Here is a 134,333-nt window from a genome sequence, read left to right as displayed (position 1 = left end):
CACTTCTTTTTCACAAGTGAATACAATCATTAATTTTCATTCCATTATTAATAAGCTATCATATAATGTCCCAGGCCCAACTTTTACACGATGGCCCAGGACAAATTTAGTTTGATTAGTACAACAAGGATGAACAAATAAACAAACAACAAATAAACAATGTAAACATTTCAGAACAATAAAACACCAAAATACATCCAACGTTTGATCAGGGATCTGTCTTGTTCATTCAGCGTGGAATCTCAGGAAGCAGTTGTGGTCGGGGGTGAAGCACAGGTGCACATTGCATTTGCAGCACATTGCTTTTGGTGTACCATTGCACCCTGGCACCGTCCCTTGTCCCCAGTCATGATCAGCCAGTGGGTTGTTTGATCCAGACGGACATCTTGGACTGGAATGGGAGCTGTGTGTCCTTTCTTCCTCTTCTCCTCATATGCGCCAGCAATGGACTGGCTGGGACGACCTCTCTTCTTCTCCAGGCTCTTCCCACACATGCAGAGACCCTCTGCAATGTATGATTTGAAGGTATAGAGCCTCATTTGGTCTTTCTGCTCCATGCCAGTGCCTTCACAGTCTCTTCGGTAGAGCAGCCAGGTGGTAATGGTGATCATGTCCAGGAAGTGGAACACCAGCCGGTGGTACCATTTCTTGGATCTAACAATGTGAGTGTGTAAACTGATTTGTGCCACCACAACAATAAGTAATATACGTCCACAAACAGACACACACACAATTACTTTACCAACTGACTGACCAACCATATGACTATGATCATATAAATGCACACAAACACATCTCTACACACATATGCTAATGTATTACATTGCCTGAAAAAAATTAACTGCACAGTGTTGCCTCAAGGCAATGAATGAAAATTAACAGTTTAAAAAGTAGAACAAACAATCAAATATACTTGCAAGTAGAGCAGGGCGATATGGCCAAAAATATTTATCACGATATATATGTTTGAAAATTTGCGATAACGATATAACTGACATAATTGATGCGAGACAAAATGCAACTCCACAACTTTACTAGTGCAAAAAAACAAACAAACATCCATTTATTTTCACTTAAACAAGCAGCTGTTTTTTATGTGCATTAAAGATATATAAAAATTTAACAGTGCAAATGCAAATTCCTTGCTGGAAGTTTAACCAAAAGGCATTTCCAGTAGAAATGGGCTGACATATCCTGAGCATAACCATGTATAATATCCACTGAAGTTAAAAAGAGGTGCTTTGCAACATTAAACTGCAGTGTGCTTAATAGTCAAATGCGTATTTTTCGGACCATAAGGTGTACGGGATTATAAGACACATTAAGCGACACAAAGCAGTCAGATAAGTCAAACTTTATTCAACTCATTCTTCGTGCTTCCTCCACTTCTGTACCATTGATTCATTAATGCTGTATTCTATCACAGCTGCTCTATTCCCGTGTTGTTGCAGTATATTAATGACTAACCTTGTGTTGTGGATGGATTATCTCAGTTGTTCTCCTGACTGAAGTTTGGTCCGTTTACAGCATCCTGCCATGCGATTGCATTTGTCTCTAATCATCAGGAACCCTCATGTTGACTTTTATCGAGTGGAAAAGTGTTAGCGTTCATCCTCCAGCTTCACTGTTTATGTTATGCTAACATAGCTGTGTCGCTAGCGATCACGTAGCAAATCATTATATACCAGCTAGCCCAACTTCAGTAACCTTACAAACGTCACTGCTGTTCAGTTTCCTGTCTTCATTTATGTTGGAAGTGATAGCAGAGCTGTACGTTTGAATTTTTTCAGAAATCTTTGTCAGAACATGCTATATCATGCTTGGGTAACTAGCAAAACTAGCGAGCTAACTTCCGCTAACTTCCTGCTAACTTCTAACTCCGTTAAATGTAATAAATTCTATTTTCATGGATGCCTGGATGTTAAACTTAATTGTTACACCTGGTAAAACAGCAATGCTGATCGTTTTATTAAAGATGAAAGAATTTAGACAGTTTTTAACTCTCAGTGATGCTGCAGTGTTCATTTGACTTTGGGACCTGAAGCGGACGGAGTTTAAGACCCAGATTTACGAGCACGTTAGTCCGACAAATACGGCAATAACGACGGCCGCTTGCATGTTCTTGCAAATGTGCTTTGGTGGGTATCTGACGGACAAACACCAAACCAGTTCCACATCACTGAAGTGACACCATTTTTACAAACCAATTCTGCTTCATCCGTTTCACTCAACGATCCGCTTTCTCCCTTCTCATTCTCCGTTACCGCCATGCTTTTTCGGCCATGTGCGTATGAAAACAAAGGCACTGCGCATGCGCGTTTTACCCATATATTATCGCGATATTTCATTTTCTTATTGTTGCCTAACATTGCACCGGTATTACCGTGAACGGTATAATATGGCCCAGCCCTACATGCAAGTATTTGTTATATACATTTATTTCACTATAAACATGTAAAATAGTGATCTTTATCTTACCTCCTAATGGAGATGTCTCTCATGTAGTGCAGCTTGCAGAAAGGGGGTCCCCCCCCCTCAAATGAAAGTCACACCACCTTCAACTCATCCTTTTATTGGACAGAGATGTGCCTGGTAGCATTAGTTGACAAAAAAGTTGGGTTTTTTTGAAGGAACAGTGTGAGGCATGAAAATGTGGTTTGTTGCCTCAGGACAACGCTATGCAGTAGAGGGATAAATTACTGTTAATCTCCATAGACTCAAGAATTCAAGTCAATTTCCACAGCTATGGGCCAGTTAATTATGTGTACAGCTGATATTTTTGTTCATAGATTCAGCACACAACCATTAGGCTAGGCTATTTAGATCGATTTCTCTTTACTTGTGTTTGTAAAATGATCAGGGAAGCTACTGTGATTTTGCCTGACAACATTTTTATGACAGCTAAATTTACTTGTACTTTCATAATAGATCATAATACATTGACACTCAATTCTCTGTCTAGCGCAGCAGCACAAGAGTTGAGGCTCGGGTGTGAACTTTATGGTTTTCAGGGGGTTTTTTTGTTGGGTTTTTTTTCACGTTTTTATTGTTAACTCGATTTCCCTGGGTTGGGGACTGTCGAGGTCTGGGTGGTTTTCCACAGCATCGGCTCCTCCCCACTGGGTGGAGTCTTTGTTGTTCCTCACCTGATGGCAATCATACCAGCAGTATTTATGACCTGAGCACTCAACTGGTCTTCGCCAGATTATCTGCCAACTTTAGTCAGTTCTCGGCCTCACGTCTGTTCCTTGGTGACTCATCGTGTATATTAACCTTATTTCCTCTGTTTTCTCGTCAGCCTCTGAAACCCTCCTACCAAGCTCTCCTGGATACAAGTTTGCAGCCGCCGATAATCTCTCCCCTTTTTGGAACTGCCAGTCTCTCCTGCCTGCCTCCCTGCATTGCACGCAGCACCCACCTGGACCTATCCTGCCTCCCCCTTCCACGCAACCCCCACCTGCAAGCTTGTAAGACAGCTCAGTGTATTATTCTCAGATTCACTCGCAGCTCTCTGTGGGATTCCCCTGACTGCTCTCTCCTCTGTTTCAGTGCCCTGGCCAGCCACAGTTTCCCCTGCCCAGTCCCTGCACCCAGTTATCCCTGCCATCTAGTCATAGTCATAGTCACAGTATTTTCTCTCGCCTCAGACGTCTAGTTTATGTTCCTTAATTCTAGTCTGAAATTTCTGTTAGCCTCTGAGCATTGTAAATAAAGACTCTTTTTGTTACACTGCACCTCTGGCCTCCGGGTTTGAAACTGCACTTGAGTCCATCCCATTTCCACAGGCCACTGTGCCATGACAGGGGACCACTGGTCTAGAGAACACTGGTTAGCCAATGCTGTCGTCAAGTAGCCTATCACTAGCAAACAAACAGCAAGCCAAGCGATGAATTCAATGTTGCAAGAAAAATATGTATAATGCTTACCGTTTATTAAAGAAAAGTATCCTGAAAGGAATTCAAATTGGTGGATCGGCAGACAGAGGCGGTTTCTCGCAAGTGATGTCACAAGAAGGTGATTGGTCACTTGCAATGTTGAACCTGGAACAACATTAATTATGATGATGGGAACAACACCAACACGAGGATATCAGATCGTGCTAGTATCGCAAGTCTGCTGTACTGGAATGTAAGAGGATAACAGGCCATCACACCTATTGTGGCATCATACGGAATTATTTGTTTATATAAATATATATACGTGTTTTGGGAAAATTATATAGGAGTGCACAGGCAAAATGTGCAGAGATGTGTTGTACCTTCAGTGACTGGGTAGCGCTCAGAGTACAATGCAATCAAGAAGCTAATGAGTCTACCTTAAAGTCAGCTCAATGAAATCTGTGAACAACTGAAGGTGGCAAAACTGCATCCTGAGGAGACAGTGTTTCTCAAAGATTATACAGCCATTCTCAAACCACTTGCCTACTCAGTCAACCTGGTCCAGGAAGGAAAGAACTGTTATTTCGGATATGTGATTCCCAACCTTCTCAGTCTGAAAGCCAAGTTATCTGAAAAGTTGACAGTGCAAAGTGCAATTTTCAACTCACACCCTCTCAGCAATTATCAAAGCAATTGACACTCAATTTGCAGCCTGGCCTCCCGTGAGGCAAGGATGGCAGCATCCACAATCCCAAAATTTCAACTTTGGTGGCTTGCTGATGATGAAAGAGAATCCATGAGAAGAACAATGATCCAAAGGCTCATCTCCTCAACACAGAACCTTCTAATAATACCAGCACCACTGGACATGCCTCAGTGGGAAATGAGCCAGAAGATAATGATGACAACTTCTTCAGTTTTCAGAGTCCACAGGTGATCTGCTCCACAGCGGAAGATGAGGTACAGAGGTATCTTCAAGATTCAGATAAGACATTGCCTCATTAAAGGCATATCCAGTGATCAGAGCCCTCTTCTTGAAATACAATATGACTCTGCTGTCAAGTGCTCCTGTCGAGCATCTCTTTAGCCATGGAGGACTTGTTTTCACCCCACACTGTAACCGCATGACAGACAAACACTTTGAACAGGTGCTCTTGCTGCGTTACAACTGCCTTTACTGGACTGTAGACTAAGTGGAAAAGATGTAGTTAGGTTGCTGAAACTATCTTGGTATTGTTCACAGATAAGGCTTGTAACCTCATTATTTTGTAATCTTAGTATTTGTTTTTTGGCATGGATTTGAAAAGCAGCACCTCATATGTTTACTGCAATTGTTAGCCAATTATTGGATTTTTGGGGGGATTTAAGGTTTTCAACCAAACAGTTCAGCACTGGCACCTTGGATGGTTCTTGTTGCATGCCTTTGTTAAATGCCCATAAAGTGTTGCTGGGTTACATTAAAACATATACTGTCTTGTGTTTAAAATTATATCTGGTAGCAGGGTTTAAAGTGCATTTTGTCATTGTCACATTAAGTTTGAATATCTGATTTGTATTTAAGGATCTTTGGCAATTTGAAATTATTGGTGGTAGAACAATATTGACAGTAGATGCCAAAATAATATATTTTTCATTTTTGAGAATTGTTTTATATATTGCCTTTTTTGTCCTAATAAGGAAAACGATGTTTTTTTTTTCCGTCCTTGTGCAAGGCTACTTTTTATTATAACTAAGTGATGTTGGTGACCATAATAGTAAATACTAGTGCTGTCAGCTGGACGGCGCTAACACGTTGACGTTGTGCAGTCCCACGCATGGGGAGATCCACGCTAGCTCGCTAACGGAGATTTATCACGTTAATGCAGTTATGGCGTTAACGTCATTTTAACGAGATTAACGCTGACAGCACTAGTAAATTCTTTTCAATGGTATATTTTATGTTTGTCTAATACTCTTCCACTTTTCAGCTTTGTAAATTAAAAAAAAATTGTTGAGGAAAGACGGTGCTTTTTTAAATTATCTTTAAGCAGACAAAACATCTTATGTTAACACACCCAAGTCTTTGCTCCTCTACAGTAAATATATTGTCTATTCAGGGAGTTTGGGCTTAACAGCAAATTGGTAGAGAAAAACAAACAAGAACAGGATGCAATTGCTACATTCATGTAGTTGTAAAAAGCGTGACAATATATTAAGTAATCCAAAGTATTCAGAATATGTTACTCACACTGAGTAACTTAACAGAATACGTTCCAAACTACATTTTGGGCCACGTGTTCTGTAATGTAAAGTTGAATACATTTTAAAAGTAACCAACACTGGTCACCGGTGAGTCAGGTTAATGCGCAGCAGGTGTGTGATTGTCTGCAGGTTTGTAGGGCAGAGGCGGGAACCTGCATGAGTTCCACCTCATCTGTACCAAGAGCATCTGGCTAGAAGATCTCAGTGCTCTTTTGGGGTTATATATGTTTAGGAGTTTGCTTAAATAGCTTGGCGTCATACCATTTAAAACTTTGAAATTAAGTAAAAGAATATTAAAATCAATACAATAATGGACAGGGAGCCAGTGTTAATTTGCTAAAACTGGAGTGATGTCATCAAACCTAACACCTGCTAAAAGACCTGCAGCGCCATTTTGGATCAACTGTACATGATGGACAGATGAGTGTTTAAAACCCAAATAAAAATAATTGCAGTAGAAGAGATGGAGGCATCAATACATTTTTCTAGGTCTTTAGGACTTTGCTTTGGCAATTTCACGTAACTTGCATCTCTAATTTAAAAGAGCTATCTAAAACAAGTCAGAGAAGTCGTACAGTCTGGGAATGATGACAAACAAGAGGACCAAGGGTACCAGTTGGCGGCATGACTTCCAAAAACATGAACTTCAGACTTATTTTCATTTAGGGTAAGGAAATTCTGTATTAGCCCGTCTTTAACATCATGTAGACAGACGCTGCAGTTTGACAGAGGCATCCAATTTCAAGGGGAAGAAAAGTTGGATATCATCAGTATAACAGTCAAAGGGAATGTTGTATTTCCTGAAATTTATCCCAAAGGCAGCATGTATAAAGAGAACAGAGCGGGACCCAAAACAGACCCTGTGGTCAATGTCACCAGCAGCCCTCTTCCACCGAGGGCTGCTGGTGACATTGACTACGTATCGCGCTGTTGCTTAGACATCACAGAGGGACACTGAGAATCTGCTTAAAAACAACTTTTCCATAATTTTGGACATAAAAGAGAGTTTAGAAGTGGCCTGTAGGTAGAAAGAACATTTGGATCCTGATTTTTCTTTTTAATAATGGGTTGCAAAACAGTATGTTTGAAAGCAGCTGGAAAACAGTAGGCCCAATAATGTGAAGACTTTCATTGAGAGAGTGGACGATATCCTGAGGGGAATTAAAAGGTCTTAATGATCATCTACTTACTTTTTCTGTTTTAAAGGAACAGACAGAAAATGCTAAACAAAAAAACAGCAGATCATTTCGAAAGTGGATCTAGGTTTAACACTGCCTTTGAATGTGGAAACCTTAAAGTGGATATTTTTTCAACAAGGTATTTCAAAAAGTTTTTACAAAGTGCAGATGAAGCCTCCATACGAACAGTGGCACAGGGGTTAATCACAGAATTAAAAATATTTAAAAAAAACTCAGGCTTCTGACTGTTGCTAGAAATTAGGTTGGACAGAATAGCAGATTTTGCAGATTTAACAGTCATCTGATATTTTGATAAGCAGCATCCATGTGGGATGCCTAAAGACACCCGGAGTTTGTCCTCCTTCCCCTTTCTCTCTGCTTGTCGACATTCGTGTCTGAGAGCGTGGGTGGTTTCATTCAGCCAAGGCTGATGTGAAGATTTTGTGTTTAGTCCTGAGTGGAGCAACAGAGTCAAGGATACCAGAGCATGTTGAGTTAAAAAGATTAGCTAGCTCTTCAATGGGTAATTCTGCCCAAGGGTTGGCATCGTAGAGGGCAGAGTTAGTGAAAGTGTAAGAAAACTGAACAGATTGATGGATTTATCATGCGCAACTGACGCGTAGATCCCTTGTTGTTCAACTCCAGGTTACACACCACCATATTAAACATCACAGGGAAATGATCCGATATCCCACAGTCTTTGATTTCCGTAATACAGACGTTCAGACCGTATGACAGCATCAACTCACAAGTTAAATCCCTCACCCACTGAGTGAAATTAAATGAGTCTTACAGCTGTTATGGAAAATCTTGAATAAACTGCAACAACCAAGTGAGCGTATCTTTGAAGTGAGGTTTATTAAAAAAAAAAGAAAACACTGCAGTGGAGAAAATGTTCAGAGCAAACACCAAACAATTTTCTGAGGAAGGACACCGCCCTGAACCATTTTATACCTTCCCAGAACACTCAAACAAAGAACATTCCACAGCACTTCATATATCTCTATACCTTCAATCCAGCTCATCCTTGCCCCTCTCCCACTCTAAGAAAAGTTACGACCACCCGTCACCTCCCTAAAAGCAGGATGTTCTGGAGATCTTCAAGTCTACAATGCACCCTCTGTGAGGTGTAATAAAATCTGAGGCCCACTTATGAGAACATTCCACTTACATGTATACAAAGAGGTGTCAGGAGTGATTTTGCTATACTAAAGTGATGTAATTAACATATGTGATCAATACATAAAAATAAAGAAATTTCCAGTACACAGCAAACATAGATGTTAAAATCACCAAGAATTAAAAGATGGTCATATCGTAGCATAAGACTGCCACCCTGTTTTTCCTGTCTTTGTGAGCGCTTCCTTGGGGGAAAAGTAAAGTACTTACCAAGGAGATGTTCTGTCTACCTGCTGTTTTGCATAAGCTGCCCAGTGAGCTCTTTAACAATAGTGGCTATGGATACCAACTATGAATGGACCAATGCTAGACAACACCTCTACATTGATGATATCAAGCTGTATGCCAAGAGTGAAAAAGACATCAATTCACTGGTCCACACCACCATTTGGACTGGAGAAGTGTATTCAGATGGTAACAAAGAGAGGGAAGGTAGTCAAAACTGAGGGGACTGCACTATTAGAAGGCAACATTGAAGATATTGAGGATAGCTAAAAGTAACTGGGAATCCCACAGGCAAATGGAAATCATGAAGAGGCTGCTAGAAAAGTCAAATACTGCCAAATACTCCCAAAAACCTGCAAAGGGTAAGGTAAGTCCTCAGGAATCAGCTGAATGGGACAAACAAGATCCAGGCAATCAATACCTATCTATGCCCTACTTATTGTCAGATACTCTGCTGGGTTAATAAGTTGGCCGAAGCCACTCTCGTCAAGACAAGAAAGCCCCTTAACATCCATGGAGGGTTTCACTCCATGTCCAGCACCCTGGGACTGCATATTAAGCAGAAGGAAGGAGACTGAGAACTAGTGAGTGTCAGAGCCACAATCCAGGATGAAGTCAAAGGAGCTTGCAAAGAAAAGCGTCTGGACTTCTTTAAGTGTCCTTTATCCTTAAGATGCATCTGCATCTTAAGGATAAAGGACACTCTTTCGAGGATGCCAATGTTCACATTTTGGACAGAGAGGACAGATGGTTTGAAAGAGGAGTGAAAGAAGCCATCTATGTCCACTGTGAGCGACCATCTTTGAACAGAGGCGGGGGTTTACGACACCAACTCTCTGCCATCTATAATCCAGTTTTGAGATCCCTTCCCAGACGCCTTAACGCCCACTCACATCCTGGGCCATCTGACCTCAGGAATTCGCATGATAAGGTGGGGCCAGGTTTCACAATGATCACACCCGAAACTCTGGCTGATTGGGACCCACACCCAGTTTCACACCTTGGCTCAGGCGATTAGAAGATCATCAGGGGGTCCTTTTGTCCTTCTGTGGGGCGATACTCCCACTAGGTTTATATCTGGGACTCTCCACCATTTGACCTTAGAACTGAAGAAGCTTCTCGGATGAGAGGTGAAACGTCTTCAAGTAAACTTAAAGAAGTCCAGACGCTTTTCTTTGCAAGCTCCTTTGACTACGATGACCTGGATGACTGAGAACCTTCACAGACAATCCAGGATGAAACAATATCCATGAGTACATAAGGAAGATGGCCACAATTGATAGGGTGCTTAGTGAATACCTCAGACACCAGAAACCCGAGAAAGTAGAGCAAGAACTGTCATGGAAGGACAGGCTGATATCTCAAGAAATCCTCCTCAATAGGGATGTGATGGTTTGTTGTGTGGTGCCCTCTGCACAGATTTCCACTGATTCCCTTTTCTGGAGTGTGGTGAGCTTGCCCTGAGTTTGAGTGAGAGTGTTGTGGTGTGGAATAAAGAGATGTTTGGGATTCCTTCCTCCTTGAATTCCCTGAGGCACAGGATTCCATCTTTATCATATTACAACATTTCTTTGAGTCATATCAGATGATTGTGTAATAAATCATTAATAAATCACACAGACACATCATAGCAGGTTGTCCATCTGTATTTATTTGATGTCGACAAAGAAAACATCTGGCAGAGCTGCTCTTGTTTTGCTTGCACCATTGTTACATCTTTCATTTTGACTTGATTCTGAAATTGTATGTACAACATGTATTTTGTCACACTTGTGTTATACTCTAGTTGCTAGTTTGTACGCTCAAGGCTGGTTTTCTAGTTTTTGAGAAACTATCAGAGAAAAATGGCATGGATAATATGTAAGTAAATACGGATTGTAACAATGTCTCTGGCACTTCTTATAGCACTCTTTACTCTACCTGAAGACTCAAAGCACTTTATACAAGATCCATCATTCATCACTTGACACCAGCACTTATTTCTATACTTAAGTGCTTTCTATCTAATATTCAAACTCTGATGGATGAGCAACTTGGGGTTCAGTATCTTGCCCAAAGATATTTGGCATACAGACTGAAGCAGGCATGGCATGGCATGCATTTTTAATTTCTCTTTGCTATTTGGGCTGATTGGAACCTGATGAATCTAAAAACAAAGAATAACGTGACTTTTTTTTTTTTTTACCTGATTTTTGTTTCTGAGAGAAATGAGATACACATATGATGACATTTGCTTTCAATTTCGATAGGACAGTGGCAGTATAATATCCTCGTAAGTGGATATCAGGCCCTTGTAAAGCAAAATTTAGTATTTTGCAGACTGGGTGGAAAGAGAAGGACGTAATCTGTTAATGTTATGTAGATGGAAATGGGCAGAACAGATGATTGTTATAATAATTGATGTGAGATTTAAAGGATAGTGAACTGTCTAGGATGACACCAAGGCTCTTAACCTGAGGAGAAGGGAAAACTGTGGAGTTATCGATAGTGAGTGAGAAATGGTTTGCCTTCAACAGGTTGGATTTGGTGCAAATAAGGAGGATTTCCGTTTTATCCTCATTGAGCTTCAGAAATTTAGAGCTAAACCAGGATTTTAATTCAGACAGACTTTCTCTAAGGGAAGAAGGTGGGAGGGAGGAATCAGGTCTGCAGGAGAGACATAACTTGTAGAGCAAAATTGAGTATTTTGGTCTAGACAACCCAAAATGTGATGTCCACGTATGTGGACGCCAGGTCCTAGGAGGGTTAAAGTTACTTTTATTCAACCAGCAAGTTTTGTTTTGACCGGAGATGACACAGGCGTCTCCCAAAAGATAAGACAATGTACAAGAGGCATAATTGTGGAAAAAATATATCTCAGCTTTTATTTACATTTGAGAAAAAAGTGTCATGTCCAGAATTATTCATACCCTTCTCAATAATAAATAGAAAAGCCTTTATTGGTTATTACAGCAATCAAACGCTTCCTGTAATTGCAGACCGGCGTTTTGCACGTCTCCACAGGTACTTTTGCCCATTCATCTTTAGCAATGAGCTCCAAATCTTTCAAGTTGGAGCGTCTTCTTGCCATCACCCTGATGCAAAACGTTAATGTTGTTGTCTCCTAACCATTTCTTCACCAAGTTTGCTGTGTGTTTTGGGTCATTGTCGTGCTGAAATATCCACTGGTGGCCAAGGCCAAGTTTCTTTACAGACTGCTTGATGTTGTTGCTGAGAATCTTCATGTATTGCTCTTTTTTCATGGTGCTGTTTACTGTGATTAGGTTCCCTGGTCCATTGGCTGAAAAACACCCCCAGAGCATTAGGTTCCCACCACCATGTTTGACAGTGGGAATGGTGTTCTTTGGGTTGAAGGCTTCTCCTTTTTTACGCCAAATGAAGGAAACATCATTGTGACCAAAAGATTAAATTTTTGTTTTACCTGACCATGACACAGAAGACCAGAAGTCTTCTTCTTTGTCCAGATGAACTTTTGTGTGCTTTATCTGAAGAAGTGGCGTCCTCCTTGGTCTGCATCTGTGAAACCCAGCATTCTGCAATGTCTGTTGGACTGTGTGCCTTGAGACATTGCCACCAGCAGAGCCCAGATTCACCAGGATGGCCTTGATGGTGATCCTTGGATTCTTTTTTTTTTTTTTTTTACCTCTCTCACTATCCTCCTGGCCAGCACAGGTGTCACTTTTGGCTTCCGATCACGTCCAGATTTTCCACAGTGCAGAACATCTTGTATTTTTAAATAATACTTTGCACTGCAGCCACTGGAACTTGAAAACATTTAGATATGGACTTGTAGCCCTTTCCTGACTTGTGAGCAGCCACAACGTGCAGCCACATGTCCTCACTGAGCTTATTTGTCTTAGCCATGGCTATCCACAAACCAACTGCAGAGAGCTGCTGTTTTTCACCTCTTGAGTTGATTAAAACAGCTGTTCCCAATGAATCAGTGTAATTAGGATGCTTTAGAACAGCTTGGACTATTTGGAATGGTATAGAACTTTGGATTTTCCCAGAGACTGTGACAGTTTGTGAAGGGTATGAATAATTCTGGACATGACACTTTTTGTTCAAATGTAAATAAAAGCTGAGAAATAATTTTTTCCCACACAATGCCACTTTTACATCGTCTTATTATCTTTTGGAAGATGCCTATGCCATTTCCAGTCAAAAAATAACTTGCTAAAATTTGCCAGGGGTATGAATAATTGTGGGCTTGACTGTAAAAGTACTAGTAATGTGAGACACACATGCAAAGACAACTTGAGTTGCTATGCTGGGCTGTACTGCTTCCTTCTATTCCACGCCTTCATGTGAAAGTGCAACTTTGAATATCAACGAGAGACCTAAAAACGGCATAGTCACCCTGAGGCAAAACTGAGGTGCAGAGGTGAATGAAAAGGAGAGGTGAGGAGGAAGAACAGTGTCAAACATAATCTGTGACCCAAAAATGTGTTCCAGCTTTGTCTCAAGTAACTAGGCAAAAGACTGAAATGGATGATACGAGAAAGGTTTTCATGTTTCAGTAGACTTGTGGTATCGCAAATATTTTGCAACCAGTATCATTAATTTTATTATGATTATTCCTAGTGATTTTATTTTAAATTTGGATTTCTGTTTTCCATTAATTCATATGATGACGGATGGATACTCATCGCATGGATGGATTGTCTCACTATATAAATAAATACATACGTACATAATTCCTGGACAGTAAAAGATACAAGAGAATATTCTACTCTACATATATGCCTTTTACATAAGAAAAAATATAATAAATAAATGCAATCATTTTAGAATAAACAACATTTTTTCTGAGTAATGAAACATTTTGCTATGTGTATATTTTGTGCTCAATCAACTATTACTGTAAGTTGTTGTTGTTGTCCACCACTAAAATAATTATTCACACACATCATTTTATGATACTTGGTTGAATGAGTTAGATGTGACTAATTTATATAATTATATGTTAAAAAGAAAATTTTTTAGGTAACCTGTTTTAAACGGCCTCATAAAATCTATTTTGACTCGTTATTGTAGTTCAAACATTTGATTCTTAACAAGAGTAATGACAGGAACACTGTTGGGATAAGCGTATTAGCCATTGGCTCTGTAGTACAGTAATTAGCATAATGTTCTAGTATGTGGATTTACTGGATTTATTTGATAAAAGCGGTAAACATATCAGCTGACAGATGAATATGTTCTGAGAACACAACAGCTTGCACAGAGAATGCAGCTTATACTAAAGCCAGATGGTAACCAGTGGTTAATTGCTCAATAATCTTCACAAACACTGGTTTGTGGTGTTTTAGGTGTGAGCTAGCATTTCCAGACTGCATGCTGGGAGATCAGAATTTAAGTCTTATCTGCTGATTAAAATTATCTCTGGGGTCTTCACTGTTCAAAAGCGGATTATAATTTCTCACTGTGTCTTACTGTTGTTCTCTGTCTTTGCTGTTATTGACAGAGTTGTGTTATGAAGCATCAGTGGAAAGTACCAATAAATACATATATAATACTTTTACTTACAAGGACCACTCACTTTAATGATGATCTCACTACTGCAGCAGCTACTATTTTCTCTTAACTGGTTGTGATTCCTCTTTCTTTGCCATAAATAGAAACTCACTATTTGTTTGCATGCCGGATATGAAGGACGGGTACCTCTAGATTTGCAAAGCAGATGATATTTGACACTCTTCAGGTAAAGGTACCCTATAGAAAGACAATCAGATTGAATGTGAGCATGAGAAGCATCTAAGGTAACATTGATTTATCACCTACAGTGGCTTCCCCTGCATACAAATGACCCCAGCTGGACTGGATCTTCAAGGGCACTGAGGAGTAAGGAGGTGGGGTGGAGAAATATGTCCAAATGACCCACTACCACACAAGAACTGTGACTCAGTACTAAGAGTGTACTCCTCTCTTCCATTTAGGCCTGCTAACCTCATTTACATGATTGAAAGAGTGTGGGCTACACATGAATATTAATACAGGATGCATAAGGATGAGTCGAAGTATGTTATAGCAAAGTAATGGTACTCCATTAAAGTAATATGGATCAAGCTCCACTATTTGGGAAAATACCATCTAATCAAGACAATATCTTATATCTCTGTGTGTGCAGGAACTGAGTGCAGTGAGTCAAGCAGGAACAAAGTGGCTTATGCATGAAAATTTAAATTAAAAAAACAAATTTTCAGCAAAGGGTAAGCTAAAGAATGTAGTCAGAATCTTTCTGCAGCAGTCTTTAGATTTTGTCATTGTTTACTTTTTTTTAAATTCGCCTGCCTTTGACAAGAGGCCTAAAAACTGCACAGTCACTCTGAGGCGCAGCTGTGGTGTATAAAGAGAGGTGAGAAAGAGTAAGAGAACAGGACAAGTGATGGCTGTGCCACAGAGAGAGAAACAGCCTCAGAAGACATATTCTGGTGTCCATCGGCTAAATCTTTGGTACTTGTGACTTACCATATTCCACTTGTGCTCCAGCTCTTTCCATGCACCAGCTGCTTCTTGTCCCAGTCAGTCATCTCCTTGTTGTTAATCTGATCCTGCCCACCCACTCTACCGTGGCTCAACCTGGCAACTGTCTGAGCCTCGGGATATTTAGATGTTTATTCTCTCACTGCACGCTCAGTTGTTGAATAGACATTGTCTTATACTTCTGCTCTGTCTCATTCTGTTCCAAAGTCCACATGATCCATTTCCAGTGTGCCTCTCCTATAAGCTTTGCTCCCACAAATCATAAAAAAAGGGTTTCAAGCAAAAGTGAATTTACTTAAATTTATAGAAATTTACATCTTAAGGTATGATATCACCACAACTTTCAAAATACCTCTTTAAGAACTCCCCAAACGTTGGAAAGGCATATTGGTGATAAAGGTTTAAACCAAAATCCACTTTTAGTCCAGTAAGTAACACCAAACTGAAACTGTTTTTGAAACAGTTAGATACCCATAAATATAAAATCTGACCAAACAAAATTAAAAAAAAAATGCTGCCATGAATTGTGACATTTTGATTAAAGAGCAAACAAGCGTGGCCCTACAGTCATTTGGAGCCAAGATCAATATAGACAAAGAGCTTACCACCAACTGTATAATTCCATAATTCATAATACTATTTAGACCTTATGTCTAATCTTTTGTAGTACATAAAGTGTGTGTTAGAAGGTATTTTGAATAATGCATTTCAGAAGGAGTGGCTCAAAAAGAAGAAGGAGCAAGAATTATTAAGAAAAAAAATAATCCCACTGTACCTAGCCTAAAACAGTGGTCCCCAACCCCCAGGCCATGGACCAGTACCGGTCCGTGAGTTGTTTGGTACTGGGCCGTGAGAGTTGAGGCTCAGATGTGAAATTCATGGTTTTCAGGGTTTTTATCGTTTCTTTTTAATCGTTTTTATCGTTAACTCTGTTTCCTCTGGTCTTTTCCTGTGTGTTATGAATACATTTTCTTTTTTTAGGTACTGGTTTTATTTAGTCGTATTTATCCGTGACACTTTAAAGGCCAGTCCGTGAAAGTATTGTCGGACATAAACCAATCCATGGCGCAAAAAAGGGTTGGGGACTGCTGGCCTATAAAACACACAAAAATGTCTATAATCCTTCAGGTGAACCTATGATTAATGGCAAGGATTACATTTCTTATTCCAACTTAAACCAAGACAAAATCATTTAGAATGGAGCATACATTGATGATTTGTTAATGTTTTATATGGGCAATTTTCCTTAACGCCACTCAGTCCAACTCCTTTAGAATGCATTTCAAGTGAAATTAACTTGTTGGACCTTAAAATCACTAAAACATCTTCTGAAGAGCCGCATACCATAATCTTTCAAAAGTGTACACCATCCTTCATGCCAACAGTTTTCATCTTCCTTATTTGGTTAACAATATTCCTTTTGGTCAGTTTCAATGTCTCATGAACATGGGTTTATGAGAATGAATCATTTGTTGGATGACGCATCTGTGCTTGGGCTTCAAGATGCAAACTGATGACATGATAGTATACTATAAGGTCATTAAGATAAGATGGGGCCTGATTATTCAAGACCTTGTAGCCAAGGAGCAGGAGTTTGAATTCAATTTATTTAACAGGGAGCCAATGAAGGGAAGCCAATATAGGGGGAAATATGCTCTCTCTTTTTAGTCCCTGTCAGTACTCTCCCTGCAGTATTTTGGATTAACTGAAGACTTTTCAGGAAGTTTTTACGACATCCTAGTAATAAAAAGTTACAGTAGAATAAATAAAATCATTATTTACAAACTGCATTTTGTAATTCTTTGGGTTAACCTTGTAAAATATTTAAATTTGTAAAAAGATGAACCAAGAAAATACTGTCAAAACAGAGAGAGTGCAATAAAACATAACTACAATAGAAATTGAAAAATTAAAATACAAAGGAGGAGATGAACCAAGGATAACATCAGTAACCACAGACACGACAAAGACAACGACAGTGCCCAGTATTTCCCTGGCCCCTCTTGTTTGGGTTAAGGTCCTGACAGGCCTGGGGTTGAATCCTTTCTCCTCCCTCCTATCTCTTTCTTTTCATAATAGGGGTGTCCAAATTCATAGGCTGCATCCTCCTGATACACCCAACCCATCCTTCAAATTCGGGGAAAAGGAGGACGCATTTGTTGGCTGCATTCGGAGGAGTCTACGAATTTGGACAGCCTTTGTCGCGTCGCTGTGACGTAATCGGCCTACAAATGCGGCCTCAGGAGGATGCAGCCAATGAATTTGGACACCCTGAGTCTCTCTCATGTTCTTTCTCTGCGTCTCTCTCATTCTCAGGTGGAGTTATGAGCCAATATTCCTCCCTGGTCTGCCCGCAGGTGGTGTTTCTCCCACACCTGTTCTGTACTAACTCATTTGCTCAGGGTATTTAAGGACCGTTTGGCACTGATACTCACTGCCAGATTGTTTATGCAGTTACGATGCTGCTTGCCCAAAGCCAGTGTGATTACCCTCTTGTCATGAAATCCTGTTGCTTGGAGGAATTTAACAGAAACTTCCAGTTACACTTACCTGAGACACCTAGATGGTTGCTGCACCTGCAAAGAGACATACTCCCCTGTTAGCAGTGTAGGGACTAACGCGTTACATCATAACGCGTTACAGTTCAACTTACCTTGGAAACCGGAACACGGACCTGGGAATGATGTCACACTCGAGTAAATGGCGTTCTGGTTAGTCTCGTCAGAGAAGTCGGGATTCCAATATGGCAATGCCCTCGAAAACGGTTGTTTTGCTAGCCCTCTACAAAAACAAATTACTACTAAACACGTATGCAGCCATAGCTGGACTCGGTGGGCCGATGGTGATTTTTTGTTCTCATGGGCCGATGTTTTTGGGGGTTTTTTCTTTTTTTTTTCCGTAACGGTATAAACAATGAAAGATGGTGGACTGGCCAGATGCTGGCAGATGTGTAAAAATAACTCAGTTGTTTGGTGGTGGCTATCGCGGAGCTTCCACAGATTCAGTAACATTAGCAAGTGGTGGAGGCCAGCAGGTGGATGAGGGAAAGGGGAGGCAGGAGGAGAGACCCGAGGCGGCCGCCGGTCCGAGTGTCAGGTGAACTGAACTTCAGGTAAGAAGTTATGAACTGCGCACTAGCTAGCATGACGGAGTTTCTATACAGCTGGGTGGGTGCTATGATGTTACTGATGTTGAACTTTATTTTATTCATAAGGTTAATTATTAGAGTTGCCAACCATCCCGTAAAAAAATTATACGCGTTTCGTATTGAGGTGAAAAGGAACACAGTTTGTCCCGTAATTCAGCTAGAATGAAAAAAGACACAAAGCTGGAGTTATTCTGTCTTTACGCTGCACAGCTGCCTCTTCTTCTCTCCCCCTCCCTCTCCTGTTGCTACTTCAATCATGAAACTGATCAATGATCAGCTGATCGGCTTTCCTGTCGCAAGTCCCGTCTCTCTTGTTTGCTTATTGCCCACTATCACCCAGATGGAGTAACAGGTTTACCTTTAGGTGACATGAATGAGTTGAAGGGAAGTTATGAACTGTTTCTGAGAGACAAATAACACCAGGATCCTTTTTTTATGTAGCTGACAGCTGGTAACTGTGCAGGGGCGGGTCTAGCGGGTCTTTCCCACATTTTCTAGATTCTGTACCAGTACTGTGTGTACTGTCACAACAGCATTTGTTTTCATTCAAAGGCTTTATGGTTTTTTCTATAATGGCGGGCCGGTCTCTAGTCAAAATGCCCGGGCCGATTTTTTGTCCTAGTCCATCCCTGTATGCAGCTCATCTGCAGTCTGGAGTTACCTATATCTTCCTACTCGGAAGGCAGAATTTCTGAGTTGCGAGTACAATCGAAAGCACCACTACTGCAGTTTCCGTGTTGGATGTAAAAAGCGCACGTGACACTGTGACGTAGGTAGGCTAGAATCATGGCAGCAGTCGACGACGGTCCAGGCGTGGGATTTCTCTCGTGGAAATATGCACATTATGTTTTCCTTTCTGTTGGTAGGTGGCACAGTGCACTGTGGCAGGGTAGTGCTAACATGTAAGCAAGCTAGAAGACTGGCATCCTTGCTGGTTATCCAGTTAGAGAAGCAACACATTAATAAGAGAATTCTGAGTAAAACCAAAGTTACTTTCCCTAGTAACTAGTTACTTTGAAAGTAAAGAGTAACTTGAAGTAACTGAGTTACTTTTGAAAGAAGTAAGTAGTAATGTAACTAAGTTACTAATTTAAAGTAACTTACCCAACACTGCCTGTTAGTTACCTGCCTGTCCACTCTCGACCAAAACTCTGCTCCTTTGGGAAGTTCTCTTTGCTAGATACAAACAAGTAAGGTATCAGAGTCAAACCACAAATACTGCTGAATTTTGTCAAACTCACCTTGGCTGTTTCTAACTTCTCCTATTCTCTCTAGCAGATACTCCAGTTCTGTTCCTTTTAGCAAATCTTCCACCCATGCCACTTACCTATTTTCAATATACTCATTCCCATTTTACAATAAAGACCTGTCATTTTCCTGAGTCTGCTCTTTGGGTCCAATTTGTGGACCCATGTTGAACAATCTGGCCAACCTTCAGATTCAGCAGCCATTCAAGCAGCTGTTTTCCACTAAGGTGTTTTGTTACATAAACAGATTCGCACTTCACTTGATGAAATGCTACAGGCAACACATCAGAGGCTAGATCAAATGAATAGCATCATTTAATCAGTTAATTCTCCCTAAGTTGGCTCCCTTTATTATAGGTTTGCTGAAGGGTCAGGCCCTCCAGTGGGCTGAGTCTTATTTAATTACCAATTTAACTGAGTCATCCACATACGATAAGCTTGTAGAGGAGTTTAAAAGAGTGTTTGATCATCCCCTCCAAAGAAGAGACAGCTAGACAGCTCTTTAATTTAAATATGAAAGGGGAATAGGAGTGTGACTGAGTACTCAAGTGAATTTCTAGTTCTCGCAGATTGCTTGATGACCAAGTAACTGGGATGCCCAGTTGGTGTAGCAAACCACTCATTACTCCCCTCCCAGTCTCTGCTGTCAATGGGCAACAGTTGGCAATAATCACTCATTAAACTAAACCAGTTTTCCTTGTCATTTCTGGAAAACCACCAGAAAGTACCAGAGTATTGTTCTTACAGGATCTCAAAAAAGTGATTACATCTCACATTTCTGTTAATATTTTGTTATATCTTTTCATGGGACAACATTGAAGATGTAAAACTGTCAGTGTACAGCTTGTACAACAGTGTAAATGGCTGTGGGTTAATAACTCAACCCACAGCCATTGTTTCCTAAACCGCTGGCAACAAAAGTGAGTACACCTATAAGTAAAATGTATATGAGTAGATGACCACATGAGGGAACACCAGCACCACAGGGCCAGCCAGGCTTGTGAGGCCTCGCCCTGCAGGGATACCACCCAACCAGACGGAGAGTCCCCTGCAGAGCCCGGTTGGCAAGACTCGTTTAACTCCAGAGGAGTAGAGCAGAAGAATAACAGCCGTGGAGTGTCTTTATTGTGTTGAATCTGGTCATTTCCTCTATAAGTGTGAGTAGGCCGCCAGTCAAAGTAGGAATGCTGGCAGGTAGGACACCGGTTAACTCATTCCTACATCCTTTAATGATTCCTGTCACAGTTTCTTATGATTATCATTCTGTTCAACTTTAAGCTCTTGTTGACTCTGGGGAGTTGCAGAGTTTCATGGATTCAAACCTTGTTAAACAACTAGGTGCTGCTCTGGTCCCACTTCCTGAATCTCTTTGCATGTCAGCTGTCAATGGTGACCTCCTTGCCAGCATCACCCACCACCCTCAACCCTTCTCAATCCTGCTTTCCGGAATTCCCATGAGTACATTACTCTGTTCATCTTCGACTCACCTAATTCACCTCACCTCACCTCCCTCACTACAAACACACAACCCAACAACATAAATTGGATAAACAGTAATAGCCCTTTTCCACTAGCACCTATTCGGCTCGACTTGAAGTGACTCAACTCTACTCAGTTTCAGTTGTTTCCAATACAACCAAGTACCGGCTAATGTGCATGGGGTTGTTCTAGCAACACGGCCTAAGATTCTGTGACGTCTATCTGTATGCAACACAAACACCACAACTATGGAGGACGCCAATGCGATGATATTGTTACAGCCAAGAGGGCCAGGCTGTGGACTCAAATGCAGACACAGAGGGAGGCAAAACGGGCGTGAACACAGTGCTTTATTTACAGTGCCTAGTGGGGGTGTCCAAGGGGTTCCGGGTGAGGAGTGTCCAGAGAGGATCCAGAATATACTTGGAGTAAGGGACTTGGCAGGGAGGCAGGCAGGTGTAGTCCAATGATGGAAAGGAAGCAACCAGATGACAGAACCAGCGTCCAGGCGGAGATGTGAGTAGTTTAGCTTGGGAAGTGCGACTGCCAGGTGGGTCCTATGACAAAGAAAACACGGTGAGGAGAAAAGCAGTAGTTAAGGGCTCTCACAAGGGCTTGGCGGCCTAGCACTAACATGAGTTAGCAGAAGATCTGGCAGAGGTCTGTTGTGAATGCTGGTCTTATATGCTGGTGACTTGATTGGAACCAGGTGTGGAAGCTGATTGGAGTCTCTGCCTGAAGGTGGAGCCCAGCGGAGTGGAAAAACCCCGTACTCACCCGGACCATGACAAATATACCTGCTGCTTGGAGTATGGCTTTTTGTCAGACTCAGCTATTATCTCTTCCTCCTGTTCTCTATTAGCTGCAGGATTTTTATTTGTGGTAAAAGAAAGATGAGACACTCTGACCTTGTATAGATTACTATGTGCTAAACTGAATAACCATTAAAAATAAGTACACATTACTTTTGAGAGCCTCTATATTCTCCGAGCTTACCATCTCATCCGCATTTGGGACGGCGAGTCCTCCCCGATATCTTAAACATCTTCAGATTCATTTACCTGGACGAACAGAGCCACGTCTGTCACCTCCTGCAACGACTTCTGGAAAACAGGTTATTTGTAAACAAATGTAAGTTCAATGTTTAGCGTGTGTCTTTTCTGGTGTATGTGACTGAGACTAACTAAGTTTGAGAAGATCCTCCCCAAGATTCAGGCAGCGACCCACTTCCAGAAAGCTGCTTCAGTGATTTTTTGGCTTTATCAGAACTTAGAGTTGTTGCTCCTAAAGTGTTTGATCTCCCCTAAGGTTCCTTTCCTGTGAAACTCCATTGCCCAGGAAGCATTTGGCAAACTCAAGCAATCAATTGCGTCAGCGCCAGTCCTGGCTCAACCTGCTTAAAGTCATCTTTTAAATTAAAATCACACTATCCTTTCTGCTACATTGGATTTTTTGTTGTTGTTGTTTTTTTGTTAGTTGACTTGAAATCAGGTGTGATATTTCACTAAGCATATCAGACTAATAAGGACATTTTAAGGAAACTTTACCGTACTTAGTTTGATGGATTTTAGATTTTATCTTTAGCAGATATGAAGATGATTTTCATACTTGTGAACTACTACTACAAGTTAAAGTTAGGTTAAAAAAATCCATGACCTGATATTCTGGAAAATGCACAGCAATAAATCTGAAAACATCAGTATGGTTTCTTAATAATGAAGTCTGTTTCATACAAAAAGATTAAATGAAATATAATTATATAAAATCGCCAGTTCCTAAGCTTTGATAACATTAAATATCTATCACCATGTATATGATTTCATCTGCAGGACACATGCATACATCCATCCCCCATGCTGACTCGTAGCCAGCGTGGAACTTAATGTGACTCAGCAGCTGATATTTTCATGTGTGGGCTCTAACTATGAATAATCCTGACTAACATTAATGACCTTTATGGTCCAGCCAACGCCATCTATCATGCGACCGGAGCAGGCTTTGTTCCCTGTGACGACGTCTGCTCAGCAGCCACCCACCAACACCTGATTCAAGCGAGTCTTTGCCTGCCACCATTGTCCTTGGAGCATAGTCATCAGGACATTGGCTGCCGTTCACCCGCTCACATGTCTCATTTGTCATGTGTGTTTGTGCCGAGCGGGCAAACCGGAAGAGAACATGTATGAGTCACCCACCGTTTTGTTCCCCTCGTCTGTTCCCACACGTTTTTTGGTTGTTTTTCCCTCTCATTTTATTGACAGTATAAGTGAAGGGGAACTGTTTTTTATTCCCTGGTGACTCACTGCTGCTGAAAATCCAGGTTCAGACTCCCACTGGGCCAGTGAGTGAGCGGGTACACAGTCAAGCAACATTTGTGACTATGAGTCAAGGTTCATTTAAGTTGACAGGAAGTCAGTTTCACACCATTTTTTAAGTGAAATGATATGAGTAACATTATATATCATTTACATTTCAGCTACATAATGTGTTTACATATTGTCACAAACATGAGCAGTTTTCTTCTGATTTCTGCTTTCATTGATTTTTGGCAGGAGATGCCTTAGTAGGCCTAGTCCATGGACTCTACAGGATCAGCTGTGTATGATTCACCTTACAACAAAATGCTTTTATATCATAAATTGAGAACAGAAGGTTAGAATAGCGGGAGCCTGTGCTTTTTTGTGAGCTCTGAAAAGGACATCATAGCTGCTGGCCTATGTTGCACTGGTTTGTTTTGCTATGGTTTCCAGTCTTATAAGAACCCCCAAATGTTGTTTCTCCCCCCTCTGTATGTATTGCAGTACATGTAATTCACTATGATGGTTAACCACCTACACCAGCTCAACTTAAACTTGTGATGCTACTCTGCAGTGACTTTTTAACCCTGGAGAACCCATGGGGTCAGATCCGACCCCATTGGTTTACTAGGGAAACCATGGGGTCAAATTTGACCCCATGGGTTCTCCAGGGTTAAGCTTGAACTCTAATATGACAAAATACTGTTTTTATAGCATTAAAAACTGGTTTTAAGTAGACATACAGCACTTGTGCTGTATATAATATTATAGCAACATAAAAGTGTATCATGTTGGCTGCAAATACACTCCTGTCTTAACTCATTGATGCAATCAGACCAGACTTAACACACACTAATGCAAAACTGCAAATTAGTGAGTTAATCACCTTGAGTTTAGTCTCCATATTTGACCTCTATTCATTATCAAATCTAAATTAAGAAATTTACAATTCATTGTCTCAAACAATTTACTGGTTCATAATTGGGTGAGGCAGTGTAATTTAGTTGTGTAATTCTGTTCTCGTCCAAGCCAGCTGAGCATGGACTGACCCTCATGTTAATTCATTAGCTTTTGTTGGCAGCGCTGATGGCAGGTTGCAGTGGAAAGAATGCAAACACACAGGATGATTTGGGCGACAGCGTCCGCTTCAGTTCAGTTTAGCAGGTGGCTGCAGTCAGTGTTCTGACACTAAGGTAAAGGTTGCGCCAGTTAGTGCATGTGTTCGCAGGTTCAGTACCTACGCACTCTGGCTCATGCTAAGTGAGAAATGATGCTCGTGAGAGCTCACTCTGTCGTGTAATCACAGCTTTCAGAGCTAATTGGTCTGAGGTTCTTTCAGTGTGTTAGTTGCTGTGGGGTGCAGCAAAGTGAGAGGTTTGTGTGAGAAGCTTAGATCAGGTAGTAGGTATTAGATTTATTTGTTGATACTGTGGTAAAAGTATGGGCTATACCATCCAGTGAAGAAACTGCTGTTTAGAATACTAGAGACTGGGATCATTTTTTAATTGGTCTCCAGTTTGTCATCCATCGTCCAGAATGCACACTCAGTTATGAATACATAGTTTATAATGTAACCAGGGATTGCTTTACTTTTTTTCATAAAATCAAAACAGTGAATGAAAAAGGAGCACTGAATCAACAGTAAAGGTATGACGGTTTCATTTCTTCACAAAAATGTATTGGTATTCTATTTAAATTTATTGTATTTTACTTAAATTATATACAGAGTCATGGAGGCAGATGGTATTGTAGAACCAAGATTGACAGAGACAAAATTATTAATGACGTCAGAGTATGCTCTGTAACACTTGCTAGTGAAAATGTGTCAACTGTGCTACAAGTATTAGCAATGTTATGGAGATGCCTTTCTATAGCAACATAATTATTCTCTTAATTGCATTTCACACTCAGCCATCATTAATAATAACTTTAAAATATGATTGTAGCATGAAACAACATGAGAATGTGTGTCTACTCTGATCAAGGCTACACAAAGGTTTTGCAGACCGACATGACTCTGGATAGTGTTTATGAATTCTTACAATTCTATGATCAAATGTGATACACCAGTATAACCAGTAGATAATAACAAATTGTACTGTCTGAAAGTCTTGTTGAGTTCTGTGTCAGGGCTTTTTTTTGTTATTTCTTAAGAACATGACTTTCAGGCACCTGTTGTTGACAGTTCTCCACATGCCCGGTTTCGTCAGTTTCTGTAAGGACATACTGTGAACCATGCTGAGAGATATCAACATTTTGGCTAATACTCAAAACCTTGGCTGTTAGCCTACACACCTTCTGTGTGTAGGAGACCAGATGGAAGGGAAGCACTGGAGGTGGGTTCAAACTGTTCCACTGTGATGTGGGCAGGAAAAAAATTGAGTGGGGTTAATCTTGAAGGAAAATTATGTGAACAGTATTGTGGAGGTGAAGACAGTGTCAGGATCATCATCAGTTTGAACTTGGAAATTGAAGGGGCGATGTTGAATGCGGTCAGTGCATATGCCACACAGGTTGCTGTCACAAAAGAAAGAGGAATTCTGGAGTATGTTGGATCAAGTGGCGGAGAGTGTTCCCAGAGGGGAGAAGGTACTGATTTGAGCAGACGTCAATAAAACAGAAGGAAACAGTGGTGATAGAGTTAAATGGACCAGCTATTATGTTGCATCTTTCTATTTGAGCACTGAAAGTACTTCATACAGCATGTCTCGTTTACCCATTCACACAAGCAAACTCCGCTTCAGGTCCCAAAGTCAAACGATCACTGCAGCATCACTGAGAGTTAAAAACTGTCTAAATTCTTTCATCTTTAAAAAAATGATCAGTGTTGCTGCTTTACCAGGTGTAACAATTAAGTTTAACATCCAGGCATCCATGAAAATAGAATTTAGTAAATTTAACGGAGTTAGAAGTTAGCAGGAAGTTAGTTCGCTAGTTTCCACCTAATCATGATATAGCATGTTCTGACTGAGAGATTACTGAAACAAATTCAAACGTACAGCTCTGCTATCACTTCCAACATAAATGAAGACAGAAAACTAAGCAGCAGTGATGTTTGTAGGGTTACTGAAGTTGGGCTAGCTGGTATATAACGTTCCCTAGTGACACAGCTATGTTAGCATAACGTAAACACAGTGAAGCTGGAGGATGAACGCCAACTTTTTTCCCACCCGATAAAAGTCAACATGAGGGTTCCTGACTTTAGGGACAAATGCAATCGCATGGCAGGATGCTGTAAACGGACCAAACTTCAGTCAGCAGAACAACTGAGATAATCCATCCACAATACCAGGTTAGTCATTAATATACTGCAACAACATGGGAATAGAGCAGCTGCCAAAGAATTCAACATTAATGACTCAATGGGAAGTGGACGAAGCAAGAAGAATGAGTTGAGTAAAGTTTGACTTAGCTGATTGTTTTGTTTCACTTAATGCGCCTTATAATCCGATGTGCCTTATGGTCCAAAAAATACAGTAATCATTTCTTTGTTGGATTGTCTAGCTAATATGTCTGTGTAAAAGAAAGTTAAAAGTTAACTGTAATACACTCACAATTAAAGCCATCCTCTTTACACAATAGCAGCCTTAAATTGAACAACTAAGATGGCCACAAGACAATGCATCATGTTTTATAGCCGGCAGTAAGCAGCTTTTTTGTTTTGAAAATCTAAATACCTGGCCCTTTACCCTAACCGTAAAACCACATTTTGAGTCTCAAAAATACCTTTATATTTATGAGGACCAGGATTTGGTCTTCACAAGTGACTGTTAGTCACACAGTATATTGGCTTGACAATTTTTGGTCCTCACAAAGATCTTCAAACAAGTACACACACACACAGGATCAGAGATGATAAGTTTTAGAGTCAGACTGGTTGCTATGGCAACTCCAGTCACAGACAGGAGGGAGGTGGGAAACCCCCTGCTGCCAGCATGAGTCAGATTCAGAAACACAGGTAGGCTGGGATGAAAAGCGAAAAGTACAAATCATATTGGAAAAATTCCTCCATCGTGAGTGGAAACACCTTCTGCTGGACAGACTGACCTCTTCATTGAGCATAGCATTAAAATCTAGAGTGAGTGATGTCATTAGTACTGCACCAGGGAGATGACAAGTAAATATTTTTTTCTGTGTGTTAAACTGTGTTTTTTGTGATGTTTTCATAAAAGTTTGTGCGGTGTAGTTTCCTCTGGAGAAACTGCTGTTCTGTCTCACATATAGAGCCTTACATAAAATGTGTTTTATTGCACTGAGACATTTAAATCATTACTACACAGACAGACTTTAAACTACACATTTTGTTTGTCTGTTTAGAAGTGCCAACTACTTTTTCTGTTTTGAACTTTAAGGGGAAAAAACCACTCTGTCCTTGTTGGCGGGCAGATAATGTGACTGTTACTGAGAGCCTACAGTTTGTGTGTCTGTGCACTTACTGTGTTGTGTGAATTGGTCTGGGCCCTTTAATTTGAGGTACATTCAGGAGGAACCCAGGATATCTTTCTGTTTTGTGGCTTAACCTAAAATCAGTAGCAGCTAAGCAGTCACACAAAGGTGTTTATTAGCTATGAGCTACAGTATTATAAACACTTTAGGAAAGGCTTTATGCACTTTAGTCAGCAGGGCTTACTACATTACAGTTTAATCTGTTTGAAGCCACAAAGGAAAGTCTGCAAAAATACTGACTGTGTAAGTTAACAGATTTTTCAGTATCACAACCTTGGGTCATAAAGATATGAGTATCAGGATTGAAATTGGCCATCTATGTTCTGCTTTCCCAGTTCAGAGTTCCAGGGTTACTGGATACCTATCCCAGCTGTCATGGGGCAGCAGGCAGAGTACACGCTGTACAGGTCACCAGTCTGTCACAGGGCTCATGACACAATATATTTGATAGTCGTAGACTCAAGTGCTGTCACAGAAGTTGGCTTCACAATGAGTCAATAAACAATAAAAGAAAAGAGAAATGAATAAATGACAAAGAACGGTAGTTTATCAGTATCTGCAAGCACAAACCAGTCAGCTTAGTAGCAAAGGACACTCCACAGTACCCATACATACTGTTTTGAAATGTTAAAGCAATTCAGCTTGCATTTTGGCACTCCTGCAAGTAGGCAAGAACTCAGAATATGTGACAATTTGGCAGAACCCTCTGTGCCTGACCGAATACAGACTGTCTATAACTGGACTGGAAGGAGAAGTCTCACCTTCATGGGAAACTCTACCAGACACAACAGCTTTTTGCCTACACAGAGAGATTACCACAGCAATTTCCTATATATCTGATGCTCTATAATACAGCCTGATATACTATTATTATTATTATTATATTTCTGGTCAATACCATCACCCTTAGCCTACATAAAAAAAATAAAGTCTTTACTCTAAATGAGAACAGTGTGGTCATTTCAGTTGCAGAGGTTGAGACAGTTTTAGTTTTTATTCTTTCAGCTGCAGTGGTGTTTAACAATGAGTGCAAGTAGAGAACAAATATAGAGGGAGATTTCAAAGGTAGAATAAACTGTGCACATTTGATTTATCCAAGCACAAATATTTGGCCTTTTTTAGGGTCGTATATTTAGACGTATAAAACAAATAAATTGTAGAATAAAAAAATAAAATAATCAAGGAATGCAGCTGTGTCTAAGAATCTACATCTCCTAATAGTGGTCATGAGGTCAGTCATTTACCTGTTCCTCTTATCAAGAACTGATCCAACCTGCAACCTCAGCTGTTTTTGGGACTTGCAAAGGCCAATCCAAAAGTTCATTTATGTTACACACTTTTATTTGCACCTTTACATCTTTTGGCCCCCATATATGGAAGCATTCTGCATGATCAGAAAATTGTGTCTTGACATGATAACTGCACTAATTAAAGGAAAGCAGGCATTTAACAGCAATGTGAATAAAGCCCAGTAAAGTTTTATAAAGTGATTAAGCATTTTTATTTCTTTATTTCTGTATGCATTGCTGACCTTATGTGTTCACACTTTAGGTGAATGTATATTATTATATGAATATGTGTGAATACTTAAAATGTAAAGAGGCTGAAAGGCCTAGAGATGCACTTCCTATTCCTAGCCACCAGGTGTCATTCTGTACTGCTTGTGCTCTCACCTTTGGGCCATTAGGCAGGACAAAACCTGTGGCCGGTCAAATTATCGTGTCCATTCAATAACAGACTTCTATGGCAGATTGCCACCGGAGTGAAATGATGATAAAAAAAAAAAAAATTAGTGGTACTCCAAATCAAAATCAAAGAAAAAGCAACATAAATGCAACAAAATACTTGAGTGTTTACATCACCGGAAATCTAAGCCCTCTCCTCTGAAAGACTTCCTCTGTACACCATAATTAAAGCAGCTTTTCACTGACTTCATTGTTCCTGCTTGCAAGAAAAACAGTCATTTCCCTTTCCCTCTTCTCCGCCAGAGGATGTCGTGTTGGAGCTGGGTCTTAGGTGAGCTCTTTTTCTGGAGTGGCTGATTAAACATTCAAATGTTTATGACTGTCAGTGCCCATATGGAAAAGAAATAGTAAAAACTTATAAAAGACTTGCATAAGATTTGGCTTACTTCATATAGTGAATCATGTAAGGCTTATATGATTTACTCATGAAAGTGGCCACTTTCTCATTACTTTCATATATTGTTTTAGTAAGTATCCAAAACATACAAGTTTCATTCATATAATTTTTCAAGGGATCTTGTATCTGTTTTCACTCTTGTATGTTTTTCATACAAGTTTCACAGAAGACAGATACAAACTTTATAAGATTTATATAAATCTTTTCCATATGGCTCCATCGGAAGTCCATCACTACCAGTCCATCACTACCAGTCCTCTCTGCTTCTGTGTGGAGATTAGGTGTTGAATCTGTCTGGAGCCAGTGCAATACTCGCATCATTACACTGGCTGCCAGTTAGTTTTAGAATTAATTTTAAGATTTTATTATTTGTTTTTAAGGCATTGCACGGGTTAGCACCCTCATACCTTTCTGATCTTTTAAATTGGTACACTACAAGATCACTGAGGTCTGCGGATCAATTGCTCCTGGCTGTCCCGAGGTCCAGATTAAATCACAGAGAAGATCGGGCCTTTGCTGTAACTGCTCCTAAACTGTGGAATGAACTGCCCCTTCACATCAGGACCTCCCCAACATTGGACACTTTTAAAACCCATCTGAAAACCCACTTTTATTCCTTGGCTTTTAAATCAGAATTAGTTTGTATTACTTTTATTTATCTTATTTCTCACTCAAATCTTCTAATTTTATGATTCTTTTTTAACTCTTATCACATCTCCTTATGATTTTATTTCTTTAATTATCTTAATTGTACAGCACCTTGGTCAATGGTTGTTGTTTTAAATGTACTATATAAATAAATCTGACTTTGACTTTGTACACAGACCCCAGGGGCCTCTGAGAATTTGGGCAGCTTATGTTCATCGCTCGTGTTAAAGACTCAAAGAATAAAGATTACTTTATTTTTTAACAGGTTGTGACTGGAAATTCTACATATTTCATTAACTTATTAACTCCTCCTGACACGGGTCAAATGTAGCAACTTGTGGTGCCACTTTGGGCTTCTTGGCACAACGACTGCATGACCTGATTTCAGCCTCCATCTTGTGCCTTACAACAGTTTAAAACAATTATTTACACACTCCTTTATACTAATCAGTTAAAGTTAACTGTTCATTTAAATGTTTTTCTTAATTTCACCTTTATTCATGTCCTTATGATGTAAACAAAAACAGCACAGTGATTTTCAGTTATGTGCTCCACAATGCCTGTCACTGGAGATGTTTTGGGATAAGAAATTACTTGAGATTGTAGATGAGGAACCTGCAGTCTCTCAATTCCAGGGTGCTGCTCTCTTTTGGGAAGTCCTTTCTGGCAGACCTCAGTACAGTCCTGCAGTCACGTGGTGCTAGATAAAAACGTGGCTGTCAACATGTCATGCGTGTATATAAAAGAGAAAATATATGAACTTATCATAATAATACTTGCTACCCTACACAAGTAACATGGATTCCAGTTAACTGTGTGCATACAATTAAGCTTAGCTCCCAAACTTGCGTGCAGCTACAGTAGCAGCTTGCAGCTTTTCTAAAGAGATCTGAAGGCAGTGAAGATCTTGCAGTCCTCAGAGGACATCAGTGTGTCTCAGGTTGCTCCTGACAGTGTGATAAAGGAGGAATCTGACATAGTATAACATTAAAGCTCAGTAAAGTTTTTGTGATCTTCACGCATTTCCCTCATGTGATCACTAACAAATATAAATTCTTAGAAACAAGTTTTTTTTTTCTGTCGCCTAAAATGAATTTTACAATGTTGTTGTTCTATAAACATTAATATAGAATCCTTAAAGAGAGGACTTATTTTTGAGCTACAGTAACCTGATTCATCTAAGATTCAACTCATTTTTAAGTACGTTTTGATATTTATTCAAACTGTTAAACACTACTGAAGCTGCACCAGAGAGAATAAATCTAAAACTTGATAATTAATTTATAAAATACTTGATTATAATCCGTTATGTTCCACTGTGTCTTAGTGATAGAGCTGTGATTGAGTCCACTTGCCAGTTTCAAAAAGGCTACATTTTAATATAGTAGCTCTTTCTTAGTCTTATTGTGTGTGTGAATGGGTGAATGACTGAATGTAGTGTAAAGCGCTTTGGGGTCCTTAAGGACTAGAAAAGCGCTATACAAATGCAGGCCAGGCCATTTATTGACCAAAGTCTGAGGTGCATACGTTCATTCAGCGCCGTTGATACTAAACTGTACAGTGATTCTCGTCTCGTGTTTTTTTGTGAGTGCCATTTTTCCCCCCACTGCATTCAGTACCTTCAGACTGACCCTCATAGGTAATAAGCTGACAGCGATGCAGGTGGATGCCTCTCTCATGTCCTGGATTGTTGATTACTTGGCAGGATAACAAAAAAAAGAGAGGTGCACGACTCGCCAACGCGCCACAAAGATTGTGTCGTGACATCAAAATCAGCATGCGACACAAGCGACCCTGTGAACATAATTGCACTGCTTTACACTGCTTTAAATGATGTCTATCACGCTGATCCCCGTGCAGCTCTTGGACCTACAGACAGAAATAAAAAAATTCTAGGCCTCAGGTTAAAGTGATGAAGAAGGAGTCCCAGGAGGAATTACAAGCCTGCTTCCACTGCACAGATTGGACGTCATGGTGATGCTGTGGCACACAGGATGAGGACCCAAACGCAGGACTCACAGACACAGAGGGATGAACTTACGGAGGCAGCTTTATTGCTGTGCAGACAGACAAAGACACAAAGTAGACTAAACCAAAGTAAAAACTAAGAACTTAAAGACTAGGAAAACTAGAAACAGAAACACTAGGAAACGAGGAGCACTGAGCTTGGGGCGATGGAAATCAGAAACATGGAGAACTTCACACAACACATGAAGGTATATGAAGGTACGACACGACAACGGACAGAGGGAAACACGACTGGCAACCTTAATATCTTCTGCTGCAGATTTGAAAAACAACCATCACACCACCCTCACCTCACACCCACACAGAAAGACTACCTGCACCCCTCACTTCCCTCCCCTCTCTTTGTGTGCATAACTGACAGCATCGAGGCATAACTAACGCCTAGTGAGACGACAGGTGGTGTCCTGTGCAGAGCCTAAATATCAGAAATGCACTCTGCTTTTCATAGATTTATCAAACGCATTTGATTCCTTAGATTATGTCGTTTTATTAGAAAAATGAGGAACCCGTTGATGCTGATGAGCCTCTACTTAACATCCAGTACATCTAACCTGACCTGGAACGATATTTTCTGCTAATTAACAGTCAGCAATGATATTAGCTCTAATCCTGTGGATTCTCTTGTGTCTGAGTGATGGAATTTTTTCCAGTTTTGCTGAAAAGCACCTAAAGAACACAAACATTCATGCAGTTTTGATACTTTGAATTGCTATGCTACACTTTTTCTAATAAATATTGTGCACTTGACTGGATTATGTCTTTTACTGCTCCAGCTTCAGTATCCTGTTGTTTACTAGATTTAGGTCAGGATTCCCAATTGAACAACCTCAGCAGGCTCCTTTCAGTTCTGGCATGGACTTATTTCCACAAACATTTATAAAGATGGATGAAGGATTTCTGGGGAGGTTGAAAGAAGTTCAAGAGGAAGCAAAGTAAGAGCGGAATACTTTCAAAATGTTCTGTCATTGTCTTTGAGTATGATGCAGTATTATATCAACTGACCATTTTTAAAATTTGTTTTCATATTCTAAAATATTGTCCATAAAATATGTTTTTACAGTAAAAAGTTGCAGAAAATACCACGATGGTGGAAAGACATCCATCCATCTCTGGTGTCCCACTCAGGAGGATGCTACCGGACAATACTCTTCAACAGGTGCATTCATCTTCCTGCTAAAAAGTTTAAGTTATTTTGAAGGAGATTTTTTTGCATGTATTTAGGTCAGATTTAAATTGTCATATGGATTTTACAACCTCCAGTGATTTACAAATCTCATGAAAACATGTTTTATTCACAGCAGAACATATCAACTGTTTAAACTGAGAAAATGAATCATTTTGGGGAAGAAAAAAAAAGAGATCAAGATTAATTTATTATGGTTACTACTTATTGTTGTTCCAAGGTCCCCCCAGATAAAGAGGAATCTGAGTTAATTATGTAAATAAGGTCTCCACCAGAAATGTTCACTGGACTTTTCAAAACTCTTATTAAGCACAGTACAGATATGGCCTCATCAGTTATGATGTCTGAAGGCATGTATAAGTTAACAAAACCACATCTAGTTAACCTGATTTGTTTCATCCCTCTAGAGCTCTTAGAAACGGTTGTCCCCACAAGGGATAATTAAAAAGTTGGTCCCAGATGGAAACCTATGTGTGGGTGTATTTGGTGGAGAGGACATATAATTGCCGTTTTTATAACCTCACCTGTCTTTCATTCTTAAGTGTCACATGCATAAAGTACACAGGGAAGGTGGTCTCAGTGACAAACCGGGCTATATGAATTGCATTTTATACTGTGAACCTCCATCTATCTCTGTGGAGATAAATATAGAGAGTTTCAGAGGTTTATAGAAGTCAAGTATTATTTTCACCAGCAGCAGTCAGAGCATGGGTGCATGTGGTTCTAAAGATAGGGTACCCCCCAACTGTGCCCAATGAAGAAGGTGTCCTGAATTCTGTCCAGAACAGAAACAGGGACATCCAAAGAGAAATCCATTAATTCTGTCTGCTGATTATAAATGAAGACTATGAGCTGTTCTAAAATCACTCTTTTTAAAAAATAGATTATGTAGAATTTGTAGTAGAATTTGTTGTCCAAACACATTTGGTTTCCCAAAACAATCCTTGGACACAATACTTTTGTTAATCCTATTATTTTATTTTATTACTTATATCATTATCTGTGTGGATGTTATGCTGAAGTGGACCGGGGGGGAAATAGAAAACAAAAAGGGAGAAAGATAGAAAAGAAAGAGTGTGGGGGGAAGTTGGGGATGAAACAGACACACTGGGTCTGCTGAGTCTTAACAAAATACACTCAAACAATATATGTCCAACTTAAAGTATTTTGTCGTTACACAACAATTCCCATTGTGGGATCAATAAGGTATCTGTTTATCCATCTTAGAATGCCAAACTCTGTGTTATAAACTATTCAATAATAATAGTAATTGAGTAAGTTAAATTGTATTTGTATAGCACCTTTCAAGATAAAAATCACATTTAGCTTCACAGAAGCTAAAAAATAAAAACAAAAATTAACCAAAAGAAAGTTTAAAAAGATGAGTTTTTAGCTGTTTTTTAAAAGAGACCACTGAGTCCACAGAGCTCAGGTTCAAAGGGAGAGAGTTCCAGAGTCTGGGGGCCACAGTTACCAAAGCTCTGCCACCTTTAGTTTACAGCCTCGCATGCTGGACAACCAGCAAGCCCTGATCACATGACCTCAGGGACCTGTTGGGGATGTATGAATGGAAAAGATCTCTGATATATGTCGGTGCTTGTCTATGCAGAGCCCTGAATGTCAATGTCATAATCTTAAAGTGGATTTAATGGAGAGCCAGTCCAGCTGGCTCAGCAGGGGTGTAACATGAGCGCACTTGGAAGACTTGGTCAGAAGCCTTGCAGCAACATTCTGAACACCCTGCAGACATTCCAAGGAGGCCTTACATAAACAATTTAACAAAGAATTACAATAGTCTAAATAAGATGAAACAAATGCATGTATGGCAATTTCCAGTTCAGTGCGTGACACAATGGGACTCAGATAGCAATGTTTCTTAAATGATAAGGACAGGAGCGAACCAGAGATTTTACATGAGTCAGAGCTGAGTCAAAAGTTACTCCAAGATTCCTAGTAAAGGATTTGGCAAATGTAGGAAGAGGACCAAAATTTTCCATAACCATGGGCACAAATTTATCAGGAGCACAAACATGGACTTTGGCTTTCTCCTCATTAAGTTGAAGAAAGTTATCAGCCATCCAATGGCGTCTATGCACCTATGCAAAATCTGTAGCTTGGAAACATCTTGGGGCTTAAAGGAGATATACAACTGAATATCATCTGGATAGCAGTGATAAGAAATATCCTTAAAGTGCTCAGAAGGTGCTGAAGAGGGGGTAAATACAACAAAAACAATAAAGGTCCCAAAACGGAACCTTGTGGCACACCATAGGCAAGAGAAGTAGTACTTAGAAGTAGCCACAGAAAAGGATCATTCACACAAATAAGATGCAAACCAATCCGCAGCAGACCCAGATATACCCACCCAGTGTCTCAGCCCATCTAGCAAAATGTGATGGTCAACGGTGTCAAAAGCACAGGTCAGGTCCAACATCAGCAAAACAGAGCATTCTACTGCATCACATCTTATCAAGATGTCACTGGAGACTCTTAAGAAGTGCAGTTTCAGTAGAGTGAGCTCTACAAAAGCCAGACTGGAATTTATCCAGAATGCTGCAGCTATCAGCTGCTTAGCCATGAGTAGCCTTTCAGTGCTTCCAAGATACCTCACCCGCAAGAACCAAAACAAAATTGGACTGTTTTGGTTCCTGGGTGTGTAGTTTATCTGCAGCCATGGTTAGAAGTGTGAGTAGTACTATAGCAGGACTTTACAGCACAACGCAGGCTGTGGAAGTGATCACACACCAAGTGCGATAATGGCTCCTCATCTCCCTCTGAGGACTCTGAGACTGATGTGGAAAAGGCCTCAGAGGTAGAAACAGACCAGCTCCAACTCTGACTCATCTGAAGATGAGAGTGGAGAGGAGATGTGGACTCTTCCCTCACCATATTTTGGTAATCCCACAAAGAGTGCGACACTCTGCCATGTCCAGCAGTTGCAGGCTTGATCCTAGGAACTGCACACTATGCCACCAGCTCCTGACAGATGAAATCCTGCAGCAAATAATGCAAGATCTGGACACAGAGGAACTCAGGCTCATGTGGGAGTGTTCATTGTGCACGAACCGAAAGAGCAGAGCTGGGAAATAACTGCAAACTTGATGCAGTGCTGTAATTTCCAATACAAGATGTTAAGCTAAGATCTAATAAATATTTCATCAGACTGTCTTAATTTCTCTTTAATTTAATCAAATGAAACTAATTGTTCTGTAATAATTAAAGAACCCTCAATAACTCTGAAAAACTGAGCATTGATGGACATGTATGCTCTGCATTGGTTCCTGTTGGCCTGTTAACGCTTAACACTGTTAAGATGCCGCCTAAGAGGAGCAATGTTAATGAGGAGGAACTGGAGGACATAAAGAAATCCCTAAAGAAATCCCTAAACTTTATGTCTGAAGAAATAACAACAATTTCAAAACAACAAAAACTCATACTCAATTTAATGGATGATATTAAAGAACTAAGAAGGGAGAGCGAGGAAAAGGACAAGAAGATTGCTATGCTGGAAGGACGGGTGTCAGATCTGGAACAATATTCAAGAGTAAATGATGTGATAGTGACAGGACTGGAAACCAAGCATCAGACATATGCACGGGTAGCAGCATCAGAGAGAGGGGAGCCACCCGAGCAAGAGCTACGCTCTTTGGAAGAGCAGGTAATGGCCTTCTTTAAAAGCAAAGGTATCGAAATGGACAGTAAAAATATTGAGGGATGCCATCCTCTTCCGAGGAAAAACAAAAATCAAATACCTGCCATTATCATTCGTTTTGTTAATAGAAAACAGAAAAAAGAACTGCTCAAGCAAGGAAGAAAGCTAAAAGGTACAAATGTTTATTTAAATGAACACCTAATCAAGAAAAATGCAGACATTGCAAGACAAGCAAGAATATTAAGAAAACAGAAGAAAATACAGTCAACTTGGACGTCAGACTGTAAAATATTCATTAAGTTAAATGGAACACCAGAGCAGGCTAAGGTTCTAGTCATCAAAGAGATGACGGAACTAGAAAAATATAACTGATAAATGCAAAGCAGTGCTAAATATGATGGGACCGTCCAAGTGCACAACCAACGCAGATGTCTGACAATTTTCAACTAACAACTCATATAGATATTGAAAATAAGACATTGATGTATGACAGCAACATAGATCCTGATTGTAATTTCTTTAACAATAAGACAAATGAATGCAATTATTATACAAATGAGCAACTTAAAAAGGAATTCAAGGTAGAACAGGGTATAACAATGGTTCACTTTAATAGTCGAAGCTTATATGCAAACTTTCAATCCATCAAAGACTACATAACACAGTTTGAACAGCCATTCAATGCGATAGCCATATCGGAGACCTGGATAACTCCTGGAAAAGAAGAAGACTTTAAAATAAATGGATATGAATTCCTTCATGTAGACAGGATCAACAAGAAAGGAGGTGGGGTGGCACTTTACATTGATAAAAACCTAAAGTACGAAAGAATAGGAAGAATGACAACTGTTATTGATGGAGTGATGGAATGTTTATCAGTGGAAATAAGTATGGAAAAAAGGAAAAACCTAATTGTCAGTTGTATATATAGAACACCAGGATCTAAGATTGAGATATTTAAGGATAATATGGAGGACTTATTTACAAATATAAATCAGAAAAGAATGTTTATTTGTGGGGACTTTAATATTGACTTATTGAATCCAAATCATAATAAGAGTAAAGAAGAATTTATTGATTCCATGTACAGCATCGGTTTATTTCCACTGATAACAAGACCGACCAGAATAACATCTCATTGTGCAACTCTATTAGATAATATATTTACAAATATAATAGAAGGAAATATAAAAAGTGGGCTGTTAATCAATGATATAAGTGACCATTTACTAGTCTTTGCATCTTATAATTGCCATTATAAAGTGAACAACGATGGACATAAGATTGTTTACAAAAGAATAAGAACAGAGAAGACATTAAATTGTCTTAGAAATGAACTTTTAAAGCAAGATTGGAATATTGTATATGAACAAACAGAAGTTAATAAAGCTTACGAAGGATTTTTAAGAACATTTAACACATTACTTGACAAAAACTGCCCAGTAATTGAAATCAATAGGAAACACAGCTATGCAGGAAGACCACGGATGACTAAAGGACTACAAAATGCCAGCAAAAAAAAGAATACCCTATATCGAGAATTCATAAAAAAGAGAACAATAGAAACTGAAAGGAAGTATAAAACTTACAAAAATAAATTAACTAATATAATGAGATCCTGTAAAAGAGAGTATTACATTAAAAGGTTAGAACACAATAAAGATAACACAAGAGATATATGGAATGTATTAAACAGTATAATCAAAAATGAATCAAGGAATAATGATTACCCTGGGTACTTTATAGAAGGGACAAGAAGTATTAATAACATGGAAGAGATAGTAAATGGCTTTAATGAATTCTTCGTAAACATAGGGCCAAAACTGGCAGAAGAAATAAAGGTTGCTGGAATAGAAAGGGACACTGGTGAAAATATTGAAAGGAATAGTAGCTCAATGTTTTTAAGAGCAGTGGAAGAGAAAGAGATTTATGACATAGTTAGAGGACTTAAGAACAAAACCAGTACAGACTGGAATGATATTGATATGGTAACAGTAAAGACAGTTATTGATGGTATTGTAAAACCATTAAAATATATATTCAACTTGTCGTTTCAAAAAGGAGTTTTTCCACAAAAAATGAAAGTTGCTAAAGTTATTCCCATTTACAAAACTGGTGAAAGGCATCATTTTACAAACTATAGACCAGTGTCAATACTCTCCCAGTTCTCTAAGATACTGGAAAAACTCTTCATAAAAAGATTTGACAGTTTTGTGGAAAAATATGAATTAATGACAGATAGTCAGTATGGGTTCAGAAGCAACAGATAAACAGCTTTGGCACTGATAGATTTAATGGAAAAGATAACGGAATGTATGGATAATAAGAGGTATGCGCTCGGCGTTTTCTTAGATCTAAAGAAGGCGTTTGATACTGTTAATCATGAAATTCTATTAAAAGAACTGGAAAAGTACGGGTTTAGGGGAGTGGTTTTGGACTGGTTAAAAAGCTATGTAGGGAATAGGCAACAATATGTACAAATAAATGAATATAAATCTAATTTGATGGATATAGCTTGTAGAGTACCTCAAGGTTCAGTACTGGGTCCAAAAATGTTTATTATGTACTTAAATGATATCTGCAGAGTATCGGAGATTTTAAAGTTTGTAATATTTGCAGATGACACAAATATACTGTGTTCAGGTGTGGAATTGCCACAGGTTTTGGAGATGATCACACAGGAATTAATGATATTAAAGAAGTGGTTTGATATAAATAAATTATCGTTGAATCTAGATAAAACCAAATTTATGTTGTTTGGAAACCAAAAGAAAAACATCAAAGTAGAAATATGTGTTGACAATGTATATTTAGAAAGAGTAAATGAAATAAAATTTCTTGGGGTGATCATTGACCACAAGCTCTGTTGGAAGCCACACATTACTTATGTTCGGGGGAAATTGGCACGGGGCATTGCCGTCCTGGGGAAAGCAAAGCATATGTTGGATCAGAAAGCACTGCACATTTTATACTGTGCTTTACTACTGCCATATATGAGCTACTGTGTAGAGGTCTGGGGAAACACATACAAAAGTAACACACAAACAATAACTATAATACAGAAAAGGGCCATTAGATTAATAAATAATGTAGGGTACAGGGACCATACAAATGCACTCTTTGTCAAAATGCAAGCTATTAAATTCCAAGACTTGGTGAAGCTTAAAACAGCGCAAATAATGTACAAAGTAAGAAATAAATTGCTTCCCAAAGAAATCTGTAAATTGTTCATAGAAAGAGAAGGTGGGTATAACTTAAGAGGGAAATGGAATTTAAAAATACAAAGTGCTAGAACAACTTTAAAAACGATGTCTATCTCAATTGCAGGAGTTAAATTATGGAACAGTCTAACAGAAGAAATAAAAGACAGTAAAAACATAAAACAGTTTAAAGTAAAATATAAAAACCTAATTTTAAATAAGTATAAGAATGAAGAAAACGGGGTTAACCCAGGACGGTAACGATGCTGGTAATGGCGTTGTGGTTCTTTTTTGGTTTTTTTGTTTTGGTTTGTTTGTTTTTCCATAACTTGTGTATCTGCAAATATACACATTCTGTATTTTTCATATGAAAGAAACTATACTATGGTGGGGCTTGCTAATTTCTTGTTTTTGATTTATGTATGTTTTGTTTTGCTTTGCTTTACTTTTGTTTCATATGTTGTTTGTTTAATTTAAGACTAAAAAAAAAATAAATTAAATGAATGAGAGGTAAATCTTGAGGGGGTAGGGACAAATAAGTAAATACTTCTGCCTACTCCTTTTCAAACAAATAATGGAATGATATTTTGTAATGATTGTGAAGACACATGTTTGAAATGTTTGAAATAAAAATGAACTGAACTGAACTGAACTGTTGGGCTCCAGTTTTTTAAACCAAGAAGAACTCAGATCCTTAGATGCAGTTGTGTGGGTGTAAAGGAGACTGACCCACAAGGTTGTCCTTGTGCTGTCTCTGTCTCTGTTATTCTAATTCCTGTAATGTTAATGGTACCTGAAGTACCCAGCCTTAGCCTTACAATTGGAAGCAATGCTCCGCACCATGGGACAAACCATTAGCAATGACAGCTATCCCCAGTATAGGCAAACCTAGCAGAGACCCTGTTAGCTGTCCTTTGCTAGTAGGAGGACATTAGGAAGAAGGAGAGTCCAAAACAGATGCTGACCCGTTCATTTAGACACATACCCTGAGAAGCAAACCCTCACTGGCAGCTCCATAGTAAGAAGCATAATGAGGGACTTTAGGGACAATTACATGTGCTCCAGGGGCCAGGGAACAAATTTTATTACAATATTTTTTTCTGTCTGGGAATTAATGCCAAGAATTTGCACTCGAAAAATAATCTGTTGCCACAGACAATTGTGTAACCTGAGCTGAATGTTGAAAGTAACAAGCTTTAAATATTTTCTTACTCTGGTACAGCTACAGATGTTGGTTGATCACAAGAGGGCAGCATTCTACCACACACTGGACAAAACAGATACAGCACGTTTACCACTAACAGACTGGAAGAGTAAAACAATTGCATGAAAAGTGCTGAAAGTGTATGCTAAACTGTTTCATATTTTTAGGAATTCTAGGGGGTTTGGTGAAATCCAAGTTTTAAAATGCATGAATGTGCAGAAATCAGACTTTTACTCTCAAGTAAAAGTGTTCAAAATACATAATCTGCTTTCCTGTCCTTGTGCATAACCTTACAAAAGTATGTAAGGAAGAGAAACGAGCAATTTGAATGATACGTATGGATCAGGAGCAGCTTTAAAATGAGACAGTGCCTCATAAGAGCAGCAGCAATAACACTAAAGAGGCAGAAAGAACCAAGAGCAGCAGTAAATCTGGAGGGATATTACACTGTGTCAAATGCTGGCTGCCAGTAAACTGCAGCCTGGTGCTTTTCTTCGATGATTCTTAACACTGTCAAGTCCAATTTACACGGACCCTACACAACCCTGTTTCATTTCACTGAGGACTGACCGCCAGCGATTTGGCTGAGGGCAGGTGTATTGCAGGTAGCCTGTGAGTTTCCACTGACATGACAGAGCAATTAAATCACTTTCACAGGGTTTGCTATGTTTACCCATGGGCTATGACTGTCATTTGCACATTTAGCAAAAGGAGAGTGGATATTCTCTGCTCAGAGGGAGAGGGGAGGGGGAGCTGTGGCATGGTTTGCTCTCCGGCATTCAGGCAGTGAGTGGTAAAAACAGTGGATTAAAAGAAGGGTCATGGCCTTGCTGACGGGATTTTTCTGAAAACATAGCCGTGCCTGAAAGCATTGTTTTCATTTAAAAATAAATAAATAAATATCAGTATCATAGGTGAATTATTACCAGTGGATGTAGGCTCTGGCACACATTAAAACCTGCTTAAAATGAGATTCCCTCTCTCTATCCACCCCCCTTCTGCAGTACCAGACCTTGTAATAGTTTGGATTTTGCTCAGGAAGGAATTTAAAGCTTTGGTTAAGCATAAATATTAAAATTGAAAATTTTATCTATCAAACAAGGAGATTATATTGTAGCAAACCACAACAATACAACATTATAATGTCTATAAAATGTATTTGATGGCAAATGGTAAATGCATGTGAGTGGATGGCTGGGGAATTAAGTGTGCTTACATAATTATATTATGTATCACAATTTTAATTATTTTAATAACACTGATTTTTACATTGTACGGTTTGATCACATTAAATCACATTAAACAGTACCAATACCACAAATGAGGCTGAAAAGACCAGTTCAGTGACTCATGCTAGTTGAGTTGAGGCCTGGCAGACAGCTAGTGCCTATAGTAGCCTGTCACACCCTTAATCGTGCATAACTCTAAGCTGTAATACAACTGAAATGGACGAGTTACATAGAACTAAACCCTCTCTCACGTTTGTCACAAGCAGGAAAAATGAGCTCAAGAAACCAAAGTCTTTTTTTCTTTTTTTAAACTGGGATTTAAATGCATATTTCTATTGGAATTTTAGGAATTTTAAAACAGGACACTGTTGTAAGCAAGCCTTAAGGAGACATTTCAGGCATTGCACTTTTTCTCACATATGCTTCGGACCGCCCAGTGTCATAACGTTAGCCAAACAATATAATAGTTAAGCCTTAATACAAAACTAGCACCACCTTCTAAAATACTATATTCTTCTTATGATAAATTTTGCAATAGGCCACTGAATTATTTTTGCTAATGTACAAGCAGCATTTACTATTTAATCTAGTCACAGACAGAAGCCACAGTGTTTTGCTGATTACATTGCTTTATTGTGAAAGCTAGTAATTTATTGTCTTGTATTTTTTGCCTTTGACGTGACTCTACAGGGCTGTTTTCATATTATTCTGCTCTATAAATGTTTGCATATTTATAGAGGCCTTATTTTAAAGGAGAAACAATATCAAACACTAGTTTTAATTGAAGCTGATTATTTTTGCATGTCATTAAATTTATACGGGACACTTTAGCAACAATCTTTATGGGTATTTTTGAATATAATGTTTTTGTTTTTTCATTTGTGACATTTAATATTTTAATCTGCAATGATTGTGTCATTTGTCACATGACTGACTTTAGTAATGTTTTAAAGTAGAATTGTATGCCAGTCTCATGGACTGCTCTACCTTATGTTATTGTAAAAAATAGTGAGGTACACTATAGATGCTGTGGATAAAACTGTATTCAGTTCAGGGTAAAAGCTTTACTTGGGACTTGGTCAGCAAATGCTGATTGTTGAATTTTCAAATGTTTAAGTCATTTGCATATCATTTATATTTTCAGCTACACAATTTCCTGAGTGTCCTTTTAATTGTCATTAACAGAACGTTTACTAGCATCAAAGCTACAGCTTTGTATTATTAGGTGAGTTTATAATGTCGTTGTTCTCTGCACATAAATTATGCTAATATGCACGTATACAGTTACTACATCTTACCAGCAACAGTCAGTTTATAGTCGCTGGTTGTTTGTGAGGTATTATACCGGCCGTCTTCCAAATGAACTCAAAATACTCACTAGATATTTCTCATTTATACAGTGTACAGTTACCCTGTTACTCCGTTTGGTTTACAAATACAATCTGTTTGCGAACCTTTCCTCAAAACCTTGAAAATTTTACATTCCCACATCACATGCAGATTTATTTTTCATACTAATTGCTTTTAATTGCTCTTTATAAAGCCACTGTGGGAACTTTTTTACCAATTCAAATTTCTGTATGTCACTTTCATATGTTGTCTTTTTTAAAAACAAATACCTGCAGTATTACAAGTACAAGGACATTATTTAATCTGCATTAAGCTTTAAGAACAATTTTATAAAATATCAGAATTCATACACACTTTTTATCCATTAATTTTAACCCTGACGTGACTGATAAAATGGACAGTGTCTAATCAAACACACACACACACACACACACACGCACACATAGTTAATAGTACCTGTTGCAATGTTTCAAAAAGAAGAAAAGGCATGGAATGTGTGGTTGATCATGCAGCCTCTGTTGAGACTTTCGAGAGCTAAAAATTGTATGGAAAAGCCTCTCAAGATCCGCAGTGGAGACTGGCCTGGACTGCCGGCATTCCTCCTTAATCTCAGAGCTGCACACACCCTCAACATTTGTTCATATTCACCCTTTCCTTTCTCATGCTATCACACACCTCTAACCTCAGGGTCCTCTCTGCTAATATTCAGTCATATTAAATACAGTCTGTTTTCTGACTCTGCTTTGTATAACAGCTCTCTCAAAGATAAGATGTTGTAATAGATTTCAGAATGCTGTCATGGTCGAGGGGACGGCGACCTCTTGACAAAAATAGAAAGGAATGAAAGAGGTTAGTGTTTGAAGAAAGTTTGGAAGGGCTTTCTCCTTCATATCACCGATACATCTTTTTAGCTGTTTACACATACCATAGATTGTTAAACTGTAAAACTTAAAGCAAATCATCGTGGGATAACATATTGCGCTGAAAATTACTTTGTCCATTTAGGAATATATATTTAAATAATACTTTTCAAACAAAAGTTTCATTTTTATTTTCTGACCAGTCTTTTAAAACAAATAGCTCAGACTGGATTTTTTTTTTTTTTAAATTCTACTTCAATTAATTTATACATAAGCAGTGCGCTGTACTGTACACCCAACATGTACAGCGTAATTCACTCCCTATATTTACACTAAATATGTTTCTACCAGAGGTGTGTACTAATGCCACATAAGAGGGAGGAGATCCTTAACTCCCTAAAAATGACATCATTGCCACTCAGAGGTTTTCCAAATGTGGATGCTTAAATCTGACGCTACTTTTCTACATTTGTAATTTTATCAAATTTGATTCCTTGAAATTTGATCCAATTTTGGACAACTCCCAACACCACAGGCTGAAATTCAACCACAAATCCCCAAAACCTCTGCTCTGTTTTAAGGTTGTTTGTAGACAATGTTCTCTTTTCTCGCCTCCTCCTTCATAAGACTTGTTGCCACTGTCAGGTTCTTGTGTAATTTGATAGACTTCAGCTTTTCAGTCTCTTTCCTTCCTTAAGAATGGCTTCTTGACAGCCACCCTCGGACTCAAACCATTTCTGATGAGGCTCTTGGTGCTTTTCAAAGCATTGAGACATACTGTACATAACTAGTTCTGCAGTTAGAGAACCTCCACAAGAGTTCTATGACAGTGTGTGTACAGTTGAGTCCTGAACAGTGTGCCATAACAAAAACACATCGAAATGAATAGGCAATCAATCATTGAAGTGACTGAAGCCCCATCAGAGAACCCAGACTTCAAATAGGTCACAAAGCTTTGAACTTTTAATACCTGAATCTGTATTTTTTTTTAGTTTTTTCACAGTCGTAATTTAAATCTCACTTAAAAAAAAACTAATTTTCCTCTTCACTCTAAATTCCTGAGTAATGACTCATGCATGCTTAGTTGCCAGCCTGTTAATTATTCTAAAAATGTTTCATGCCCAGAAATTCCCTCAAATCTCACAAATCTCACATCAGCGATGGCTCACATGTTTTTTCTGTTTATGTTTGTCTGATGCTACACAAGTACACAGGCATGCCAACTCGGACACACATGCATATGGAGTCATTAACAGCCAATGAGAATCACACAGAGTGGTGACAGACCAAGGAGATTCTTTCCCACTTCAAACATGCAGCCAAAAAAATAAAATAAAATAGTTTATCAAAATAAGCATGTACCAAATTATTACGTAAAAGACATCTCTCAACAGAGTATCAAGTATACCAGATCAGACTATACCTCATTCAGCAATAAGAAACAGGGAGTGGTACAAGATGTTTGCTATTTCTTTGCATAGTAGTCACAACCCACCCAGAAATGTTTCTCTTATACACTGTAAAACCCAGTAGCTGGGAATTTGACGGTTCTGTACAATATCTTCTGGACAGAGACCTCTGATGGTATGCTGTTTGTTTTTTAAAGTGGGAGTAACTAAACACCACTGCTGTATTTAATCATTAGCAATAACTAAAATCTATCTATGCTTTGCCTTTTGTCCTGTCTTTCTCTGCTCTCTTATTTTTCCCCTCATCCCCAACCAGCTGCCCGTCCCTGAGCTTTCTTCCTGTTAAAACTCTCCACTCCCCCCAACCGGCTGCAGCAGATGGCCCCGCCCCTCCCTGAGCCTGGTTCTGCCGGAGGTTTCTTCCTGTTAAAAGGGAGTTTTTCCTTCCCACTGTTGCCAAAGTGCTTGCTCATAGTGGGTCATGTGATTGTTGGGTTTTTCTCTGTATGTATTATTGTAGGGTCTACCTTACAATATAAAGCGCCTTGAGGTAACTGTTGCTGTGATTTGGCGCTGTATAAATAAAAGTGAACTGAATGGAATGGAATTACGATTAAGGTTTTCCTTCCCGCTGTCTCAAATGCTCACTCATGTGAGGCGGTCATGTGATTGTTGAGGTTTCCTTCTAATATTGTGGGGTCTTTATCATACAGTGTAAAGCACCTTGAGACCATTGTTGTTGTGAACTGGTGCGATCCAACTTGAATTGATCATGAAATCTGCTGAAGTGATTCTTCACATTTTGGGGTTACAGCTCCTAATACTCCTATTACCACTGGGACCACTTTGGAAAATACCTTAAACTTTTACCTGCTCCAGTTGTTTCTTTTGTCCCTAGTATTTCTCTATTTTCTCATGTTGCTTTTTTCTGATTGCCAGATCTAACTCCAGTCTGGTACTTCCTTTTCTTGTTCCTCATCAATGTCTATCTTTAGCTGCCACATCCAGTTCAGGGCCTCAGATGGCTAGAGTCTGCCTAACACGGTGAAATGCAGGCTGCAACATGTCATCAGTTCATCCCATGTTGTATGCCGCATATAAAATGCAGATAAATTAGCTTTTGAAATGGCTCATGCTTGTGATCATAAGTAACCTTATTAAATATGTTCTTTCATGATAGCTCATCTCTGTGAGACATGCAGAACGCGTCTAGTCTTTCAAGGCGTAACAAGCAATGAAATTTCAACAAGTGCATGCAGAAAACGAGCGTCAGCATTTCACGTGAAATATGTTTGAGGCTTTTAATTAAGCTACAGATTACTCTTGTTCCTTGATTTATTTACATTCACACAAAAGTGAATGTAACAAAAATGATACACTATATCATTTCAGTCTTTATAGTTCTGCAATAAGTTAAAGAGCTTATCTTTTTAGTGAGTTTCATGCCTTTTTTTTATTATGATGTTCTTGTTTGCATAGTTTAGAAATCAGTTAGTTCTGTTGATAGCGAGTTCTGTTTCCCTATTTAGTTCTCAACTGTCTATGTTCGTCCCATGTACCAATTTGTTGGTGTCGTGTCTTCAGTGTGCGAGTCTGTCAAGTCCCCTGTGTTTAAGTCTTGCTCCCCTTTGTGTGTTTCAGTGGCCCTGTCTCCCGTCATCCATGTTTGTCATGTGTAATCTCCTTGTGTCCATTCAGGTTCAGTCTGTGACTTGTCATTCATCTTCTGTTGAGTTCACGTCATGTTTCCATGTCACCATGCTTCCAGCTTTTCCCATGTTCAGGGTTTTTGTCTTTGTCTCGTTGTTTAGCATTCAGTTTCTCCCAGTTTAGTTCTAGTTAGTTTTGCCTTCGTGTGAATCCGCTTTTTGTTTTGTACCTTTTCCCCAGCCACACATTAACGGCTCACCCTTTGTTAAATCATAGTTTTGCTCCAAGTGTCTGCATTTGGGTCCTCCTCTTCTCTCCACATGGTCTGCTTCCCCTGACTCTGACAGTGTTAAACATGCATATGGTCATTGTACAACATGTTTTTACTTTGGCTGTGTCCAAATTCAGGGGAAGGATGCTCCGAAGGATCCTACCTACCTATGTCACGTAGGTAGGATCCTTCGACAGCCGGGTAGGCAGGAAGTGAATGGCTGTGGACAGCCTTCGTCGCGTCGCTGTGACATCATTGCCTCCAAATATGGCATTTGAAGCATCCTTCCCCTGAGTTTGGACACAGCCTTTGTCCAGTAGGATTTAGTATTCATCATCCTGGCACTAACACTGTTAATTTAAGGCAGCTATGGCACAAGCCTTACATTGGGTAGTGGTCTAATGAATTTGTTAACCACTTTTTTCATATTACTGTTCCAGTTCCTGTAATATGAAATCTTTTTGATCTGATTAACTTTTGGGGGGATTAAGTATGCACCACTTAAAAGTCCTTTTTTATTGAACTAATTTCTATTGTTTCATCATGAGTGTGTGCATCTGATATCATCATACTGATCCCGGTGGGATAACAGGAAAGCTTCAGGGTGAACACTATCCATACAATCACTGTACTAAGTACTGTTAAGAAAGGCAATTGGTGAAAGGGGGTAATAAAAAAAGATCAATAACTTCCTGGTTGTCCTGAGTGGGAATCTGTGGAAAGTTCTGCTTGCATTAGCATATACTTTAGGAAAGCTAATTATATATTGCATTATACTAAGTCATTCTATGTTTGTTTACTTTATAGCTGACGTTCAGTTGCTTGGATCATATTTTATTCACCTTAATGTTAGAACAGCAAAGCTGTGACATCAGCTTTATGCAGTCAGTAGCTCTCTATCACCTTGTTTTTGTAGACAGATGAGGGTAGAGTCATGCTCTGCTTGGTCTAAAAATAAGACTTATCAAGTGAACTAAAGCTCTCTTTTGTCATGTTTCGCTGTGTGGCAGGCAGGATGAGGACCCAAACGCAGGACCCCGAACACAGAAAAGTAAACTTAAAACAGCAGGTAAAACCTCCACTGAAAGGGAAAACTAAACCAGAAACATGAAAACTGGGGGACTAAACTGTGACAGAGAACAAGGAAGTTACCAGGAGCACAGAGGAAACACACAGCACTGAGGCAGTATGATGGTACGTTACAACAGAGGACAGAGGAAAACACATACACACAGGAGTAACGAGGGAATGGGAAACGGGGGAAACACAGCTGGGGCTAATCAGACATAATGAGACAAAGAGAAAGCAAAACTCAAAACAATAACCAGAGGACAAGGAACCATCAAAATAAAACCGGGCACAGGAGACAGGCATGGAAACGCGGACTTGACAAGGAGAAAACACAGAGGGAGGAGAACGAAGATCACTGAGAACTAAAGAAAACCAAAACTATGAACAACAATAATCAATGAATAGAATTTCAGAGTCTGAAACACATCTTTATTGAAGTTTTGACAACACAAGTAATTTCCATCTTGTTATAGTGTAACTTGTGTTTAGAATTTGTTTTTAAAAAAGACAAAAAAAACAAGTTTTTAGCACCATCAGCTCCTATATCTCTACAGTCTATCACCGAAACAGTTTATACATATTGCTGGAGAAAATCAAAAAATACCTCAAATTCTCTTCTGGACTGATAATTCTTTAAGTTTTTTTCCCAATTAAATCAAGAATAGCAAGGACAATCCAGATGTAATCTAGATCCCAATCTATGCTAATAATCATTAGCTCAGTGAACAGAGTAAAGTGAGCTGAATCAGAGGAGAAAGATCATAGCATGTTTTGGCAAAGCATCTGGAGGAATGGCACAAGGCCAATCCCTCTTTCTCTACACTCATCCTTGCTTGCAGCTGATACATTTCTGCACAGATGTTGGCAAATTAGGGACACTTAAGTGAGGTCAACAGGCAGGAGTAGGGGACCAAATCTGTTCTTGTCCAGGGCTGGTGCCATACTAGATGTAACAAGGGAGCGCTACACCATAGAGGCATAGTTCCTCAAAAGAAACCAACCAGGAACTTATTGGTCCGAATCCTATGTGCCACTCATCCCAGGAATGCTGGGATTTGTGACAGCTGTGGGCAGAGTAGCAACAGTCAGTCGATCTTGGCAACTGTAAAGGAGGAACAGGTGGAACAGAGCCCAGATCCAACTGGGTCCTGCATGTACGATTTGCTGAATTGACCAAAGCATCATATTATCATCATAATGCAGAAAAAAGCACTTTCATTATTTAAGCGGAGTGCTGCAAAATATGCGGTGAAAAACCTGCTACACAGCTGAATAAATCTTTGCGTTGTAAGGAGATGCAATAATTTTGGAATTTAAACTATGAGGATAGGGAAAGAAGTGTTACCTTGAAGTGCCTTGGGAACACATTATTACCAAATGAGCTTTAAACAAAAGCATATCAGCCACCTTTTCACTAGAGATGTATTTGTATTCTAATGTGCTGCACATCTGATTAATTCTGACCTTGGGCAGTGCATCAAAAGTATATAATTAATCCGTTTCCATTTCAGTAAGCCCTGGGGTGCTATGGTTTCATCATCAGAAAGGTTGAGAAAGAATTAGGCTCATAGTCTTTCCTGCGCCTCCTTTATTAATGCTCCTGTAATTGGGCACTTGACTCAAATACACACGCCAAAATGCCTTGATTCATTATACTGATGACTAAAAATAAAAAAGACTGGTATTTGTTAGGAATATTACACAAAGAAAGTCATGTACTGGAAACAAGTTCATTAATTTTAAGTGTCAATAGAACAGTTTTTTTGGCAAATGTTTGAATACTGTACAGTATATACAACCTGATGTTTAAAAAGACTTTTGTAAGGCCTCGAAGTTTCAAAGCACCTTTTCTTAACTGTAAACCCTTTCAATGTTTGTCAGTATAAAAGTTTTAATTGAGAACTAATGCATTGTCATAATTGTTTTGGACTACTTGCATAACATTAAGTTGAAACAAATGTCTGACATAAAACGAAAGGAATGCCTTCTCTCTTGAAACTGAACCCTCAGCCCATGTTGTAACACTCTGCTCCACCTTCACTCTGACGTTGCTGCTCAGCTGGGGAGGAGATTCGATTTTCCTCAGTACCACTTGCTGGAGACTGACTTATCTGGCTGAATATGATATCGTTTAGGTTTGCTCTGCTCTGTTCCTTTCCTGTAACCCCAATTCTCATGGGTTATAGACTGCAGCCAGTCATTGGCTGAAATGGATGTTCACCCAAATATTAAAAGCAATCCTTATTTTAATTTGTCCAATTCATTTTGAACCCCTGAAAAACGGAGAACTGTGCATAAAATGTCTATAATTCCTAAAAGTTAATGCAAAGTTTTATTAAAGTTTTAAATTAAAGCTGAAAGTCTGCACTTCAGTGTTACTGCTTGATTGTTTGATTTAAAATCCACTGTGATGGTGTGCAGAGGCCAAACTACAACAAAATGTGCCATAAAAACCTCTAAATCGAACTATAGCCTGCTCTTTTATGAATGATATCTCTAATAGATGTGCTGGCTAGCACTGGGGTTAGGGGATTAAAAGTCCATGTTTTGCGCCATTTAGCCATGAAGTAAGATTTATCCAGCTAGCTAAACAAACTACTTCACATGCAACAAACCAACTCTAGTCACTAGAAAGAAAAATCAGCTATTATCTAGCTTAGAACTGGTTAAGCAGCTCGCTAATTACAAAAACAGGGGTGTCAAAATCAGTACCACCAGTAAATAGGGAGATGAGACACATATCACTGGCCAAACATAGTTTAACGATGAGTCAAGTAAGCAAGATTTATAAACGGCTGGGTTATGGTCTTGATTTTCAAATGTCTGTATAAAATCATTGCCAAAAGAGTGAGCTGGTAACAATGTGCACCAACTCAATTTATTGTCAGTCAGTAAAGTCTAGTGATATAACTAAAAGTAAGTAAGTAACAGAGAGTTAACAGTTTCAACAACTGTCAGATTTTGCAGTTGTACAGTCTGTACAAGTGTGAGGTTTTGCTATGCATAGAAGGTGCCCTGACTAATCATGCACTTTGATTAGTCAGTGCACCTGAAAAAATAATAAAGACAGAATTCTTCCTCATCAAACATTTTGTAGTGACTTTCACAGGTCTTGATAATCACTGTTCAGATATTTGACCGCGTTAGCAGAGATTCGGGTTACTGTAAATGCAGGACTCAGCAAGCTGGCCTGACACAAACTATAATGACCACAGAGTCTGACTGCTGGGGAGGAGAAAAACGGTTAGAATGTAGCAACATTAGGCAAGCAGATGACAGATGTGCAAAATTTGTCTAGCCTAGATGACTTAAATTATGAGCAGATTAGCAGCGTTCATTCAGTCTGTCAGTTCAGGGTTATCTGTGTGTGTGTGTGTGTGTGTGTGTGTGTGTGTGTGTGTGTGTGTGTGTGTGTGTGTGTGTGTGTGTGTGTGTGAGCAATGGAGAGAGAGAGTCTGGTGTGCTGCATGACTGACATTTTATCTGTCAAACGCTACAATTTAAGCATATAACAGCCTGTTTTGGCTCATGTTGTTTAGACACCTTTATAAATTGAAGGCACTGTACTGCAACCTGATTAATCCTCAAGACCTGAAAAGAACTTTTCGGATGTTTTCTTTGGTTATTGAATACAAGATGAGAAAGAATCCTCAGTCTGGCAAGTCATTTCCTTTTTCATTCCTATTTCATTAATGCTGCACGTGTTCATTGTCTTCAGTCTTGCATTCCTTTTCTCCTCCTCATCATACACAATCAATCCTGCAGACGCTCCTTGACAGTATTAATTTTTGATTGGCAGATGAAGGCAAGTGCACTACAGAGACCTTTGGTCAAGGCGCTTATGAAATGCAGCTTGTAAAGATCCATCCTGCTCTCTGCTCCATGGCTCAGAGTCCACGTGTGGCTCGCTCATGCCTGCTGTCAGCTACCATTACCTAATTGGAATTGAGATGCATCTGGCTTTTTGTCGGCACTGCACTCCTGGTGGATGGAGATACCCTCGAAGCCTCTCCCTACCCTCTGTCACCGAGGCTCTAATTCATACCGTGCAGCTGGGTGAGGCTTTCTCACACCTGATGTGTATGCTCAAACAGTCATTTAAAGGGAGAGAAAAAAGAAATGAAAGATGGCACCAAGCGGATCGCAGCAGACTGCAGAAAGCCAGCTCCTGTGGTTCACCATGGTTAATAAGAGCACTGTTTAATTCATGAGATCTGTCATGCTACAGTGGCTTCATCGTCAGAGTTGGTTAAAAAAAATAGCAGCTTCTGTACTTCAAACTCTTCTATCTGTCAGGCTCAGTGACCTTGTAGCTCCAGGTCTGAGATCCATAGCGACAGTTCTGCAGCCACTTTTACATCCTCACAGCAGTGAGCTTCATGAAGCTGGACGAGCTATATCAACAAGCACGAAAAAGCTTGACTCACATTATTGATGGTGATTTTCTCCTCAGCATACACTCTGCAGAATGATTCCTCCTTGCATGGGAGAATATGTAAGTAGGCTCTCACATAAAATTGATTATAGCTTATTAATATCCATTAGCTTAACACAGAAAGTACTGGCGAATGACCTCAATTTGCACTTTTTTAAGAGAACCAGAGCTCTGACTAAAGGAAATATTAACTGACTTGAAATAACTTTGTTCCATGATTTGGCCTTTCCTCCCACTGGTGTTTTTCTCTAAAATGCAAAAAACGATGACGGAAATAAAAGGATGATTTGGTTTGAGGGATTTGTAGAGTCTTGAGAGGTTTTATAAGTGCCTCTTGTCTTTCTCTTTGCTACACTTATTTCCATATTTACAGATATCTTCAGTAGTTTCTCATGTAAGGGTTTTTTTTTTTTTATCCCTGACAGAGGGGCTTTGGTTATCTCTTTTAACACAACAGAGAATAAAAGACTTGAGATTGAACGGGTCATGTGGACAGCTTTGGTGAAATTTACAGCTTTCCCCTGAATACCAAAAGGTCTTCTGTCCTGAGAGGGATAGCTGATCTGTGACGTTCATTATTACTGAGAAGAAATGTGTAGGCCCCGCAGTGATCAGAAGACCAACATAATTTATCTGAAACAAAAGGCTGAATTATGCTTAGAAAGGCTTCTCAGCTCACTGCAGCAGTGGACTGGTTTTTGGACTAATCAGTAGAGAAAATGCACATTAAAGACTAAGACTAAGAGAAGTCCTCAGCTGGACTGAATGTTATTATAGTGACCATTTGTAGCTGAAGATCAGTTCAGATCAAGAAAGGAAAATTACCTCAGTGAAGCAATTAATAAAAACACTCTGATAAAGCTGCTGCATTATTCACACCAGCAAAGAGGTGACTGAATGACTTTTGTATTTAAAAGGAATCTATGACAACTAGTTACCTTAATATCACAGCTGATTGTTGCCACGATTCCTCTGATGACTACCTAAGAGGTAGACTTATGACACAGTACACCACATGAAATAAATTAGCAGTATTTGTTCACTATAGTTTTAGTTCCAGAAAACCACAAAGTCAAGCTCAGCCAGAATCCTGGCACATCGTCTGATCTCACAGCCAGTCGACAGAAGCTACTTTAGTCTGTCCACAATCGCTGTGCATCTGCAAACAACTTTGCAGCCCAGCTCTACCACAGCTCCTCCTTTCGAACTGCATCTGACTTAATTACTGTCATAAGGTGACTCTGCTGCCTGCTGTGTTCTGTACCTGGGTCTCACTACTATTCTCTCCTCATGCAGCTTTGCATTTACACATGAAAGGATGGGGAACAAGGTACAGATCCATGCTGCTGCAAGTGGAAATGATCTTCTTGTAATACAGTGGTCATGATGGAAACAGCCCTAAAGAATAATCCTGCAACCTTACCCCACTTTTCCACAACTTTGTTATATTTTATTACTTGTGCAGGCCAGTTATAGAATGAAATAGCCTTTTGTCATATTTCAGTTTATTCTGCCATGAATTCAGACGTCTGGGTTATAATTCTGTGCCTGATTTATAACTGTCTAGAATCAAAAAGAACAAATTTGCTATTAAATGTTTCTTTTCCTGAAGATATGCCATCAACAAACTATAGCAAGTTAGACTAAAATGTCAGAACTCTTAGTCACAGCTCAATTTCTTTTTACAGAACCTCAATGTGCATCTTTCACCTGATCTTTTGATTCACATCTCTCCCTCTCCAGGGCTGTGTAGAAAATCTAGAATAAAAAAGTGATTTGTTTTTATTTAGTATCATCACCATCATAAATTCAGTCAACAGGAAATATCTGCATAGGCGAACATATAAACTTGTTCATTAAAACAGATCATGGACTCATCCTTATTCATGCCTCCTTTTTGTGTTCTTTGTATATAGGAACAGTCACATGTAGGAATGTGTTAAACTTCAACCTGCACATGTTATTTCTGGACTCCGTCTGCCTCTGGTTTCTGTCAAGAAATTCATTTTTTCAAGAGGTGCAAGTGTTCAGTTTCTCACCAGTTCTCAGTGTAATGCGGACTGCTGAAGTCCATAAAGAGCAGAAGCAGCACATCCTTACCTGATGCCGGACTCAGTTACTGTGGGCACAGTATAAAATTTACAGAGCTTCACCTTTCAGTGTTTTTGTCCATTCCAGCCTAAGGTTAAAGCAACAGCAGCACTCCGCTGTGATGAACAGTTGCAGCGTGCTCATGATTTTGCAAGCATGCAGTACAAGGTGCAGTGATAGGTTCCTATGGTGATTTTAAAGAGTAATTCAATTTAGTTCAAATAAGTTTTTCTGTATAGAGCCTATAGTAGTCAGTGGGCTCATATGACCCCCTATGAGCACAAATGTCCTTGCGAGCGGGAAGGAAAAACTCCCTTTTAACAGGAAGAACCCTCTGGAAGAACCAGGCTCAGAGCAGGGTGGCCACCCACCGTGACTGGTTGGAGGTGAGGAGGGGAAGCCAGGACAAAGACACACTGTGGAAGAGAGCCAGAGATTAATAGTAACTAATTATTAAATGTAAAGTGGTGAATAAACACATAGTGATTGAAAAGATGAGTGAAGAAGTCACAAACACTCAGGCCCAGCAGCCTGGATCTATTGTAGTGTAATTTAAGGTGGACTCAGGGTCACCTGATCCAGCCCTAACTATAAGCTTTATTAAAAATGAAAGTCTTAAGCCTAATCTTAAAAGTAGAGAGGGTGTATGTCTCCGTCTCCTGAATTCAAACTGAGACCTTATTCCACAGAAGAGGGGCCTGGAAACCAAAGGCTCTGCTTGTTATTCTACTTTTAAATACTCTACCTTACCACAAGTTAACCAGAGCTCTGAGAGCAAAGTGCTCAACTGGGGTGATATAGTACTAAAACTTTATTAAGATAAGATGGGGTCTGATTATTCAAGACTATCTGTGTGACGACCCTCCGAGCCTCACTCATAGCTTTGCTAGTATAACATAATCATGGTAGCTTGCACTGAGGTCTCTTGGGAAAATGAAACCTGCTTCAGGACTTCCATTTAAACACCTAGTATTTCTCAAACAGACAGCTAGGTCTCACATCAACACGCTCACTCCTCCTCCGCCTCTGCCGTAATGACTTACGCCTGGATGATCTCACGGAAGCTTACTGAGGGGGCTTCACCTGCCTTGTCCTCACTGACCACCTCCCACAGTGCCATCTGGAACCTTTTTTTTCAAATAACAGAGGTCTTCTCTCTGTATGCGCTTGCCTGTTTATTTGACTGTGCATCAGTGCCTGTGTGCTCTGAAGCGTTGAGCAGCTCTGCACTGACATCCATGTAAACACTGCTCTGTGGCAAATTACGGATCTCACATTTTATCTAATAGTAAAATCTGAACGATCCAGGGTGCATGTTTTCCACCTTCTGTGTGCCTATCAGAATAAATTCACTTATTAAGAACACTAGAAAAATAGGCTTTGTTCTTATACAAAGCCTATAAATATTCATTGATATTTACTAAGGATGATTCCTTGATGATGAATTAGAACGATACATACTTATGTTTACTTTGCAATAAATATTTGATTTATAAATATTCTCTTCATCCAACAGGAAAATAACTTGAAACAATACATATGTGTATCTGCGGGTCTAATTTTAGCTCTGACTTCCTTCTTACCTGTCGAGGATCAAGGTGGTGGTCGTGGTATGACTATGTCTAAGCACATTAGTTAAGCTAGTAAGCGAAGACCAGTGTTATAGTTCATGTTTCTGTGACAGATGTGTGGCAAAGCATAAGAAATGATTAGTTGAGACATATTGTGTCCCCCTGAGAAAAAGTGTACGACTTCTTTGGTCTGAATTTGCTTTATACTTTCTATTTATTTTGCTGGCCCCATGCTTTAGATTCCCCCAAGCCTGACTTTACGGGCCTGAGCTGGAATTACTAAGACTGGAGAAACGCTATTATTAACCCGAAGAAATCCAAGCGTACCCTGTATGCCGCAGATTATTTTTCTGTTTTTACTTTGAGGGATAGAGGGGCATGGGGCGAGATGCTGCCATGGAGAATTTTGTGTGACAGAAGCTTTCAGTTTGTCTGTCTATCACTTTGTTAGATGTGAGACATGTAGGATATAAATACACTGCCTAGATACCCTTGTCTCCATCCTTCGCCAACCCCACCCCCCCTCACGTGGTCCTCTGATTGCACATTGCCCGCCTCCCATAGCTCCTCATGGAGGCTGGAGGTCCGCCTGAGTGCTAAGAGTGCTTTGCCCTCCATGACTCTGATAAGGACCTCAAAATAGCAAAAGCCTCCGTCAGTGTCAAATTGGCCAGCCACTGCAGTGTAATGAGCAAAACAACTGACAGGGCAGATGCAGCACTTTTATTGCATTAGCCTTGTCTTCGTTTCTGTCTCCATGTCTATGAGGAGAGAAGAGAAATTAGAAAAAACATCTGTGAATTGGCAGAGCAGGATCTATTTTACTGGCCTAGAGAAGTGTACCTTTTAGGAAACATGTAACATTGCAGCACACAGTTGTTTGGTCTCTGGATCCACGTCTATTTTACTGGTCAGACAAAATGTCTTCACCATGTAGACAGACAAGCTGAGCTGCATGCAGTGACCCAGATAAAACACCTGGGGCCAGTAGGGAAAAAGACTGCACACACAAGAAAGAGCTTCGGTAAAGGGTGAAATAAACATAAGATATGTTGTACATTTTATTTTATTGTTTTAAGTTCTACGTGGAGGTTTTACAGTGCTTGCTGTGGATATTTTTAAAGTAAAGCCACCCACACAATTCCACCAAGTTCACAATCCAGTTGTGATTAAATGATCATATCTATATCTGTGAAGGTTCTCAGTCATCCAGGTCATCGTAGTCAAAGGAGCTTGCAAAGAAAAGCGTCTGGACTTCTTTAAGTTTACTTGAAGACGTTTCACCTCTCATCCGAGAAGCTGAACTGAAGAAGCTTCTCGGATGAGAGGTGAAACGTCTTCAAGTAAACTTAAAGAAGTCCAGACGCTTTTCTTTGCAAGCTCCTTTGACTGATCATATCTATAGTGCAAATAATAAAAAAGTTTTTTCCAGTCTCACATCACATGAGCCTGATAAACCATAACCAGACCTTAACATCTCCTCATTAAAAGTAATGACCTGAGCTATTTCTGTGTTTTAAATTCACACATTAAATAGTGAGACTAGAGCTACACTAGTCTGTTGCTGTCTTTTTAACAGCTTTTTTGGCCAAGTTTGTAATGCTGGTCAAGTTACACTCCATAGACACAATACATTTAGAAAAAGTTTCACAGGCATGTTATTATTTGACTACGAGGCAGGATTAGTAAAACCAAACTTTTATCCATCGAGTAAATGTTTCCACGTCTCTTGTTCTCTGCTGCCACTCACGTGGTTCTGTGCCATTATATGCCTGTCCTGAGTGAAATTACTTCAAAATATCATGAGACAAGTAGGAAAAAGAGACAAGTTAGAAAAGAGGGAAGCTATCAATTTCTTAGTACAGTTTGCAACACAAAGCTGCAAGAAACCACAAGGGTAGCCATAAATTAAGTGAAACTGAGATCTGGCAGACACACACCTGGATAACTGACAACTTCACTCCCTCAGACATAGACACAAGGATTCATTTTTCACAAAAATGCTAGCTGGCAGAAAAAGTCCATATGTATTAATGTGTGGTTCAGAAATGCCAAGATGCTTTCAGAGTCAGACCAGCGAGGCAGACAGAAAAGGAACCAGGCCAGTGAGCTTGTTCACTCTGTGTATGAACATAGAATACTACACTAAATGATTTACTAATGCACTGACTCTGAAATGGAGTGACAGTGCATTATGTGAAAAAGCATGTCAGCCCTTAAGATATGAGTTAATTACTCAGTTGGTGAATCTTTGACTGTGTGGGGAGCTGAATCAGCAAAGTCCACAGAGCTTCAACAGCTGACTCTGTTGCCTTTCCATTATCAGCACTGAAGTGGTTTTGTGCCAAAACCGATCAATGACATCTAAACGTACGTAGATAGAGGTATTATTACTACATTAGGTTGTCCCTAATCTATGTTCAGGAAATGTTGCCTATATTTAGAAAGTCTAGAAATACAAAAAAATATAGTTTGAACTGTCAAAAGCATTGTCTCTCTGTCCCCTGATGTTATAATTGGGCAAAAATCCTGTTATAATCCTTTGGAGGTCAGTTACCTCAGCGGGGTAAGAAATAGACCTCAGAACAAACAGACACTAGTTTGACTCTTTCTTGTGTAAATAGGGTCTGTTCATGACTTCTCATAAGAAAGATTTGTTTAAATTATTTTGTTCTAATAGTTAAAAAATAACATAAACCATTTTTTTTTTTTTCAAACATTTTAAGAAAGCTGTCCAAGCAGCATTCAGTATGTGAACATCCAGTCTTTAGTGTTGGCATTGTTTTTCATTTGTGGCTACTTTTTTGCCTAAGACTAGACATTGAGAAAAGATGGTGAGCAAATGGTTTTTAAACTTTGAAATGCCATCCATCCATCCATCCATACATCCATACATCCATCCATCCATACATACATACATACATACATACATACATACATACATACATTTAAATTCTTAAATGCTGGAGCCTATCCCAGCTGTCATAGGGCGAGAGGCGGGGTACACCCTGGACAGATCGCCAGTCTGTCACAGGGCTAACACACAGGGACAGACAACCACCATGCCATGCCACTGTGCTGTGAGGGCAGCACGGTGGCATGGTGCCTCATCGACTAAGGGACCATGGCAGATAGCTGAAAAAGGCATCGGAAATTATTTTGGTATCCTAAATCTTTCTGTCCAATTTTGGACCAGCTTCATGTCTAAACTTAGCAGATCCAAGTATTTTATATAATCCATTTTTTTTGCTATGGGTGATTGGTATAAAGCATATAAGAGAAAAATGTGTTCACAGTGTAAATTTTAGATGAGAGTCAGGTGTATTGCCATACATTGAAAAGCCCCATTTTCCATGTCTTTGACCATATGTTTCATAATATGGCCATAATTTGCCATACACAGAATCCAGTTGGCATGCTGGCTTTCAGAGTTATTATTGGGCTGTACACTGTGACAAACATGGATACTACAGGCACAGTCTAAATGAATGTACTCCCTAGGACTAGTTGTTGGTCCTACCAAAACGATAAATATTTTTCCACAAGCAGTAAATGCAAGACCCTCTAAATTTCAAGGTGGATGCACAATCAGAGGTGTGTGTGTGTGTGTGTGTGTGTGTGTGTGTGTGTGTGTGTGTGTGTGTGTGTGTGTGTGTGTGTGTGTGTGTGTGTGTGTGTTGTGCTTTATCCATCCATCCTTTCATCCATCCATTCTCTTCCGCTTGTCCTTAACTGAAATTAACTTTAATGTCAAGCTATTTGATGAGTGACCATTGACTACAATCATTGCAGGCGGAGGAAGGATTTGGTGAAAACTAAGGTCTCTAATCAGAAGTACCTGACTCTGTGGTATAATTCTCAAACACGTAGCCTAAAGCAGATGACTCGTAAGCTGGAGAGGAAATGGCGTGTCACAAATTTAGAGGATCATCATTTAGCCTGGAGAAATAGTTTGTTGCTTTATAAGAAAGCCCTCCGCAAAGCCAGAACATCTTACTATTCATCACTGATTGAAGAAAATAAGAACAACCCCAGGTTTCTCTTCAGCACTGTAGCCAGGCTGACAAAAAGTCAGAGCTCTACTGAGCCAACCATCCCTTTAATGTTAACTAGTAATGACTTCATGAACTTCTTCTCAAATAAAATTTTTATCATTAGAGAAAAAAATTACCAATAATCATCCCACAGATGTAATATTATCTACAGCTACTCTTAGTACCATTGATGTTAAGTTAGACTCTTTTTCTCCAATTGATCTTTCTGAGTTAACTTCAATAATTACTTCCTCCAAACCATCAACGTGTCTTTTAGACCCCATTCCTACAAAACTGCTCAAAGAAGTCCTGCCATTGATTAATTCTTCGATCTTAAATATGATCAACCTATCTCTAATAATCGGCTATGTACCACAGGCCTTCAAGGTGGCTGTAGTTAAACCTTTACTCAAAAAGCCATCTCTAGACCCAGCAGTCTTAGCTAATTGTAGGCCGATCTCCAACCTTCCTTTCATATCAAACATCCTTGAAAGAGTAGTTGTCAAACAGCTAACAGATCATCTGCAGAGGAATGGTTTATTTGAAGAGTTTCAGTCAGGTTTCAGAGCTCATCACAGCACAGAAACAGCTTTAGTGAAGGTTACAAATGATCTTCTTATGGCCTCTGACAGTGGACTCATCTCTGTGCTTGTCCTGCTAGACCTTAGTGCAGCGTTCGATACTGTTGACCATAATATCCTATTAGAGCGATTAGAACATGCTGTAGGTATTACAGGTACTGCGCTGGTTTGTATCATATCTATCCAATAGACTCCAATTTGTACATGTAAATGGAGAGTCCTCTTCACCCACTAAGGTTAATGCTCCCCTTAGGCAGTATCATTAGAAGACATAGCATAAATTTTCACTGCTATGCAGATGACACCGAGCTCTATCTGTCCATGAAGCCAGATAACACACACCAATTAGTTAAACTGCAGGAATGTCTTAAAGACATAAAGACCTGGATGGCCGCTAACTTTCTGCTTCTTAATTCAGATAAAACTGAGGTTATTGTACTCGGCCCTGAAAATCTTAGAAATATGGTATCTAACCAGATTCTTACTCTGGATGGCATTACCTTGGCCTCCAGTAACACTGTGAGGAACCTTGGAGTCATTTTTGACCAAGGATATGTCCTTCAATGCACATATTAAACAAATATGTAAGACTGCTTTCTTCCATTTGCGCAACATCTCTAAAATTAGAAATATCCTGTCTCAGAGTGACGCTGAAAAACTAGTTCATGCATTTATTACTTCCAGGCTGGACGACTGTAATTTATTATTATCAGTATGTCCTAAAAACTCCCTGAAAAGCCTTCAGCTAATCCAAAATGCTGCAGCAAGAGTACTGACAGGGACTAGAAAGAGAGAGCATATTTCTCCTGTATTGGCTTCCCTTCATTGGCTTCCTGTTAAATCCAGAATTGAATTCAAAATCCTGCTCCTCACATACAAGGTCTTAAATAATCAGGCCCCATCTTATCTTAATGACCTTGTAATACCATATCACCCTATTAGAGCACTTCGCTCTCACTCTGCAGGCCTACTTGTTGTTCCTAGAGTATTTAAAAGTAGAATGGGAGGCAGAGCCTTCAGTTTTCAGGCCCCTCTTCTGTGGAACCAGCTTCCAGTTTGGATTCAGGAGACAGACACTATCTCTACTTTTAAGATTAGGCTTAAAACTTTCCTTTTTGCTAAAGCATATAGTTAGGGCTGGACCAGGTGACCCTGAATCCTCCCTTAGTTATGCTGCAATAGACGTAGGCTGCCGGGGGATTCCCATTGAGTTTTTCCTTTCCAGTCACCTTTCTCACTCACTATGTGTTGATAGACCTCTCTGCATTGAATCATATCTGTTATTAACCTATGTCTCTCTTCCACAGCATGTCTTTATCCTGTCTTCCTTCTCTCACCCCAACAGCAGATGGCCCCGCCCCTCCCTGAGCCTGGTTCTGCTGGAGGTTTCTTCCTGTTAAAAGGGAGTTTTTCCTTCCCACTGTCGCCAAAGTGCTTGCTCATAGGGGCTCATATGATTGTTGGGTTTTTCTCTGTATCTATGAAGCACCTTGAGGCGACTTTTGTTGTGATTTGGCGCTATATAAATAAAATTGAATTGAATTGAAATTGAATTGAATGGAACAATGGCGCACTTGTGACCTCTACTAGCATTTAGCAGCAACCCTATTTTGGTAGTTGACTGCACTGCTACAATGCTGCTAATGAGCCCAGCATACCAGGGCTGTTTCCATGCTTCCTAAAAGGCCATGTGACAATTTTGTATATCATAACCTATCTGGCTTTCATGGTCCATAGAAGATGAGACTACTGACTTTTTTTCATTTTTCTTATTCATTGAACCTTTTTAACATTTTAATAGATTGGAATCAAAGTTTGTACAGATATTAAATAAACCCCTCTAGAAGTTCAGATAATTAATGAACCAAATTAACACGAGTCTATGCACCGATGTCCTTCTGTCTAAATTTAAATGTTCTATTTTTTTTTTCAATTACAGTTGTGTGCATTCTTGCTTAGTATGATGCAAAACTATCATTGCCAAGACCCAAAAAGAACTCCACTTCGTGAAACACAAGTGTTTGCTGCAAATACCAGCAATGCTGGTGAATGTTGACTCTCTTTTGGCAAAGCGAGCTGAGGGGATTTTGTTTCATCTACTTGCAAAAGCGCCAAAGCATCCATCTGGTATTTGAAAAGCTGTACATCCAATGAGTAAATCCAGTCACAATATTGCAATATTGCCTTTGATCACTGTGGGAATTTCCAAGTGGAGATGTTAGATGCATGCCAGTGCGAGAGGAAAAACAAATGGCTTGCCTGGGGTGAGAGAGCAGCAGAAGGCTTGTGTGCAGTCTGCTGGTACACGTGTTTGGCTTTGGCTATAATGAGGACACCACAGAGTCACTGTTTGTAGTGTTTACGGCAACTGGGGCATCTCAAGGTCACACAGAGTCACAACACACAGCAGGAAGTTTTTCCAAAAGCAAACAATTTGTCTATTACTGCTCACGTTTATATGCATGAGCATCACTGAAGTTTATGTCTTGATACATGCTCAATCATCCAGGTAAGTAAATCCCAAAAGATTGATTCTGTTCATCTGGACGTTTTCAGTGGGAGAAACATTTCGTCAGGTGACTTCTTCAGTCTCAGCTGACTGCAGGTTTCCCCAACCTCATAAAAACTACATTTGCACAATGACTGAAACCAGCCCACTGAATGAACAATGGGCTGGGAGGTCAGTTCCTTGATCACTGAAGTTTAAACTTTTCACATGCTTCCAAGTCATCGGTTCTAAAAGCAACCTGTTCAGGATAAATTGTGGCACCAAATAATTTGGCTTGTTGCCACTTCTGGGATTTTACACCTTCCTATTAGACCATGTAGTTACTGTACATAACGAAAGTTTTATGCAGGAATCAAGTTATTTCCATGGCTTACAAGTAATGGCTCATGAATTGAGTTCTACCAAAAGCAGTGAGATGAATGAATCCAGCAATCAGCAGTCTTACTCAGCCAATATGGCGATGTAACACAATCATACCTCAGTAAGACGGATAAGCTTCAAGCTGCAGGAAAAAGTTGGAAAACCTTCACCAAGCTAAAGGTATTTCTGTACAAATGTCAACAAAAACATCAGATTTTACACAAGTATAACATGATTCCAATAAAGGAAAATGAAACCAAACCGTTATACTTACATTACACTTGTTTTAGTTACTGATTAGAGTAATTATGCAGTGTTACATATCATGGCAGGATATGCTTCAGAATGTTACTGGGGTTTTCCCAAAATAGTTTATTTTTCCTCAACATTTCTGTTGGATTAGAGTCAGAACTATGACTTTCTTTTGAACCTTTATCTTTGTTGTTTAAAAGCTCTTCTTTGGTAGAATGGTTTCTAAGCTTAGAGTTCTTCTTTGGCTGATCCAGTCAGGCAGAAGATCACAAAAAAACTACACACAAAAATAAAATAAAATAAACATCAATATTACACAGTCGGTGAGTCTTTCAGCAATTATTTTTAATATATTTTAATCCTGTCACCATTAGCCAGTTTGAGAGATTTGCAGACTATCCTTAACTCTTCTGGAGTCATCTTTGTTGACCTGCCACTTCATCTTTATACAGTGAATCTGGCTTTGAACAGGTGAGGTGCAAACCCCTTAAAGATGACAACATTTTACAGCCCCATCATTTGCAACAATTTTCTAAACCTCAGGAATCTTTCAGCCATGATTCACGTCCTGAACTATCCCTGTAAATCCCTGGGAACACCGACACCCACAGACTGTATGCTCACACCGAAGTGATTGAAAACACCTGCTAGATCCTGCTACTGCTACTTTTTACTCAGAGATTTGTAACATTTTGCTCAATAAATGATCAATAAATGAATTTATAATAAAAGCTGGTGTTTCCATTTGTTTAATTGAGTTCTCTTAATCTACTTTTTGGTTGTTGTTTGAAATTCAGAAACCGTATATAATAGTTTTAGTCTTTAGTTGCTCATTAACCTGATTGAACAGGGATAGTTTCCTGCTCCTGCAGTGGACTTCAAAAGTGTTCTTCCTGAACTTAGAGGCTAATGGTAACAGCAGTGATTATTTAGAAGTTAAGATATTGATTCACTTTGAAAGGTAATATTGCTTTTAGCTACAGTGCAGTCATCATTGCAGAGACACTAAAACCACTTATGTGATTCCCTGATGTCATTTTGATGGAAGAATAACCATGACTGTTATGTGATTAGTTTTAGAAACTTTATCTCTTTATTTCTCTCAACTTTAAAACCAATTCCTTTTTGACTTTGTGAAAATCAAATAATAGAATTGTAAAAGCCTAAAACACAAAAGTAAAAATAACATGCTTAGTATAAAATATTAATAGGGTAACATAATATTACATTTTTTTAAGAAGCCAATATCCTCATTGCTGTTTTATTCAACCGGGGTTAATGCGCTGCCTGACATGTCTCGCTCACCCTGTCCATCCAATTCCCAACAAGTGTGGTAAAAGTAAGATTGGCTGAGTAAGAAAGAAGGGGGGAAAAAAGATTTGTGAACACAATGTAGGTTTAGTGCCAGCTGCTGGAGTTTTGAGTGAATGGAGAAAGAAGGAGTGTTGTTCTGAGTGCTAGAAGTAAATCTGAGACTTCAAGAAGTCTCCAGCCACCTCTATTATTCAAAAGACACAAGGAACACAATGAAAACAAAAGAGGCAGTGGACTGTGTATAGACGTGTGTGTGTGTGTGTGTGTGTGTGTGTGTGTGTGTGTGTGTGTGTGTGTGTGTGTGTGTGTGTGTGTGTGTGTGTGTTGTGCTTGGTTCTACTTCTTACCATGTCAAACTAGAATGTTTGATGCAGTCTGTGCATAATTCAGAAGCATTGTATCTGTCTATGCTCTCAGGGACAAATTATACTATAGACCAACCAGAGGCATCAGTTTTGTTCCGTTTTTAATTCAGTTTAGTTCAGATTCCAAAGGGGATTTTCTTTTTGTGAGAACATTTATAGTATTAAGGGCAGCGGGCATCAATTTATATTTAAGGTGCTGATGCTGATTCAGTTCACTCACTGAATTCTACCTTTTTTACCAGCTTTATAGCATCAAAGGTTTTAAAGTCAGTTCTACAGCTCAAATGACATCTTTCTGAAGTCAGTTAGTTAAATCCAAAAAGGGCAGTGAATATCAGAGTAGAAAAACAGATCACAGTCTGGGCACAAAGAAAAATCAACAGAAATTTTATTTTGACTTCTGTTTCAAAATTTAAGGTGCATTTACATTTATCCAAAACAGCTGTAGTTCCTACTAAAAGAACTTGTGTGACTATTTAATTTCAGAAAATTACCAGACAGTGTGATTTCATTTCAGAACAAGGTGTAAGAATGGCTTTAGGTTTAGCAGACAGATAGAGATGGATGTCATCAGTGGGGCGATCGTGGCTCAAGAGTTGGGCGTTTGCCTTGTAATCGGAATGTTGCCGGTTCGAGCCCCAGCTCTGACAGTCTCGGTCGTTGTGTCCTTGGGCAAGACACTTCACCCGTTGCCTACTGGTGGTGGTCAGAGGGCCCGGTGGTGCCAGTGTCCGGCAGCCTCACCTCTGTCAGTGCGCCCCAGGGTGGCTGTGGCTACAATGTAGCTGCCATCGCCAGTGTGTGAATGGGTGGATGACTGGTTGTGTAAAGCGCTTTGGGGTCCTTAGGGACCAGTAAAGCGCTATACAAATACAGACCATTTACCATATAAACATTAAAATGTGTGCAAATTTTCCTTAAGATGTGACCCACAGGTAGGAGATAAATACTAAATGACAGAGCCCTGGGGAACACCACTGACAACTACGCAAGCTGAAATTATCTGAAATTATTTAATTGTACATATTGATTGCAATATGAACCAGGCCTGTGAGATGTCAACAAGCATATTTTATCTCGTCAAAGGCATATCATGAGAGGCTTTATCAAAAAGGTAAATTTGCAGTTGGATGATCATTATTTAGGTTGAAAGGATTTGCACCAGGTTTCTTAAGATTTTTAATGAATAAGAGACTAGGGAAGAATGTATAATGTCAGCTATTAAAGTGGAAGGAGGGGACAAACAAGATGAGTGGGAAGTGGATAAAGATGAGAGGTAGAAGGTGTAGATTTAACAAATCCAGATATTTCCTCAACAGTGAGGAATTCAAGCTAGAAAAAAGAAGATGGGATCAGACGGTGTATATATATTTGGACTGACCTAGAAGAGCCTTCTTGAGTGGTCAGTAGATGGTCAGTAGATGTTGTTTACAGTAGACAAAAGAGTCTTAGCTGTTCCTTCACCAGTAATTAGTGTTAAATAATATTCAGATTTAGCTGTAAATAGAGTGTTCTTATCAAGGCACTTGTGTTCATAACACATTTATTTATGAACTACAAGACCAGCGTTAGTAATAAGGTGTTCCAAGCAGCAGCCTTTAACTTTAGCTGATGTAATTATGGGGTGAAATAGAGAGTGGGGTGGATGAAAGAAAATGACAGAAAAAGAAATAATCAAAGTTTTCAAAGGAAGACACTGAAGTCTGCTGTTACAGAAGGATACCCATTCATCAGAAGTAGATAAATTGTGTCTATTAGGCAGGCTGTCATTGGAAAAGATAATAATAATATCAGTTTTCTTAATGCTGCATGAAATAGAGTCAAAAGAGTTTGATGTAGATAATATTAAACTGACATTTTTTGACCCCAGCTTATGGTCAGATATCGAAAGGTCAGATGCTGTACAAAATTGAAGAATGACACCAGAGAAAAAAAATAAGCTAGATCACATATATATATATATATCTATATATATAGATATATATAGATATAGATATATAAAAGCACCCAACACAATAAGACAATACTGTCCACCTCTCATCATGAGTGCAGGGGACAGATGTCACAAAACCTGATTAAGCTGTGCAAAACCATCGGGTTGCTGCCAGGTCTCAGTCAAAGAGAAAATTAAACTTATAGTTGTCCAGCAGATTGCAAAAAAGAAGACCCTGGTGGATAAATGTACATTAAATACCCTGAAGAAGATTTTATTTGACCAAACTGTAGCAACAGTTAACCTCACTATGTTAGTTAGCACACGGTGGCCTGTGTGATAGTTGAATGACATGATAGTTGAAGTTTTCTATAGGCACAAAATAAATGTATGTCTGATGGGCATGACAGAAAATATTCCAGTGGTGAAAATCCAGTGCTGGTGGTGGCTTAAAAGAATTAAACAGAAGCTGAAGAAGCTCCACTGCTGTCTACTAATATACTGGTTTAACTGGGTGGAAGGTGGAAATGGAAAATGCAGAAGTTTACAAAGGGGGATGGCAGGGTGACAGCAACAGAAGGAAGACTGATGAAAAAGAACTCCAGTAGAAAATGACAGCGTATACACTGTCCATTAAATGAAGAGACAGCAAATTTTCAGTGGAGGGCTCAACTGGCAGACTTTAACCCCCGAGTACACCCTTACTGCTTCCATAGTAAGAGGGTAAGTAGCCAGATGCTGATAATCCATTCAATTAATCAATCATCAGTAGGTGTGACCACATCTATAAAAGCAGAGGTTTTGGTGGTATTTTACTGCAGCACTGGATAGTGAAGCTTCTATTAAATATTTAGGATGGCAGGTGAGAACTTTAATTTCTTTGATGTGAGCTTATCAAATTTTTGACACCTGTATAAAAAAGGTATCTGTATCAAAATTTCTTTCAAAGGCCATGCTCAGCTCTCCGCCTGCATGACCTGATGGTAGTCATGTCTGTGTCTGGCAGCAGTGATAGCAGGCTGGCTGAATAGCTACACAGTCTCTTGGCTTTGACCCATCTTTCCAACAATAAACATGGAGCCATGGTTCTCGATTTGAGTTAATAGGGAACTTATATGTAAGGGTAAAAAAACATCTGATTCAACCACACTGCAATATGAAAATATTTTTCCACCAGTACTCTAAAGACAAATTCATTTTATGTAGGCTTCATTGTGCTGTAGTACATTGAAAGCACTGACATGCCTTGTTTGTATAGTCCAGGATTAAACTGGCATGACAGCAATGAAAGACTAAGAGTGGAATTTCAGGTCCATTGGAATGCCATTAGACATTACCATCTGGCTGATCCATGAATGATTGTATACTAGGAGTCATATTGGCTATGCAGGAGCTTTGATGAACAAATCCCTATTCTACAGCAGAGTGAGAGTCACAAATGGGCATCCAAACAGACAATTTAATTGAAGACATGTTTTGGTGTTTTGGGTCTTTGTTTCTGTTTCAGTGTGTGACTGAAATATAAATGACCCTTTCTCGGGTTTATTTAGTCATGAAGAAAAATGAATTTAACATTTACAAGCAAAAGCACAGCTGAAGTCACATATATAGGTGAAAGGTACTTAGCTTCTACCTATATGTGACCAAAGGTCATTAAGCAATCAGCTGAAGGGCAACAGTGCACCAACACATCAGCAGGAACAGGAAGAAGGTTGAAATAGGTTTAAGCTAAACAAGGAATTCTCATTGGATCTGCCTTGACAGCTTCCATAATAATTTTAAACTCAAATAGAGAAACTAGCTTTTTCAGCTCTACATCATTTCCCTATGGGCTGTGGGAGCACAGTACATTCAAGCCCTTTGGTCTAATTCTGTTTGCCTCAATGAGACAAAGAAGAAAAAAATCACACAGTTTCAAACACAGTTATTTTCCACCAGGTTTTCAAGACACACAGCAGCTTGGAAAGCAGAGCGAGCTTTACAGACGAAGTGTTGAAAAAGTTTACAAGGAACAATGACAAGACGTTCAATGTGACTTATAAATCTCTGTGCTCCGTGACAGATGCTGCTGAAGTCACAGACAGTGGGAGGAAGACTGTGTTTATCAAGCACTCTTTTATATAACAATAGACATGCAGGTGTTTTTTAGAATCCTAATGACTCCATACTGTGGGTAGGTTATGAGTTTGTAAATATTAGTGTTGTAATAACAGCAGGGCACAATGGGCACAATGTACGTGAAAACTCTTAGACATATTATGTTATACCTTTTTTTGTAGAACAATTAGGAGACTAGACAGAAAACAGGGAACAGTGTGGTGGGAACAGGGGTGGTGTGCAACGTATGTGGGAACTATGGATGGGTAGAAAACTAACGTCCACAGTGACCTGGAAGAAGTAGCTCTGTACAATAACATCAATAGATGACAGCTAATATTGAAGCTGGAAAGTGCAACTGGACTAAATGATGCCCAGCCACACGCGATGACAGATGCTGAGCTAAGGATGAAGATTGTGGCCAGAGGAGATGCTTGCAGATGTGAACACTGCTCTGAGCCCAATACACGTCTACCGGTATCAGTGAAACTACTCACATATGCTACTGCCAAACTAATCTTAGAATAATTTGGGTATGATCAAAGATCCGAGTAAAGTAAACCCCCTATGGAGAAGAAGGCTGGAATCAAAAACCAGGGAAGCTTGGAAGGATATTATTTGGTTAACTACGGTGCAGAAGGTGAGCTTAATGAAAAAGAGGTACAACAAGATATTCATAAGTGAGGCTTTAGAAATTGCCAAGCAAAGGCTCACAGCTGTGGTCATTAGGCTCAAGGTATATAACACGGAAGCAAATAATAAAATAAAAAGAATAAAATATAAGATAGAAATGCAAAGTGGCTGATGGCCCTAAGTGTAGACCACAGCAACTTCCCAGACCAAGAGCCAGTCAATATCTCAATGAGTCTTCGGAGTCGAGAGCTGCACAGCACAAGGACCTGACTGGAGAAAGTAACAGCACACCATGATTGCCTGACAATGCAGGACAATCTTGATCATTAAGAATCCCTGCAAGGGTACAATATCATCAAACTACTAGCTGATTACCTGCCTCGCCACAATATGGAAACTCCTCTCAGGCATCACAGCAACTAAACTGAATATGTGCATGGGCATGTTACCTAATACATGGGTACAGCTCAGAAAGACATTGGAAATAATACCAGAGGGCCAAAGCAACAGCTCTTGGTTGACAGAGCAGGTTGATAGACTCCAAGGCCAGGCAGACCAACCTGTGCACCACTGGCATTGACTACAAGAGAAAAACTTGAAACTCAATGCCCCACATGTGGATACTGGTGTGCTAATAACATTCATCAGGGACTTACTGGGACTGTGGAAGGCAACACACAATTCACCATCAATTGTGTGCTATACCAAGGTGACGTATTGTCCCTGCTGCTGTTCCGCATATACATTAACCCCCCAAGTCCATTCACTACCAAGAGTTGATATGAATTCAGGAGTGAAGTGGTCATCAGCAACCTCCTGTACAAGGCGGACATCAAACTGTAGGCTGAGACTAAATAAAATATTCACAACTGATCCACCTAACCTCAGGATGTCATTTGAACTGGATAAGTAAATGGCCTGCATTTGTATAGCGCTTTACTTAGTTCTTAAGGACCCCAAAGCGCTTTACACTACATTCAGTCATTCACCCACTGGTGATGGCAGCTACATTGTAGCCACAGCTGCCCTGGGGCACACTGACAGAGGCGAGGCTGCCGGACACTGGCACCACTGGGCCCTCTGGCCACCACCAGTAGGCAAACATGGGGTTAGTATCTTGCCCAAAGATATTTGGCATGCAGGCAGGAGGCAGCCTGGGATTAAACCACCGACCTTCTGATTAGTGGCTGACCTGCTCTGCCACCTGAACTACAGCCACCCAGTATGAGCTAAGGAGAGGAGGTGAGCTCATTGTCCAGTCATTTGGACTGGATAAGGAATGCTTGCAGGTGGAGCTACAAGAAGCCAGAATAGCACATATACAGGAAAGCTAAAACTAGCTGAGTGTTGCCAAACGGGAAGTCCAACTGAAGTCCAGCACCCTGAGGCTCTATGACCAACTGAAAAGGGAAGTTTATGTTGACTAAAGGAAAAAGTGGGGACAAATAGCCAAATGATATCACATTGGATATTTGCAGGATGACTCTGAGAAGATTGAGTTTTCAAACTAAATAAATAATAAAAACAAAACCTGGAACAAAAGAGATAAGCTCTATGTCATCTTGTCAACAACAAGATGAGCATAATTTCTGATTTTTACTTTTATTTTTTTTTATGTTAAAATGTAGGAAAGGCAAGATTTTAGATTTTCATCTCATACATAATGATTGAAGTTCCCAAACGTTATTGAAGATGCACATTAAATCGAAGTATTTATATACACATTATAGAGTCATATTTATATCTTATTGGTACTTTGTAATCTTGGTGTTAGGAGGGTTTGTACATATTATTTGGTGTTTCCCTTAGTCTACAAACACAGCTTATGGAACGTTGAGAAGCTTTGATTGCCCCTTTTTTGATAATCGAGTTTTAATGCTACATCATCACTGATTCCAAATACAAACCTAGAGAGCAGAGCCTGAACACAAGCGTGCGGTTGAAACAAGCTACACCTGATTCATACCACAATATTGCCTGAATTACAGATTTTGATGTTATGTAATACAATTCAAATGCATTCTAGCATTATTAGACATACTTCTATATTTAGATATAATTGCTGCAGTAATGATGTACACAGTGAGCACTGTGCTTATTTTAAACGAGGCTTTTATGAGATCTATCACTGGCAAATGTTGGTTGATCCTGTCAAAGACAAAAGCAGCTTAAAGTATATGAGATTATTTTTGCTGTTGTGAAACAGTTTGAACGAACCGGAACAGTTCGTATAGCATTTTTCAGGCTGCACCACTTGTCATCACAGACATGACATACAAGACTGGGGTTGCTCTTTCATGTGAACAAGGTGATATGGAAGCTGCCAATGGGATGACAGTTGCAAGCAGGTATGAGCAGGACTGGCCAGGTAAAGTTAATATTTAATTAAAGCCGGCCATATACTATTGGCCACAGTAACAGAGTGTTAAGCTCAGCATTTCACACATGATAGATTCCTCTAGAACTGAAAGAGTATTTACAGATTCATGTTTTATTGCTGGCCTTTATTATCTGTCAATGTGTGTTTCTTGTACTCATATTACCAAATTTTTAATGTAGTCAAGGAAACTCCTGATATTTTTATTTTCTTAGTTAAAATGCTGTACACAACAATACAGTATACAGAAGGCAGAGGTACCCTATTTATCTGCAGCTGCAGATAAGTTACTATAACTACAGCATATGGCCCCAGTAGTGAGGGCCTCCCACATTGTGTCAACTATAAATTCTAGTCTGTGTGAGTGATGCTTTCGGTAGCTATGGAAACCTAATATAATAGAACCCCCCTCCCTCCCTCCCTCCTCCTCCTCCCTGGCGCGCTCTCTCGCTCTCTTTCTCTCTCCGGTTTATCTCCATGTCTCTCTCCCTCTCTCCATCCCCAGCAAGGCTCTTCAGTCTACTTTGCGCATGTACAGACAGCCAAATAGAGCATTGCATCGACTCCAAGATGGCGAAAACACGTCTGTCTTGGCTCTTGACTCTCCTCTCAACTCAGTGTAAGTGCAAAAAATTATTTTAACCGACTACTACTTTGTCTTTTATCCGCTCGAGGAAGGTGGCCGCCAAATGCCATCCACTACTACATCTGTTTGGTCGATTTTTCTTTTACACCAACAGTAAGTGGAAAAGAGAGTGCCTCAGAAGTAACCGTGTAGACTCAACTAACGTTAAACTTAAACCAGACTGACAGCGAGTTCGGTCTCTTCGACGTGAAGTAAATATAGTTAATGAAGTGACCAAAATAGTCGCCATTTTTAACTTAATGTCAACGCGAGTCTGGCAAATGCACGGCTGGAGTGATTGTTTGAAGCGTCCATTGTTACTGAAAAACATCGCTCAGACTACTCTCAAGTATTGATTTTATTGGAATAATGCCGCCGTTAAGAGGAGTGACAGATATCTACATGTAACTACACAGCAGGAAAGCAGGGCTGTCTGAGCTGAACGTTCAGATCTTCAGTTTAGCGGCACATTTGGAGTCGCTAAGCCGACACGTTTTCTGTGTGCGCGTGTCCTGGCTCTGAAAAAGTTTCTCTACAGCATGAAGACAAACTTTTCGTTGGGAAATTAAACATGAATTAAGGCGGTTTCGTAGCTCGTGCCGTTAACTATTTAACGCAGGTTTGAAGCTGCGGTGATGATGTTGGAAGTACTGACGCGAGATAACGGATTTTTCCTACAGCGGAATAAAAGCAGGCTGACCGCGGGAGGAGCCAGGCAGACCAGCAAAGCGTCCTCCACCCCCCTCCTCATCATCCTTCTCCTCCACTCCAACGCTTTCAAACCGCGACACGGCTGGTGAACCGACAAAACCGAAATAAAATTAATTCTTTTTACCGTGTCCACCTGAAAGTCCTCATAACTTTATCAGTCCGATACCTAGAACAGAAAAACAGACACCTGTAAGAGCGGAGCGGTTTGTTTAAATATTCATGCGCGAGCTCCTAGTTCCTTTACACGTTCCTCACACGGTTCAACCATATTTGTCATAAGACAAATAAGTCATATTCATTCATATGATTTTACATAAATTTAACATTTATTATTTGCTCAGAGCCGTGGGGAAGGGCCTTGAAGTTCAGGGTGCTGCTGTAGACGGAAGGTGTTTTACGCTTGCGTGTTGGTGTTTTTGTTTTTTTAGTCTGAGTCTGATTTTCAGTAAATATTTCACTCATCTAATGCAACTGGAAATTTAATTAAACACAGAGTTGTCTTCCAACGAGCAGACCCCAAAGCACAAAGCAGACAAGAATAAACCAAAACAAAGATGAACAGATCCAGCAGTCTGTTCCACACAGCCAGAAAAACACATTTTAAACATCCTGAAAAGACAATAATAAATACTCTGCTCTGTGAAAAGGTTCACACACCAATGAGCAAAGTCATTATGAAGCTAGAAAATGGTAGACCAGTCTCTGAGGTTCAGTTTGATTGAAAGTTACTGTGGGAAAAAGTTTGATGGCTGAAACGGCTCCTCGGATGCAGATAACATGTTAAACCCACTGCCAGTGGAAGTATCCTTGCACTGGCATTTATTTGGTGTGTAATACCAAATAAATACAGGGCCAGTATTGCCAGTACCAATACTGGTACCAGTGCTTTTAACTTATAAAGGCAGCTTACGAAGGGAAGAGCAGTGTGTAATGATTTATAAGATGAATCATGATCGACCACTAAATCACTGATTTTTAATTTCCACAATAATTAGTTCACACAACAAAACACAACTTTCAGCTATTCATGTATTTTGAAATTGGGGTTCTTTGCAGTGTAAATGTGCCTGTTTATAAATCACTTTGGCTCAACTTCTGTTCTTTAAATGTGCTACAGGATATAAATAAAACATGCACTATATTTTTTATAGTGCATGTTTGTTCATATTATATTTACTAAAAATTAATTTAACACAATTCAGTGGGCTACATGCTGAACTTGGAGGATAGAGACAAAGCGTTGATCTAATGACAATACCAGCGTTGGTATCGATACTATCGATATCTAGATTGACCCGCCCATATCTGTTGTGTGAAGGAGTAATAAGGAGTAATAATAAGTAATAATAAGGCGTGTCAGGCTCCTGAGGGCCTTCTTCTCTGAGGTGGAACAAGTAGACAGCAAAGCAGATAACGACGTGGCGGCTGACATCAGGATGCTTTCCTGAATCAACTTGCGTCCTGTTGTTTTCTTTCTACAAGCTGGTGCTTTACCAACAAATGTTGAAATTAGTTTCTGTGACCTTGTTATAGCTAGCTAGCTATTTCAAATGATGTCACTAGGTGACTAGGCTATAATTAATATAATAATAAAATCGGTATAGTAATAACAGGAAATGTATTTGCTCCACTGGTTTCATGGTGTTACAGTGAGGAAACAAAATATTTGTTGCTGCAGTTACTTAAAAAAAAATTCTTTCTCACCATCCCAACATAAAAATACAATTTAAATTTAGATGGATTTTTATAGAAAACTGACTGCATCTCCGATATGTATCTGTCTTGTCGTAGGCATTAATTCCTTCCTTAATCTCATTTTTATTTATTTTATTTATTAGCTTGGTGAAGAAATGCAACAAAATGTACTTAATTTGATGTGTAAATGATTCAGGAAACCTTGTTTTCGTGTGAATGCCTGAGAGCTTGGTAAGAATCTCGTGACATGAAATGGGTTGCTGGTTTTTCCCCTTAGATGTGAACAGACATATTGATCAAAGGGTACAGAAATAAGAACCTTTCCTGTGATATCGCACGTGTGTGACTGGGCTTATTCTCTTTGCTTTAATTAGGAGCAGCAGTGAAATCTGTTGCCGTGCTCTCAGCACATACCTCCAGGCTGTGTGCTGGATTACTTATTTATTTACAATATATTTCAAAGTCAGTACTCTTAATGAATGATCCCTTGTGAAAACTCTGTGACAAGGCAGCACAACTGACATTTTCAGGGGAGGACAGTGAGCCGGTAAAGATTGAAGAATTTCTTTTGTCTTGCCTGGACGGGGCTTAGCCATGTGGTCTCAGTGGCTCCCAGCCTGCATCGCCACTGTCTTTAGAAAAGGAATGAATCTGGCTAGACAATCTGGCCACAAGCCATCTTATGAATTACTAATTGGTACTGAAAGGGTTTGATTCCTAATAGGTACCGACTGTAATTAGAATGCTTCTTGTATGTTGAAAAAGCTCTGCTCCCAATTTATTTTTTGAAGTTTTAAAATTGAGCAGAACTCAGTGAGAAATGAGTGTCACTAGCTCTGCTTTTGCTGTTGGTCACGCTCAGTGTTATTATCTGTCTCTGTGAGATGTGCTTGTTATTTTCTGTTCGTGGCATTCTTTGGGTAGCTATCATCCTAATGACCACACAGCCCTAGTCAGCCAAGCGAACGCTAAACCCAGCTCGGGCTGAACACGGCTGCACATATCAGCCCAATCATCTGACATCAGAGGGAAAGATGAGGGGCATCATTATTTTAAGTACACATGCTTACAGCAGACTTTCCAATCTGATCTAATGGAATGCACTGACGTTTTCCACTGCTGGCTCCACCTGAACCATTTCACGTAAAATATTCCAAAGAAAGTGCTAGACATCTGCCAGAACCTTCCTGCCAGCAGCACAGCCAAGAAATGTGTGGAACTGGAAGATGCTCAAAGTGGATTAGTATCAATATAAACTCTGAGATCACAAGCTCACTTTTATAAGAAACACTTGTGCAGAGCAACACACACCAAACGTAATTGTTGCATTTTTAAGTTACATAACTACAGCCTCGTAATTCACTCACAAACATTGTATTCATGTAAATGTTGTTACCTGGAAAGAGACTGAAATCATGCAGATGGTTTTAGAGGCTCATTTAACCATCCTTCACTCTTGAAGTATTGCAGTCTCTTTCTGAACAGCTGACATTTTTATGAGTCGGCAGACGGCTAGATTGTTGTTAAATGTCATTATGTCACTCTGAGAATTTTGAACATGGGCTAAGCCACACGTAATTGGACCCCGTTATGCTATTTAAACATTTTTGTGAAAAGAAAAAAGTCTTGGCTCTTTATTTGTCAGTTGTCACGGCAGGACTCTGACTGTGGCAGCACCCTGAGATGAATGCTGATAGTAGCTCCCGTACAAGCTGCTTGCTGTCAGATGCTTCTCTCCCCACCCAAAGCTTGTGAGCAAATGTTTGGAGCGCTCTCTGAATGGCATGGCTGTGGCCCCTGTGGACAAGTCTGATACAGTCTGACATTTTACTAATGGCAGAGTAAAACGGGGCAAACAAACCAAAAGGAGTCCCTTGCTACACAGCATTTGCCTGGTACGAGTCGAGAGTCTGTCGCTCCACACCCTTGAGTGAGAGGTGCAATACCAGCACATTCATCATGGTTCCAGGAAGCAATTATGCATTTTTGTGCTTGTTGCCTAACTGGAAGTTGTGTAATAATCTTGACAAAAAATCCCAATTCATTCCTGTAAGTCGAGGGGATATTTGTGCAATCCCTCCATGGGGGAGTGCCACATGACTCTTAGTGTGGAATGACCTGAAACAACTGTGCACGAGTGGGTGGTGGTCGTGGTGTTTTGAACAGCAGCATAACCAGAAATATGTGCATCCCTCCTCAACCTGACTGCACGTTAGCAAATGCAACATACCAAATAGAAAACACATGTAGACAGAATGCCTTACATCACATGAGCACCGACTGACAATCACAACCACCTGTTTTCCTTGGAGATAAAACGGACCACTGCTGATGAGCCGGCTGACCTCACCCAGCTCATCAGCAGAGCAGAAAGGGGGAGGACAGAAAGCTGGCCAATATTGTTAGTTGAAGGCATTCATCAAACATCTTCTGAGACACAAATCCACTTTAGCTTGACAGATAGAAGGATTTGGCTTGTTGTCCTGCTCACATTTATTCTCACTGTACCTGAGCATTGAAGATGCTCGGTTTAAAAGGTAAACATAATGTTCCAAAAATGGCAAAAAAGCATGTGCATGCTTCAAATGTCAGTAAGACTAGCATGAGAACCAGCCTCCAGGCAGCTCATGCTCGCCAACAAAACAAAATGAAAATCTTGATGGCCTCGGTGGGTAAAAGGAATGTAAAAATTCTGGCTTTGTTTGTCAGCATGGTCCTATTTTCAACTGGAGGTTTAGACAAGGGAGACATTCATGAGAAAAAAATTGCGTGTTGTGGAGTATTGAGTTTTGGAAGTTATGGCTCTGTTGTGATAGCAGGCTAATTGGTTGTTTATTTTGACAAGACATTATTACCGGCTGTTTAGGGTGTTTTAGATAAACAGGATAATCTCCAAGATGAGTCCTTACTGGCTGCCAAAGCTAAGGATGGCAGAAGACAGGCTTCCTGTTTGATTATCTCTCTTTGTTCACATGGCCTGTGTAGGGAGGAAACACCATGGCTATTCTCCTGCTCCTGTGTTCACTGGATTCTGCTGGAGTACATCAATAGTTCAAAAGGGACCGTATCGATCAAACACTGGGATGCTGTCAGCTTAGTGAAGTGATTAGGGGTTTCATTAATGACATGGAAGAGGCAGTGAACTACATGTGGCTGAGCCGCTTGCGCTCAGAAAGGAAAGAGCTGGAGGCTGTGCTCCTGCTCAGAGTCATAACCAGATAATCGCTCTGGATTCATCTTTTGTTTACCAGGCTGTAACAAAAGGGCAATTACTGTCTAAAAATAGCTACAAGGCAGCGTCATCAAACAACCTCAGGTGTTTGATCACAGTTCATTCAAAACCACATCTACTATCAACTGTGCACAAAACTTGCATGTACAGTAGCTTAACAGTGTCCCAATGTGGTCCCTTCAGTTCTCTCAGCTTTCAGTTCAATAAATGATATAATATAAGAGCAACAGTTGAAATAACAATGATAGATAACTAAAATCTTAAAATCAACCCTAAATTTTGAATGTGGTGGGGCTGTAGACAAGTGTTTACGTGTCTTTGGACTCGGCATAGTTTTTGTATTGAAAGAAAATGAAGCAGAGAGACTTCAGATGTCACAGGATAAACCAAATGGCTTTAAAGAAATCTGTTTGGTTTTTTTATCTGTTTGCTGTAAATGTTATTCTCCGAGTGAATTAAAAAAGATTTCAGCTCATCTGATGATGTATGCCACAAAAATAACATTAGATAGTTAGGGAGCTCTGCTGAGATCCTAACCTCTTTGTGTGAGAGTATAAATGTGTGTTATCTTGTGTTGAGTTGGGGTTTCCCAATTCTCTAACTAAAGCTTCCAGAAATGTTGAACATGACCTTGTGCCTCTCAGTACAAGCTGTACCGGGGATGAAATATGATGTTTGGCTGTTTTGAGTAAAGAGCTTTTGGAAGTTCCCCAGTTTCTGTTATTGCTTGGAACATGAGAATAAGGTGACAGGATGACGGACTGCATGTATGGAGCATTCATCTGTGCTAGGTAACAATGCTGTAATTAAGACTAGTATACCGGCACGTGTTATTACAGCAAGAACTCCCTTTGCTACACAGGAGCAGTTGGGCTTAAAGCTCATTTCCTTTTCTCACATCTGTTAGTCTGTAATTACAAGGAGGTTTCTACACCTTCAGCCACCACCTCCAGGCTAATATCAGGCCTGCATGATGTTTCTGTGGAGGTTGAATGGGGATCTGAGAGAACCTGCCAGACATGTGGTGTCTAAATAAAAGCATGCGGCATCTAACATGGGATTAGTTTGGCTAGCCATGAAAGTAAAGCTCAGACCACAATCAAAAGCAATCAATAATAACCATCTGATTTCAGTGCCTGCCCATGTGAGTTAATTGCTCAGCTGATTCAATTCAATTCAATTTTATTTGTATCACAACAGCAGTTGCCCTGAAGCACTTTATTTTGTAAGGTAAGAAGACCCTACATTAATACAGAGAAACACCAACAATTATACAATCAATATAAGTGAGCACTTGGCAACAGTGGGAAGGGAAAACTCCATTTTAACAGGAACATTGCTGCTGCTCTCTCTACCTCAAGGTTTCCATGTTTGGAAGCATGAGTAGGGAAGCACTCCCAGCATCATCATACCTTTCCAGATATGCATATGGTCCCAAAACAGAACATTACCACTATTTATAAATGGCTGTAGATAGAAGCCTTAAACACTATAGAAATGCTGGACTTTATTAGTAATCCTGGGCTGTACTGTAATTTGTTGTTTAAAACATCAAGTGAATGTTAATTCTTTGGGGTTGTTCTAGTCAGTTTAGTAGTGATGCTAAATATCAGAGGATTTCATGGGAGTTAGTGGCATCCACTTGGAGGCACTGCAAAGTGAGTTTTAAACAGCCCGGCACAGCAGTGTGGGTCAGCCAGTGGGCAAGACCAGGACCTTGACGTTTTCAGCTTTAAAAATGAGGTTATTCATTACACACTGGGCAGTTTAACAATGTTAGAACAACGTCCAGCATCATCGTTTTAAATGATAAGGACAAACGAATCACTTCTTAGTGGTTAGAAGTCTCCGTCTCATAAAAAAGACACTTTGTAGAAGCATCATACTTAACGGTATAGCTCTCCCATACTGCTAAGTCTCCTGTGAGGGGATTAAACTGCTTGGAACTCATCCAATGAGTCATTTGTGATGATTAAGTTACATATTACAAGATACAGATTACATTAGTTTCATCATAACAACATATGAAGGGATGGAAAGTGTTTCAGTGCGTGTGACAGAGAAAGAGAGTAGTGATGCAACTAGAAAATATTTGTTTTACACCAACGTCACTTCATTAGGACATAAATACTTCAGGTAAAAAGGTCAAAGTTCAGCATCCAGTCATCTGCAGAAATTCTTAACACGATCTCAAGTTCATCCTAAAATAATGCAGAATCCCAGAGGTGGCAAAAGTACAGACATTCTGTACTTAAGTAGAAGTACAGATACTTGTGTTAAAAATACTCTGGTCAAAGTTCAAGAACTGATTCAACTTCTGTCCTCAAGTAAAAATTTAAAAAATGTACAGAAATGTACTCAGAGGAAGAAAGTAAAAGTAGCTCTTTTGACGACGTTTCTACCAGCTATTTTTGTGAACTGCTAACTGAACCTTGTGCTTTAATAATGTAATAAAATTATAACAATACATTACAAATACAAAGTTTATATTGTTCTAATGTTTAATTCTAATGAATGTTGTACTCCTCTTGAATCAGTTTCAACAGGATGTGATAGAGTGTCTAGATTTTATTATTTTCTGAGATTCAATGAGATGCAGCTTCATCTTGTTGCCTGGCAACCACTCAGAGCCAAGAAATATTTTCAAATCAGAAAAATACCGAATCAAAGAGCTTAGAAACCAGAAATTTATGAAATGTCATTAAGTGAAGTTAAAATGCTGGTGGATTTTGTTACCACAGTAATTCACTGGTTTCGGTCTTTGTGCTGCTTGCTGTACAGAAGACTGGACTCGATCTTTCCAAGTTATCACATAGGAGTCTAAAAAACATAAACAATATTTTTAATGCAAATTCCAAAAGCTGTATCTATTTGTGATCAATAGCTGTGGTGCTGTACAAAGCCTACCAGCACTGACAGAAGTGCAGTTTGCGTTCAGCTGACTGGACAGATAGCGTGGACAGATTGTAACCAGACCATGTGGCCATATGGTGTGAGCACTATGCCTTCTGGGCTACTTAGTGATAAATATGTTGAGGCTGCACTGGAATTGATAGCACTCTTTGGCTGCTTTGGAGCTTACCAAAGTATCTTGTGGTAGAAAGCAGTCCAAATGGCATTGATCTGAATGTTATCGATTTCTGTACACCAGTGGTTTTTCGGGTCAGAAAAGATGATGATGATGATAGAGACCTTCATCTGTGTGCTCTTTCTCAGCATCCACGAAAAAATGAAGTGTAGGGAAAATCTACCCTGGGTCTAAGTGTTGGTGTATGAAAGTAAAATAAATATTTAAAGAAAGTGAAATGGTTGATATGTAGGCGCATGAATGGAATTTCCTGATTATGTCACAAAGGATCATGAATGCCTGGATCAGCCTCGCTTTTTAGGTCTTTGCTTTGAATTATGCTTGAGCAGAAGCTCAGTATACACAGCGCTGTTGCCACATGTGTGTCAGGGCATACTTTGGGTAAGTGAGTGCCTTAAATATTTGTCAGGATGCCAGACATAGGTGACGAGTTTGTAACATGGTGGCTGGCCCGGCTGAGCTCCCATAGAGGGGGCTTTGCATGTGGCTCTGCTTCGTCTCCGTGACACGGAAAGCTATGGAGGGGGAAAAGGAAGAAGCAATTTGTGTGGATTTCACCATGACTCAGGAGTTTGTCAGGCATTCGTCATGAATGGAACAGATGGTTCAAAATGGCCAGGTTTATAAGACTGAAGCATTAAGCTGAGACTATTCTGTAATTCTAGCTCCTGAACTTAAAAAAAGATTACACAAGGCTATCCACCCAAAAAGCACTTACAAGAGTTCTGTAAATATTAAATTTCAATTTTAAATACTTTACTCCACCTTAAACTGAACTAAATGAAACAGAAGAAGAAAAAAGGGGTAAGAATTAGAAGCAGAGGAGGAGCTAGTAGATATTTCACAGCCTTTCTGTTTTAAGGAATTTCCTGTATTTTTTCCTGTAAGGGTAGTAATTAGACTAAATTGAGAGTTTGTCTACATTAAACCTCATATCCTGTATAAGAGCAGCTTTTTTCAAGACGATGAGGTTATCTGCTCATTTCCTTTTATGAGGGTGCTCCATTTCCTTTGTCATTATCATAGCTGAAATGGCAACTTCAAATGGTTCCACGTGCGGCAGCAGTAATTCCGAACGATTTTCGATGTCAAAGTTACACCAACTAAGGACGATAAAACGTATCAAATGCCTTTGTTTAGAGAGTTTTTGGCATTAAATGGTTCTCAGCTTTAACTTGATATCTGAGTCTTTATTTGAGACTAGTCAGTTAGTCAAATTTGTTTTAGTCGACTAACGAGGAACATCCCTACACCTGCAATGAACGATTTGGGCACGTGTAAGCATATACAGTACTGAATACTGGTTACTGAGGTGCAGTTTCATTAAGCCACTCTAGGCCTGATTTATTTAGTTCAGTTGTGTTTTATCGCTACTGCATTGGTTTCTAGTGATAGAGCCGTTGCATAAAGGAAGCTAACAGCAAAATAGTTTTATTGTTTAGTTTTTTTTTTTTAATAGCCATAAACTATGCTCAAGTGAGGTGAGAGAACTGAAAAACCTCCACGATTGTTTCACTGTTGGCTTTTCTCTTTGTCTGTCCAGGATCTTTGTTCATAACTTTAGCAGTTTAGGTATTATGTGGTTTCTAAAATCAGATTCAAATGGTCCAAGAGTGTTATTAGCGTCCACTTTTTGGTTCTTTTGAAAACAAAATTAAGCTATTTCCTGAATGCACACTTGCCTGATATAATGACCAAAAATCACCACTTTTAGAAAGGGAAAAATATCAAAATATGGCTAATTTTAAACCTTAAGGCTGGGCTACATATGTATATACATATAATATAAAAACCCAGAGGATAATGCTGCGCTGTTTTTCCAGACAGTACCAACAGGAGAGATCTTGCTGAGGTAAAAATTTTACCTTGTTCTTCAAGTGCTTCACTAGTTTTTACATTAGTGGCAGGCCCCTGCTTGCCTTGCTTATACTGAAAAACAAAGCCACTTCTGAGAGCTATTCTCTTAAAACCTAAGAATACAGAGAGCACAGATGTGTGGCTCCTAAAATATTCAACATACAAAAGCAAAAAGCCAACAAATAATTTATTGAGAAAATAAAAAAACAACAGCAGTAAGCAATGAGAACAAAAGCCATGTAAAGTTGATGGTGCGCCTCAGTATATGTATATTCCTTTTGTGTGAGGTGAAACAGAAGGAAAACAAACAGCAAGCCACAGTCCTCTGTACAGCCAGCGCACTCCACCCCAAAGTTGAACCCAGAGCCCCCTCGCAGCTTTTCATGCTGGCCCAATCTAGTATGAGCTAGAACAATGATCTTATGGTTTCTTGAGCTTTTTGGCACACTTTCAGAGGAAATATATATATATCGCTTTGCTGACAAGCCTCTCAAAACGGCCTCCGTCCAGCTAGCGCTCAAGTGTAATGAACCCCCACCCCCCAACTTCCCCCTCTACCACCACCGCCCTGTCCTTCCCTTCCCTTGTACAGGCTCACTCATGTGGAACTGAGTGACTGTACAGTTTTATCCCTTATCATCAACACTCAAGATCATCAGTGTTCACATCTGTGGGCGGTTTCCTTTGGGGCGATTGCTATCATGGTAATGTTCAGTGAGAACTGCTCTGCAGAGAGGAATGAGCTCTGAAGGACTGCTGTGATGTGCTGGTATCTAACCCAAAGGCTCCAATCAGATCTGAGTAGAACAAGCCTTATGAATGGAACTAGACCACTTCTGTCTGTTCTATTATATTGTTTCCCTTAGATTATTGAGATGATGAATTTAAGCAGAATGAGTTGTTATCATGGCTTATAAGGGCTTTGCCTGCTGGTTCAGTGCAGTAAGTCTGTTGTATTCTACGTTCTAACTTGCAGTTATTACACAGGTAGGTTATCAATTCTAACCCACGACTGAGTCATTCCATAGTTGCACTGAATGTGAGCAAAAGCATTATCATTTTTATCGCTCTGAGAAGAGACAGAGATACATTCCACAGGGTTTGGATTTCATTACTGCATCGAGCGGCAGATGTGTGCAGGTTTTTGTTTTTGGATTTCCATGTAAGAACACCAGAAAGTGCATTATAAGCTGCTTAGGAATACATTTCTGATTTCTTACCTATAGGGAAAAGAGATTCAATTTATTGTTGCTTGTTTGCTTTTTTTTTTTTTTAACTCATTCTCCTCGTATTAGGGGCAATCGACTTTGCTATGATTGTCACGAAGAGCAGACTGATCATGAACGAGGCACGTGTTCCATACTCGGCCACAGTATGCAGGAGAACACTAAGTAGTTACGCTTGACGCAGGCAAAGACAGCAGGTGACTGAGGTCGCCAGCTGTCCTCTATTCTTACCATGAAAGTACTTTTAGATCTTTGCTTGTCCATTGTTCCCAGGACCAGTAAGTTGCTCTCCACTCACGTGCCGCACACCTTAGGACTTTCCTATGCGACCGTATACACAGTGGCATAGTTCATGTAACAGCCTGGAAATGGAATGGATGTCACGAAGCGGTCGGTCGCTGGACCGTCTGTTGCTTTTGTCTGGTATTTCCCACGGAAACCCATCAAGGATTCCTCCCTGAGCAGGTGATGGAAGTGCTCCCTCAGAGTGGGAGCGAAAGGGAGGGGAGTGGCCAGCAGCAGGAGGCTCACATGTTTTCTCTCCCCAGCTGTTGTTTAAGCAGCATTCCCTGTCGCCCAGCTCAGCCACAGCCAGCCTTTGCAGTCTATTTGAGTGTATAGTATGCCTTTGCACACATTTGTTGTCTGAGTGGGCTGCTCGCTGGCAAATTCTTGCTTGGGTTGCACACTTTGATGGCAAAGTATTTAGTTTAGTTTTTCTCTCTCTCTCTCTTTTGACCATAGGCATATGACATAAACAACTGTCTCTTGAAATGAGTAACAGTCAGGGTTTTCTTGCAGCTCTGTGTCTTGCAGAATGGAATGTTTTTGTGTTTCCAGAATGTGCTGTATGACAGCAGGCATCTCCACCCTTTTAATTAGAAGTGATTTCAGATTGGAATAAACAATTTTTAGATTTATGTTGTGACTTTTTTTGTAAAGCCTTGCACTGGTAGTAGTTTCAGTGTTTTAAAATGTTATTGGTCAAACATTTTGACAGACAATAATTAATCACTTTAATCAAAAGCCAGAGCTTTCCAAAGACTGTTCTAAAGAAACAATGAGAACATTGTCGTTCTTTTCCTACGGATCATAACCTTGTCCCACTGCTTCCTTCATTTAAAGTCAAAAAATGTGGGGCAGTCCCCTCAATACTGCCTGCCTTTCAAAGCTCATTTCACCTGTGACCAGTCATTTCCTACACAGTGACGTACTTTTGGCGACCTCACATTCTGCACTCCTCCTCATGTCCGCCACGTTAGCGCTTACTAAGGAACAACAAAACAGTCAGAACAGCTTCCCACAGGATTATTCATCATGCAGTTGTCACAGTCTGCTGTACAGGAAATCTTTGTGAGAACGTAAACCTTTGCAGCAGTCATGTTTTTGACCTCGTGACTCTTTACTTGACTGTTTGACTTTTCGGGGGGTTTTGTGTGTGTTTTTTTCTTTGTCACAATCAGCTGACTCTCTCTTCTGCCTGGTGCTAGAGATTTGAAATGTAAACAACAATCGAAAACGCTAAGTACACTTAACAGCACATGGAGTTTGTTAATAGCCCCGTGTAGAAGTATTGCTGTATGCTGTAGCTAGATGGCATATATCCGCTTTTAGTGCTAAAGAAGGGCACTTCATGACTGAGTCGTCTGTTGAAAGTCCTTCAGAGTTTTGTGAAATAAATTAGAATAGAATAGAATAATCCTTTAATTGTCCCATGTGAAATGCACTACACACAGGTACACACACGCACAGGTCTTTGTCTCCAGATGCCACGTTTATTTATAGTTTCCTGTGTTATGACCGACCACAGTCTGACAGCTGTCGGTCTCAGCTGATTTCCCGCTCCCCTCCGCTCCTCTCCCGTCTCACTATAAAAGGGAAGAAAACCATCATTAGTCCAAAACGCCATCAGCTGTTCTCACCTGCGTCTCCAGCACCGCCCCGTTGAGCTCACCGCACCACTCCTCCCCTGCAGCCGCGCCCGGGACCACACCTCCGCCACATCCCACAAGGGGAAATTTGGTTGTAACAGCAGCCAAAAAGACACATATACAAACAAAGAGTACACAGGACACAGCACAGAAACATACACAATTTTTCTTACATATTTACATTAAGGACAATGGTTACTATATACAGAGTATTGTACAGTATTAAATTAAATAAAAATAACTACAGATAAGAGGCAAACCCAGGTTGTAGTGCGAATCGGTTGATTAACTTATTGCAGTTACAGCATTGATGTAAACATTATGTTTGTTGGGAGCAGTTCTGATTGTACAGTCTAACAGCTGCAGGGAGGAAGGACCTGCGGAAACGCTCCTTCGTGCATCTAGGATGCAGCAGTCTGTCACTGAAGGAGCTCTGCAGTTGTACCCATAAATTGTACCCATAATAAAATATTTGAGTGTTTTTAAATTGTAGAGAAAGAAAAGGGTGCTATTGTCTCCAGCAGTGATCGGACATATATCATTACATGAGTCTAACTTCTTTTTCCTGCATTCAGTCCTCATCTGCACAACGTGGCTTTTGTTCAAGGAAAGCAAACAAATGCTAGCTTAAAGGAAGCTATTGTTGTAACCATAGACTTTAGAAATACTGTTTTATTGAACTGATAGCATCTTGATGACTAAGCTGAACCCAGCTGGGAGGCCCTGTTAGAAGACTATAAAAGCTTCCTGTTGCCACGTCGTACATTTTTGTGCCACAAATATTCAGGTGAATAGTTCAAGACATTCCATGTCAGTTGTATTGTCTTTTAGCATCCATATTCAGCTACCGTACAACAAAACATACTATTTTGCAAAATAGCATTTGACAAAGAGATCTGATATTGGTTCGTCCTCGCAGACAGTATTCTGTTATGTTCTGATCTATTCCTTTTAGTTCTGTGTTGTTCTGGCTTTGCCTTATGCTGCTTGGTAACATAACATATTATTGTTAGCATCGTTATTATTTCACTTCACTTGTCTCTTGCCAGCTCAACACATGACACATCCACAAACATGTGGGTGTGGAGTGGAGAGAGTAACACAACTAAATAGAAATAACAGACAGCAGTATGCAGTAGTAGACTCTCAGTTTGAGCTGAATTGCTGGATTGTTACTGGCTGAAAACCCAGTTATTGTACAGTATCAGAAAAGGAGAATGTCAGCTTGGGGAATTACATTAAAAATGTTTCTTCATTGGCTATATTTGTTTCTGTTATAGGGTTTGAAGATACATTTTGGTATACTGACATTATTAAAGCAAAGCAGTTTCTCTCCTGATGCCAATTTCTTCTTCCATTCTTTAATACATGACATTTTTTCTCCATACTCGCCAAGTGCGCCTACTTGTAGGGTATGATTAAAAAAAAATGGCATCTGCCTGTTCTGGTCTCTGCTTTTTCCATAAACTGCATTTTTCTTTATCTTCTTTTGTCTTACACTTCAATGCAGCCTTAAAATTTATGGAATAAACGGAAAGCTGCAAGGCTGGGGGAATATTCTTCCGATGAAAACAGTCAGAATTTGAAGTCAGCATAGTTACACAAATTTGGCACGACCCTAAAAGCTACATCACAAACCACCCTTTCATTTTAGCCCACAGCAGGCATCCTTGGAGCACGCAGGAAGTCAGGCAGATTAAACCTTTTGGACCTGCTAAGTCAACACGTCTCGGCTGCGTGGTGTTGTGTTATTGTTCCGTTGTCAGTCGAGCCTTAGCTCATCGTGACCGGCTACGCTTACTATCCACGCACTCAACAATGAGCGCTTATCTCTGCAGGCTGTGGCAGAGTGGATCAGCTCCCCCACTTCTCTGTCACTGTGTTGGCCAAATAGGGCATTATTAGGTAAAGGAACTGCTGGCTGGTCAGAAAAGGACCTGTGTTAATATGCCAACATCCAGATTAGCTTGATAGCTGCAGATGCGAGTGTTTCCAGATCTTTATATGTTTTGGGGAATTATTGGTTAATCCTTTATGGTGTGCTGATGGAAAAAGAGGAATATTTCTGCTGAGGATCAAATGTGTGTAAGCGGGTTGTTAGTATACGGGGGGGGGGGGTTATGGTGTGTGGTTGAAGGAACAGGCGGCAGAACGTCATCCATCCAGGATATAGGTTACAGCACAGTAGCAATAGTTATTTCTAAAAGCTCGCTCTTGATCAGTTAAAATGTCGTAACAATCAGTGGATTCCTAGAATTGTGAAATAATATTACCCATAAGCCTGTGCTGTAGCCATACAAATGTTTATTTTCATCATGGTTGGAAAAAGCCTGCACGGAAATTGTGTTCCTAATTAGGATTAAGGAAGGGGTCGGGCAGCCCGGACTAGAATGTGAAGCATTTGCAACGAGCGCCGCTGATGCCATCTGTGCGGAGTGTGGTGAGGAGCTAATTCTGGCACTGAGTGTGGCGTGATTTAACACAGAATTTCGTGGTAGCAGCTCACATTCAAGCCTGGGATTTGACTCTGACTGTAGCCAAAAAAACTGTTACAGGGAGTTGAATTAGCCCTGACCCCCTCCTGTTAGATCTCCTTTAAGCTGACGCCATGGAGCTCCCCAATTCATCTGGACGTTCAACATGTGTGGCATGTCAGATTGCTCGCATAACAGAGATGCTGTGCCAGGGGAGGCCCGCTCAGCCTCTTGGCCTTGTGCTTCAATCTGTTTTGACAAGGCGTTGTCACTGTCTCCCTCAAGAGGCTGACCTAGGCTAGAAAAATGAGCACCCAATTATTTCGTCATGAAGCATGGTCAAGGTTTCTCTCAGTGACCGTGAAAGTCAGGCAGAGCAACTCTTGTGTGCACTTCCTACCTGGGAGGGATACTAATTAGCAGGCTGCTGGTGGTTGCTGCTGACAGCTACTATAAATAGTGTCTGGGCATTTGAATGCTAACCTGTTCTTACTCTGTTGAGGAATAGCTCACCATTGTAGGTTGCCCAAGACACCTGTGACATCACTGACATCAGTCAACATTTTAAAACTAACAGATTTCTATGTTAACATTTAGAATCTATGAAGAAATGCACATTATATACACCTATTTAGCCCAAATATGAAAACCACAGCTCAAGTCGATAATATGGATTATGTCATCACAGTGTAATGTTCTGTTGGAAACTCGATTAAAACTCACTGAAGTCTAAGGAGAAAGGACGTGTAATATCTGTCTAAACATTGTTGCAGACCAAAAACAAGCCCGCGAAATAAAGGGCCTGAACTCCCCAGATCCTCGGGTAAACATCCGTGGGCACAAACAACACCATGCCTGATCAGTGGCACCCCCACATCCATGGCCACAGGGATTTCCTGCCAGCGCCACGGTGCCAGACATGACAGGATACTGCAAGGGGTCCGTGTCAAACTGAGCAACGCTTTTGGGGGAATTTCAAGAGATCAGGAAAGCTTCCCTTTCAACAGCATTGAAGTATTAAACAGTTATCATAAATGTTAACCTGGCTAGCGCAATTGTTAATATTAGCAACATTTACCCCCTTAGCAATTGCCCGATAGCGACGTTAGCCATCTGTTATCATTAATATAGAGGCTAGTGGACTGTAGTCAGATAAGAGATGAATAATTATTGAAGGGCTGAATGCGTCGTGGTATGAAATATTGATTGGATATCCACCTGGAGTGTGGAGAACTGATCTGAGCAAATAAAGAGGGAAATCCAGATTAGACCAGGCCGATCAGAAGAGCACAGCTGATGTAAAATCAGCCTGTGACCAGTTCGTCTTATTTTAGTATAAGTAGTACCACACGTTTCCATAATGCTCTTCTTCTACAATAATTAAGCTATTCAGATGTTAGGTACTGTGTTATTTGTTGGCTCTAAAATATATTTTAGCTTCATGATCTGTAATGAAATGATCTAATTACTTTGTAAAGCAAATGAAACCTCTATATTAGCTAAATATAACTTATATTTGGGAAAATTTGTGGAAAATTAACAAGTTAACTTTTTCCAGATATGACTTTTTCGCTATTCTGTTGTTGCAGGATGGGGTCAAAGTCTTCACCATGGTGGTTATCAGGTATCGAGTAGTTTCCTGCGTATCAGTATCAAGTTTAAAATTCTAGTACTGTAACGAACCTATTGCAAATGTGATAGACACAGTCGGATTGCTAATATTTTGTGCTCAGGCACCGAGAGGAAGGGTCAGAGTGTTTCAGAAAAGAGTGCAGCAATGGAATTACTCTGCATCGCAGATACAAATCGATGGCATATCAGGATCTTACGACTTGATTTTCAGTCAGAGAATTTAGGTCTGCACTTCCACATTGTGTGCGTTTGATGGCTGTGGCATCACAGCACCCACTGACCATTGTTCTGATTAATTAGGCATTCATTCACTCCTCGAGCCTCAAACTGTGGTACAAAACAAAGGTCTCCATTGGCATGCAGGGCCGCTGGGACCATGTGAAGAGGCTGTGTGACACCAAACAACTGGACTATTTTTATACAACAGCCATCTGATTATCTTAGTACCAAGATGTTTCACATGACTTAATGAATGAGTAAACTTATCACTGGAGATCATTCAGTGAGGATTAATCATTTCTAAATGCCTTGTTGACCAGATAAACTTGGGCAGCACACAAGGCTCATGTTTAAAGAGTGTTTGCACACTAATAGCAAAGTACACTATGCATTTATATGTGCTTCAGTATTCAGACAGTAGATCCATGTGATTAGTACTCCTTCAGCAAAAGACCTATTATTAGATAAAAGCATATAATAAGCATATAATATCATATATATATATATACACGTGTGTGTGTGTGTGTGTGTGTGTGTGTGTGTGTGTGTGTGTGTATACATATATATTAGGGGTGCAACAATACACAACATTCACGGTTCGGTTCGATACTTTGGTGTCACGGTTCAATATTTCTTTGATACAAAAAAATGTTCATGCCTTTTTAATTTGTCATTTATTAAAATTATAAATATATATTTTAACTCAAAAGTACAGTTTTTAAATTTAATGTTGCTGAAACAACAAAATAATAATAAAAAAATAAATCTGATCGAGAAATCACTCATCTTTGGAAAAGAGAGTTTATTACAGAGAAATGGCTCTTTCCAAAATAAAAGCTATACTATACGCTTCTTCTGGGCTATATTCTCAGCAGCATATTAAACATATCAGGTCCCCATAAGGAGAATCCTGTGCTAACGGCTGTCTAAATGACTCGGGTAAAGTTTGTAGCATGCGTGCCTGTTGTTTTTGTCTGCTTCCACTTGTCTTTGCACTAGGATGATGTCGGAGTAAATGTGCAGTCATACTCGTTGTGTTCCCACTAGTGCTGTCAGCGTTAATCTCGTTAAAATGACATTAACGCCATAACGCGGCAAATCTCCGTTAACCGCAGATCGCCCCGTGCGTGGGGCTGGACGCCGTCAACACGTTAACAAGCTAACTGCGCTAACTGCGCTAACACACTAGTTCCCACCAATTGAGCATTGCGTGGCACATCCGACATACTGTTTTACTTTTGTCCATGACGCGCTTACCATCAGGGTCATGCTTCACATGAAAACCAAGATAGTTCCAAACGCCAGATCTGAATGAGGGTGGGGGAGGTTCAATTTCAGGTAGCGTTGAGGCAGTTGCCATGTTGCAACGAGCTTAGCTTCTGTCTTGCTAGCTTGCGCTGCGCTCAGTGGATCTGCACTCGACAGTGCAGCCTAGGCGGAGTAGTCGAACGCAGATCCACTGAGCGCTCAACACAGACAGCATCGTCAGAAGAAAAGTTGATCAAATAAATAAAACATTTTGTATTGTTCGATACATATGCGTACCGAACCGAAAGCACTGTATCGAACGGTTCAATATCGATACGAGTATTGTTGCACCCCTAATAAATACATATATATATTGCATATTAGGGGTGCAACGCTACACAAAATTCACGGTTTGGTTCAATACTTTGGTGTCACGGTTTCGATATGTACACACACACACACACACACACACACACACAATATTATGAGTCATTAGACAGGTTATTCTACAGAATCATGAGTCTGTTATATATCTTGACATTTTCTATACGACTGATTTATATCTTTAAAGGAGAGAAATAAGTACAGTGCTGTAGTCAGTACCTTTGTGTCAGCTTATATTTTCCTGTAATTTATCAGGAAGGTTAAATCATAGACACACTGGCTAAAAATCCTGTTTTTAATGGGAACAAAAGGGCTGCATAGGAAACGGATAAAGTTAAGTTCCCCCAAGCACCAGACGTCCATGGATGTTGTTTTCTCGGCTTAATGTGGTCAGTCAGTCGTGGCCTTTATTTAGTCCAAAAATAGTCACTGAAAATTGGGCCGTGCTTAATCCATGAGATTTGATCCAATGTAGCCCAAGATGGGTCCAGCAAAAAGTTGCTGAGAAGACAATTTGGTAGACTTCTCAGTAGCCTTGAAAACTGAAAAGGCGTGTTATCAGATTGTTTAGAGGACATGATGTAAGAGGCTTCTTTCTAATCCAGCAAACCATTTTGCACTGATTTGACGTCTTTCGCAGTTCTGCTGGAACATAACTGTCTAAGAAGACCATTTCTGAGACGTCCTATTACACCTAGATGTTTTTTTAAAAGTTGAAAGTTTTAGATTCAGCATTCGCAAGTTCTATCGAAAACTGTTGAGCTCACAAAGAGCTCTAAAATCTGGAGTGCACATCTCATATTTTGGTGGTATAGTCCCACATAAATGTACGTACCGTGTAACCGTGATGAAAAAGGACTAAGTATTAATATTTTACAGTTCTTAAACAAAGAAGAAGTGCAAAAACAGAAAGACATCCATGTACAGTTCAGCAAGGTGCAGGAGACTGTCAGCATATTTAAAAGAATAAAAAACAGGCAGCACAAAACAGTGTGTTTTAAATAGACGTGACGTGTCTTAAATAGAGGAAGGGGTCTGGGAGGGGTCTCTGCTTGCTTTTGTGTAAAAGTCACTGCATGCCTCTGCTCTTAGGGACTTAGAAATGATGAAAACAGAATGTAAAACGCTGATTTTACAAGGATTTTTTTTATAAGGCTGGAAAAAATATGTTTTTTCACATTTCACTCAAATGTAAGCATTGCTTGGAAGTTTTAAATACAAATTTTGCCAGGTGGGATTCTCTTATGAGAGACTGAAAGGTGAGACCCGAGTCTTCTAAAAGCTATTAAAAGTTGAAAGAGACTTAAAGGGTGGTAATGTGAGGATAATGTGAGTCGTCTTAAATGTGTCCATGTTTCCTAAACTGTTCTTGAATCCCTTAATGCGGAGCATTCATTGCAGTGACTGCCATAGTGGCAAGTGAAAGGCACTGTAAGGTGGAGGAGAAAAAGTTGCTTTTCCTCCACTCTGGTCCAGTCCTGTGAGCCAGTCATACTTAGCTTGAGGTTAAAGTGAGAGCAGGCCAGATGTAGACATTAACACTGACACAAAGTGACAGGTTCCCAGGCATTCAGTGACACCATCGGTTCCTCCCCGTTCCTCACCCCCTTCGTCCTCTCATTGGCTCAGGCCGAGTCTTTGACCCTCCTAGATCAGAGGGCTCACCAACACGAGACCTAGTCGGACTTGTAGACCATGGCTCGCAGCAGCCTCGTATGTAAATGCAGAACAAATTAGTATACAAGTCCTCGTAGGGAAAAGTAAACCATGTTTGTGTGCACCTGGAAAAGATATAATCTATTTGAACTTTTAGTCAGACAGAATGAGTTTATTCACCAGGGGTCGAATAGTTGGTGGAAATAAAAAGCTTGTCTGAAACATCGCTCTTAGTCCAGGATGAGCAGGCTAGAGGGTGACTTAGTGTAACCGTCAGGATTCCTGGCTTTATTTGATTTAAATGCATTGTTTTAGGAAATAAGGACGACCCTTTTAAGTTAACTTTTTTTTTTTTTATCTATACCCACAAACGTAGATGGATAAGCATGCATCTCCCTCACCTCCGCTTCCTGCTCTTTGCTTTCATCTGTTTGCTCCTGTGCTTATTAAAACTGATTGTGTCCAGACCGCTTAGCATTCTGTACACACTCTTGGCCTGGACACTTTCATCTCTGAACATTATGATTCTGCAGGCTCAGTGCCACTTGGCCACAGTACAAGCCACTGTAACTGGGCTGATTCAAAATACTGGAAAGTCTGAAGAGGACTTTACCTTAAAGGAACAGTTCAGCCTATTTATGTGCTGTCCTGTAAAGGAACTTAGTTTCTTACTGTTCGGATGTCTATATGATAAACGTGAAAATACATTCTAGCTTAGCACAAATAATGAAGAAGAATGATGAGTTTATATGAATGCAATATTGTATTCAGTGTTATTTACTGAGCAGATTCTATTTCATTGTTTAACAGAGCTAAGTTAGTTGTTGGCTGTAGCTTTCACATTTAAATGTGAAATTAAAACTACTTTGAGCAGCTCTCTTAATCATAATGGGTCACCACAGTGGGATGAAAACATATTTGATTTGTCAGATTTTTCCTTCCTGTCACATTTGTGTCTCTTTCTGGGATCAAACTAAGGAGCTCCTGTTATTGAGCGGTTGTGTAAACCACTATGCTGGGGCGCATCTTAGCTTACCTGCTAGCAGTCTGTTAAATTGCCTTGTTTTTTTTCACAGAACCCTACGAGAAGCACATCAAATCACCCAAACAACATTACATAACGTAAAGTTAGTGATCCAGTCTGTCACAGAGTGGATCCACAGAGTGGTCTGGGCTCTGGGGAGGCCAGTCCATGACTGATCACGTTCCACTGTGTGTTTTTCTGTCCATGTATGATTTTACTGGTGGTGTGTTTAGGATCATTTTCAATCAGACACTTCCACATGGTATTATAGATCAAAATCTGATGGTATTTTTTTGCATTCGTAAATCCATTAATTCTCACGAGATCCTCAACACACAGGAGGGAGAGGCTGATGATGGGACATGGGTGCCTCCCAGTCACCATGAACTTGTCTGTATAGCAAAGTATTCTAGAGTGAAACATGAGGCCATCTGTCCAACAGCTAAAGCCTGGTTGAAATTAGGTCACGCAACAGAACAATGGTCCGAACCAAACCAGCTAATCTACAGCAGAATTGCTGTAAATCAGAAGAATCAACATGTTGCAGTGGTCGAATCACAGTCCGAACCGGAACCTGACTGAAATTCTGAGACCATGAGATATAAACATAAACAAATGGTCACAAACCTCAAAGAACTGAAGAACGGTGGACCAAAATTCCCACTGAGAGACTGATAAAGTCATACTGAAAATCCATCCATCCATCCATTCTCTTTCCCTTATGCTTTTCAGGGTCGTGGGGGGGACTGCAGCCTATCCCAGCTGTGTTAGTGCGAGAGGCAGGGTACACCATGGACACGTCATCATAATGAAAATGATTACTTCAAATTATTGCTCCCAAAGGTGTTCAACAAGCTATTGAATTATTGGGTGTACTTAGTTTTACACAGGACTGTATAGCACACATAGACAACTCTCACAGTAATACAGTAGATTAAGTGAATATTGATGTAAATTACAAGCTCGGCAGGAGAAAAACAGGCCGCGTGTCGTATCGCATTGTTGTATGTCCTGTCAGTTTCACAGTCAGTGAAGGATTGTTGAAAGAATTAGGTTCTCTCCAGTCAATAGAAACTGATTTTCCCAAATGATCGAACAATGAGATTACACAGCGATGCAACATTTTAGGAGTTATTCCTCTATAATGTCCACATGTTTTTTCAGAGCTCACAGCACACATAGACACCAGTGGCTGGGGATAAGGTTTATGTGGCACACCAGCCCCGTTGGATGGCCACAGCTGTGACAATACAACCTGGGGTCATGGTTCGTGCCAGCAGCCCTAAAACCTTTCCCTTGTAAGAAAGTTTCTGAGATCTGTTTAGTCACTTTCTCCCACAGCTACCAAAACAGGTGGGATCCTGTCAAGCACTGGTCATCAGTCGGTGGTGGGAGGGAGACAGCGACTAAGACAGAAACAGAATCCAGTTACTATGGAAATATCAGCAATATTGCTATGGGAACTGGAGCACCAGAGCATGCTTTGTCTAGGATCGAGCTGTAATCATCTCTGAGAAAGAAGCTTACGGTAATATGCGATGCTCTTATGAATTAATTTGTCAGGCTTTGTGTCCCAGCTGAAATCATAGACTTTTATCAAATGGAAATTAGCATCTCCTCAGGGCAGAGTATGCACAACATGAGAGAGATTCAGCAATACACTGTTCAGCTTGGTGCTTACTTTCTGTCAGGGCACCAGTGTCTCAGTCCATAGCTTAAAGAGAAATATTACTGTTTACAGTTTTGTAACTCTCATAGAACTACTGGGTACGATATAGAAGTTGTATAACAAATAACAATGTAAAGGTGCAAAATAACACAAATCTGTGACTACAGACTATAGTATGTATTGTGTTTGTTTTACTTTTAGTAGTAAGTTGTCCCTTATGGTGAGATCGGTATAACTCAGTCCTCTAAATGTCATGGTGTGGTTTTATGTTTTATTCCTTTCAACACTTTAAAAATGTCACTCTTCCCTGGTTTGACCTGATCCTGCTCGGAGCTTACGTTGAACTTTTATGCACACTGACCACAAATGTGCCGGTCATGTGCCAAAACCAGTAACCCAGTTTGTATGAGATATAAACTGGGTTACTGGGCGCTTTCTGCAAAGAAATTCCAACAGAAACTCCTTAAAGTGATGCTTCAGTAAAACCAGAATCAGAACTGTCTTTGCAAGGTGTTAATTGTGAAGGGCATGTCTTTATTTGGCTCTCTAATGCTACAGTCACATTAGGCAAAACTAGACCATGTGCAATAACTTGTTGCCAAGGGAGGAGGTCTGTCACGCTCAGTCAGTTAAAGCAACGTTAATGTGTCATAAAACAGAAATAAAACAAGTTGGCAAACATGTACAGCCTGTCTAGAAATAGGAAATCTGCAAAATGCTTCATGTTACAAGTCTGTTGCTCTTTATGCTCACACACAAATTCACATTAAACAGAAATTTACGTTAACTACTAAAGTTCAGTGTCCAGCCAGAGCCTCAAAGATGTGAAGCCTCAAAGATGTGAAGCTCTGAGAGAAAAATAATTGACTAGTTGCAGGACGGCAACGTAACCGCAAAATGTCAGCCTTGCTTTTATATTGGAATATAAATCCTTTACTGCAAAGAGATGCATTGCAGACAACTTATGCTCATCAGCATAGCCTGACTCAGATTGATTGCAATGTACTGGCAGTCTGTCTTCTTTTAAAAATTAGGAGACTGCAGCTGTTTGCAAAATTTCACCAATCTTCAAGCGCGATCGTTAGGAGACTTGATACCTCCCACCAGGCGACCTGTGCAGTCAGCCTGCAATCAAGTGGTCGCCCAGTGGTTGAGTTAATCACTTCAACTACTTGAAATCAGCCACCAAATATGAATAAAAATCAATGCAATCACCAGACAACAATCAGTTTTTCTTAGTCAACAGGAGGTTGCAGTCATCTTTTTAATCTAGCGTGACCGAGCCATAAGGAGCATCACTTGGTGCGTGACTTTATTATGATAAAGTAATTTCTGTTATTTTAGAAATTATTTTAAAAAGGTTTATTTGTGCTGATCCAATTCAAGAAAAAAAGTTTCATGACAAAAAAGGGGAAAAAAAGGCAAAGATGTCTTTGCCAAAGATGTAAACAGTGTTAAGATTTGGTTAAAACGTCAAAAGGCCTGCAAATTAAAAGGCAGTGTCGCTGTGAGGGGACACTGTGGGAACAGGAGTTTGGTTCTCGTGTCACTTACATGCTTCATTTCTCCACCACCGCACACTCGTACTCTTCAGTAGTGATGTTGTTGTTTACTTCATTGGTTAGCTTGTTTACCTATGTTTAAATTGGAATCAAGATGCTAAACACCTATTAGCGGTATGTAGGTCATGTTGTTCATGTAACAGTAGCTATGCGGCATTTGATGTATGTTCTTTTAACCATTCTGTGCTTCTACACGTGTTTGAATGCACGTGCTCATCCTGCGTCTGTGAAAGGCTGTAAAGCTAGTCTTTGGTGTCTTTAAAGCAGAACAGAAAATGTGTGACACTATAGTAATGTTAGTAATGCTTATCATACAGCCTTGGAGAAGTCAGTGGTTGGTGACGGGCTGTGAAAGGAGGAGGAGGGTCCTTCTTTTCTGTTAAAGATTCCATATAACATATTAAAAGCTTCTTGGGTGTCCCGTTTGCTTGTAGACAGTCAGAGTTGGCTGAGAGGATCAGTGCAACTCAAGCAGGTGAAGACTTTCCAAACAGCAACTGTTGATAGTATACAAAACTGGGTGTGCGTTCTTTGATGTTTGAGCTTCCAAAGGGTGTGGGAATATTCTCCAAGGGCACGAGGTAGAGATGTTCCACGGGGAATATCACCGGTTGCCTAATTGAATCTTTCTATTTATGATACCGGCCTCATCTCGCCGGATTTACAGAGCAGCGGTACAGGAAACAAGCGCGGCGTCCCAGGGGAAACCACTGAAAGAATGGAGGGGGGTTTTTTTTATCAAGGAATAACCAACTCCTCTGTGCCTATTGTATTATTCAGTGATGTAAAACCTGGGGTGGGGTTTATGAGGGCTTTACACCAAGATTATAGAGAAAACCCTCCACCCATCATGGAGGCAGCAAGGAAGATTAAAAGAAAAAAAAACTTTGATGCAGATTTGCAGATTCCCTGATCTCTCACAGCTGTGTCCAACCAAGAAGCAAAAAAGAAAATAATTGCATATGTAGGTCACTGAGCACCTGCATGACACCCAGCTTACGCCCGGACCCGGTCACGCACTGCTTAGCTATAACACATAGAGTAAGAGTTGCGTCCCATTTTCATGATGATGACCTGAACCTCTAATTATCACTGGCTTTATTGATGCAGGAGAGCAGAAGAAGACCTGAGAGGCTATTCAGGGATGGCAGAACACAGACAGGATGAGTTTGGCATGATCAGGGAAGGATGTGTCAGACAGGCTGGAGCAGAGATGGGAAACACCGCTCTCATAACACCCAGTCAGCAGTTCCTGATACTTTGCTAGCCAGTCCAGCTGTGGCTCGCTGTTACAGAGCCGGGAAAGATGCAGTCTTTGCTGAAAGGATAGAAAGCAGTTGTTGGACTGATCGGCTTTTATTTTATTCTGGGGTCAAAACCTGTGATGTTCTTGCTGATAGGAAGCAGTTTGGTTGCTCATAGGGGGTCTATCTGTATTATTGGAGGGTCTCTACCCTACGTTATATTAGAGGCCAGCCTGTTTGAGTGGGGGTTTAATATGCATTCTTGGACAGCTGTTTCCACAGAAGACCTCTCAAGCTTTTTATCTCTACGTCAAGCTCACTTAGGAACCTAATCTGCACTAATACTGTCTGAAATAAGGAGGAGGTCAGGGAATGGAGGGGACTTCATTGCCTCTTTCTAACTGTAGATGAAACTGAATGCTGTGTTTAATGGAAAGTCGTAGAACTAAATAACTTAATTTTAATCATTCACAAAGAACTTCTGGTTTTATTACAACGCACCATCGTCAGAGATTTTGGACTCTTGCCATTCTCGCATGCTTGGATTCAGTATTAGGTTATGCAGTATGCAGTGCAGTTGAAATTTAAAACCAGAATTAAGCATCACATGTACAAACTTTTGTCAGTAAATATAGTGCATGCATGAATGAAGAAGCTGTGGATTCAGTCATCGTTGCACTGCACATGTAAAGCAAAGATTACCCTTCAGTGATTCTTCATCAAATGAAATGACAAGAGCCGAGCTCGGGTACGAGGAGCCCTCAGTAACTGTGGAGGCTGGAAAGCATTTCTGCTCTGCACACAGCCTTTTTATGCACGCAGCGCGGTAGAGTACAAGTTAAAGAGGCGACATGCTTTCACTGGATTACCACATTTCTGTGAAAAAGTGCATACTCTAATTCTGCTCTTGTGCTGCTCTTTGTTGAAGTTCTCAGTCACACTTTCTGGAGCTGTAGGAAACTTTTTTTCATTTGGTGTTGTGAAGACAACTCTGTCCCACTTGGGACCAAACTTTTCCTTCTGTGTTGCTGTGTAACACAAGCAAAAAAATCAAATATGTCTCTGTATTTATTTAATATTTATTACAGTCCAGAGCGCCGTTGTACTGCTGAACATTTGCCTTCAAATAGCTTCGAATGTGAGTCTGCATGCATTTGACATCCTTTCTGCTTTATTTTTCCCTTCCTTTGCCACCAAGAGGTCAGGGTAAGTTGTAAAGCAGCACCCTGAAGCTGAATTCAAAGTCTTGCTGTTGACCTTCTTAGCAGTTCAAATATGTGAGTGAAGGAGTATTTGAAACAGTGTTTTCTAATTAAAGAACCGTCTGTTATCATCCTGGTTTTTGTGTAAAATTTCATATGATGAGCGTAGCCTGGCTATGCAAAATTAGTAGCCTATAATGGTACTCGATGCTAAAATAGCCATATTTAGCCTCAGTGTGAGCCTGGTGCACAAAACGTGACTCCTAGAATTAAGCTTATTGTCACACATGGGTGCAACCGTTTTTTTGACAAGGTTTTATAACAGTCAGCAGCTAAAAACAAGCTGTCGTCTTGTTATGATCTCCGGGAAGACTGTGGGCTAATCAGCTTATCCTGTCTGCTTTAGCAGGTGACCCTACACAATGCTGTGCATCCAGATGACAGCTGGTGGAGGTCACGTTATCCCTGTTTGAGCAGGTTTCTTTGATTGAGAGGCCCAACACCCTTTCCACCACTAATTAGTAACAGACTGCACCAACTGTAAATATTTTCTGCAACTTTTAGGTGTGGGTTTAAAAATACTTTAAACAGGGGATTGGGTAGAGAGACTGGGGAAAGGCTTTAAAGAATAGCAGGAGCTGCATTTGGCTTCCTCACCGTGCTGTAATAGACAAGCAGTAAGTCTAAATATTGTTATCTTGATTTCAGACTTATCAGAGAAGTCATGCGTGACGGCTCAAATTTGTGTAGAAAAACATGTTAGTGCAGTCATTTTTAGTTTTCCACAAGTTTTTAACAGATTTGTAAAATATTTGTTTTTTGTGAAAAGTGGTCTAATAAAGTTGTAACGTTGCACCTTTCAATGTACGTTTGCACACTCGAAGCACTTTCTACTACTACTTAGCCAATCACACACACATTTTTACAGTACTTTGATCTATACCTAAGCACTTTTATATAACGATCAATCCATCGCCCTTCCGACTAGTAAATGACCCACTCTATGAGCTGAGCCACATCCTCCATAAAGATGAGGATTTCAAACCTAGCAACACTGTGCATCATACCTTGGGACTGTTTTGTGCCGGTGAAACTTGGTGACAGCTGGGACTTCCAGCTGTACAGTAATCCCAAAACTGCTTTTGGAATGGATAACATTAAGTTTCCAGAATGCCTGGACTACGCTTAAAAGCCAGGTCCGTACCAGAAAACCAACCAATTTAAATGAGTGCTACCAATTCTGCCGAAGAAGAGTGACCAAATATCCAGCTAGAATTAGGCCAGAAAAAAGCTACAACATACTGAGGGACATTTAACAAAATATTAGTAGGGATGTAGGCCTATATTTGAGCCTCTGTATATGTATACTTTGGCCATTCTGTATATTTGAGAAAATCCAAAATAAATTCAAACCTGTGCAACCAAATCTTATTTTTTAAAGCCATTAAAGCTGTATAATCATTCCATCCTGGAAGAAAACAGAACAATTCAAAGAAATCATTAAAAGCCCAAATTACCAGGATTCATGCCTATGAGACTGTATAACCACAACTGTATGTCTGGACTCTATGTAGCCTGTTTACTGTGCGCCAGAGTACTAGATATGATTGCAGCATCTCGATAGTGTTTGTTCAATAAACAAATTTAGTAAAAATAGATTATTGGTGACTCTGCATCCATGAGCCAGGCCATCATTGTGTTGATGAGCAGGCTGGTAAGTTAACTTTGACATGGAAATGACTTTGGTCAGCAAATTAATTCACACAAAGGCTGTCGAGATGATTCATCCATGGCCCATTGTTTACACTTTTAGTCCAACACTGGCAACATCGGGCTCAGAGAGAGAGGAAGGGGAAGGTAGAAGCATGGATGGAGGGAGAGAGTAGGGCTCAGCAAGCTGTTGACCTACTGGTTTGGTGAGGTTGCCCTGAAAAGGGCACATGCCTCCCCACACTGTGCATAGAAACAGCACCCACACACACACACACAGTTGTTTAACCAATACAACTAAAAAGGGAAGATATTAACAGAACGAGGGCAAATAGCGCCTCTATGTTTAGATCATCACAGTTTTGTAGGAATTGACATTTAAGTTCCCTTTTATTGTGTCAGTGAAATTTAAGATGAGTGGAGTGTTAAAAACAAGCCCAGCATCAGCTGGTATTGTATCATGAGAGTCTGGAGAGTTATGTTGCCTTCTTCATCTTGCTTTGCAGGCTACCTGAGCGTGTTGGCAGTCGTGCTGAAGACAAATAATGCCTCACCGTGGACAAATGAGTTTGACAGTAAGAGCTCGAGACTGACGACCCTCAAAAAAATACAAACCAGTCATTGATCTTGAATTAATGTCCTCGTATCACTTCCTGTTTCTCTGCTTACAGAAGTTGAGCTATCATGTGTGATTGAGTCTATTTCCACAATCAATCCCAGAATTGAATGGAAGAAGATAACAAGCGGGGGGCCAAGCTATGTCTACTTTGACAAGAAGATCTATGGTAATACATGAAGTAGTCTGTGTATAGTTTCTATATGTTACATATTTTCAAATATTCACCTTTGCTGTGTTTTTATTCTGGCAGGTGACCTTGAGAACAGAGCAGTGATCAGAGAACCTGCCACGTTACTGATAACCAACGCCACGAGATCAGACACAGCCAAGTATCGATGTGAGGTCACTGCTGCAGAAGACCAAAAGGCCTTTGATGAGATTCTGATTGACCTGGTTGTAAGAGGTACTTAAACCTGCTTGTGCCACTGATTACTCTCTCTCTTACTGATAACTGACAGAAAATGCTTCTAAACACAGAAAGCAAGTCATTATTGCGCCCTCAAAAGGACAGACCTCGCTCAACGATTCGCACGTCGGATGCTGTAAGATGAAACCGTGTTGTAGGTTGCACCAACCCTTTGGCATACATGTGAGGATGCGTTGTGACCAGACCTGCCCAGCTGCAAAGGCGTGTTCTAGGTTATAAAAGGAAACCTCTGAAACTGCATCTGCTCGGAATTGCAGTGCTAAAGAAAGCAAGCGCCGCGTGTTTTGATGGCGTTTTCTGGCATGGAGCGAAAATCACGTTCCCGTCCACTCCCTGTCAATCCTGGCAGTCCAGTCAAACATCAGGGTCAGGGTGACATTAACCTTCAGAGTCATAAAGCCAGCAGCGTCATGTCGATTGTGTTGGTTTATTTCTCCCCGTTGTTTACAGAGCAGAAAAGCCCATCTGTGCAAACACTCGCTACAGCGACAGTCATCGTATGTTCTGTTTCCCCACAGTGAAGCCGGTTGTGCCAAAGTGCAGCGTCCCGAAATCGGTGCCTTTGGGGAAGTCGGCTGAGCTGAGCTGTGTGGAGGAGGAGGGCTTCCCCAAGTCTCAGTACCAGTGGTTCAAGAACATGGAGGAGATCCCCGATGACCCAAAGACCAGTGTCAAGTTCTTCAACTCCTCATACACGCTCAGTACAGAAACAGGAACTCTGGTTAGTACTCGTGTGTGCGTGTGCTCGGACAAGGGCAGATATGAGCGCCAAGGGCGGGGCAGCAGGGACGGTGGCCTGACGCCCAGGGGTGGAGGCAGATATTTTGGGGAGACAGTTGATGGCGTGAGAGGGCTTGAGCCATGAGGGGAATCTGCTGTCCTCGTTTGCACATTCCTCTATTCTCTCTTGCTTTACAGCACAGCGAAGATGTGACACACGCTCACCGTTTGTCTTTAAGTGAACGTACTGGACGACAGTGCTGTAAACTAAGGAGGTTTAAGGAATGTTTTTTTCTACTGTTCTTATCTCGTTATTTTTAGAGTGCTCCCGGTAAACACAGTAATCACTCCTTTGCTATTTCCACATGGGAGAGGAATGGCAGCCAACTGATGCAGAGATTGGAACTGGTGAAATAGTTTAGAAGGGGAGTGTCAGCTTTATTCTCTTTAAAAAGCTGGAAATGAAACTCTTTGTAAAACTCTACTAATATTTACAGGTTAAAATACCTTAATCTCTTAAACAGTTGTATTTAAATTCAGTCCAAGTTTGATTTTTAATGTTTGGATCATGTCATCGTGATCATTTCCTGCACTCTCGACGTATTTAGACACCTAATCCAACTGCAATGTTAACACCTGTACTTTGACGTTCAGGCTTTTTTAACACTTGGAAAATAGGTGACGGTAACTGTATGAAGATGACAATTTGTCTGAGAATTATTCTTACCGTTATAAGTGTGTGTGAGAGGTGGGCACAAACTCAACAGATGCTTTTATTTTACTTTACAGTTCACTTTGAAATCACTGATATCAGTGTGTTTACATTTATTTGATCATTTTAATGTGTAATGTTTAGAATTACTTAAGGAGCATGAATGTCCGTGCAGTTACCACACACTGATGATAGTCTGAATGTCATCCAAAAGAAGCCCAGTCATTTTTAAATGTAAAGTTTCACTTGTATGACCAGGGTGAATATTTTATATATATGTGTAAGATGTAGCTGTAACTCCGTCCTTCGCTGAATCCAAAGTGCGCAGCAGACAGCAGTCTGTTTAATTTTCCTATCTTGCATCTCTTCACATGCTCATGGCACTGTCTCTGTATTTGCACAATGCAAATCTCTACCTGTCTGTCCCCTCTGCTCACAGTAACGGTCACTACAGTTCTTTCCCTCTATAACAGCTGCCTGTGCGTAGTTCCACTCACCTATATTTATCTATTATATTAATTAGAATAATTCAGGATGTTGTAAAACGTCTGCATAAAAAAAGACTGAGCTTCACTTGGGGAGTTTGCATTAAGCAGAGGTTTGTCTTTTGTCTCACACAGAAGTTCATTTCAGTCAGGAAAGAAGACGCAGGCGAGTACTATTGTCGAGCGAAGAACGATGCAGGGCACACTCAGTGTGCACCCCAGAAGATGGAAGTGTGTAAGTATGCATGTTTCCTTTGGAAATAAATCTGTTGTGTTTATTGAATGCAGATAGTACTAGATTTGTTGAAAGGAATCCAAACGTCAGTGTTTAAGTTTTTACTCGCATTTGAACTCCACAGATGATATTGACATAGTGGGGATCATCCTGGGAGTGCTGGTGGTGGTCGTTGTGCTCTTATGTATAACGGTGGGCATCTGCTGTGCTTACAAACAAGGCTACTTCTCCAGCCAACAGCAGACGGGGAACAAGTAAGATTCCAGACTACTAATGTAACTGTAACCAGCACCACTTCCACATGTCGCCCAAAAACCGGATGTGCTTTGTGTGTTTTAGTTACAAAGTTCCAGCTAAAGGAGATGGAGTGGACTACGTCAGGACGGAGGATGAGGTTAGTAGATAGTCTGGCTGTGTGGCCGTTTGTATTTTTAGGCATTTTGTTGCTAAACGTCAATTGCAAAAAAAGTGAAAATGCAGTCTGTTATACTGCTCCAGTTAGGTGCTAATATTTATGATTGAATGATTCATGTATCAATAAAAGTGATCAGGTACAAGGACCGGACAGAAAATGAGTAAAAAAGTGTCCAAAGACAAACTTTGTTTCTGTCACTAATTCATTATGAAAACAGAATTCAATTAAATTCAAAGATTGGAGAAAAGAAATGAAAGTATTACTACTTGGTATGCTTTCTCAAAGCTTTCATTTGAAGGACTCGTCTGTAACTGTAACTACAGCGTGCTGCATGCTGACAGCAGTGATTACGCTGCTGTATTTAGTCTCCAGGTCTGCACAGGTCTGAAAGCAACAGCTACCCAAATATTTAGCATCGTGTTGCTGCCTGTAACAGAGAAAACAGGGCCTCTCTCCCTCTCTGCCCCTCATCATATTACTTTTTGAAGAACCTTTGCAAAGTTAAATTCAGACTCTGTATGAGGTATCGGCTCAGCAACACTGAACACGTGAGTCTGCTGGAAACAATGAGAGCCATCATTTCACGGCAGGCAGTGCTGATGTCGTAGTCGACTAAAAGAGTTTGTTTTCCGACACCTGTCTCACTTAAATTCCCCTCAGCTGGCAGAATGTTGTTTTTATGCAGCACTAAAAAAGTCCAGAAAATCTCAACTGTTAAGCGAACTTACAGAAAGCCTGGACATTAAGATCTGTGCCAAATAGACATAGCGTGGAAAGAATGGCGCTCTGGCGCCGTGTGATAATGTAATAACGATGAGTTGTTTCCTGTGCGTTGTCTGCAGGGGGATTTCCGACACAAGTCATCGTTTGTGATCTGAAAAAGACGACGGGGGCTGTTGTGCTGAGTGAAAGCTGTGACACACGGGTCTGCCCTCCACACTGTCCGACCACGGAGCTGCCGCAGTTCGTGCACCGAGCTCTCAGCATGCCTGAAATCCAATTACACAAGCTTGCCAAATGTGGTGGGATTTCATATGACAATAATGTGTAAAAAAAAAAAAAATAGTATGCGCATAGGGACTGAGATTCATTTAACTTTATTATCTTCAACCGAGTTCTTTTGCTAAATTCTGGCGTTCTTCAGTTACAGTGATTGCATGGTTTTAAACTCTAAAGCAGGCGGCGAGCAGGAGTCACGTGTTTGTTGTGTCCAGTAGAACAGTCAGTCTATCATGACAGCTCTGTCTGCTGGCAGCATTCAGTTTCAAACCTTTTGTCATTTCTATAACATTTCTTTTCTACTGTTAAAATTTGTCAGACTATTTTTGATGGAATATATTTTAAAATGCCTATATATAAAGGTTTACTTTTTTAAGTATTTGTAAATGACTAACATGTTTTGGTTTTTTTGTTTTTGGGGGTGGGATTAAAAGAGATGATGTAACACAAACCCCTTTGCATAAAGATGTAAGCATTTACACCTTTGAAGATGAAAGAAACAAGTGAAAATTGGCTCGTAGTAGCATATCGGCGGTCTTACATATTGAATTTGTCGGCTGGGATTGTCCAGCTTGTGTCATGACAGACTTCCATGTTGATGTTTGTAGATAGTCTTAGTAAGATGCTTCGAAGAGTGCCAGTCAAATGCTGTGAAACACTGTACACGATCAGTGCTGCGTTTTCTTGATTTTAAGTGTCCTTCTCTGCTTGCTGTTAATCTTGTATATATTGAAGTTGCTGTCGAGTTTAGCTGTCATACATATGTAGATTTCTTCACTATATTAATCATAGTAATATTAATACAGGGTTTGTATGTTAACCTTCCAGACCCCGATATAAGATAGACAAGAATGACTGTGGACTGTTGACAAAGTAAATGGTATTTAAAATAGTTTCTGCTGATAAGCAAGACAAAGCTGTTAGCGGGTTATTTAAACTACTAAATCTTCAGCTGGTACTGAAAGTCCCAACAACATGAGGTAGACCACATGCTGGAACAACGTTTTTTACAGAGTTAACTTCTACACATGGCACAGCTGCTTTGTGTTCCAGCTGTGTGACACAGCCACCGGAGCCAGTGGCTTACTCACAACTGTGTGTTTGATTTCACCAGATGTGCAAAAGCACATTTTAGAAGAGTCCCAGGAGTAACTCTGCGCTTATCAGTCACTCAGCATAGTGATTTAGTATTCAGAATAAAAGACCCTGTTCAGGCTCAAAGCTCTGCGTCTCAGACCTTTCAGCAAGATTTGAAGCCGGGTGGAGAACAGAGCGAAACACGTGACACGACGACAGACCTGCATCTGGTTTATTCCTGGGTTTAGCGACTGGATGTTTTAATTGGAGAGAAAAATAAATCTTTCAGGTTTCAGTTGAAGCTTTTTGGTTTTCTGAGCAAAGCTGATGGTGAACAGAACTGAGCTGACAGCAGTGTTACAGTGAGATTCGGCTGTCGGGGGTCTGGAGGGTTAACACTTGTACTAATTGTAAATAGCTATTTGGTGTTTTTTGGGTTTTTTTGTTTTTTTTCTCTTTCGCAAGATCATGTAAAGTGAAAAAATGTTTTCAAAACTCCCGTTTGAGGCGATATGAAACTCTTTCCATTTGTAGGACTGAAAGAGGGTAACATTTTATCATATCATTCAGAACACGTGAGCAAGAGCTTCTTGAGGCAGTTTTTTAAAAGCATTGAGAACAAACAGTTCTCTCCCTCAGTGTTCGCTCTCTAACCAGACTTTTAAAGGCAGCTGATGTCGGTTAGTATTCGTGTAACCTTCATGCAGATAAGAAGAATCTCTTGTTCAGCTGTGCTCAAGGTTTTCAACAGAGGAAATGCGGTCAAATGTTAACCAATTATCAGTCGTGGTAGAGACGATCTGCCGGTCATTTGCACATCAACACTAAATCTAACGTGTTCCACTGTGGAAGTGTACTATTAGCCCAAATAAGGTCACAAATGAGTCCTGCTGCAGTTGCACAGTGTGGTGAGAATCAGACATTTCACCTCGTCATTTGTGCATAGTTCATTCCTCTTAAGTGCCTTCAGGCTTCAGACTAGTGCGGTTTCACGTGCACGGTCCCACCTCTAGCTTCTGCCGTGCAGTCACGGCTTCGTGTTTTTCCTTTTCTTTAACCACAAGCGCGGCGTTTGAGAGGAATGATGACACCAAAAGTCTCCACTCCCCTACATATCTGCAAATTTGTAAATAGCTTTTTACATAGATTTGGAGCTGTAGATGCGTTGAAGTGAAAAATAATAGTGCCTCTATATTGTGGGAATTATTTTTAGTAAAGACATGTAGCACTATTAGAAAAAAACATAAGATTGAAACCCACAGCAGGGCGGTTTCTGTGAGCTCTGGTTTATGTCTTTATCCAGGTTTTCTAACACTGATTGGTATTTCAAAATAAAATCCCTAAAGAAAATTTGAAAGACCAATTTAGTCAGTACTGACTTTTTTCTTTTTGTTTTTGTGTATGTTATTTATTCTTCTCTGTGCTGGCGGGGAAATGTTTCAGGTCTTCACAACACTATGTTTAAACCAGGGGTGTCATACTCAGGGTCATAAGACCGGCCCGCTGGACATCTTTCACACATTTCGGACTTTTAAATGTATTTTCATAAATTTTGCAGCTTGTCCTAGGGGTGAAGACCTCTCCCACAGTCTTTCATACTGCATCAAAGTAATAAATAAATGACAGAAAAGTTACTGCTTTTTTCCCCACTATCTCAAGTACAAAAGCCTGTATCCATGGTAAAGTAAGTAAAACTGGACATTTTTTGTGAATTAACAAAAACTTGCTCCTCTCCAGAACAGTCTGGTCAATGAGCAACCAGAACGTTTTCTGTCATTTTACACATTTGCTTTTTTACAATTTAAGCCCGAAGAGTCATGCTAGCATGTGTTTTTATTATACAGAGCAGCATTTCTTTATCATGTAGTAAAACTGAGACGTGCTGGTGAAATTGCACTTCTTTTTTGTATACTGAGATATTGCAGGGATTAAATGTGCAGCTACACTTATTTACATTTACAGAAAGGGAATTTTTACTAGTCTGGTCCACTTAAGACCAAAGTGTGACCCCTGATGTAAAATGAGTCCGACATCCCGGGTTTAAACATTTACCCTATACAAAAACGAGGGGGCACAGTTGGTGTCAGGAAACACCAACCTTGTGTAGCGTTAAGAACGGCACCAATCTACAAGAAAGGAAGATGAAATTAAGAGCTGACCCATTCAATGATAAAGGAGCTGGGACTCTGCAAGATGTAAGTGAAGTTTATAATCCAGAGTTCATGGACAGTTAAGCTCACAAACAGCAAAGAAGTCTTGTATCGCATCTGTACACAGGTCTGCACTGACTCGACAGGGAGTCCTGAGCGAGTGTGTCTGCAGGCTGTTTCCAGGCAGTGATGGTGGAGGTTATACTGGCAGGTTTACTCTGTGCTGTCTTTCAGTTTAAGGATGGCTGCGTTCCAGTGATCCAGCTCTGCTGGAAGACTGATATATAGCGTACCTGATCCTCTGATCCAAATGTACACGCAGCAGAATGTCTTTTTGGGGCCTGCTTGGGTTATTTTTTGTTCATTTTAGAACCACTCTATTTGTGATTAATAAAACTCACTTCTGATATCACAAAGGTGTTTTGGTCTTTTCTATTTATGGTGTGTGTGTAGTGAGGATTCTAGATCTGCACTGCCAGTCTTGTCATTTCACTGCTTGTTCCAATCCTCCTGGCCTATTCAATAGTCCCCCCACTGTTCACAGAAATCCTATTGGTCCATCCAATATCCCACCGACTGCTCTTTGTTGATCTAAAGCCATAATCTATTAGTGGGAGTTAAGCCATTTCCACTTTCCACACTGCAAAAAGCCTTCTTGTTCCTTTCTGGTGACTGTGCCAACTGGCAGCAGGTTCCTGGATAAAGAGCACTAAAATCAATGAGCCCGGAGAGGATAATATATCGTCCTTTGCATCACAGCTACTGAACACTTTTATTTATTTCACAGTAAAATCAATCAGTGCTGGCTTTATCATCAGGCAGAAGGATGAAAAAATACCTACTTTTAAGAAGGCAGCAAGCCCTGTGTTCAAATTATGATTAAATGTAGCACACTCAGTTCATTCACTGAACAAAGCACACAACGCTGCTCTGAAAGTCATGCAGCATGTGAGTCAGTGTTACTCATCTAACAGTTAATAGGATGAAACACATCTGTGGTTAGTTGTACTGGTAACTCTACTGTAATAGTCAGCATCCAGCAAATTATGGTGTTAAGTTAGTCTTTCAAAATTCTTAGCAAACACGCAGAGATCTTACTTGGGTCAAATGATGAACGAGGACCACTGAAGCAAATTAAAATTGAAGTATGACAAGAAGTACCATGAACCCACAATGGAAGAAGTGCACGAGGCCTAGGAAATAATTATGAAGGAAAAATCTTTAGTTTTTTTTGTGTGTGTGTGTGTGTGTGTGTGTGATACATTTTAAATATAAATAAAATAATAAACCTGAACTCACTAAAACTTGTGAACCTTAAAGTTTGTTCTTAATGTTCTTTGTTAAGACTAAGAAAAACAGCTATAGGTGGCATTTGCTGTGTGCAGCATCAAACTGATGTGTGTTACAATTAACTGAGAATGGGTTAAGATATTAAAACATTGTTTGTGTGTCCCACATGGTTCTTCCATTAAAAATACAGCTCACAGATAAATGTAGCCATTCTGGTCAGCACGGTGAAACAAAGACAGGTAACTACTAATCATTTCTGACACTTTCACCCTAAAACTAATTAAAATAAAAATAAAAACCCTGAAGTGTCTGATTTGCTCTGTTTGCCGTCTGTGTGCAGGACACACTGCACAAAACTCTACTCAACACGTTCCACAAACATGGCTGCTTACAGTTTTATTGTCAGTGGAACAGCAGTTTGATTGCATTTCGGGGGTTCATTTATACCAGCAGGAAGATCTGTTCTCAGAACCAGCAGGCTGACCTTTACAGTGTTAAAGGAAAACAGCAACATTTGCCACGGTGTGATTACAACCCAAACAAGTGAGGAGTTCAGAAACACACACACACACACAGGTTTATGCCTGTTTCGCTTTCTTGTATAATTTGTTCACTTGCATCTTAAATATTTTACGATATTATTCGAGGTGGGCCTCACAGTTGGACTCGATCGCTGGGCTCGGAATAGAAGTTTACCAGCTTTTTTGAACACAGCGAGGTCACAGGTATTCAGACAATGAGACAAACAAAAGGGAAGTCCGCTGAATCTCTCTCATGGGAATCTTGCCACACTGGTCTCTCGGCCACTCTTCGACACAGGGCTTCTGCACAGAGAAGAGGTTGAGTTGCAGAACAGCAGAAGGCAAACTTGAACACTGGGCCAGTACAAGGAGCTGAACCACACTACCACAATCTGGTGTCAACTGGAGGATTTCTTCAGCCTTAAATAGCAGAGGTGATGAATGACTGCCAGCAGATGTGAAGACTCAACCACCTCCAGGTGCACAAGCCCAGAGGGCGGGGACCCAGTAGGAGTCTTTGGATTCCTGGGCAACAATGGTGATGCCGTTTAGCGTTCACACATTCACATTCATATGTTACCGCCGTTTCCACACCACATCTTTCTCACACCTTGACCACATATTCAGTTTGCAATGACCACTTTTATTAGGAAAGAGGACTTCTGGCAACCATTCCACAGTTTGAATACACTGACAGTCAGAGAGTTCATCATAGATTTGAATGCAAATTTAATGCAAGAGCAAATGATTGAAAGAATTACTGACCACAAAAATCTAACAATTTCCAATGCAGGGGGAAAAATGAATAAATAATGAGAGATCCCTTCCTGTGGCCCTATAGTGTGTGGATCCATAACTGCTGTGGAGGAGCCAACATCAATTTAATTTTTACACCTTTATTTGTTATAGAATGTTTTATTAAAATAAATGTCAGCTACAGCACAGGTGTTCCTCTGCCCACAGCAGATGCTTTGCCCCTAAACTGGTTAATCCGCCCAGTCTTCACCTCATTTCTCTCTAATATCTTCAAACATTCTGCATTTTCAGGGACTTTTCAGAGGACAGGGCTGCATTCAGTGTATGCAGAGCAGACACCACAGTGAGGGACAAAATTATACTTGACAGGGGGAAGTTGGCCATTTAGAAAATATCACAGTAGGATGTGACAGAAGGACACACTGGCAAGATGTGTCCATGTCCAAGCAGGGTCTACAGCTGCACCTCACACTCCCACCGTCACAGAAATAATTGGTTTGAGTTGCACCATGACAGCTAGGAGGCCTCAGCTTGTTAAAGTTTTTAGTCATTTGTCCAAAAAGGAGTTGCACAATTCATGTGATACTGTTGCAGGACAATTTTAGAAGAAAAATGCTGTCAAAAATGAGTCATTGTTTTAAAAGAACATTTCTATCTCTCAGCCTTAAGGGGGCTGTTTGACTATTTTCATGTTGGATTCTAAAGCTATTCACAAAAAGAGGATCATTTTAATCTGTCTTTGTAAGCCACCAGAACTAATTAGGCAGTTAGCCTCATAATGAGATAAAGCAACACACACACACACACACACACACAATTTAATAACTGTTCCCACTCACTTCACATCTGAAACACTGCTGTGACTGATGTGTGTGAAGCATGTGGTTCATGTTACCAAAACTACAGGTTGCATAAAACAGCAGCACAATGCTGGCTTTTAAAGGTTTTAGAGGATTTCTCATCAAGAGTTCAAATCTGAGAGTAAAAAAGACATGAAGTGCCTGCAATGAGGGTGAGGATTTATTTTTCACATGAATATTTTTTTTAAATGCTAAATAATGGCACAAAACATCAGGAGCTCAATTGCAAAAACCTGAGAATTTAGGAGGGCTCTCAGGTTTATCTGTCCTGCTGTGGTTAAACCTTGCCCTCTAGCAGTGCCATTAGAGAACCAGGTCCAGGGAAATCCTGGAGCCAGTTTTCCCTTTTTCCCCACTCATTGGAGAGACCGAGTGAACGACAAAATTTAAACAGACTGCAAAAGATTTGTTTGTGGATTTATTGTTACTGCAGTCATTCCAGACACCACAATGAGCTTAGTTTGCATAAGGATGTTAAAAATTGTGCACTCCTGACCTCTAGTGCTTAAAACTGGTACAACATGCAGTCAATATGAGTCAAAAGCAGAGGGGATTAAAAACTAATGGAATCATCATTGTACTTACACAAGTCGATTTAGTACATTTCTAAGCGTAGTTTCTATCCAGTAAGTTTTTTCTAAGCCCCAATACTGTTTCATTCAGGCCAGGGCTGTACCAGTCCAACCTCTTCCTATTCTGATATGAGACAGATACCTTGGCAACAGTGAATCTACCAAAATTGAGAAGTGATGCAATTCATTGTTAAATTAATCTTGCTCTTTGGATAAAAGTACAAACCATTCTTTTATTTGTAAGAATTAGGCGAGACACATTTCCTCACACTGGAAATAAAATTTAGCAAACAAATCCAAGCCAAAATTAAAGCTGCAAGCAGCGTTATGAGGGCCCTCGCACCCCCGGCGCGTCGAGCCACGCCCAACACCTGAAACCAGCACGTCCGATCTGATGTCACATTGATGGAATTCATGCCTTTAACCACCAGCTAACATTTCATCTCGTTCAATCATGATTAGTTAGTCGTCCCACTAGGTGGCTCTCTAACCATTACTGACAAATGGCATAACAAACATTTCCGAGCTCGAGTCTCATCATGCCTGCGACCTTTGGGAGAGATTGGACATTGTGTTTTTGAGTGACAGCAGATTACTGCTTTTTGGCGAGTGATTGAAACTCTACGTGCTGCCACGACCACCCCGTTTCCCTGAATGTAAAAAGCTTCGCAATTTAACATCACAAAGGTCATTAGATTCCACACACTGGAGATCGCATCAATCTGATGAAATCCCTTGGAGGAGTTCGTCACAGTACGGTGCCTGAAAAGAGGGGAAAATGTCGCCAAAATTACACATTCATTTTAAAATGGCTGACTTCCTGTTGGATTTGGGATATTGCTCCAAGAGACTTTTTTGTACATCTTGATATCTCCTATAAGCTTACCAGGTTTCAGACTCATACATAAAACACAGAGCAGGGGCTGTGGTTTTGAAATTTTGTAGGGGGCGCTGTGGAGCCATTTTGGGATATGCAATGAAAATGATCACATAACAAAAAAGCACTCATCACATTGGAGGTGTGCACCAAATTTCAAGACTTTTTAAACTTTCCAAGCCCCTGAAAAGCAACTTCATTGTTCATGGTGAACTGCGTTGCCATCAGGGTGCGCCATTCAGTTTAAACTCACAATTTTCGCACTAAAGCATCATGAAGGACTGATGGTGATATTCACCGCTTTTGAGGTGGCCACGATGAACCTGTGAAAATCAGTACAACACAATTAAAGACATGACATTTCCTGTTGCCACTAGGTGGCGCTCTGCGTATTCCTGACAATGGGCACATCAATCTCTTCAGGGCGGGTCTGACATCATGCCTGTAAAGTCTGGTACTGATCAGACTGGATTACATTGAGTTATACTAATTTGTTTCTTCATGGCGAGACATCAAAGTTCGCCATGCTGCTGGGATCACACCCTTTTGCGAAAACTCACAGTTTTCACTGTAACCCAAGACCAACTCCTTAAGGCTTTCCTGGAGAAATTTGAGGCTGCAGATGTCACCCATCACGATACTGTATCCCAAAGTGTTCCCACTAGGTGGCGCTGGCCCTTATGTCAAATATGGCAGTTGAAATATGTTCAGGGGTGGAGCCTTATCATATGTGTGCTCTTTGGTCCAGATCGGACAATGTCTGACAGAATGGGAGGCAATAAGATTTTCATGGCGAGTCATCGAAATTCGCCGTGGCGCCACGGCCTCACGGTATTGTGAAAACTCAAAAGCTCCGTAATTTAACATGGCCCAGGTGTGTAGTTGGCACTGTCCAAATTTGAAGTTTATAGGACCAAATCCCAAGGAGGAGTTCGTTAAAGTACAAGGCATGGAAATGGTAAAATCAGAGAGCCAAAATGTCACCTTCAATCCAAAATGGCGGACTTCCTGTTGGGTTTAGGACATGGCCATAATAGACTTTTTTGTTCGACTCTGAACGTTATATAAGTGTACCGACTCTCAAACATGTAGGTCATACCCATACCGGGGGCTCGCGTTTTTCATTTTTCTAGGTGGCGCTACTGAGCTAATTTTCCCTGGCCATGTCTGAGAACATTAAAATATGTAAATTTTCACCAGACCTGACGCATCTGCAAAATTTCATGAGTTTTTGAGCATGTTTAGGCCCTCAAAAGGCCGATTCATTTGCCGAAATAATAATAATAATAATAATTAAAGCTGCAAGCAGCGTTATGAGGGCCCTCGCACCCCCGGCGCGTCGAGCCACGCCCAACACCTGAAACCAGCACGTCCGATCTGATGTCACATTGATGGAATTCATGCATTTAACCACCAGCTAACATTTCACCTCGTTCAATCATGATTAGTTAGTCGTCCCACTAGGTGGCGCTCTAACCATTACTGACAAATGGCATAACAAACATTTCCGAGCTCGAGTCTCATCACGCCCGCGACCTTTGGGAGAGATTGGACATTGTGTTTTTGAGTGACAGCAGATTACTGCTTTTTGGCGAGTGACTGAAACCACGTGCCGCCATGACCACCCCGTTTCCTTGAATGTAAAAAGCTTCGCAATTTAACATCACAAAGGTCTTTAGATTCCACACACAGGAAATCGCGTCAATCTGATGAAATCCCTTGGAGGAGTTCGTCAAAGTATGAGGCCTTAAAAGAGGGGAAAATGTCGCCAAAATTGCACATTCATTTTAAAATGGCTGACTTTCTGTTGGATTTGGGATATTGCTCCAAGAGACTTTTTTGTACATCTTGAGATCTTCCATAAGCTTACCAGGTTTCAGACTCATAGATAAAACACAGAGCAGGGGCTGATGTTTTGAAATTTTGTAGGGGGCGCTGTGGAGCCATTTTGCGCTATTCAATGAGATTGATCACATAACCAGATAGCCCTGATCAGATTGGAGGTGTGCGCCAAATTTCAAGACTTTTTAAACTTTCCAAGCCCCTCAAAAGCCACTTCATCTTTCATGGTGAACTGCGCTGCCACCAGGGTGCGCTGTTCAGTTTAAAGTCACAATTTTCGCACTGAAGCATCACGAGGGACCCATGTTAATATTCACCGCTTTTGAGGTGTCCACGATGAACCTGTGAAAATCAGTACAACAAAGTGAAAGACATGACATTCCCTGTTGCCACTAGGTGGCGCTCTGCATACTCCTGACAATGGGCACATCAATCTGTTCAGGGCGGGTCTGACATCATACCTGTAAAGTCTGGTTCTGATCAGCTTGGATTTCATTGAGTTATACCAATTTGTTTCTCCATGGCGAGACATCAAAGTTCGCCATGCTGCTGGGGTCACACCCTTTCGCGAAAACTCACAGTTTTCACTGTAACCCAAGACCAACTCCTTAAAGCTTTCCTGGAGAAATTTGAGGTTTCAGATGTCACCCATCACTATACTGTACCCCAAAGTGTAAAACATGACATTTCCTGTTCCCACTAGGTGGCGCTGTCCCTTATGTCAAATATGGCAGTTGAAATATGTTCAGGGGTGGAGCCTTATCATATGTGTGCTCTTTGGTCCAGCTCGGACAATGTATGACAGAATGAGAGGCAATAAAATTTTCATGGCGAGTCATTGAAATTCGCCGTGGCGCCACGGCGTCACCGTATTGTGAAAACTCAAAAGCTCCGCAATTTAACATGGCCCAGGTGTGTAGTTGGCACTGTCCAAATTTGAAATTTATAGGACCAAATCCCAAGGAGGAGTTCGTTAAAGTACAAGGCATGGAAACGGTAAAATCAGAGCCAAAATGTCACCTTCAATCCAAAATGGCGGACTTCCTGTTGGGTTTAGGACATGGCCATAATAGACTTTTTTGTGCGTCTGCTAACGATAGATATGTGTTCCAATTTTCATACATGTAGGTCATACCCACACCGGGGGCTCGCGTTTTAGATTTTTCTAGGTGGCGCTACTGAGCCAATTTTCCCTGGCCATGTCTGAGGACATTAAAATACGTAATTTTTCACCAGACCTGACGCGTGTGCAAAATTTCATGAGTTTTTGAGCATGTTTAGGCCCTCAAAAAGGCCCTTGTTTTACCTGAATAATAATAATAATAATTAAAGCTGCAAGCAGCGTTATGAGGGCCCTCGCACCGCGGCGCGTTGAGCCATGCCCAACACCTAAAACCAGCACGTCCGATCTGATGTCACATTGATGGAATTCATGCATTTAACCACCAGCTAACATTTCATCTCGTTCAATCATGATTAGTTAGTCGTCCCACAAGGTGGCGCTCTAACCATTACTGACAAATGGCATAACAAACATTTCCGAGCTCGAGTCTCATCACACCTATGACCTTTGGGAGAGATTGAACATTGTGTTTTTGAGTGACAGCAGATTACTGCTTTTTGGCGAGTGACTGAAACCACGTGCCGCCATGACCACCTCGTTGCCCTGAACGTAAAAAGCTTCGCAATTTAACATCACAAAGGTCTTCAGATTCCACACAGAGGAAATCGCGTCAATCTGATGAAATCCCTTGGAGGAGTTCGTCAAAGTACGGTGCCTGAAAAGAGGGGAAAATGTCGCCAAAATTACACATTCATTTTAAAATGGCTGACTTCCTGTTGGATTTGGGATATTGCTCCAAGAGACTTTTTTGTACATCTTGATATCTCCTATAAGCTTACCAGGTTTCAGACTCATAGATAAAACACAGAGCAGGGGCTGTGGTTTTGAAATTTTGTAGGGGGCGCTGTGGAGCCATTTTGCGCTATTCAAGGAAAATGGTTACATAACAACAAAGCGTTCATCACATTGGAGGTGTGGGCCAAATTTAAAGCCTATATAAACTTTCCAAGCCCCTCAAAAGCCACTTCATCTTTCATGGTGAACTGCGCTGCCACCAGGGTGCGCCGTTTAGTTTAAAGTCACAATTTTCGCACTGAAGCATCACGAGGGACCCATGTTAATATTCACCGCTTTTGAGGTGTCCACGATGAACCTGTGAAAATCAGTACAACAAAGTGAAAGACATGACATTTCCTGTTGCCACTAGGTGGCGCTCTGCTTACTCCTGACAATGGGCACATCAATCTGTTCAGGGCGGGTATGACATCACGCCTGTAAAGTCTGGTACTGATCAGACTGGATTTCATTGAGTTATACTAATTTGTTTCTTCATGGCGAGACATGAAAGTTCGCCATGCTGCTGGGGTCACACCCTTTCGCGAAAAGTCACAGTTTTCACTGTAACCCAAGACCAACTCTTTAAGGCTTTCCTGGAGAAATTTGAGGCTGCAGATGTCACCCATCACAATACTGTACCCCAAAGTGTAAAACATGACATTTCCTGTTCCCACTAGGTGGCGCTGTCCCTGATGTCAAATATGGCAGTTGAAATGTGTTCAGGGGTGGAGCCTTATCATATGTGTGCTCTTTGGTCCAGCTCGGACAATGTATGACAGAATGAGAGGCAATAAGATTTTCATGGCGAGTCATTGAAATTCGCCGCGGCGCCACGGCCTCACCGTATTGTGAAAACTCAAAAGCTCCGCAATTTAACATGGCCCAGGTGTGTAGTTGGCACTGTCCAAATTTGAAGTTTATAGGACCAAATCCCAAGGAGGAGTTCGTTAAAGTACAAGGCATGGAAACGGTAAAATCAGAGCCAAAATGTCACCTTCAATCCAAAATGGCGGACTTCCTGTTGGGTTTAGGACATGGCCATAATAGACTTTTCTGTGCGTCTACTAACGATAGATATGTGTTCCAATTTTCATACATGTAGGTCATACCCACACCGGGGGCTCGCGTTTTAGATTTTTCTAGGTGGCGCTACTGAGCCAATTTTCCCTGGCCATGTCTGAGGACATTAAAATACGTAATTTGTCACCAGACCTGACGCGTGTGCAAAATTTCATGAGTTTTTGAGCATGTTTAGGCCCTCAAAAAGGCCCTTGTTTTACCTGAATAATAATAATAATAAAAATAATAATAATAATAATAATAATAATAATAAGAAGAAGAAGAAGAAGAAGAAACGGAGCAGATACAATAGGGCCTTCGCACTCTCGGTGCTCGGGCCCTAATAATAATAATAATAATAATAATAAGAAGAAGAAGAAGAAGAAGAAGAAACGGAGCAGATACAATAGGGCCTTCGCACTCTCGGTGCTCGGGCCCTAATTAAAGCTGCAAGCAGCGTTATGAGGGCCCTGGCACCCCCGGCGGGTCGAGCCACGCCCAACACCTGAAACCAGCACGTCTGATCTGATGTCACATTGATGGAATTCATGCATTTAACCACCAGCTAACATTTCATCTTGTTCAATCATGATTAGTTAGTCGTCCCACTAGGTGGCGCTCTAACCATTAATGACAAATGGCATAACAAACATTTCCGAGCTCGAGTCTCATCACGCCTATGACCTTTGGGAGAGATTGAACATTGTGTTTTTGAGTGACAGCAGATTACTGCTTTTTGGCGAGTGACTGAAACCACGTGCCGCCATGACCACCTCGTTGCCCTGAACGTAAAAAGCTTCGCAATTTAACATCACAAAGGTCTTCAGATTCCACACAGAGGAAATCGCGTCAATCTGATGAAATCCCTTGGAGGAGTTCGTCAAAGTACGGTGCCTGAAAAGAGGGGAAAATGTCGCCAAAATTACACATTCATTTTAAAATGGCTGACTTCCTGTTGGATTTGGGATATTGCTCCAAGAGACTTTTTTGTACATCTTGATATCTTCCATAAGGTTACCAGGTTTCAGACTCATAGATAAAACACAGAGCAGGGGCTGATGTTTTGAAATATTGTAGGGGGCGCTGTGGAGCCATTTTGCGCTATTCAAGGAAAATGGTTACATAACAACAAAGCGTTCATCACATTGGAGGTGTGGGCCAAATTTAAAGCCTATATAAACTTTCCAAGCCCCTCAAAAGCCACTTCCTCTTTCATGGTGAACTGCGCTGCCACCAGGGTGCGCCGTTCAGTTTAAAGTCACAATTTTCGCACTGAAGCATCACGAGGGACCCATGTTAATATTCACCGCTTTTGAGGTGTCCACGATGAACCTGTGAAAATCAGTACAACAAAGTGAATGACATGACATTTCCTGTTGCCACTAGGTGGCGCTCTGCGTATTCCTGACAATGGGCACATCAATCTGTTCAGGGCGGGTCTGACATCATACCTGTAAAGTCTGGTACTGATCAGCTTGGATTTCATTGAGTTATACTAATTTGTTTCTCCATGGCGAGACATCAGAGTTCGCCATTCTGCTGGAGTCACACCCTTTTGCGAAAAGTCACAGTTTTCACTGTAACCCAAGACCAACTCCTTAAGGCTTTCCTGGAGAAATTTGAGGCTGCAGATGTCACCCATCACTATACTGTACCCCAAAGTGTAAAACATGACATTTCCTGTTCCCACTAGGTGGCGCTGTCCCTGATGTCAAATATGGCAGTTGAAATATGGTCAGGGGTGGAGTCTTATCATATGTGTGCTCTTTGGTCCAGCTCGGACAATGTATGACGGAATGAGAGGCAATAAGATTTTCATGGCGAGTCATCGAAATTCGCCGTGGCGCCACGGCCTCACGGTATTGTGAAAACTCAAAAGCTCCGCAATTTAACATGGCCCAGGTGTGTAGTTGGCACTGTCCAAATTTGGAGTTTATAGGACCAAATCCCAAGGAGGAGTTCGTTAAAGTACAAGGCATGGAAATGGTAAAATCAGAGCCAAAATGTCACCTTCAATCCAAAATGGCGGACTTCCTGTTGTGTTTAGGACATGGCCATAATAGACTTTTTTGTGCGTCTACTAACAATAGATATGTGTTCCAATTTTCATACATGTAGGTCATACCCACACCGGGGGCTCGCGTTTTAGATTTTCCTAGGTGGCGCTACTGAGCCAATTTTCCCTGGCCATGTCTGAGGACATTAAAATACGTAATTTTTCACCAGACCTGACGCGTGTGCAAAATTTCATGAGTTTTTGAGCATGTTTAGGCCCTCAAAAAGGCCCTTGTTTTACCTGAATAATAATAATAATAATAATTAAAGCTGCAAGCAGCGTTATGAGGGCCCTCGCAACCCCGGCGTGTCGAGCCACGCCCAACACCTGAAACCAGCACGTCCGATCTGATGTCACATTGATGGAATTCATGCATTTAACCACCAGCTAACATTTCACCTCGTTCAATCATGATTAGTTAGTCGTCCCACTAGGTGGCGCTCTAACCATTAATGACAAATGGCATAACAAACATTTCCGAGCTCGAGTCTCATCACGCCTATGACCTTTGGGAGAGATTGAACATTGTGTTTTTGAGTGACAGCAGATTACTGCTTTTTGGCGAGTGACTGAAACCACGTGCCGCCATGACCACCCCGTTTCCCTGAATGTAAAAAGCTTCACAATTTAACATCACAAAGGTCTTTAGATGCCACACACTGGAGATCGCATCAATCTGATGAAATCCCTTGGTGGAGTTCGTCAAAGTACGGTGCCTGAAAAGAGGGGAAAATGTCGCCAAAATTACACATTCATTTTAAAATGGCTGACTTCCTGTTGGATTTGGGATATTGCTCCAAGAGACTTTTTTGTACATCTTGATATCTCCTATAAGCTTACCAGGTTTCAGACTCATAGATAAAACACAGAGCAAGGGCTATGGTTTTGAAATTTTGTAGGGGGCGCTGTGGAGCCATTTTGCGCTATTCAAGGAAAATGGTTACATAACAACAAAGCGTTCATCACATTGGAGGTGTGTGCCAAATTTAAAGCCTCTATAAACTTTCCAAGCCCCTCAAACACCACTTCATCTTTCATGGTGAACAGCGCTGCCACCAGGGTGCGCCGTTCAGTTTAAAGTCACAATTTTCGCACTGAAGCATCACGAGGGACCCATGTTAATATTCACCGCTTTTGAGGTGTCCACAATGAACCTGTGAAAATCAGTACAACAAAGTGAAAGACATGACATTTCCTGTTGCCACTAGGTGGCGCTCTGCTTACTCCTGACAATGGGCACATCAATCTGTTCAGGGCGGGTCTGACATCATGCCTGTAAAGTCTGGTACTGATCAGACTGGATTTCATTGAGTTATACTAATTTGTTTCTTTATGGCGAGACATCAAAGTTCGCCATGCTGCTGGGGTCACACCCTTTCGCGAAAAGTCACAGTTTTCACTGTAACCCAAGACCAACTCCTTAAGGCTTTCCTGGAGAAATTTGAGGCTGCAGATGTCACCCATCACAATACTGTATCCCAAAGTGTAAAACATGACATTTCCTGTTCCCACTAGGTGGCGCTGTCCCTTATGTCAAATATGGCAGTTGAAATATGTTCAGGAGTGGAGCCTTATCATATGTGTGCTCTTTGGTCCAGATCGGACAATGTATGACAGAATGAGAGGCAATAAGATTTTCATGGCGAGTCATCGAAATTTGCCGTGGCGCCACGGCCTCACCGTATTGTGAAAACTCAAAAGCTCCGCAATTTAACATGGCCCAGGTGTGTAGTTGACACTGACCAAAGATGAAGCTTGTATGATCAAATCCCAAGGAGGAGTTCGAAAAAGTTCGAGGCATGGAAATGGTAAAATCAGAGCCAAAATGTCACCTTCAATCCAAAATGGCGGACTTCCTGTTGGGTTTAGGACATGGCCATAATAGACTTTTTTGTTCGACTCTGAACGTTTTATATGTGTACCGACTTTCAAACATGTAGGTCATACCCATACCGGGGGCTCGCGTTTTTCATTTTTCTAGGTGGCGCTACTGAGCCAATTTTCCCTGGCCATGTCTGAGAACATTAAAATACGTAAATTTTCACCAGACCTGACGCGTGTGCAAAATTTCATGAGTTTTTGAGCATCTTTAGGCCCTCAAAAGGCCGATTCATTTGCCGAAATAATAATAATAATAATAATAATAATAATAATAATAAACAGAGCAGATACAATAGGGCCTTCGCACTGTCAGTGCTCGGGCCCTAATTAAAGCTGCAAGCAGCGTTATGAGGGCCCTCGCACCCCCGGCGCGTCGAGCCACGCCCAACACCTAAAACCAGCACGACCGATCTGATGTCACATTGATGGAATTCATGCATTTAACCACCAGCTAACATTTCATCTCATTCAATCATGATTATAGTCGCCCCACTAGGTGGCGCTCTAACCATTACTGACAAATGGCATAACAAACATTTCCGAGCTCGAGTCTCATCACGCCTATGACCTTTGGGAGAGATTGAATATTGTGTTTTTGAGTGACAGCAGATTACTGCTTTTTGGCGAGTGATTGAAACTCCACGTGCCGCCATGACCACGCCGTTTCCCTGAACGTAAAAAGCTTCGCAATTTAACATCACAAAGGTCTTTAGATGCCACATACAGGAGATCGCATCAATCTGATGAAATCCCTTGGAGGAGTTCGTCAAAGTACGGTGCCTGAAAAGAGGGGAAAATGTCGCCAAAATTACACATTAATTTTAAAATGGCTGACTTCCTGTTGGATTTGGGATATTGCTCCAAGAGACTTTTTTGTACATCTTGATATCTCCTATAAGCTTACCAGGTTTCAGACTCATAGATAAAACACAGAGCAGGGGCTGTGGTTTTGAAATTTTGTAGGGGGCGCTGTGGAGCCATTTTGCGCTATTCAAGGAAAATGGTTACATAACAACAAAGCGTTCATCACATTGGAGGTGTGGGCCAAATTTAAAGCCTATATAAACTTTCCAAGCCCCTCAAAAGCCACTTCATTTTTCATGGTCAACCGCCTTCCCACCAGGGTGCGCCGTTTAGTTTAAAGTCACAATTTTCGCACTGAAGCATCATGAGGCACTGATGGTGATATTCACCGCTTTTGAGGTGGCCACGATGAACCTGTGAAAATCAGTACAACAAAGTGAAAGCCATGACATTTCCTGTTGCCACTAGGTGGCGCTCTGCGTATTCCCGACAATGGGCACATCAATCTGTTCAGGGCGGGTCTGACATCATACCTGTAAAGTCTGGTTCTGATCAGCTTGGATTTCATTGAGTTATACTAATTTGTTTCTCCATGGCGAGACATCAAAGTTCGCCATGCTGCTGGAGTCACACCCTTTCGCGAAAAGTCACAGTTTTCACTGTAACCCAAGACCAACTCCTTAAGGCTTTCCTGGAGAAATTTGAGGCTGCAGATGTCACCCATCACAATACTGTACCCCAAAGTGTAAAACATGACATTTCCTGTTCCCACTAGGTGGCGCTGTCCCTGATGTCAAATATGGCAGTTGAAATATGTTCAGGGGTGGAGCCTTATCATATGTGTACTCTTTGGTCCAGCTCGGACAATGTATGACAGAATGAGAGGCAATAAGATTTTCATGGCGAGTCATTGAAATTCGCCGCGGCGCCACGGCGTCACCGTATTGTGAAAACTCAAAAGCTCCGCAATTTAACATGGCCCAGGTGTGTAGTTGGCACTGTCCAAATTTGAAGTTTATAGGACCAAATCCCAAGGAGGAGTTCGTTAAAGTACAAGGCATGGAAACGGTAAAATCAGAGCCAAAATGTCACCTTCAATCCAAAATGGCGGACTTCCTGTTGGGTTTAGGACATGGCCATATTAGACTTTTTTGTGCGTCTGCTAACGATAGATATGTGTTCCAATTTTCATACATGTAGGTCATACCCACACCGGGGGCTCGCGTTTTAGATTTTTCTAGGTGGCGCTACTGAGCCAATTTTCCCTGACCATGTCTGAGGACATTAAAATACGTAATTTTTCACCAGACCTGACGCGTGTGCAAAATTTCATGAGTTTTTGAGCATGTTTAGGCCCTCAAAAAGGCCCTTGTTTTACCTGAATAATAATAATAATAATAATAATAATAATAATAAGAAACGGAGCAGATACAATAGGGCCTTCGCACTCTCGGTGCTCGGGCCCTAATAATAAACAGAGCAGATACAATAGGGCCTTCGCACTGTCAGTGCTCGGGCCCTAATAATTAAAGCTGCAAGCAGCGTTATGAGGGCCCTCGCACCCCCGGCGTGTCGAGCCACGCCCAACACCTGAAACCAGCACGTCCGATCTGATGTCACATTGATGGAATTCATGCATTTAACCACCAGCTAACATTTCACCTCGTTCAATCATGATTAGTTAGTCGTCCCACTAGGTGGTGCTCTAACCATTAATGACAAATGGCATAACAAACATTTCCGAGCTCGAGTCTCATCACGCCTATGACCTTTGGGAGAGATTGAACATTGTGTTTTTGAGTGACAGCAGATTACTGCTTTTTGGCGAGTGACTGAAACCACGTGCCGCCATGACCACCCCGTTTCCCTGAATGTAAAAAGCTTCGCAATTTAACATCACAAAGGTCTTTAGATGCCACACACTGGAGATCGCATCAATCTGATGAAATCCCTTGGAGGAGTTCGTCAAAGTACGGTGCCTGAAAAGAGGGGAAAATGTCGCCAAAATTACACATTCATTTTAAAATGGCTGACTTCCTGTTGGATTTGGGATATTGCTCCAAGAGACTTTTTTGTACATCTTGATATCTCCTATAAGCTTACCAGGTTTCAGACTCATACATAAAACACAGAGCAAGGGCTGTGGTTTTGAAATTTTGTAGGGGGCGCTGTGGAGCCATTTTGCGCTATTCAAGGAAAATGGTTACATAACAACAAAGCGTTCATCACATTGGAGGTGTGGGCCAAATTTAAAGCCTATATAAACTTTCCAAGCCCCTCAAAAGCCACTTCATTTTTCATGGTCAACCGCCTTCCCACCACGGTGCGCCGTTCAGTTTAAAGTCACAATTTTCGCACTGAAGCATCATGAGGCACTGATGGTGATATTCACTGCTTTTGAGATGGCCACGATGAACCTGTGAAAATCAGTACAACAAAGTGAAAGCCATGACATTTCCTGTTGCCACTAGGTGGCGCTCTGCGTATTCCCGACAATGGGCACATCAATCTGTTCAGGGCGGGTCTGACATCATACCTGTAAAGTCTGGTTCTGATCAGCTTGGATTTCATTGAGTTATACTAATTTGTTTCTCCATGGCGAGACATCAAAGTTCGCCATGCTGCTGGGGTCACACCCTTTCGCGAAAAGTCACAGTTTTCACTGTAACCCAAGACCAACTCCTTAAGGCTTTCCTGGAGAAATTTGAGGCTGCAGATGTCACCCATCACAATACTTCAATTCAATTCAATTCAATTTTATTTATATAGCGCCAAATCACAACAAAAGTCGCCTCAAGGCGCTTCATAGATACAGAGAAAAACCCAACAATCATATGACCCCCTATGAGCAAGCACTTTGGCGACAGTGGGAAGGAAAAACTCCCTTTTAACAGGAAGAAACCTCCGGCAGAACCAGGCTCAGGGAGGGGCGGCCATCTGCTGCGACCGGTTGGGGTGAGAGAAGGAAGACAGGATAAAAGACATGCTGTGGAAGAGAGACAGAGGTTAATAACAGATATGATTCAATGCAGAGAGGTCTATTAATACATAGTGAGTGAGAAAGGTGACTGGAAAGGAAAAACTCAATGCATCTTGGGAATCCCCCGGCAGCCTACGTCTATTGCAGCATAACTAAGGGAGGATTCAGGGTCACCTGGTCCAGCCCTAACTATATGCTTTAGCAAAAAGGAAAGTTTTAAGCCTAATCTTAAAAGTAGAGATAGTTTCTGTCTCCCGAATCCAAACTGGAAGCTGGTTCCACAGAAGAGGGGCCTGAAAACTGAAGGCTCTGCCTCCCATTCTACTTTTAAATACTCTAGGAACAACAAGTAGGCCTGCAGAGCGAGAGCGAAGTGCTCTAATAGGGTGATATGGTACTACAAGGTCATTAAGATAAGATGGGGCCTGATTATTTAAGACCTTGTATGTGAGGAGCAGGATTTTGAATTCAATTCTGGATTTAACAGGAAGCCAATGAAGGGAAGCCACAACAGGAGAAATATGCTCTCTCCTTCTAGTCCCCGTCAGTACTCTTGCTGCAGCATTTTGGATTAGCTGAAGGCTTTTCAGTGAGTTTTTTGGACATCCTGATAATAATGAATTACAGTAGTCCAGCCTGGAAGTAATAAATGCATGAACTAGTTTTTCAGCGTCACTCTGAGACAGGATATTTCTAATTTTAGAGATGTTGCGCAAATGGAAGAAAGCAGTCTTACATATTTGTTTAATATGTGCGTTGAAGGACATGTCCTGGTCAAAAATGACTCCAAGGTTCCTCACAGCGTTACTGGAGGCCAAGGTAATGCCATCCAGAGTATGAATCTGGTTAGATACCATATTTCTAAGATTTTCAGGGCCGAGTACAATAACCTCAGTTTTATCTGAATTAAGAAGCAGAAAGTTAGCGGCCATCCAGGTCTTTATGTCTTTAAGACATTCCTGCAGTTTAACTAATTGGTGTGTGTTATCTGGCTTCATGGACAGATAGAGCTGGGTGTCATCTGCATAGCAGTGAAAATGTATGCTATGTCTTCTAATGATGCTGCCTAAGGGAAGCATGTATAATGTAAACAGAATTGGTCCTAGCACTGAACCCTGTGGAACTCCATAATTAACCTCAGTGTGTGAAGAGGACTCTCCATTTACATGCACAAATTGGAGTCTATTAGATAGATATGATACAAACCACTGCAGTGCAGTACCTGTAATACCTACAGCATGTTCTAATCGCTCTAATAGGATATTATGGTCAACAGTATCGAACGCTGCACTGAGGTCTAGCAGGACAAGCACAGAGATGAGTCCACTGTCAGAGGCCATAAGAAGATCATTTGTAACCTTCACTAAAGCTGTTTCTGTGCTGTGATGAGCTCTGAAACCTGACTGAAACTCTTCAAATAAACCATTCCTCTGCAGATGATCTGTTAGCTGTTTGACAACTACTCTTTCAAGGATTTTTGATATGAAAGGAAGGTTGGAGATTGGCCTATAATTAGCTAAGACTGCTGGGTCTAGAGATGGCTTTTTGAGTAAAGGTTTAACCACAGCCAGCTTGATGGCCTGTGGTACATAGCCGACCATTAGAGATAGGTTGATCATATTTAAGATCGAAGAATTAATCAATGGCAGGACTTCTTTGAGCAGTTTTGTAGGAATGGGGTCTAAAAGACACGTTGATGGTTTGGAGGAAGTAATTATTGAAGTTAACTCAGAAAGATCAATTGGAGAAAAAGAGTCTAACTTAACATCAATGGTACTAAGAGTAGCTGTAGATAATATTACATCTGTGGGATGATTACTGGTAATTTTTTCTCTAATGATAAAAATTTTATTTGTGAAGAAGTTCATGAAGTCATTACTAGTTAACGTTAAAGGGATGGTTGGCTCAACAGAGCTCTGACTCTTTGTCAGCCTGGCTACAGTGCTGAAGAGAAACCTGGGGTTGTTCTTATTTTCTTCAATCAGTGACGAATAGTAAGATGTTCTGGCTTTGCGGAGGGCTTTCTTATAAAGCAGCAAACTATTTCTCCAGGCTAAATGATGATCCTCTAAATTTGTGACACGCCATTTCCTCTCCAGATTACGAGTCATCTGCTTTAGGGTACGTGTTTGAGAATTATACCACGGAGTCAGGTACTTCTGATTAGAGACCTTAGTTTTCACTGGAGCTACAGTATCCAGAGTCGTACGTAGTGAGGAGGTGAAATTATTAACAAGATAATCAACCTCTGTTGGGGTAGCGTTCAGATAGCTGCTCTGCTCTGTGTTGGTACAGGGCATTGAAGATGATAACAGTGGGTGGATTATATTCTTAAACTTAGTTACAGCGCTTTCAGAAAGACATCTACTTTGATAAAATCTACTCTCCACTGCTGTGTAATCAATTATTGTAAATGTAAATGTTATCAGGAAATGATCAGACAGGAGAGGGTTTTCAGGAAACACTGTTAAATGTTCAGTTTCTATGCCATATGTTAAAACAAGATCTAGAGTGTGATTAAAGTGGTGGGTGGGTTCTTTTACATTTTGAGAGAAGCCAATTGAGTCTAATAACAGACTAAATGCCATGTTGAGGATGTCATTTTTAGCATCTACATGGATGTTAAAATCACCCACAATAATTATTTTATTTGAGCTCAGAACTAAATTAGATATAAAGTCTGAGAAATCAGACAGAAACTCTGTGTAAGGCCCAGGTGGACGATAGATGATAACAAGTAAGACTGGTTTCTGAGTTTCACAGCTGGGGTGGACAATGTTAAGCATCAGGCTTTCAAATGAATTAAAAGTCTGTCTTGGTCTTTCATTAATTAATAGGCTGGTGTGAAAAATTGCTGCCACACCGCCCCCTCGGCCTGTGCTTCGAGGTTTCTGGTAGTTAGAATGACTCGGGGGTGTTGATTCATTTAAACTAACATAATCATCCTGCTGCAACCAGGTTTCTGTAAGGCAGAGTAAATCAATTTGTTGATCAATTATTAAGTCATGTACTAACAGAGACTTGGAGGAGAGAGACCTAATATTTGATAATCCACATTTCACTGTTTTACTCTTTGGTTCAGATGTGGATACTGTATTGTTCTTTCTGAATACTGTACCCCAAAGTGTAAAACATGACATTTCCTGTTCCCACTAGGTGGCGCTGTCCCTGATGTCAAATATGGCAGTTGAAATGTGTTCAGGGGTGGAGCCTTGTCATATGTGTACTCTTTGGTCCATCTCGGACACTGTATGACAGAATGAGAGGCAATAAGATTTTCATGGCGAGTCATTGAAATTCGCCGCAGCGCCACGGCGTCACCGTATTGTGAAAACTCAAAAGCTGCGCAATTTAACATGGCCCAGGTGTGTAGTTGGCACTGTCCAAATTTGAAGTTTATAGGACCAAATCCCAAGGAGGAGTTCGTTAAAGTACAAGGCATGGAAACGGTAAAATCAGAGCCAAAATGTCACCTTCAATCCAAAATGGCGGACTTCCTGTTGGGTTTAGGACATGGCCATAATAGACTTTTTTGTGCGTCTGCTAACGGTAGATATGTGTTCCAATTTTCATACATGTAGGTCATACCCACACCGGGGGCTCGCGTTTTAGATTTTTCTAGGTGGCGCTACTGAGCCAATTTTCCCTGGCCATGTCTGAGGACATTAAAATACGTAATTTTTCACCAGACCTGACGTGTGTGCAAAATTTCATGAGTTTTTGAGCATGTTTAGGCCCTCAAAAAGGCCCTTGTTTTACCTGAATAATAATAATAATAATAATTAAAGCTGCAAGCAGCGTTATGAGGGCCCTCGCACCCCCGGCGCGTCGAGCCACGCCCAACACCTAAAACCAGCACGACCGATCTGATGTCACATTGATGGAATTCATGCATTTAACCACCAGCTAACATTTCATCTCATTCAATCATGATTATAGTCGCCCCACTAGGTGGCGCTCTAACCATTAATGACAAATGGCATAACAAACATTTCCGAGCTCGAGTCTCATCACGCCTATGACCTTTGGGAGAGATTGAATATTGTGTTTTTGAGTGACAGCAGATTACTGCTTTTTGGCGAGTGATTGAAACTCCACGTGCCGCCATGACCACGCCGTTTCCCTGAACGTAAAAAGCTTCGCAATTTAACATCACAAAGGTCTTTAGATGCCACATACAGGAGATCGCATCAATCTGATGAAATCCCTTGGAGGAGTTCGTCAAAGTACGGTGCCTGAAAAGAGGGGAAAATGTCGCCAAAATTACACATTAATTTTAAAATGGCTGACTTCCTGTTGGATTTGGGATATTGCTCCAAGAGACTTTTTTGTACATCTTGATATCTCCTATAAGCTTACCAGGTTTCAGACTCATAGATAAAACACAGAGCAGGGGCTGTGGTTTTGAAATTTTGTAGGGGGCGCTGTGGAGCCATTTTGCGCTATTCAAGGAAAAT

At 40.5% G+C, this 134,333-nt stretch overlaps 2 protein-coding genes across 2 annotated transcripts; both read left to right on the top strand.

The window, feature by feature from the left end:
• Positions 1-37,193: 37,193 nt before the first annotated feature.
• LOC146378650 (uncharacterized) lies at positions 37,194-38,128 on the top strand. Its single transcript, XM_084940624.1, has one exon. The coding sequence runs from the start codon at positions 37,194-37,196 to the stop codon at positions 37,824-37,826; it is 633 nt and encodes a 210-aa protein (XP_084796750.1). The 3' UTR covers positions 37,827-38,128.
• A 36,599-nt stretch (positions 38,129-74,727) lies between these two features.
• jam3b (junctional adhesion molecule 3b) lies at positions 74,728-112,894 on the top strand. Its single transcript, XM_084941542.1, has 9 exons — positions 74,728-74,869; positions 105,146-105,214; positions 105,311-105,424; positions 105,509-105,661; positions 106,204-106,406; positions 107,738-107,837; positions 107,962-108,091; positions 108,177-108,231; positions 109,095-112,894. The coding sequence occupies exons 1-9, from the start codon at positions 74,728-74,730 to the stop codon at positions 109,128-109,130; spliced, it is 1,002 nt and encodes a 333-aa protein (XP_084797668.1). The 3' UTR covers positions 109,131-112,894.
• The last annotated feature ends 21,439 nt before the right edge of the window (positions 112,895-134,333 follow it).

This window comes from Perissodus microlepis, chromosome 10 (genome assembly GCF_051167445.1).
Source record: "Perissodus microlepis isolate ML-2025 ecotype Zambia chromosome 10, ASM5116744v1, whole genome shotgun sequence".
In the NCBI taxonomy this organism is placed as follows: Eukaryota; Metazoa; Chordata; class Actinopteri; order Cichliformes; family Cichlidae; genus Perissodus; species Perissodus microlepis.
The sequence above is the reverse complement of the archived record's forward strand: the minus strand, read 5'-3'. Positions and strand labels throughout refer to the sequence as shown.

Coding starts and splice junctions, on each gene's coding strand:
- LOC146378650 (XM_084940624.1), top strand. CDS start 37,194: ATGTCTGAAGAAATAACAACAATTTCAAAACAACAAAAACTCATACTC.
- jam3b (XM_084941542.1), top strand. CDS start 74,728: ATGTCTCTCTCCCTCTCTCCATCCCCAGCAAGGCTCTTCAGTCTACTT. Junction 105,215..105,310: donor GTGGACAAATGAGTTTGACA/GTAAGAGCTCGA, acceptor CTCTGCTTACAG/AAGTTGAGCTATCATGTGTG. Junction 108,092..108,176: donor CAACAGCAGACGGGGAACAA/GTAAGATTCCAG, acceptor TGTGTGTTTTAG/TTACAAAGTTCCAGCTAAAG.